At 39.0% G+C, this 125,669-nt stretch overlaps 8 protein-coding genes across 9 annotated transcripts in view; 7 read left to right on the top strand and 1 right to left on the bottom strand.

The window, feature by feature from the left end:
* Positions 1-1,399: 1,399 nt before the first annotated feature.
* tapt1b (transmembrane anterior posterior transformation 1b) lies at positions 1,400-19,545 on the bottom strand. Its single transcript, XM_012869802.3, has 14 exons — positions 19,368-19,545; positions 17,493-17,623; positions 17,297-17,415; positions 15,492-15,654; positions 15,254-15,389; positions 14,336-14,433; positions 14,166-14,235; positions 13,920-14,000; positions 13,627-13,736; positions 10,404-10,463; positions 7,313-7,381; positions 7,148-7,224; positions 6,889-7,061; positions 1,400-4,750 (listed from the first exon to the last, which is right to left on the bottom strand). Exons 1-14 carry the CDS (start codon positions 19,543-19,545, stop codon positions 4,497-4,499), a joined length of 1,719 nt encoding a protein of 572 aa, XP_012725256.2. The 3' UTR covers positions 1,400-4,496.
* Positions 19,546-22,435: 2,890 nt separating this feature from the next.
* On the top strand, positions 22,436-28,441 carry clrn2 (clarin 2). The gene is made up of 3 exons (XM_012869923.3): positions 22,436-22,920; positions 26,051-26,230; positions 28,055-28,441. The coding sequence occupies exons 1-3, from the start codon at positions 22,668-22,670 to the stop codon at positions 28,321-28,323; spliced, it is 702 nt and encodes a 233-aa protein (XP_012725377.1). The 5' UTR covers positions 22,436-22,667; the 3' UTR covers positions 28,324-28,441.
* A 3,336-nt stretch (positions 28,442-31,777) lies between these two features.
* On the top strand, positions 31,778-38,960 carry lap3 (leucine aminopeptidase 3). The gene is made up of 13 exons (XM_012869839.3): positions 31,778-31,992; positions 32,087-32,202; positions 32,765-32,819; positions 33,607-33,712; positions 33,795-33,957; positions 34,063-34,227; positions 35,388-35,546; positions 35,658-35,782; positions 35,855-35,943; positions 36,020-36,122; positions 36,251-36,330; positions 36,411-36,523; positions 38,372-38,960. The coding sequence occupies exons 1-13, from the start codon at positions 31,900-31,902 to the stop codon at positions 38,556-38,558; spliced, it is 1,554 nt and encodes a 517-aa protein (XP_012725293.2). The 5' UTR covers positions 31,778-31,899; the 3' UTR covers positions 38,559-38,960.
* A 585-nt stretch (positions 38,961-39,545) lies between these two features.
* On the top strand, positions 39,546-41,477 carry med28 (mediator complex subunit 28). The gene is made up of 4 exons (XM_012869955.3): positions 39,546-39,751; positions 40,777-40,843; positions 40,928-41,040; positions 41,154-41,477. Exons 1-4 carry the CDS (start codon positions 39,593-39,595, stop codon positions 41,355-41,357), a joined length of 543 nt encoding a protein of 180 aa, XP_012725409.1. The 5' UTR covers positions 39,546-39,592; the 3' UTR covers positions 41,358-41,477.
* A 4,986-nt stretch (positions 41,478-46,463) lies between these two features.
* Positions 46,464-70,505, top strand: klhl2 (kelch-like family member 2). The gene is made up of 15 exons (XM_012869791.3): positions 46,464-46,953; positions 51,860-51,979; positions 52,094-52,200; positions 52,766-52,887; positions 54,378-54,540; positions 54,735-54,844; positions 54,929-55,045; positions 60,404-60,553; positions 60,658-60,775; positions 63,123-63,320; positions 63,424-63,525; positions 63,670-63,798; positions 65,418-65,558; positions 65,648-65,791; positions 69,027-70,505. Exons 1-15 carry the CDS (start codon positions 46,886-46,888, stop codon positions 69,053-69,055), a joined length of 1,818 nt encoding a protein of 605 aa, XP_012725245.1. The 5' UTR covers positions 46,464-46,885; the 3' UTR covers positions 69,056-70,505.
* A 1,719-nt stretch (positions 70,506-72,224) lies between these two features.
* Positions 72,225-77,746, top strand: msmo1 (methylsterol monooxygenase 1). Of its 2 annotated transcripts, none has more exons than XM_012869883.3 (6): positions 72,225-72,318; positions 74,043-74,313; positions 74,411-74,559; positions 75,484-75,610; positions 75,693-75,847; positions 76,969-77,746. In XM_012869883.3, exons 2-6 carry the CDS (start codon positions 74,059-74,061, stop codon positions 77,144-77,146), a joined length of 864 nt encoding a protein of 287 aa, XP_012725337.2. In that variant the 5' UTR covers positions 72,225-72,318; positions 74,043-74,058; the 3' UTR covers positions 77,147-77,746. The 2 variants fall into 2 exon arrangements, with proteins under 2 accessions (XP_012725337.2, XP_012725329.2); XM_012869875.3 differs by having other exon boundaries at positions 72,241-72,348.
* A 1,697-nt stretch (positions 77,747-79,443) lies between these two features.
* Positions 79,444-105,296, top strand: cpe (carboxypeptidase E). Its single transcript, XM_012869851.3, has 9 exons — positions 79,444-79,839; positions 95,731-95,927; positions 97,141-97,308; positions 97,845-97,962; positions 98,276-98,458; positions 100,203-100,342; positions 100,569-100,668; positions 102,142-102,260; positions 104,076-105,296. Exons 1-9 carry the CDS (start codon positions 79,593-79,595, stop codon positions 104,172-104,174), a joined length of 1,371 nt encoding a protein of 456 aa, XP_012725305.2. The 5' UTR covers positions 79,444-79,592; the 3' UTR covers positions 104,175-105,296.
* Positions 105,297-122,928: 17,632 nt separating this feature from the next.
* The window catches only part of tll1 (tolloid-like 1), an 84,824-nt gene continuing 82,083 nt past the window's right edge, over positions 122,929-125,669 (top strand). The window contains exons 1-2 of the mRNA XM_012869729.3: positions 122,929-123,158; positions 125,650-125,669. The exon at positions 125,650-125,669 is cut by the window's right edge and continues 384 nt beyond it. The gene's annotated coding sequence lies outside the window, so the exon portion shown is untranslated. The remainder of the gene's footprint in view (positions 123,159-125,649) is intronic.

Genomic DNA, 125,669 nt, shown 5'->3' with positions numbered 1-125,669 from the left:
TAATCGTTTACTATTGCATATCGAGATATTTTCTTGCTATAGCAAATTTTTTATTTATTTTTTTGTACTTACTAAAGAAAAAAAGTACTGAACACAGGTCCAGATCTAAATAAATATATTTCTAAAGCCTACAATTTAATATAGCAAAATATTGTATTATTTATTGGAGTATTTATTGTGTTGATTTTTACTCCATAAACCGTGTCCATATAAAATGTTACTTTTTTTTTAGGATGCACAATTTGGTGTGGTTAATTTTATAATTTTTTTTTTTTTTGTAAAATAATGCAGACAGTCCAAAACGCCAGGAGAACTGCCGTTTTGGACAGATTCTAATGTATGGAAACAGAAAAGGATTTAATAATCTACTGCACCAGATTCAGAAAATTAAGAATGAGAAAATAAAGAAAATCCTTTTTAAGTTTTTTTCTTTTTCTGTTTCTTTTTGTTTAATTTTTGTAATTATTTTTCTGTTTCTTTTGTAGCACTAGTGGCCCTTTTTTTTTAGAATAGGCTGACAGGAAGAGGGGTTTGAGGTAAAGAACCTCAGGCTGAAATCGAACCCGGGTCGCCCACCTAAGGCCTCCATACATGGGTCGTATACACTACCCTATTGTCATCTATAAGGAGAACAGCACCCTAGTTATGGTTAAATTCCTGTCAGCATCTTTTAAATTAATAGTCTTCCTGTGGATTGACCATATAAAAATAAATTTCACCACCACAAATTTAGCTTGATCTAAAGACATGGTAAATTAAAACTTTTAATAAGCACTCTCAGTGTTTTGTGGAAAAAAACTTCTTCAATACTATAAGAGTGGATAGTTACCAAACGCCGGCCTGTTCGGAGGCAAAATCTACAAACAAGGGGAGGCTCAAGACCTTTGCACTTATATACATGCATTACATATTCTTGCTCGCCCAGCACAGGGCTGTTCTGTAAATAAAGCTGCTCAAAAGGATGATCGGTGACTGTAACCTGGTCTCTGAGCAGATGGTGACATCCAAGCCAAAGAAAGGTTGAGAAACACATGAGGCTCAGGTTCAGCAGAGGGGAAACCCAGACGGTCTGAGCTGCATCGCAGGACAGGCTGATAAGGCTTTGGGAAACATGACGATTATTTCTTCCAGCACAAAACTGGAACCTGAGGCTTCACCAGTTAAATCTGACTGTGAAATATGACAGGCAAGAACTTGATGTCTGCAGAAGCTGCAAAAAAAAAAAAAAAAACAGCTACTGGGAGTGTAAATATGTGATGACAGAGACCCTTCGGAGTCTGTGCAGGCAAACAGAGGGCCGCAGTGTTTCCGCCGTTCACAGAGACCGCAGTGACTCCTTTCACTGAAACGCCCACCCCTGTTCCCCATGCTTTCATTCATTCACATCACACCAGAAAAGGGTTGCAAAACAAGGTCTCAGTTTATTCTCCTCCTGTCATGAAAGGAGATGAACACATTAAAAAAAGATTTGAAACCTCGGGATGTCAGGTTCATACATGAAAAACAAGATCTGCCCACACACTGGAGATGACGCGTCACACCTTCATAAAGCTCCTGGCTTCTTTCACACGGATGCTCCTCTGCTGTTTTTGCCTGTGTTGACTGGCATTAAGCCTCATTGTTTGGACCTCTCATGCATATTTCTCGCTACTAAACTACTGGTTCAAAAAATTTCAGCTTCCAACTTGCGGAAAAACTGCCTCGATTATTGCTGCTTAACAAACATTACTAAAAAGCCAATTAAACGTGGCTGTAATGCCTACTTTATTGTTGTAAAAATGTGTTGCACTTTGGATAATTTCATGACTTTCTCTATTGTTTCATCACCCTGAGGGAGTTACTGACCCTAACTTTAGGGACTATGAAATTAAACCCCAGCCAAGCAATAATTTTAAATACATAATTGCAGTGCCTTGCAAAACAACTACTTCCTACCCACCTTTAGTTACACTGCAGCCACAAACTTCAGCGTGTTATATTTTGGATTTCATGCAAAAGACCAACACAGATTAGAGCATAATTGTGGAGTAGAATGAAAAACGTGACATGATTTTCAAATTGTTTCACATAGGAACCTCTGAAAAGTGTGGCGTGCGTTTCTATTCATAAAATCCAGGCAACCAGCTGCCTTTAGAAGTTACTATCAGTATAAATACGGTTGCTTGGTGAACATACAAAGCTTTGAATTTCTCACTAGACTCCTATCGTGGAAAGGAAGTCTTAACTGTAAGGACATTCAATCAGATCTGTGTTTATTGTGACGCTCCCCCTAACAATAAATACCCGTGTCACCAAACAACACAACCAGGTAACTTTCCATTCACAAATACCGTGTTAAACCTGGAAAGTTTCCATTCACCAAAAGTTCTGTGTGTGGCAACAGGGGACTTCTCTGTATAGACTTAAATAACAAAAACCAACACTTAAGATGACCTCCTACCTCCTTGCGCCAAGCAGAACTAAAGTTTTGCAGAACTCTTTTAGTCATACTGCGTAACAAAGAACATGAGAGGATGTAGGAACATTTGGTCACTACAGATTGACCTTTAAGGCACGCTCTAAACAAGTATATAAAGATTTCTATCAAAGCACAGAGTATGGCACAACTTTAACGACAATAATTAGGAAAGCAGCCAAGAGTCCCGTGGCGCCTCTGGGGGAGCTGCAGAGATCCACAGCTCGGGTGAAAGGATCTGTCGACAGAGCGTGTTGGCTAAACGAACCTTTTTGACTTACATGTAAAGCGCCATGCGTGAAGATTAACTCTGTGCATCACACTGAACACGGCGTCCACACTGTGAAATGTCCTGACAGGAAGAGTTTCTCCAGCAGGAACAAAGAAAGCTAGTTGAAGGGAGTTGAATGGAGATAAATGGAAAACATGTTGGAGGATGTAAAAGACCTGAAACTAAACCCTGCAGCGAGAGCTACAACGGAATGGTGCGGATCAAAGCTTATCCCTGGGTTAGAATGGCCTAGTCAAAGTCCAGACCTACATCAAATCATACATGGCAGAACTAGAAAACTGATATTTACAGAGTATGTCCATCCAGTCGGACTAAACTTCAGCTAATTTGCAAATCCGAAAAGGCTAAAAGTTTCAGTCTGAGTGTGCAAAGCTGCAGGAGATTTACCCCAAAAGACTTGCAGCTACAGCCGCACAGAAAGCTGGTTGTAGAAAAGTTTTACTCAGTGAGACTAAAAACAAATGAAAGCCACACTTTTCAGTTTAAAAAAAAAAAATAAAGACCTCGTATTCTTTTCATTTTACTTCACAATTGTGCACTAATTTGTTCCTCTGTCGCATAAAAAACACAAAAATCCAAGTCTGAGGTTGCAACATGACAAATGTAAAAAGATGAAAATGTATGCATAGTTTTGCAAGGCAGTGTAGCAGAAAGAGGCATTTCTTTTTTTTTTTTTTTAAGTTAACAAAGAAAACCTTAGACACGATATTTGGAATGAATCCTAGGTTTTGGTTGTCGGCTCGTCTGTTCGTCCAATGCAGGAAATGATGATATAATGCATGAGAGGAAACAGAAAGGCCTGCGGTGACTTCATGTAATCAACTGATTAACAGCAGATTTCACAGCAATTTGGGTCAACTGGTGCACAAATACCTACTGTAACGGGACACGTCTTCATTAATCAGAGCCAGCAAGCAACAACAGACATCAACTTCAACTCCACACCAGGATAAACAGGTTCAAATTCCCCTGGATCAAAGTACTGAACTACTTTTAACCTGCAGACATGAACTCTTTCCTCTCACCAGTAGCACACAGCATGAATTTCAGTCGGCGATCTAAGGATCAGTTCAAATAATCCAACGTACAAATGCTCAACGCTGTTGCTGCTGCCACGGTTGCCGGCGGCTTTATGTACAAATTAAGTTGACTGTGGAAACTGAAATGTCTGTGATCACCTGTAAATAAATACCAGCACCTTCACACAGTCCGCCCAGCGTTTTAAAAAGGGAATACCCACAAAAACAACTTCACACTGAGAATCAAGTGCAACTGACCGACTTAAATTTAGAAAAAAACATCCAACTTTTGCGATAAAAACATACTTTAAATAGTTGAATTTGTCAGATCTTCTGACAACTTTTGTTCCTGCTAAAAACACCTGTTTGTTCCGGGGATAATTGTGCTTTTTGAACACATAATCACACAGATCCGGCTGCAATGCGCCGACCATCAGATTTGATTTCCAATCTGCAGAGTTTGATTCCCTGCTCGCTCGCGGCCCCTCGTTTCCTCCCGGTCCCCGCAGACGAAGAAAACTCCTGCAGGACGATCTGGAAACATCTGACGCGGCCTCTGATGTAACAGCTTTATGCCTTGGCTGGGTTTTTCCCAGCAATAAATAAATAAATACTCCGAGAGTCAGGTGCATAAGTGCGAGTCAGGTCCGAGTAATGCTCTGTGACCCTCGTCAGGTCCCCCGGACCTCGCTGCGTTGTCAGGACACCAGCTGGTGGCTCCCTTCAGACCTCAGTCTATCCGGTTCCCGCAGATGGTGAACCGGTCTATCTCCAGCAAGTCTTTCTTGGGTGCTCTGTGCGTAAGTCCGTCTCCTTCCAGGCCTGCGTCAGTGTTTATGATCTTGTCCTCGTCTTCCTCGTCCGGTGTCGTCAGGAACGCGTCTGAGTCACTCTTTGGGATTGTGGAGGAGGCGCTCTCTGGTTTATCGGTGGGTAGAGAAATGCCCGATGCCAGTGATATTCCTGCTTTGTCCGACGTGGGCTCTGTTAAAGAAAACGCATCGAGAGTTTGTCAGCAGAGAAACACTGAGAGGGTGAAAATCCTTGTTTCCAACTGTTTGGTAAGGGAGATCTGACAAATCAGGCAAATTTATAACCACTTCTGCAAAAGATGTGTAAAACTTGAAACAAATTCAGATTTTATGGCAGTAGCTTCATCTCCCACTAAACAAACCTTAACTTTTAGTACATTTAAATGAGGGAAATCACTGTTAGTGGCACTGCTTTAACTCGGTTAAGTGTAGTTTATTTATATAGCGCCAATTCGTCTAAAGCAGGGGCGTCAAACTAATTTCTATATGGGGCCACTTTGGCATCATGAAGTCATTAAAAGGGCCGGTTGCATGTGTAGAGACGATACTTTTCATTTCATAATTTCATTCCAGTTCACATAGTAGTATACAAAATGCACAGTAGCATAAAAGTAGCACCCTTAGGCCCAGTTTATACAGTTTATCTGCAAAAAGAAGTTGATATTGGGGTGAGTTACACTTACAGGAGGCACAGTTTTAGACACTTTATGCACTTTAAAAGGATATATGCCTTTTTTTCTGGCTCTTTAGGGCCGGATAATTTACCTTGACGGGCCGGATTTGGCCCGCGGGCCTTGAGTTTGACACCTGTGGTCTAAAGGAACCTTACAAAAAAAGTTAACTCAGTTCACTCATGCAGACAGATTTTAAGTTATTTACATACCTTTCAGATTAATCCTAGCTATGGAACAAGATCAGTTTAATAATCAAATTGGTTTTAAAAGGTTTTTTTTTGCCTACTGAGACCCAGCAGAATGCATCGAGTCGCTGCTCCTGCATGTAGCTGGACAGTCGCTGGCACAACCACTGGTATGCCTAATAGGTCCTTTAAAATAAAGGACAGTGACATTTCTTTACCTTACGCTCTGCTTTTCAAAGTTCATACGAATATGCCAAAAATGTGACTTAGTTGTTTCCCTGGGGTACAGATATGACAAACATGGAGGCCCATATCATTTAGCCACCAGGCAACATAAAGGCTGACATTTATTTTATTGCTGAGAGAACTGCAGTTCTCCAACTTTGCAGCGAGGCGGACATCTTGGGCTCACTGAGTCTGCATGACAACCGCTGGATGTTATCCTCAGGGGTTGTGATGTTCTGGGGAATTATGTCAGAAAAAAAGGGGTTTTCTGTCCTAATCATCAAGTTATTTTGTCAGATGGACCAAGCTGGATCTCACAGGGGATCAAACTCTCCAGGTGTGTCGGGAATAAAACAAAAGATCAATAACTGGAAAATAACTTCATGGACTGTTAAGTACGATGGAGGACGTGTTATGCTGTGGGTCCGCTTCTTGGTTAAAGGCTTTGGAAAATACCAGAACGTTTTCAAGAAATCTGGTGGAATCTACCAGAAAACCTAAAGTGGGTTCCCACCACTGAGCTATATAATACACTGGAGTGCTGATTTTGCCGAAAAAAAGTCACTGACCGCCATCTTGCTACTCCCTACTCTCACAGAATCCCATAGGATTTGCTTGCAACAACAAGCAGTTTTCTGGCTGAGTGAAAACGTTTCACAAGTAATTCTACAGTCAGTGGATGTACTAACACTATCAACTACTAGGAAATTAGGTGCTGAAATATTTTACATGTTATTCATATTAAATATATATATATATGTATATATAAGTATGTGTATATGTATATATGTATACATATGTATACACATATGTAAATATATGTTTTTGTATATTGTTATTTAAATATTTAGAAATGTCAAATATATATATTTAAATGAATAAAATGCAAAATATTTCAGCACATGACTTTCTCAGTACTTGATAGTTTTAGAACATAACATAAAAGTATATGGCATTAGACATTTTAAAAGTCTTAAGCCCCCCCTGAACATGAGAAAATACTCGTTATTCGATGCTGTAGCACACATATTCCCTAGTTACTGGGGGAAATAGGGAGTACCAATATGGCGGCTGGTGGCTTCAAAGCGACTCGTTCAAACAGGATTTCGATGCTGCTGCTGCATTAAAATCTGAATATATTTCAAGGCTTTTTTTATACATCTTCACCATGTGTGCCACTAGTTTAAATGTGTCGGCTTTAGTATGTAACAGAGCCGCTGTGTGACCTTGTTGAGGTGCGGCGGGAGCGTTTTTGCCGCGGTTCGCCCTGGAGTTTGCACGGCTGGAGGCGACAGACGGAGGCGGGTCGAAGAGCTTTTCCTCCATCTTGGCCTCTTTGACAAACATGCAAGACGTCCCGAGCAGAACGATGCTGTTGAGCACCTTCAGCGTGATCATCCTGCTCGCAAGGACACAGAATGGGTGAACACAAAGGCAAACATTTACACTTAGGGAGAAAGGACGATTGTCATTGTTAGTAATTACCCCAGGTAAAACAGCAGCACACACATGAAGGAGAGCGAACCCTGGATCTTCACCGAACTCGTCACTACTCTGATAAGCTGAAACAGAAAAAAAAAAACAGCTGAAAACATGAAATAATACGAACATTTAATACGCTGTTACAAATGTTAAAATTGGATGACGGACCAGTAGAGCTAAAGGAAGCGGGATGAAGCCCATTCTTCTGGATACGGAGTCGCTGTAGTCGGTGTACGCCTGCAAGCATTTTAAGAACAGAAACATCAACTAAAAAGTATCATTTTCCTTCCTACACAGATTAAAAATCTAACTCGGTTTTGAGGGCAAGACATTTGATTAAGTACATAATGATTATATCTGCTATTAAAAACCTGTTATTTATATATGTTGAAGCTGTGGGTGTATTTAAACAGGATAATCTGTTGTATGCCCATAATCTAGAGTTTAAAACATTAATACGGCTTTTCATAGGTTTTGTTGGTACAATATCAATGATATTAATGTAGTTAGAAATATAAAGTGTAAAACATTAAGTCACAGTGCCTTACAAAAGTATTCATACACCTTGAGCTTTACCCTCTTGTTAAAAATTACAACCACACAGGTCAGTGCATTTCGTGGGAATTTATGTGACAGACCAACACCAGGTGGAGCCAGAAGAAGGAAAATGATAAATGGTGTGGATTTGTGCTCCGTCCTCCTACGTCAGTACTTTCTTGAACCACATTTCTCTGCAGAAACAGCGGCGGGTCTTTTGGAGGATGTTTTCTCTACAAGCTTTGCACATGTAGACACTGAATTCTCTGCATATTCTTCTGCAGGCAGCACAAACATGCTCTGATCCAGATCATAGAGAGCTGCTCTCCTACAGCTTTTAGAAGCATCCCTGCACCAACAAACCTGATTCAAATGGCTGAATTCCCCTCATCAGCATGACATTCAGCTCTGCAGAGGCCTGGTAACGAGCCATACATGTAAATCATTGCTCTGCCTGTATAGGCGCAGTCTAAAGCCCCATTTACACTACCCTTTTTTAACTGATCCTTACCGAGTTCAGACCGAGCTTGGATCAGTTAACCGTGCCGAGCTTGGTTCTTACGACCGTTTACACGTCATGCTAGCACGGTTCCTCGCCTCCTAGTGACGATCTGCGGTACTACTGCTCTCTAGGATTGAAGGAGGGACTCAAGCAAATAAAAAATGGCGGCGCCTGTAACATTCAGGACGTTATGTTTCGTTGTAATTGTGATATTTTGTTGTTTGCGGAGAGTCAGGCGAAGAAGGCAACCTTTGGTGAATTTACTTGACAGAGTCGGCTTTTGGGAAGTGGATAAGACAAACAAACGTCTAATCAGGGCTTACAGATGCAGGAAACAACGACAGATGTTGAAGTTCATCACTGCTAAGCAGAATCATCACTGGAAATCGTGTGGTACGGTAAGGAAGCTAGTATTATTATGAATGTCTGAAACCGCAAAATTAGTCAGCTGACTGTAAGGAGATGACGCGATCTGCTCATGCGCTCTTTGTTATCAGAGAACCAACCCAGAGAAAAACCGGGCTGAGCCCACCCATTGAACTGGTCTAGATTTAGCGCGGTCCAGTTGTGTCTGGCACGGTTCAGTTCAGTTTGCGATCCATTTACACTCGATAGTTATCTCAGTTACCGAGCTCGGACTGTTCTCGGCACAGTTAAAAAAAGGGGTAGTGTAAACGGGTCTTAAAGGAGAAATCAGGTCAACAAAGAAAAGTCAGTGGATCATTAGCTATACCTAAAACTAATACGTTTGTGGTGATTTAATGAATTTAGCGTTAATCAATAAGAAAATAAAAGCATAAATTGTCGTCTCCATCACTGTGCCTGGGGGCGGCCATTATTGCTCAAATATGGGCAGTAATGGCCGCCTGACATCACATCCTGTGACGTTATGTTGCGGTAAGGCACTGCGCTCTACTAATTCAATAGAAACTGTTGTACGCAGCTGCGATCAACAACAATTATTTCGGATTTCCAGAGGACTTCACCATTTAAATTTGCGAGAGCTATAGTTGAAGCAACAATGCCCACATGTATGGCAGTTTGATGTCCCAATACATCGGGTAAAAGTGAAAAAAACATTTTTTTCACCTTTCCGATTGATGATCCAACCACGGGTTTGTCGTACTTTAATGCTTATTTGTTGTCTTTTTATGTCTCTAAAATGTAAAATTAGTAATACTTTAAATTTAAATGCTTAATACCGTGTCTATCTTTGTTTAAGAGGCAAAAAAAACAATATTTCGGCATGAAAACAGGTATATATTTACAAGGGGACAAATAGGGCATTGGGACTGACGTCACAAACTGGGAGGAGGCAGTACTGTTCTTCACCAACATGGATGCCTACACTAAAGGACATTCAAATGAAAATTACTCTTAATTTAAAAAAATTATCATTTATTGAAAAGTATGTAATGATTTTATATTTAAAGTACTTTCAGCAGTTTGAATTCTGATTTTGACCGGACGTCTCCTTTAAGGCTCCATCTGAATACCCTTAATAATAGCTCCTAGCTCCTGCTCCTAGACCTTTCATGGGGTCAACAGTAAGAACTCTATCGTAGGGAGGTTAGGAGCTTCTGACTGCTGTGGTAAAGAGTCGGATTGAGAGCCTAAGAAACCTTTGGGGTCTTCAAAGACAGCTGGAATTATAAACTGACTGAATTACACACACAGGTAGACTGTCTACTAATCAGGTGACTGCAGAGAGCAAATGGTTGCAGAGGGTTTTCCTTTAGGATTATCAGACACTGAACACAAAATCACACCACACTTTTCAGATTTATATTTGGAACAAAACTGTTTTTTTTGTGTGTGTGTGGGGGAGGGGGAGTGTCCATGGGGTATGAATACCTTTACAAGGAAGTGTGAACTGTTTTGTTTAAAATTTTCCAGAACCAAGAGCAGCGAGAGAATGGGGATCCACATTTTACACTATGTGTGGCCACAATGTTGCGAATTTGCAAACTATCTATAGTAAAAGTTAGGCTTTTTAAAAATGAGTTCTGCAGAAATGCTATATTGGGGAATATTCTTACACCGCCCCCCAATTTACACTTCAATTACTCGCCAACTAGAACGGAGGAGTTGTTATCCCACTTCTGCACAAACACAATAGAATCCAAGAGGATTCATATGTCATGATAAATAATTGTTCTCCAGAGTTCGGTAAACACTTTGGTGCAAAGGCAGCCGAGATTTAAACGTTCCTTCACTCACGTTTTTCTGTCGACTGCTGACGAGGTCGAAGGCGAGGCTAGCTCTGTATTCTCCATACACCTGAGGACATATGCAGAGAGAAACAACATTTCTCAGCCAGGAAACCCCAAAAATAAAACAACCAAATGCACAGTTTAAGCAGGTGAGATAAGTTCTGTGTGATTAGATCTGACAGGGTGAAGATAATCGTGTTAATCCCTTCCTGTGGGACAGTTTTCTGTTAAGTAACGATGATTGTGACTCGTTGAGGGAGATTTTACAGAAACTGAACTCAGGGAAGAGGAAGGTGGCTCGGATGAAGGCTGGTTTCTGCATAATGTTAAAGTGGTCATGAGTAAGAGAGGCAAAAAATATGAGCTTTTAAAAATTAAATTAAAAAAAATCAAGTCAGTGGAAGAGGATAAAGAAAACAAGAAGAGATAAAACAAAATGATTCGTGTCAGGTTTATGTTTGGGAGTTTAACATAAATAAGCACCTTTAAGATATCACAACATTTTTAGGTGATTAGTGAGCTCACTGTTAAACCAACTAATTATCTCCAGATCTGGGTCATCGTTAGGTAACACTGAACGTTAACCTCCTAGCTGTTAACTAACAACACTCTAAAGTGAACAGGATGTGTTTGCACTAATATTTAACAGAATACAAGGTAATTAACAATTACTTTACACCAATTTTATTTAAATTACCAGTTGGTAATTGGTGCTAAAATATTGAAATATGAATATTTTTCAGCCAGAACCTTGCCTTTCAAACGGGAATTAAGTATGAGACTAAATGTGAGACAAAGCTTTGGTTGCCTGTAAAGTAAAGCTTTACATTCTGCACTATGGATGCAATTAAATTTGAATGTATCGAAGCTGAACATAAGCTTTTTTATTTAAATTATGGCCTATAAATTAAAGATCAGTGTGCTCAATATTCCTCAAGTGATTTAGCTGATCTTCAATTTTAAAGCTAAAAATTATGGATGAACCAATATAAAAATATGGGCCAATATCCATATTTAATCTTAATATTTCTCTTATGGCCGATAACCGACACTATGCACGGTTAACGTTTCTTTTCTGATTGAGTTAAACACCAAGGCTAACCCGCACTTCTCCAGAAACACGTACACAACTAGCAACAACATAGAAATAAGTTTTACTTTTGAGAACATTAAAAAGGACTAACATCGACCGATAACGACAGTAACAAATTCCCAAACGAGCTTCCCAACAGCTTCTGGAACCATCTTCCCAAAACCTAGACTAAAAAGTTGTGGATGATGCTAAAACGCCTGTGCCAGGAAACCAGTTTTAAATATTCAGATATAACTAAAGGAAAAGACTTGTGAATTTTCTGCAGCTAAGGAAGATTTAACCAAACCCCATCTGAGTGTAAATAATTACATTTTTTATAATCTGTCCAGCCTGAAGAATGAAAAATGGCTGAACATTCACATACATGCACATTTTGTTACTTTTATCCATTTTTTTCCTCTATAGTTTATATAGTTATACGTAATGTGTATGCCGTAAGTGCTTGAAATCAACGTTATAATTCTCATTGGCCAAAAAAAACTAATTATGAAAAGTGGAAAAGATTATTAAAATAACAAGACATTCCTGTTTATGATGAGTACATGTAAACTTTTAACTGCAAGTGTAAAAAACAACTTAAAGAGTAAAACGTTGATGGGTGCAGTGAGCTTCCCTGCAAAGAGTAAGATTATTGCTGACTGGAATTAAAAGCCGTGCTACTTTTGAGCGACAATGAGACCAAATGAGAGACATTCGCTAAGTGACAGCAGAGGAAAACGGAAAGAACAGCTTAATGCACGCCCTATTTAACTTTAAATAGCAAAATAGGACTTTTAGCATTAGGAGTATAATGGGGATCAAAACAAAATACTCCACAAATAAAACTCCTCTTCTGCTCAGATTACATAAAGAGCATTTCCATATTTCTTTTTTTTTTTTTGGGGGGGGGGGCATAAAACATAAGAACAAACCAAATAACTATTCTACTTCAAATCATTTAGTAAAGATTTTGGAAAATACTCAAAGATGGCAAACACTTAATATAATCAGCATTTTAGATAAAAAATTATGTAATAAATTCAGGCATTAACAAAACCAACAAAAGCAAAACAGTTTGATTGCCCAAACGGAATAGTCTTATCTGAGCTTAACTTCAAACAAAAGCCTGGAAATGTTTCTTTTTCATTTATTTTTGACGGCAAACTTCACTAGTAATTCTGTGTCAATGCGCACCTATATAGAGTAAGACTTTTATTTATTTTTTATCTTTTCCGTACGAGAACAAGCAGCACCATGGCAGGTTGACTGACTGACAGCTTCAGATGTGTTTATACTCTCCTTGGTGCAATTCTGACGTCACTTCCAGGTTTCTGGCTCAGTTCATAATGGCCGGATTCCTAATAGTCTGCTATCACAAATGTATTGGAGGGTTTTAGGAGGTTGTTGCGCAGCATGTGCGAGTTATGACGGCACCAATGTGTTATGCTAAGAATACGGCACGTTTTAGAAGAAAATGGTTGTTTACTTGTGTTTGACTTTAATTTGGCAGACACATAAACGAGCAATGGGTATAATTATCGTGCCAGAGCATCGGACAACAAAAACAGACAGTGAAGTTTAGCATTAAAAATAGACAATATGTACACAATATCGCCACTGCAAAGGACCATTCGGGCCATTACAAGTACCATGCCTGCCTAAATAATTTTCCTCTATGCCCTTCATGTCAACACCTGTGATTAGTGCAATTTACTGTGATTTTTCAAGCTGTATGCAAACGAAATTTCGTTTTGTACGCACTTTGTGCATACAAAACGACAAATAAAGCTGTCTAAAGTCTAAAGTCTAATCAGTGATGGCGGCTGAGGCGCTTTAGCTAAGAGATTGATGAGCACATCATGACATTGGAAAAGACAGATAGGAAAATGTTGGTTAATTCCAATTGATTCGTCACATTTTTTAATAAAAATCTTGTGTAATCTCGTGTTTTCTGAACATCATACAGTCCTTGTCACCAGATACAGAGGATGCAAAAGACAGCAGCTCCAGCAGCTGCCTGCAACGCTGTGACTCCGATCATAAAGATACCATTCACCAGCCCATTAACCTTTACACCAATCTGTTTTAAATCTGCTCCAAACGGAAATTCTTCTTCCAAGGTATGTCAAACGTTAAAAGTACCGACAAAGGGACTCACGTCAGCACTGATGTCGTTGAATTTGGTGATGAAGGCGTGCTTGACAATGTCCACGGCCACCTCTGAGGTTATGACCATGACTACGTCTGGGAAGAGGACCCAGAAGTGGTCTGAAACAGACACAGCAAAACCGCAATCAGCACAATGATTTATATCATCGTAGGTTTAAAGGAACAAAGCGACCAGGGTTGTGTAACGGCTAAACCACAATGAAAACAGGGAGCTATTGGTAAACATGAGGATTTAGTACATGCATTGTAATGTTGCGTGGATTCTTGGCTTGTATTATTTACCGGGATTCCATGAAAACTGCTCCATGTTTCTCAGACAGACGATGAGCAGGAGGATGTAGTTGGTGAACCTCTCCTTTATGTCTGTGGGAAACAAACAAATCAATCCTGGATTAACCTACTTTTTGCCTTCTGCCGCTGAGCTCGATCCCAGAAATTTACCTTGGATTAAATCAGGTTAAAGAGGCGAGGATAAAAATATCCCGAGTGTGTGATTTCGCGCGGAGGGTCCGATCACTTCCGACTTACCGCTGTTAGACATCTGGAAGAGGTTGTTCTTTTCAAACTTCTTAAACACACTTCCTTTGATTTCCACGAACTGAGAAACGCAAACAAAGCAGAACGTCAGTCATTCGGCTGCAGCAAGTTTTTAAAGAGTAAATATGGCGCAGGGGGGGAAAAAAATAAAATACACTCACATTGTTTGACATCATTATGGTGAGCAGAGACTTGTTATGGGAATTAAAGGCTACATTCAGTGTAGTGGCCTGAACCATGATAAGAAGAGCATGAAGGACTGGATGAACAAAAGTTGAGGAAAAACAGATTTTGGGGAAGAACACAAGAAAAATCATTCCAAAGGTCCAGTAGCAACAACAAACACATGTAAATACAACAGTTTGCTGTGAAATTAAGACAGATTCTTTAAAGGATTAGACGGATAGACAAACAGATAAACTAAAAAATGGGAGAACAGCTGGAGGACGGACGAGGAAATGGAAGGATGTATGAAGTTGTACTGATGATGGCTGGATAGGTAAAGAGATGGGGAACAAATTCTGGAAAAAACAATGTTTCCATATAGTTTTACTTTTCTAAAAGTATTCAGATGTGGAGATTGGGTGGTTGTCCAGATTACATAGACGTGTTTAAGGGGGACACGTCATGCAAAATCCACGTTTTAGCCCTTAAATACATTTTGTTATGCGCGTGGAATGTGTGCAGAAATTTTTAATGTAGTCTGTCCAGGTGCTGTGTAGATGTCTAATCTTTAGATTCTGTTTGAATCATATTTTTCACGTCGTTCAGTTTTTTTATTTACTCTATTATGTTTTTTAACAATCACATTTAAATATTTGCTGTGAAGCGGCAAAACAAGGTCATGGACTTCAACCAATTTCTACTGTGTATTTCTAAGTTGTTGTAGGTGTTGTAGTCTTTTTAGACAATATGGCCATTAAAAATTTAAAATTAGGCTTAATCTTCATTGTTTTAGAACATTTAAATTAATATTAATAACAATCGAGAAAGACTGCAGCCTGGCATATATCACTATTATTATGTCTGTTTTCCTCTCTACATTTTGGACCCTCAGAGGTCCATCCCAGTGAGGATACAGACGTAGAGCACAGCCATGAGGAAGTGAGGGATCACTCCTATGTGCGCTCTCTTCCTCTCCTTGGGCTCGGTTGCGGTCCAGTACAGGGCATCCAGGATATCTTGGCCAAACGAGGAGAAAAGGCGATCTGCAACCTGAAGGAAAGCACAGTGACTGAGTGGGTGGCTGACGTTACAGTAAAACCAGTTAAGAAATAAAAAAAAAAGAAACACCAGTATAAAACTATGCGTCTGTACCTCCAACATGTTGTAGATGATGTAGAGTTTGATGACGGATTGTCCCCGGATAAGGTGGTACATCATGGAATAATCCACGTAGCTCATCATTGAATAACACAACACCATGATGAAGCCCTTCAACACGTCACACACCTGGGCCGGCTGCAGCAAACGGGAGCCTCTGAAACCCGATAAAAGTGCAGAAAACGACATTTTAAGTGATAAAAACAAACACAGGGCCACAAAACGGTGGCTGCTCTCGTCCAATCAAACAGAACCTTGTCAAAAAAGGGCTATGCTGCCCTCTGGTGGTTAGAATCATTGTTGCACTGCATACAGACATCATTCACAAAACCTTTGTGGACTTTTGTTTACAACTATCAAATGTCTGTAAATAAAATTTGTGTTTGATATATATTTAGGCAAGAAATTGTTCTCTAGTAACTAGATTTAATCAGTCATATAAGATGTAGAAGAACGAAAACAAATTAATAATTTGTGATATTTTTTACAAATACTTTGCAAAACAACTATAACGTTCAACCAAGAGAAACAAGAATCTTTCCCAATAACTGCTAAGGATTGCAAATGCAGTGTCTTGCAAAAGAATTCAGAGCACTTACATTCTTCCACATGTGATCAAGTTATCGTCTCGAACGCCCAAATATTTTAATGAGATTTTATAAGCTAGACCAACACAAAGTAAAGACGACTGTTTAGAGCAGGGGTCCCCAACGTGGTGCCCGCCCTATCCACAACCAAAACTTTATTTTATCCTGTTACTCTTCTTGTTTAATCACACTTGCATTCATATAGATTTAAAAATGGCAATATCTACAACAAAGCTAGGGCTGAACAATTAATTGCATTTTCAATATAATCGCGATTTTAAAAAACGCAATTTCCAAATCGTAGAGGTCAGCAATTTTTGGCTATGTAACAATTAATGAATCAGACGCGTCCTTTAGGTGACGGTAAAATGTTTAAACTGAGAAGACAGTTGCAGCAGTGAGATAATCAAATTTTATTACTTGTTTTAGAGTTTATATAAATCGTGCATATCATTAAGTACTGGTCAAACTGTTTAATACATAGACTTACTTGTTGGTTGCACTTTATGTTCAACAAGGATTGATGTCCAAATCAATTAAAAGCTGTTCTCTTGAATAATATTCTGATCAATAGAAACATTAAAAGTTCTTGTTTTAAATAGTCCTTGTTTACAAACATCTTTATTTAGAAGCCATTTTTGTTGCTTGTGGTTAATGCAGAGAAAAGTCAAAATTGAAATTTTGGTTGAAATATATTGTAGGCAGAACGTGATCATTTCTGCACCAAGTTTAGATGCTGTGGGTCTTTTAGCAACTAATCCGCACGGCGAGGAAACAAATTGATTTGTTGTTTGTGTATGTTTAAAAAGACATGATAAATTAAACTGGGAAAAAAAATCAAAGAGACAGAACAGCTACTCAGAATTGTTAGAAAGATAGATGGAGTCTAACACAGGGCAGTCATGTGATTCATTCCTTTCACTTCACAACTATGCCTCATTTATATTGCATTAAATCCCAATAAAATGCATTTTAAGTGTGTGATTGTGACAGAATTTACGTGGGATAATTTCAAGTGGTATGAATAATTTGCAAGGGACTGAATTTAGCACCTTCTCTAAATTATACAACTGCAGACATACAATAATGACTCATTGCTTAATATTCTGTTTGTTTTTGCTCAACTACATGTGGTGTCAGATTAGTTTCTGCTTAAATTACCATTAATTAAATCAATTTAAAGTACTCTTTAAAGCTCAAAATTCAGGTTACCCGAGGCCGCAGCATGGCACAGTTAAGAGTCGCAGCAGGGCCAGAATCACCCGGAGGGGCAGCAGGGTGAACACGTAGAGAAACGTGTCCAGACAGAGGAAGAAGCCAAAAGTCATCAGCTGTAGAAAGACAAAAGGAAATGTGGTTATTTCTGATGAGAGCGATTCATTTCTCTGGTTCTTGTATGTTTGTTTACCTTCTCCAGCTCCTTGGGGATGCGGAGGCAGGTGTAAACCCTCTCTCGGCGCTCGGTGTATTTGGCCTCATTGTGCTCCAGAAAGTAGCCTCTTGTGAGCTCAGTGGTTATGAACCTGACTAGAGACAGGTCTGCAAGTAAATCAAAGAGAAAAAATAAATAAATAAAATAAAGGAAGAAAGAGGGACATTAGTGTTTTTTAAGTAACACCATAACCTGGTTAGATGAGACTTTACTTACTGATACAAATTACTACAGAAACACTAGAATATCAACAAGACACTGTCATGGTTTCATTTCAGCTCCGTCTAAATTAATTAAAGAGTTTGAAGTGAAGACCTTGCAGGCTAAGCCATATAAATATGGCTGGTCTTTCTCCAGGGTATGAAACCCGAATTCCCAAGTTATATGCAAACATTACATTCATCTGATTTATTCCAGGAGTGGTTTAACACAAGGAAGGCAACAGTTGTAGACCAGATCCTGGATATATCCGTGTGCTGCAGCTCTTGAAGCTCAGACTCCTGTTGCAGTCCTCACCGAAGCTCTGCTTCAAAAACATCTCAGGGCTGCAATTACTTGGTCACTTGTGTACCTTTTTCTACTTAACATTTTTTCCCTCCACTCAACTTTCCATTAACATGCCTAGATACAGCAGTCTGTGCACAGTAAAACGATTCAAGGGTATTTTACGTATTTATTTTTTCTATAAATGTAAAAACTGTTGTTTCTGTGTCTATGTATTTGGTTTGGTTTATTGGTAATGTATGTTTTATGCTGCTGTCTTGGCCAGATATGTTTGAACCTCAATGAGGTTTTTTCCTGGCTAAAAAAAGGATACTGCACTAGCAGACTGCTGGTCAAATGTCAAATCGGCAGTCTTCCCTGCGAGTGTGTCGGTCATATTGTTTCTGTATCAAAATGCCTTTTTTTTACCGGTTTTATGCAATAAAATATTGTTGTTAAAATCAAAATTAACAGATATAATTCTGCATGTTATGATTAAGCATAATAATAATAATAATAATAATAATAATAATAACTTTCTTTTTCGAATTCAGTTACTAGAATAAATTTACATTTCTATGAAAATCCAAATTATTGCAATGCATTGTGAGCATGCACACATGGGCTTTTGTGAGGATTTTCTGAACACCATGCATACAGTAGTTTTTGGACCATGTAAAGAAATAAAATATTTAAAAAAACACAGAGGTCTCTCTAGGGGAAAGCCCACAGACAAAACATGCCTGTCACCGCCTTGCTGTCCCAGATTACAACGTGTAATGTAAGGAATGCAGCAATTTAACGAAGCGGGTATGCAACCAGGGATGTTTGCCCTTTCCGTGACCTGGACACTTAAAATGCTTAAACAGCAGCACTGCTAATTATTTGTTGATTCATAAGATTTGCTGCTATAAATAATAATAAAAAAAAAATCACAAGTTTGCTTTAAGAAAGAAACATACTGTCAAACCTATATTGAACCATCTCACACGCCTAAGTGCAATCGCGCCTGCGCAATGTATCTACGTCTCGTTTAACGAGGACGCCAGCAGGCAGTCCTGCACATCTAACCCACATCTATCCACCGTGTTATCAGTAACAGCTGTGACAAACTGCATGACACAGTGTTTGCAAGAATGCGACATTCCTTTCTGATTGCAGCGTTGTTGTTGTTTAGGTCGATCTCAATGGTGTAAACACCAACAACTGCACAGGTTCACCTCACTGAAATTAATAGAAATTGCGAGGTAACGCAGTGCTACGGTCCGTAAGGCAAACCCTTGACTAAACATGTTGTGATAAATATAAACAATGAATCCTGCAGCGTGTTTGTTTGTGTGAAACTGTCGGAACCAGGCTGTTTCTCACCTGACAGGTTGCCTTTTTGGCCTCTAGCGCCGCCATTTTTGTCGTGAAACCCCAGTGAGTCATTAACTCCTTCTTTCTCCTTATTCTGCTCCGCTTTCGCGGCCCTGGTGTCCCTCTCCTTGTCCTCCTTCTCCTTTTCCTTCTCCTCTCCCAGACCTGTCGACAGCGAATCCGCCATCTTCGACAACACGGCCTCAGCTGCTGTCAGGGAGACTGCGCAACGCGCCGTGACGTCACCACGCACTGTACTGACCCCAATTCACCAGGAGGTGTCGCCAAAGTTTCTCAGATTCAACCTAAACGTTCAAAAATTAATGACTCCCCTGCTGTGGACCAATCCTGCCATTTAAAGAAAATACATCAACAATAAATATAATTAAATACATATAATTAAATAAACAAATAAAGCAAATAAATGTAGGCAGTACTTAAATTATACAATAAGACATAAATGTCTCCTTTAATTAGCTTCTTTATTTTTAACCTTTGCAATAAAATACCTTACACAATTATTATACTTTATGATTTTCAGCTTTATTAATTACTTATTTTTTTAATGTGTGTGTTTTTATCTTTTTTATACTTCCTTTTTATCCTATTTATTTCTTCAATTCCATTTATTTTTGCCTGTCCTTATCTGCTTGCATCATTATGTAAACGAGGAGGGGGTGATTATTAAGGGACAACTTATGTTGTTGGTTAGACCGAATAGCGGGAATCTATATGTTGCTGCCATTATTATTTCAATAGCTGCCACTACCGGCCACAGTCACAATGGCTACCTAGTTTTTTCACTGAGCTGAGGCATTTAACAACTTTATCCGAAAGCAGCCCTGTAATTCCTAGTTTCATTATTTGTCATGTGGACGCTCTAATAGAACGTGTATTTTAATTAGCAGCACACATAGTTGCAGATATTGGCAGTCTGCAGGTGGTGTGCCAAATTAGTACAGTGTAATACATTAAATCATGGAGTTCACCAAAGCAGAAAAAAATACAGTCAAATTGCAACAACAAAAAACTGCAAAACACGCATTTCTTTTTAAATACTTTGCATTTTCTTGTTTGTTCTTTTTATTTAAGGAGCAAGACAATCTTTGACCTGATAAGTGTAAAAAGAAAAATCAAGAATATAAAGGCAGCTATTCTTACAAAATCAAAAACAGCAAAAATATTGTGCAGCATTTGTGATGTATTATGGGACGGAAAGAAATAATGTAAAAAGTGTTTGCAATGTAATGTTAATATAATTCTGGGTAAATTTGCAGTTTGCAAATAATCTGTATTTCTTTTAGAAAGAGTCTATTTTGGAACATCTATATACTACATTGTAGTATATTATGTGTTAGAGAAATTGAAAATTATAAACTATCTTAATATTGTTTTAAAGTCATTAAATTGGATTTTTTGTTAACACAGTTACATTTGGTATTATTTCGTAACTCCGCCAGGTTGTTGGAGCGCCTCACTCCTTCTCAAAGGGTGAGCCCAGTGATCGTTCACAATGGAACTAATTTCAGCTGCTATGAGCCATTTCTCATGAGCATATGAGGGTCACAGTGTAGACAGGCTAATAAATTAAGATCTTAAATTAAGATTAAATTAAGATTATTAATTAAGTAATAAATAAATTAATTAATTAATTAAGAACAACAGACTGAAGCAGGGCTCAGGTCACTTCACAAGAGGTTGCAACTCTCTTGCTCTGGTGAGTAGCAGCATTCGGTTAATTTTATTTCAGAATGTTATACAAAAACAACTACTTTAAACATTCAGGGCCTTATTCTTTATGCTTTTAAGAGAATATACTTTAATTCCTTATTCAAATACTTAAAGTTGTACAAGTTTTCATTATTTCAGTGGCTGTCAAAAAATATCATAATGCTAACCATCCATCCATCCATTTTCTGACCCGCTTACAAGGGTTGAAATCTTCAATTTTGAAGTTGTAAAAACTAACAGAAAGGTCCAGAGAAGTTAGAAATCATCATGGGGAAGTCAGAGTTTGTTTTTTTATTTTAGGAACTTCAAAATCCAACATGGCTACATAGTGTTGACTGAACTAAACAAACAAAAAAATGGTTTGCTTCTTGAGTTCTTTCTCATTAAACACATTGTTGTTGTCTGTGAAAATTAACATTTATCTACCGTATCAATCAATCAATCACTCAAAGTTTATTTATATAGCACTTTTCAACAATCCATATGGTGCACAAAGTGCTTTACAAGCTAAAATACAAAAAGATGCTCAGATAAAATAGTTAAAATAAAGAAAACGCCAGGATAAAAAGAGATAAAAACAAAAAACTGCATTTAGCACAATTGAAAACAGTTTTAAGAGCTATATAGAAAAATAAAACCACAAAATAAGACACAAATCACTAGATTTCCGTGTCTCGTTTACACTATATGCTGGAGCTGCTGCCTGAAAACAGCCGGTGTCATGAATTGAGGGTTTAGGGGTTTAGGGAGGATTTTACGATAATAAAAGCAACTTACAGGGCACAAAACACGAAGAGAACAGGACACGAAGAACACAGGCAGAAATCAGGGAGTGAATTAACAATTCAACAGGATTATCCAGCAAAGAGCAATGAGAACCAGTGAGCACATAAAGTGAGGGAGAAGTGGAGTAAGGCACTGAATGCAGGTGAGTTAGTCAGGAGATATTGTGAATCAGCCGGGCAGAAGGAGCGAGACTGGGGAATTAAACATGTGAATAAAAAGTCTGCAGGGAGAGAAATGCTTTGCCTCAGAGCTCTGCTTGTTGTACCACAACATTTGAACCATTAGCTGATGACCTGAAAATATGTAGGGCACATTATTTAGGCAAGGCCGACATCTTCAGCCGATGCACTCAGTTGACCTTTAGTCGCTGGTGTAATAACCCACATCTGTCATCTGGTTTAATGAACGCACTTAATTTTACAGCTGATTGAGCAACTAAGGCCATAATCCTCGAGTTTCTGCATCTGAAGTCGAAATTGCAAAGGTTAATTTCTCCCATGGATAAACGTGTGTGTGTGGATGTGTGTGTGTGAGCAGAAACCAGGCGCGCAGGACGCGGATAGAGTTTCCCCCGGTAAGAGATCACCCTGACGCCCGTAGATTCAGTTTCTCCTGTCGTGTGAGTTGCACATGAATACATGCAACATCACGCCGCGTCCGACAGCTTTTCTCCTTCCAAGCTGAGAGGAGACGAGGAACAACGGCCCGTAGACTCATGGTGATCGCCGAGGGCGCCCCGCGGTCGCTGCCCGGTGTCCTCCTACCGTCCCCGGGGCACCATGGGCTCGTAAGATGCCTTCTCTGTGGAAAAGAATAACATTCTCGGTGGCCTCGGCGCTGTGTCTCGGCTCGGCGGTCCTCCTGGTGGTGGCTCTGTCCACGGAGCGCTGGGTCGTCGGGCGGATCCTGTGCAAAACCGGCGTGGACATAGTGAACGCGTCCAGTCCGGAGCTGGAGCAGTTTATTGGGGATATTTACTACGGCTTGTTCCAGGGAGGAAAGGCCAAGAGGTGCGGACTCGGGGAGAGGCGCTCCAAGATATACAGTAAGATATTTAGCAGTTAATATGATTACTCTAAAATATCCAAATACAAGCAGACTTGATTAATTTAAACAATCGTTTAATATAAAAGCATAATCTAATATTTATAATAGAAAAAAAACATTAATCAAATAATAACAATTACATTGAACCCATTATCAGCATCATGTAAGGCAGGGCCCCAAGAATAACCAAAGACTGGGGCAAGCAGGATCTTTTTTTTTTCTTTTTGGAAATTAGGAGGCTAAAGTTGTAAAATTACGAGAATAAAGTAATATTCTTGTAAGAACTCTTACAGAGAAGTTCATCCTTCCTCCTGCAATAAATTTAGGAATGTGGAGAATCTTGTAAAGTTATACTTTAATATCGGTTTCACATATAAGGAAATACTAAATCTTTTTAGTACATCAGCAGTGACCACCAAGTCCTGTCTTACGGACCCCCGGGGGTCCCAACCCCCACTTTTGGAAACCCTTGATTGTAACTGAATATAATTTTGCACATGAAGCCTTTTTGATGTTAAAAAAATGGAATTTCAGTGCTGTGCAAAAGATTTAAAGCACTATAGGTTTCAAGTCTAATCTTTTAAAGTGATCCTAAACAGTATCGCCCCACGTTCTTGAGGTCTTTTAACATTTTAACCCTTCTGTAAAATCAACTTTAGATACATTTTACCTATAGAACTAGGCGAATAATATATCTGCCTATAGATATCATCGCAATGTCATTGTGTGCAATATTGCAATCACGGAAGAATTTTTGGTTATTTGATTTGCTCACTGCTCAAACAGTGAAACACATTTTAATTAGAGTACAATAGCAAGTCAGTTAAACTTTATGCATATTGAACTAGTCAGTTCAGCGGTAGAGGGGGTTGTTCAGCCGTGTCAGCTGGATTAATGTTAATGAAATAAACAACGGTTGCACCAAAGAGGCAATAATAAGATGGGTCAATGGTTCTGCAGCTGGAGAGCACAGAGATTTCCTAATTTTTTGACTGCTTTTCAGCAGTTTTGAATTTGACCAGGGTCAGTGTCTCCCGGCAGAGTTTCAACAGTATTTACAAAGTGTTCCTGTAAATTTCTTTAGCAGTTTATGGGTCGTGAATTAAAACTTTTCTCGCTACCATAATATCTGGTCACTTAGATGGGCTCTCACTGTCCTTTATGGTCACATCTGATACAACGGGGCAGGGATATGTGATAATGGAAAAGAAAGAGAGCAGTAAGAAAAGTCTGGGTTAAATGCTATCAATATTTTTAGCACATCATTCAACAATAATACTTAAAGCGAAAGTTTTCCTATTATGCCATAGTTCTCAAATGTTTTCTGTTGCGCTCTCCTTTGAAAAAGGAAAATCTTTTTACCCCCTCCCCCCAACCAATCCCAACAAAATGGGTCAAAAATGTAACTTTTGTCGTTTTCTGTGGTAATGCATTACAGCTGTCATTATGAAGATTACACAGAATACCTTTAAAAATCTATTACATATGAGTTCATTTATAATATAGAACAATGTTTTCTAATAACTAGAATGTTGCCACACTTGTAACTACGTATGTAGTATTAACAATATAAATGGCTTTTAGCCCGACTCGTACCTGCAGTCAACTTTTAACTAGCTATGAACCTTATATTGCAAAAATATTAAGCCATTAATATTAAAGACAAAAAATCAGTCACATTAAGTTTTGTGCTTTTTAGGAGTTTATTAATAGTATTCATCATACTACAGGCTGCAGGTACGGACCAAACACCAGAGGGTGCTGTTGTCACATTAGAATGATTTAGAAGGCCTGTGTTTTCTGGACAAAAAGGCGAAGCCCCCCCTGCAATACCTTCACACCTCCTCTAGGGGCACACCTCACTATTTAAGAGGCACTGTTATGCAGACATATAAAAGGTTTTTCAGTTTATTTAGTCATATTGTTTTTCATTCTTAAATCAAAATAAATTATCTCCACACATCCCTCTGCTGACCTATCAGAAGTCATGGGTCTAAAGAAAGTAATGTTCAACCTGTGTCATGTTCAAGTAGAACGTGAATTCTTCAGGATTTATATTAAAGTTTGTTGAATGTTGCTCGTCCACTGCAGCGTTTACTAATGCCAGCTGGTCAGCTTGATTCCTGGGCCTCTTGTGATGTCACTGACTCAAATGCAGATAAAGCAGAATTGGATCATATTTCGTTCTTCGGTGCCCTTCTTTTTAAAACTTTGTGTTCTGGAACATAAAGAAGTGGAAATCTGGGCTTAATTACCGATGCTATGTTTTTAATGTCAGCGTACATTTGTTAGTATAGAAAAATGGCCAGAAAATAGCATCATATAATGCTGAAAAGCAGCCAAAGTCCAGACTTTCTGAACACCTAAAGGATCCAGTTAAAAACATCTTCAGACTGACTTGCATGGAGCACAGTAGCAAACCTGGGTACCACCTGTATTTGTGTCAGAGTTCTCCATCTTTGCATCTTTGTGTCTGTAGTCTCTTGGCATGTTGATTTGGAAGGAAATATGTTTCAGCGCAGAAACAGTACAATAACTGAAAACAGCCTAAAATGATCGAGCAGATCTTGTTGTAAAGGGTTTGCCTGGTTTAGGAGCCATGTAAATAGCCTCAAAGCTAATGTAGAGATTTTATGACATTTTGTATTAAAATTATGTTAAAATCCTTCCCATATTATAATAAAATGATTCCTATTAAAAATGAATGCAGTTTACAGGGATGTGTCACATACACTGACTTCAAGCATAACAAAGTGCATGTAATCTCTTATTAATTTAGAATTTTATTGGTTCTTTTTGGTATTATCTATAGTATGCTTTTGTCTCTACAGCACTTTGGCCTTTGTTTTTGTACTTTATAAATAAAGTTGGAAGGGAAACATAAACATGGAGGATTTATGAATAGTTTGAGTCACTTTCATTGAAGACTATTATTACTTTAATAAAAGGTTTTATGCATCAAGTGGGTTTAGGAGTTTTTTCACTTGAATACTTTATGGGTAAAAGTTGTTTAAGCAAATAAAGAATAGTCTATAAAATAGGGCTGGACTGAAAATAACAGCACAAAGAACAAATGGTTGATTAAAACTAGGAAAAAGCTCACCCCTTTGCTCTGTTTGCCTCTGCAGTTTTTCCAAACCTTGTGCAGACGCTGAATGGCGGTCTTCACATGATGGTGATTCTCTTCCTGCTGGTGGCTGTCGGCTTCGCCCTGGTCAGTCTGTCCTTCAGCATTTACAACGCTCGCAAAGTGCCCTACCAGAGCATCAAAGGTCACAAAGGACTCTATCTGTGGAACTTTATTGCTGGTAAATAAAAATAGAATACAATTTTCTGTTTTGCTTTTCTCAACATTTGTTGTATTTTCTTATTTTTACTAAATCACTAATAGTTAAGCCCAAAGTTATTTGTACCCCTGGCAGATTTAGGTTTGCAATTTCTGTCCAATCAAGGTTTGTTTTTGATTGCTAATGTGGGATGTTTTCATTGGTATTGCACTATATATCATCCATGAGGAGCCCCAAGTCCTAGAGGTTGGAAGGTTTCATGTCTGGAGGATCCAAATCACTGACTGACTGATTCACTTCAGGCAGTTAGTATGCAGGGCAGAGACAGAAGGAGAATCTGTCACGATCAAGGTAGATAAGCAGGCAATAGGCAGGGATTTCTACTAGGGCTGAGGCAAGAGGCGAATCCAGAATCCAGGTTTGATAATTGTTCACGGGATGCACAATCCAGGCATACGTATCTGATCAGGGACAAAGGAAGGCAGGCTAGGTCGAGAGGCAAGGCAGGAGGTCAATGTCTAGAGTACAGAAGGCAACTGGAGAATCCAACAGGGGCAAGACAGGCAAAATAAATCACAGGAATGAAAGCGGTTGATATCAGACAGGTACTCAAGAAATCCTGGATGGTTTACTTACACTGTGGCTTTCAAGAATCTGGCAGTTACACGCTGGGATAGGCTGGAATATATAGTGCTCATCCAAGTTGCCGCGATTCCACTTAATTGGAGCTGGTGCAAGTGTAACTGCTCAGACCTTTTTTACCTGAGTAGAGTAGGGGCAAGAACAGGAGCAGGGAATGAGATCATTTGACTGCAGACAGGGGTTTCACAGGCAGTAACAGACAGAATCATTACAGTCTCCTTCCTGTCACCCTAATATTTAGCTCCCTCCTGGGAGTGTCTAACACAATGGTCTCAAACTGCCAGTGCAACCCTTTGTTGGGTCTCTGCATCAATACCCCTCACTCAAATATTAGCTCATTAGCAGAGCTATACAGAGATTGACTGCATGCTATTGCAGCAGTTTTGCTATTTGATTCAGTTGTGTACATTTAAAAGTTGCAGGATATTGGCCCTCCAAGATTTGAGTTTCAGACCACTACTCTAACAGATTCAATCTGAGACTCTGGCTAGGTCGCTTAAAAAAACAAGAATCAGAAAACAAGAGATATTCCTTCAGCTTTCAAGTTACTCAATGCTGAAGATAGTATATCCTGCAGCACACAATGGCTTTATATATCATATTGCTTTTTTGAAAAGTTTCTTCACTGGGCGTTTATGCCCTGTTGCAAATGTGACAAGCCCAGCAGGCCATGCTTTCCTGCTCATGCCTCCGTGGTGATGTAAAACTTACCTCACTACTGATATTCACATTGCTATCCACGCATTTTCCAGCTTGTGATCACTTTGAGCCTTTGTGGTTGTTTCTTCCAACATCCAACCCAATTTCTGTTCATCAGTTCAGTTAATCTGTGTGTGACAGTTTGGGTCAAATGGATGAATCTTAGACACTGCTGAGTGTTGCAACGCTTTGATGGTTAATACATGATTACCTCTATCCTATTAAAAATGTTTGGACTGATTTTAAACTAAATGCCTTTTTGGAAACCAAACAAACTTTTTGAATTCCACAAGGAGGAGGTCAGATATCACGGCACAAACATGCTAAGTACCTTGTGATGGCCGCAGAAATACAAAGATGCACAATAGATTAAAACATGTCATCCAGTTTTTTATAAAATCATTGATGTTTTATTATCATTCTAGTATGACTTATATCCCCATGGTGAGTGCAAATGAACGTGTGGTCTCTACTTTTTCAGTTCAGTCACTCTTCTGTTTGCAGCTCTTTTTGGTGCCCTGGGGGTTCTTTGTTTCCTGGCTGCTGTGAAGCACCATCGTCTGACCGAGCGGGTTGCGAACTACCGAGAGAACCTCTTTGTCCTGGAGGTCCTGGAAGACAGCCTGGACTGGTCTTTCTGGCTCGGGGTCGGCAGCGTTGTGACTCACTTCGCCATTTGTGGGGTGGTCGCCATGAGCCGCATCAAGCTGCCCAAACCGGAGATCAAAAAGCCAGAAGAGCCCACAGTGTCTGCCCTGGACCTGCTCTACTGAAGAACACACACATATCCCGTTTGCTGTTGCCAGGACCTGGATAACTGAGAATTTTTATAGGCACATAAAAGACTCATTAGTTTTGTTTTCTGCTTATAGCCTGGAAACGAAAAACCACAAATGAGAGATTTGTGATGATGCTGTTTTAATGACATTTAGACTCATTTCAGACCCATTCTCTTTGAAAAGATTGTTGTAAAAGACTCAAAATGGTGATTTATCTCAATGAAGCATGGTCTGGAAATGAGTCCACCGGCTTATTGGTTTGTTACAAGCTGTTATTGGTTCTGAATGAACCGATGAAAAACGACTTATTTGAGGATACGTAAAGTTCAAAATAGGAAATACCTAAAATATTCTCAATCTGGAAATGGGTGAGACATTACAAAAAGGATGAAACTTTTCATCCTTCCACCCTCTTATCCAAGATCTATTAACAGATTATCGAGGGAAACCCTGAACCCACAGGACCCCTTTTTGAAAGATCCAGAAGCCATCCAGGCCGGATGGGACAAAAAATGATCACACCAGTTTGGACATAAAAGGTGACCCGGTCTGTTTCAGACACACCTTGCATGAGCAACAGAGCGAAGGTATGGATCTTGGGGCTCCTGATGGCTGCTCCAGCCAAACACTGTTCAGCCTGAGTAAGACACGAAGCTCTGATTTACTGTTGGTTTTATTTTGGTGCTTTGGAGGACAAAGAGCGCGCCAACGTAAACAATACAGAGTTAGACTCTGAACATTTTACATTCGGTATTGTAAATTATGTTTATAGAGTAAAATAATGTTTGTAAATATGCTATTTTTTTTTTCATTCTATGTACAGAAAGTAGATCACAGGCGATTCAAATATTGTTTATAGTTTAAAAAAAAAAAATTTTTGTCTGGCTCCTGTTCGAGGCCTTTCTGAAAGGTTATGTTATTCTGCATGGTTATTGGATCCACTGAATCATTTTGCATTGTTGGGGTTGCATAAATGGAATCTGCATGCATCTCTGAAAAACTGATAAGGAAGGCCTGTTCTTGATCAGGAAGCCTTGTTACCTGCAGCCAAACAGTGAGCTTGAAACTTATTAAAAAACTAATGTTTAGAAAACAAGAAGTCTTTTGGTTTTCTTTTTGCAGTGCTGCCTACAACCAATGATATGATTCACTGTACCATGGCAAGAAGTTCTAATAACATTTTCTACATTCTATCAAATTACAACATAAAAAGACATTTCATTGGGGTTTTATGTGATATACCAGCAGTAAACAGTAAATCAATTTAAAGTGGAAATAGATTGAGTCATGGTCTGTTAGCATTCATCTCCCATGACTCAAAAATTTGTGGAACTACATGTTGTGGCCGTTAGAGCTGCAAGTCTTTGCAAGTTTCTACCAGCATTGCACATCTAAAAAGCAACATTTTTGCAGATTATTCAAGCAAAATAGTTCAAGCTTTTTCAGATTGCATTTACACAGCCTTTGAATCAGGTTGTACAACACATTCTCACCTATTTTGATCTACCGGCAGGCTTTGACTAGGCCATTCTAACACATGAACCAGCCTTAATCTAAACCATTCTATAGTTAACTGTTATAAAGTTTTTCCATCTTTGTTCTTGATTTAGGATGCCTGAATCTCATCCCTGTTGGTACCAGCTAGAATTCACTATGGAGTGGACAATTTGAAGAATGAATTATGTGTTCTGCCTTTTGTAGGACTCTTTTTTTTTTTAAAAAGATTCTTCTAAATTTGGTAAACTCACTACAATAACTTTGTCAGCAGTTTTTTGAGAGACAGTTACAGAGCGATATCCCAGACCTAAACTTACACCAGAGGATAAAAAATGTAAAAACAAATACTTGTTGCTGTTTTTATGTGCATGAACTTTATTGTGATTGTTTAAAAATGTTCTGAAGAGCTTTCAAGGATTTGTTTATTGGCTGAGAAGATTACATTTATTTTCCAGTGCAGTTTTTTCTGTCTTAATATTGTCAGACTGAGAGACGGATTTTATTTTAAACTCATTTTGTGCCCCTTAAATCGGAGAAACAGGCAGTATTCTCCTATAATGCGTAAAATAAAACACGATTAGTCAACTTCTAAATCATTAGCTACTCATTTAAAAACATAATTGCGCTTATATTTGTAAACATGTAAAATCTACCAACTCATTTCTTGTGTGAGAGTATTCTTGCATTTTTTTATGAAGTTACATCAATGTCCACTTGCCTGTATGATTTGATAGAATTTGACTTTGTAAAGTGCCTTGAGATGACATATGTTGTGAATTGGCAACATATAAATGCAATAGAATTGTTTAGTACAAGCCATTTGTGGTAATTTGCACTGACACTTTAACAACTATGGACAATCATATGTGTTAACGTAGATATATAAATGTCCTTACATACGTAGTCTATACCCATTTATTGGTGCAGTGACACCAGCTACCTCCAGGAAGAGGCAAGAGCCAAGGTATACAGCGGTTGAATATGTAGTTGTGGTTCTTAATATGTTGTTGTGTTGTTGTTTTTTTGCATGTGCTTAGTTAATGTTGCGTGTTTTTTTTAAAGATGCTGTTGCTGTTTTGAATATGTGATTGTGTTTTTTTTTTTATTGGTTGGTGTGGTTTGCACTTCAGAGCCACCGTAGTATACCCCAGAAAAGGTCGCCAATGCTACCTGGAGAGAACCAACCCAGGCATGCAAAGGAAGAACATGCAAACTCCATGCAGAAAGACCCCAGGCCAGAGTTTGAACCCAGGTCCGTCATGCTGCAAGGCAACAGCGCCACCAACTGTTCCAGGATGTATAAATATGCAATGCTGGCTTTTCCTGCAGAGGGCCTGGAGATGGAAAATAGCTCTGGCTATGATCTCGAATATTTGCATAGTCTTTCACAAATAAATAAATCCCAACGATACATTAATCTTTTTTAGAACTAAATCAAAATCTTCTATTCCTCTTTATCTTTTTTAGCCGACAAATATGGACATATACAAAAATTAGATTTGACATGTCACAATATCTGGTGCTTTGAGTCGACAAAAAGCAAAAGTAAACATGGTGCAAGAAAGCTGAAAACACCCTATTGTCTCATTACTGAAATGGGTCTGTCTCTGTTAAGTGTTGATTTTAAATCCTTAAATACATATGTGTATTTATACTTTTGGAGATTGGTTTTGTACGCTTCCACAGGTTTTAATGTAAATGCCTGTTAATTAAATTATTTCTTTATTTTTATTTGCCTTGCACAAGTTAAGTTGATCTCCTGTATATAGCTATTTTATTTCTCTTTTTTGTAAGAATGCAAAGTGGATATTCTTATTTGAACATGTAATTAGTGTTCTGATCAATAAAGTTGTAAAAAATATATATACCGTGGAGAATATATATATATTCTCCACGGTACATCGACCTTTCGCCGCTAGGGGGCGACAAAGTCCCGCTGTCTTCGCTCGTCGGTGACGCCACTTGAACGCGACTCTGAAGGCACTTCCTTTCGCTCATGTGTCGTGTCTGACCTTCCAGAAGGGGGTAAAACCTGCACTTTAACTCAGACGGACACATGCCCAGCAGGTGACAATGCTTGTTGTCAGGAAAGCTGCGCAGACCGCGGCGAGGAAGCACCTCTGCAGACCATTTTCTGCCTCCCAGACTCACCTGCAGGAGAGAAAGGTGAGTCGTCTGCCCCACATGAGGACTGCCTCTTTCATCACACCTGTGAGCAGGAACCGGCATGATTTGGACCTGTGTGTGTGTTCCTCTGCAGGGTCTTGTCCTGGGGGTGTTTGAGAAGGAGGCAGAGGAGGGAGGTCTTCATCTGACACAAGCCGCAGCCAGCTTTGACCAGACTCTGTCTGGGAAGCTGTCAGAGCTGCTGAAAATGTGAGTCTGTCAGCGGGTGTGATCAGCAGTCTGCAGGTGCATCCCAGTAAATCTGAATATCGTTGAAAGACAAACAGTAAATTAATTAAATCATATAAATAGTTTCTGGATTCATTACACACGCTGATGTATTGCTAGGGTTTGATTTTTATACAGCAACGTTTTTCTAAACAATCATCAAGAAACCTGGAAACTTCAAGCGTTTTACAGAAAGCAGCAATCCTGTTGCTCAACATGCTGCCTGTTTGGGGCGCTGTAATAAAGCATATTTCTGGATAGTTGAGTGGAAGGAAAAAGTGCAGTAGGACATGTTTCTCATTTTATAGAGATGGTCACATCCTTGACAGTATACTTACACATTTTAACAGATTTTTGATCTCATTGTACCACATAAAATCAGTCAATAAGCACAATGGTTAATCATATATAAAGCGCACCATCAGTTTTTGAGAAAGTTTAAGGATTTTAAGTGTACCTTATAGTCTGAAAAATCTGGTAAACCACTATTTTTGACAGCAGTTGAGTGTTTTTTGCTTAATAAATCTTTTGCTCTTTCCCTCAGTGCTGGGCCGGGTCTCAAGAAAGGCAAAAGCAGGATATTTTATGGAATTCACCAGGTAACACAATGCTGCTTTATCATTTAAGCCCTGTCTTTCACTGGCTTCAGAGTAGGGCTGAACGATTTTGGTAAATAATCTAATTGTAATTATTATTTTTTTATCTTAATATTGCGATTTAATGCAATTATTTTTTTCCAGTTTAATTCATCATGTCTTTTTAAACACACACAAAAAAACAATTCAATCTATTTCATCGCTGTGCGTATCAACTCAGCGCAGAAATTATTGCGTTCTGCCTACAATTTATTTCAACCAAAATTGCGATTTTTATTTTGACTTTTCTCTGCATTAACCACAAGCAACAAAAATGTCCTCTAGATAAAGATGTTTGTAAACAAGGACTATTTAAACCAAGAACTTTTAATGTTTTTATTAATCAGATGTTATTCAAGAAAACAGCTTTTAATTGATTTGGACATCAACTCTTGTTGAACATAAAGTGCAACCAACCAGAAAGTATATGTATTAAACTGATTGACCAGTACTTAATGCTATGGTGAGATTCCTGAAAGTTTTTGGTAAAACAGTATGATTATATAAACTCTGAAGCAAGTAACACAATTAGATCATCTCACTGATGCAACTCTCTTCCCTTCCATGTGGAGCAAACCCACTTTAAACATTTTACTAACGTGTCTGATCCTTTAATTGTTACGTAACCAAAAACTGCAGACCTCTGCGATTTGTAAATTGCGTTGTTTTTTTTTTAAATTGTGATTTTATTGCAAATGCGATTAATTGTGTAGTCCTACTTCAGAGTAACGCCTGCTCTTGTCTTCATCAGGATTTCCCTTGTGTGGCAGTAGTCGGGTTGGGCAAGGACAGTGAAGGCATTTGTGGTGCTGAGAACTGGGATACCAAGAAGGAGAACATCAGACAGGCGGTGTCAGGTCAGGACGCCCCTCTGAACTCAAGCAGATTTTGAGAAGGTGTTTTACTGATATAAGTATTATTATTTATTTTTTTGCTTAGCTGGCTGTCAGGTTCTTCAGGAACTGGAGGTGAATCACGTTGAGGTGGACGACTGTGGGGACGCCAAGTCTGCTGCAGAAGGCGCTGTTCTGGGACTGTTTTCTTACGACCAACTAAAGTCCAAGAAGAAGACCAGAGTAACCACGCAGCTGCATCATGGGAGGTAATCTGACCATCAGGCTGCTGCAGACCATCTCAGATCATTGACGGCTTGTTAAACGGGTGAATTAGAGAGTTTAACTGTTTCCCCCTCTCTGTGTATTACCAGCGCTGACGTGGACGACTGGAAGAAAGGACTCGCTTATGCTGAAGGTCAAAACCTGGCCCGGTTTCTTATGGAAGCTCCAGCCAATCACATCACACCGACTGCTTTCGCCAACACCATTGAAGAGAGAGTCGCTCCACATGCTGAACGGGTCACTGTGAATAAACGGTTTGTGGGGTTCCACTTCTTAAAGTTATTATTGTTATTAAACCTTAATATTATTATAATAATAATAATAATAATAATAATAATAATAATAATAATAATAATAATAATAATAATAATAATAATAATAATAATAATAATATATGTAAGGAAGACCCTGTTTAGCTTAAAAACCTCTTTTTCAAGGGAGTCCTGGCTAGGGCTGGACTCTAATTTAATAGCAATATATATCGATAAATAGAAAAAAGGGTAAAAAAAAAAGTTCAATAGAATAAAGGTTTTCCTTCCTTATGCATTTTAGTCATGTAGGTTAATATTACAGTCATTAAATCCTCCCATCCAATCACAAGCAGACCCAGGAACGCTCCGCCCCATTAAAAGAGTTCAGAGAGAGTGTGTTGTTTTTTCTTTCATTAAAAATGTGCAGTTTTGGTAAAAAGTTGGTTGAATAAAGGGTTGAGTTTTAATACAGTCTAAATTGAATTACTTATTTAATAATTGTTATTTACTTATTAGCTTACTAAAGTATTATGTTAGACATGCTTTTTTATTTATCAACCTATTTTTTTATTTGTATGCTTATTTAGCTAATTGCGTATTAGCTTATTTATGTACTTTTGCCCAAGACTCCGTTGAAAAACAGGTCTTAACCTTAATAAAGATTTGATAGTAAAATAATTAAATTGTATTTTATTTATGTAGCACTAATTCACAACAAGTCATCTCAAGGCGTAGTTACCTTTTTTTTAATTTGCTTATTTAGTCATTAACTTCTTATTTCGTGATAGACTCATTTATCACTTTACTCTTTTCTGCTTCACTTATTTATTTACTTTGCCTGCTACCTTTTTTGTTTATTTCCTTATTTACTTATTGCGTATTTGTGTATTGGCTTACTTGCATCTCAGGATAATTGTTAAATTCCCGATTTGTTAAAATACTGATTAAGTTATTTAGACATTACTTAATGTAATTTGCTTACTTATTGGGTGAGTGACTTAAACATCTGTTTGCACCATTATGACAGGAAATAGCCTGATATTAGTTGTTTAATATCAGACTCTCTGAACTGCGGAGACAGGAAAATAGTTTTTATATAACACATAACCAGATTTATTATTATTATTATTATTATTATTATTACTGTTGTATTTTATTTGCAGATCAAAGGCTTGGATCGAGGAGCAGCAGATGGGAGCCTTTCTCAGCGTGGCGAGGGGCTCAGAGGAGCCCCCTGTCTTCCTGGAGCTTCACTACAACGGCGCCCCCGACAGGAAGCAGCCGCCGCTGATGCTGGTGGGCAAAGGCGTCACATTTGACAGGTTAACCATGAAAAGGCTCACTGCTGATGTTGATTTATGGTCGTGTCGCCTCGTTTATTGTAGGCTGTGTTTTAATTGTGTTCCCCTCTTGTTTCCTTTGTGGGCGTCCAGTGGCGGCATCTCTCTAAAGCCGTCTCAGTCCATGGACGCGATGAGAGCCGATATGGGCGGAGCCGCCACCGTTTGTGCCTCGATCGTCACAGCGGCGGCTCTGAAACTCCCGGTGAACATAATTGGTGGGTTGTCTTGTTTCTGGCTCCGTTTGGCCGTGTCTGGAGAAACCTCACGCCTGCTTTGGCTCTGCCCAGGTCTGGCACCGCTGTGTGAGAACATGCCGAGTGGAAAGGCCACGAAACCGGGCGACGTTGTCACAGCCAAGAACGGGAAAACAATCCAGGTGGGTGACGGCGTGCGATTGGTGGAGACAGCTGAGTGAGTGTTTACTGAGGAGCTGGTTTCAAACTTTCATTAAGGTGGATAATACGGACGCAGAGGGCAGACTGATCCTCGCTGACGCTCTCTGTTACGGAAGCACATTCAACCCCAGAGCCATTGTCAATGTTGCTACGCTAACAGGTAAGTACGTTTCTACGCAGGGCTGTCAAATTCACATCATTTTGTAAAAGGTAAAATATATTATTAAATGAATGAAAACGCATAAGAAGAAATAGATATTTAAAAAATTGCTGACCTCCTTCCTGAAGGCGCCATGGACGTGGCTCTGGGCTCAGCAGCGACGGGAGTGTTTACTAATTCGGACTGGCTGTGGGAGCAGCTGCACCAGGTAGACAGGAAGCAAAGCACAGAACGACTCGTTGGTGTCTCAGCCTCTCTAAAGCGCCCTGTGTGTGTGTGTGTGTGCAGGCCAGTGTTGTGACGGGGGACAGAGTTTGGAGGATGCCTCTGTTCCAACATTACACCAAGCAGGTCACTGACAGCCAGCTGGCCGACCTCAACAACATCGGCAAGTACAGCCGGTACGTATCTGACCGTCGCTCTCAGCGAGTCCCTCGCAGCTCCGCCATGAGCCGTAACGCAGGTCCAGCCTCCCTGCAAAGGCTGGTTTAGAAATTGATTTTAATTATTTTCAGGTTTTGCATAAGCAGGGAATTATATTTGTATTTCCAGACTTTATTTTCTATCCTATTGTCTAAAATCGTCTTTCCTCCTTGTGTCCTAGCTCCCTTTTTTCTGTCCTTCCTTCTGTACTTTCTTCCTTTTAGTCTTTCTGCTGTTTCTCCATTCCTCCCTTGTGGACTTTTTTCTCTCTGTCCTTTCCTTCTTTTCCTTTGTCTTCCTTTCCTTTTCTCCTCCCTTCTTTTCATATCCATTTTCCTCTGGTCTTCCCTGAGTCTATCCATTCTACCTTCACTTTACATGAACACTGTGAACTCTATTACACTAGCTGTACTATATGGTCCGTTCATTGCTGCGACACATCCTGCTGCTACATACCTCCACCACTCATAGTCTTACACATAACTTTTCTGTACATATAAATGTGTTTTTGATTTGCAAATGCTCGTGTTTATAATGCTTCTCCTTTGTCTCCTGTTTTTACTTGGAGCCTTGCACCAAACTTTCTCTCAAATGTAGCTGAATGAGTCTAAGTTTGCTCTTTCCTTGTACCCTTCCTCCTTTTGATTCATCCTTGTGTCCTTCCTTTTCTATCTTCTTTGTTTCTTTCTATTTCCCTCCCTAATCCTTAGTTCCTTGTAGGTCTTTTAATATTTTCTCTATCCTTCCGTGAATCATTGTCTCTTTGCTTCTATCCCTTCTTCTTGCCATTTTAATTTTTTTTTATTATTTTGTTTATTATCTTTCAATTTTATTTATATAGCACTAATTCATGAAACATGTCATCTCAAGGCACTTTACAAAGTCAAATTCAATCAGATTATACAGATTGGGTCAGATTATTTCTAGTTTTGTCTTCCTCTATTCATTCTCTAGCCTTCCTTTCCTTCAGCCCTTCTTCCTAATTCCTCTTTCTGTTCCTCCTGGTTCGTTCGTTCTTTCTTTCTTTCTTTCTTTCTTTCTTTCTTTCTTTCTTTCTTTCTTTCTTTCTTTCTCGCTCTTGGACACTGGTACCAATGACAATGATTGCAGATGATTCTTCAGCATCCACTTAAAGAAAATTATTGTCCTAAATGTATTATTGTATTTTAAAATTGGCTAACAAAGCTCTGAAAGTCTTAGAATTTGAGTCCGAAAGAGTATTAAATAGAGCACATCACTCCACGTGTAAAGTCCTGACACTGGCTCCCTGTTCCTCAGAGAACAGACTTTAAAATACTTCTGTTAGTTTATAAGTCACTGAACAGCTTAGCATCAAAATACAGTTAAAGACCTGTTGTTGCTGTACCAACCCTCCAGACCACTCAGATCTTCTGGCTCCAGTCTGCTCTGCAGAACCAGAACCAAACATGGAGAAGCACCATTTAATTCCTATACTCCACAAATCTGGAAGAAACATCCAGAAAACTGCAGATTAGCCAAAACAGAGTTCCTTTAAATCAAGACTGAAAACCAGCCTGTTTAGAGCTGCTTTCAGCCATAATAACAGGAACACTGACCAACAGATTTGATGTGTGTTGATGCTTTTTACTTAATACAATTTAATGTTTGTCACTGGTCTCACAACCAGTGAACGTTTCAATGGGTTTCTGATGTTTTTATGTTTTACTGATGTAAAGCACTTTGAACCGCCTTATTGCTGAAATGTGCTACACAAACAAACTTAGACTAAAATATTTACATGTAAAATGTGAACGTAGGTTTCACTGGTTCCTGTTCCGTCTCCCTGTTGATCTTCCTCTGTGTAGTTCTGGTGGTGCATGCACAGCAGCCGCTTTCCTCAGGGAGTTCGTCACCGCGCCTCACTGGGCTCATCTGGACATCGCTGGAGTGATGAGCAACAAAGACGAAGTTCCCTACCTCAGGAAAGGCATGTCTGGGAGACCGACGCGTACCCTGGTGGAGTTTGCTGCCAGGCTGGCCCACAGTGGCTGAGAGACGGGAGATAAAGTCTGTCAAAGTGCAACACTTTTCCTCCAGTTGAGGATCAGAGATCTTCCATCATGGACATGAGTCAAAGTTTAGTCTGAGTACAACAGTTACATAGATTAACTAATAATGTTAGTAATATGCTGTTCAGAGGTATTTGCCCTCTTTCAGATTTCTCCTGTATTTACTTTTTCTCACACTTTTCAGATCGTCAAACTCCATCAACATAGCGCATGTAAATGTCTTGCCGTACATGATAAAACCGTGAAATCTGGGTGATGCAGCGTCTGGGACGTCTGCACCAGCAAAATAAAATTAAAGTTTTTGAGCGACCTAGACAACGTTGGGACATAAAGAAAAATCATAAACCGTGTGGCATTATGTTAAACAGGCTGTTCATGTAAAAAATAAAAAAAAAATCCAAAACGGCTGTATTAAAACAATTCTTTAATCAAGATGGAGCTAAAACTTCCCTTCTGCATCGTAAAAGACTATTGCCAGTTATTTTAAGGTCTTGATGGCAGTGACTGCTTCCATTTCACATAGGGCCATGTTTGTTTGGACAGATTATTACCCTAAGTAAATAAAATCATTGAAAATTTGTATTTTTTTGTTATACCTAAATTACTTTGATCTGAAACTTGCGGGTTAAAAAAGGAAAAAAAAAAAACAAGAAATATTTAAGGGGCAAATACTCTTTCATAGCAAAGAAAGAATTTTGTGTTCTTGGCATATTTTTGTAATATACATGTTTCTTAAAATAAACAATTATTGCTTGGTAAAACTACCTACTGTTGTTTTTGGTGGACAGTCTGTATTCTACTCAGGCAGGAGGACAAATTAAACATTATATATACAGTCACAACTATTTTCTTCTTCTCTTTCGTTGTGTAAAGATCCTTAAAATTACTTCCTCCCATAATGTAGTAGCATAAAAAATAACCTACCTTTTAAGCTACACGCATCTCTGAAGAACCCCTCAGCCTCAGTACTGTGGGCAATGCGCATGCGCCTCTCACCCAGGTGACCGACAGGGGAAGATGGCTTCGTCCATGAATGGTATGTTTCCAGGCCAGCAGCCACCCGGTGGTCATCCCGTTGGGGGGCCTCCCGGACCGTCTCAGCCGAGTTTCCCCGGTACCGCGCCCCGGGTTCCGGGTAACAACACCCTGGTGGACGAACTGGAGGCTTCCTTCGAGGTAGGAGGCGAGCGGTTTCCGTTAGCTCTGTTGTTAGCCGCGTTAGCTTTAGCTGTGTGCCTTTCATGGGTGGCAAATGTATTTAGTATATAAAATTATGGTTCTGTTAAAATTAAGCGTTTTACCAGACAGGAAACAGTTTCCTGTCTCTGTTTGCTAAACGGATCGAGCATCTTGTGCTGCTATAATTTATTTTATTTGAAGCTTCAGCAATTAATTTGAAAGAAGGCAGCGTTCCTTGCCGACTTTTAATGTTAATATTGCGCTTCGTTAAGTCTCTGAACTACGTTTCTTCCTGCTGTGTGAACTGAAAGTTTAAATCTCACTAAAATGATATAAGTAATTAATTAAAGTTTCTGTTAAAAGTGGCGGCGGCTGTCCAGAGGGGGCGCATTTCAGTACAAAGACAATGCAAAGTGCTATACATGATTAAAATATAGGAAAATAAAACAGAATAAAAGCAAGTTGGAATAAAATGTTGAAACAAAATAAAACGTGGGAATAGAAACTAAAAACAAGTATTAAAAACAGTAAATATTGATTATGAAATAAAAAGTGATCATCACATCTGTTCGCTAATAAAATGTTGTTTTTTTAGCTTTACATTTCCATTTCATTTTGGATTATTTAATTATTATATATTTTTTCCAGGGCTAGGAGTCTTTTCAAATTACAAAAATCGATTCTGATTCCGAAGATTCAGAATCGATTCTTTCCTATCCGATCTCAAATTGAATTGTTGGAATAAAAGTTAAAAAATAACTTCTTACCTGAATTAAAAACCAGGTTGACGGTAAGAGTATTTTAAAATGCTATTCACAACAAGATCCGTGAATTAAAAGCCAGGAAATAAAAGTGGGTTTTCAAAAGAGATTTAAAACCAGGAACAGAGGAGGGCTGTCTGATACTCAATGGTAAATTATTCCACAATTTAGGAGCAGCAACGGCAAATTAATTTAGTTTTAAAGGTGGATGAATATTTATAAAAGCAGATGTGCTAAGCTTGCTCTCTTTTCCTTCTTCAGGCCTGCTTTTCATCGTTAGTAAGTCAAGACTATGTCAACGGCACAGATCAGGAGGAGATTCGAACTGGTCAGTGTAGCGTTGCATTTTTTTTTATTAATAGTGTTTCTTATTGATAATCTATATTTAAAAGCATACATATTTAATTTAAAGGTGTGGACCAGTGCATCCAGAAGTTCCTGGATGTGGCTCGACAGACGGAGTGTTTCTTCTTGCAGAAGAGGCTTCAGCTATCTGTGCAGAAACCAGAGCAGGTGTTGAAAGAGGTAAACCTTTCGGACTGGACGTACTGATCACGTGTTTGACATTCATGAGCTGCTTATTCCCTGCTCTCAGCTTAATCTGGCCTCTCTCAAGTACGTTTCTCCTCACTCCTCAGGACCTGTCCGACCTGCGTAATGAGCTGCAGAGGAAAGAAATGCTGGTGCAGAAGCATTTGGGCAAGCTGCACCACTGGCAACAAGTACTGGAGGATGTCAGCGGTCAGCATCGTAAGCCCACAGACCTTCCCCCTCCTGGACCGCTGGCCTTTCTGGAGCAGGCCTCAGCCAGCCTGCCCCCTGCTCCTCTAAAACCAAGCTAAGGCACTGGAGCAATGTCAGAACTGTAAAAGCTGCAGTAAAAGATGCAAAGCATCCTGTATGTAGGAGAACCGTCACATCGGAGGTGTGTTGTGGGTGGAGCTGTGTAATCAGGGTGGAAAAATGCGCCATAAATGCGGACGATTGCTGCCTTTTAGGTGTGTAGATTGCATAGAGTCGTCATTGGAGGAATGTTGAAGATACTTTTTACACTTTTTTTGTCTTGATTGTTTTGATTTGTGTAAATATTTTTGAATCTTTCTTTTTATAACTAAGAATAAAATTAGCATTTTGAATTTTGTGAAGGACATTTTTATATTTTTTTCTGTTTTACATAATTTTGTTTTAAGAGAAACTGTTGCCACTTTCAGGTTACGAATAAGGATTTCCATTGATCCTCGGTTTAATAAGCCTATCAGGACAAACAGTCATGGGTGTGGATGTCAGATTAATCCCCTTTTTTGTAGTTAAATGGTTATAAAGTACAACACAAACGGCAAGTTGGTGAACAAGTGTATTATATACCCCCAGTTAGTAATATTTGGTGAAATGTCAGTAGTTGCAGAGAGACAGATTTCTTTAGTTATCAACAATTTTGTCATAATGTGTGAATAATTGATTATGATCAGAAATGCTAGACCTTATTTAAATTGATTGGCTTCCTGCTGCAGACTACATATTTGTCTTTCAGCAAGAAGGTCCTGAGTTGAAATCCTGGCTTGGGGTATTTCTGTGTAGAGTTTGCTTGTTCTCCATGTCCATGTGTGGGTATTCTCCAGATACTCTGGGTTACTTCCACACCAAAAACATGACTGTCAGGTTAATTGGTTTTTAAATTATCTTCAGGTGTGTCTAACTCATCCTGTGATGGATGAGTTAGACACACCTGTACTCTGCCTCTCTCAAAATGACTGCTGGACACAAACCCCAAGGTTTCTTTTTTATTTACCTTTTTATAAAACCAACATTTAACTGGAGCACATTTATTTAATGAAGAAAAAAATATATATTTCAATAAAATCTGATGCCACAATAGTTTTTTCAAGCTATTAAAAATAAATGTGTGTTAATTTCTACTTTATAGCTTATTTCATGAGACCCCATCCATGTTGTTTAACATGCATGGTATAAAAAAGGGCTTTTCTGTCCTATAAATCACAAAAACAAACGTGGAGTTTCCTGATCTCTGATGTGTTGGAAACTGCTTTGGTCTAATGAGACATTTTAGGTCTTTGGCTTAAAATACTGCGAGTGGGAACCAAAAGATGGAATATATGGATGTCTGCTGACCTGTCCAGGGTATACTCTGGCTCTTGCCTAATGACCCCTGGAGACACCAGCCTTTAATTACTTCATTATATCTAGAATTATTCACAACTTCTTGCTTAATTCTTGTTTTTAATTATTGAAGTTGTATAATCATTCCACCCTGAAAAGAGGGCAGCTGAAATGCATCATTTACATCCCTAAATTAACATTTAATGAATGCACATAACCATCTGATCAGAATGGCGTACGCATTAAATGGTAAAATGCTTCGCAACTTAAGCTCCAAACAGGAAAATGTGATCCAGATGCCAAATTTAGTTTCTTAAGTCTCTCTCTGTACCAGAGACTTTTTTTTTTTTTTTTGAAGTACACATAACAGATTGTCGCTGGAACAATAGGAATCTATGTTTTCCACATGGTCATGCTACGCCCCAACAGGATGCCGCCCTGAACGGTGAGCCATATCTCCCACATCCTAGAACCGCCTCTGGATGCTTCCCAGTATCAAAACAGCCTCATGATCTGACGGAAAAAGCAACCCTTGCTGTCATGACAAAGAAGATATTCTATCAAATTATAAAAGTTATAATTAAAGCTGTAGCTTAATGCAAGTCATTCTACATTAAATCAATTCCACTGGTTTAATTCCATTTTTATGCACCAAAGCATTTCAAAGAATTGAAGGGAGCGCTTCCACTTGGGCTGTTTGCTGTAATTTATTCAGCGTGTTCACACCATGACAGACTTGTTCTGCTCGGCTTCACAGCTCCTGCTTGTTCACCGACAGCACAGCCAGACAAAGATCCTCACAGATGGGTTCTGGGGAAGAGCTCTCACCAAAATCTAGGGTCTCTGCTCCTCAGGAGACTAAGAATTGATTGGGTGTTTATTTATTTATTGCAGTTTTGTCTCACATTTCAGATTTTATTGAGGTAAATTACTGAATTGGTTTGTTATGAATGCTGTAGTTTATCCCTTAAAGGCATGTCCAAATCATACTTGCCGAGTATTCAGTTAGCAGGCCAATGCTATGAAAGGGCATGGGAGAGAAAAAAAAGATGCTACTGAAATGCTGGAATGGTGTAATATGCATATTATTATCTATAAACAATGGCGGAACAAAGTATTGCATGTGAAAATGCATGGAAACTAGAAAGATGCTCAGATTCTTCATGAGGAATAAATAAATGGATCATGACATTGATACGCTAAAAAGGTAAAACAAAAGTTGTTTAAATTTGTTGTTTAAATCATGACATTGATTTATTAATCTAAATTGCAAAAAAAAAAAAAAAAAAAAAAAAGAAAAAACATTTGCACTGATAAACTATGTAAGCTATTATCTTGAGGTATATTAAACACTTCCATGATAATAATTAGCTTTACCAATTAGAAAAGGAAAAAAGGTGATAGCCAAGTTACTATATGTATGGCAAGAGGTTTATCATATGATACAATAACTAAACAGAACTCTTAAAGTATCCGTGATTTAAATCTTCCAAGATAATTGTAAAGTGTGTTTCAGATTGTAATTTAAGCCATGGCTAGCACTTTTACATTGTTTCAAATGTGACAGGGATTTAGATACTTGCAAGTATGCTAATAGAACATGGAATGAACATCTGAAATCCAATTCTACACGGAGGACGTAAAATGTCAGATATCTGCAGCTGAACTAAAATAAACAAGGATTAATTTGGAAAACAAAAACGTGTTTCAAATATTCAATTACCTCCAAAGGCTCTCGGATTAATAAACAAAGTCCACGTGTGTAATTTAATCTCTGAAAGAATCTGGCTGTTCTTTCAAGAATGTTAGAGAACAGCATCATCAAGACCAAGGAACACAGCAGACAAGTTAAGGACTGTGCTGTGGAGAACATTAAAGTAAGGTAAGGTTATAAAGCAATGTCTTCTTTGGTTATAAAAATCTAAAAAAATTACATTTCAACCAACCATAAGAAAATAGAGTAGGGCACAACTGCAGACCTAAGACTTTGCTCAAGGAAAGCCATTAAAAGTCTTGTTTAAAATTTTCCACAAGCAACATAAGCTATACAGCAAAACATTTAGAAGATATTCCTCTCATATTAGACTACATTTGAACAATGGAAGAGGTTTAGATCAGAGAATTTTCATGTGTTAAAAGGGCCCAGTCAAAGTCCAAACCTCCATACAAACGAGTCTTTGATGCTAGACTTAAAACGTGACACTTCAGAGGTACTTTCCATCCAATCCGACTGTGCTTCAATTGGGCTAAATAGACAGTAAAGAACACCCTACAGAGATATTTGTCTCTTTATTAGATGTAAACATTTGCTTGAGAGTTGCAGTTGTAAATGAAAAAAAGAAGAAATCTATAACTATTATATTATACCAAATGTTGATTCGGGAGGCAAGGTGGGTGAGTAAAAATCCATTAGACACAAATATTTTTTTTTGACCAATCTCTATAATCTGATTGAATTTGACTTTGGAAAGTGCCTTGAGATGACAGGTTTCATGAATTGGCGCTATATAAATAAAATTTAATTGAACTGAAAATTTAATTGAATATAAAGCAGGGGTCACCAACATGGTCCCTGCGGGCACCAAATGCTCCCCCCCTGCCCCGAGGACCACATGTGGTGCTCACCAGTGTGTTCTAAAAACAGCACAACCCGCCAGTGAACTGCAACTAAAACTTTATTTTATTCCGTTCCTCTTCCAGTTTAATCACAGTTGCATTTATATAGATTGAAAAAGAACAACATCTATAACAAAGCATGAAAAATATGTTTATTTTACATAAAGTTAAGTTGAACTAATATTGATATTTTGCACTGTCGACCTTAAACAACATTCTTCTGCACACTTTAAAAACAAACAAAAAAAACAGTTTTTCTCCTGCATTGTTACATTCTTGTCACTGCTGCACTTTATATTGCAATGCAATCTTATTTCAATTGCAATCTCAATACATTGTTGTTAGCCTTTTGCAACAACAATTTCACTTTGTATGCACTCTGTGCATACAACATGACTTAGATTTAGACAACCTAGACTTAGACAACTTTATTTGTTATTTTGTATGCACAGAGTGCGTACAGAACAAAATTCCGTTGCATACAGCTTGTTAATTGCAGTAAAAATTTAATTACAGTATAAGGTGCAGCAGTGATTTAAAAGTAAACAATTTAAATGTTGACAATGCAGGAGAAGTCCCAATGTACAGGTGAGTATTTTTTTTAAAAACATTTGTATGTGCAGAATTGATTGTGCAAGGGCATTTGTGCAAGAATACAGCTTGTAATTTACAGTAGATTTAAAATACAGTATAAGGTGCAGCACTAAGCAATTGAAATGTAAACAATGCAGGAGAAAAGTCACAGTGTACAGGTGAGTATTTAAAAAAAAAACACTTGTATGTACAGAATTTGATTGTGCAAAGGGCATTTGTGCAAGAATACATTTAAAAACTAGAAGTTTGGCAGCATTTGTAATGCTAGATGGAGATGTAATGATGCAAAAATGTGCAATTATGTGAATGTTGTGCAGAGTTTATGTTTATGGGTTATAGTTCAGACAATAAAGTTGTCTAAGTCTAACTCTGACTCTTCTAGTTCAAAGGACAGTACTGGTAGCCCTTCGTGTGACACAACACCAATGAAGAAGCTCTCAGTTTAAAATAGGTTGGTGACCCCTGGTATAAAGTCATAACTCTGGTAGAAATGCTGCAACGGCAAACAAAGATGGGAGTGTGTTGTAATTATATGTTAAATCGGCCTGCCATACAGGGGGAAGGCTCACGGCGCCTCCTCCGCGCGGTCTTCCACCGCTAGGGGGAGACAGCGCTTTCTTCTCCGACGCCTTGGCTGCTTAACAGACCGTCTTTGCCGTCTTGTCCTTGTTTGTGCGTTTTAATCAGCTATCGAAAAATAACAGGTATCCTTCTCTGGCTCCTAGAAACACTCTGGAGGACACAGACAGCAAAAGAGAGAAACAAAAAAACAAAACAAACACAAACCCCATCTGGTTCGGTGTCGGAGGGTCTACTTTTCCCCGAACCGAAGCGGTCCACCGGGTGGCCACAAACAGTCCCCGAGCCGAACCGAAACGTGTCCGTGGAGAGAGTCACCACCGCAGTGGGCTGAAGTGTTTATGTGAGCCGGGGCTGCTTTAATGTTGGCTGCCGTCCGTCTGTCTGTGTGTGTGTGTCCGCCCCGTGAGCGCTGATTCTCGCCTGGATTCAGACCCATAAAAGAGCGATCCGTGGATATGGAATGGTGCATACTGCTGGGCCAAGTTTTCAGCCTCTGAAAAACACCGGAATCATGGACACTCATCCGCTGTAAGTGTGTGTGTGTGTGTGTGTTGACATTTCCCAGCGGCTGCTTGACGGATGGTGCCGCATTAACAGAGACGCTGGGCAGCCGGCGAGGCAGCTAACCGGAGCGGGGAGAGTTTCTCCCCCCCTCCCAGCAGCAGCCTGTCGGTGCTGCTCGGCGCAGGCTTCGGGTTCTGATCCGAGCGATTTATTTGTTCTGTTTTGTACGGAGAGGATAAGCGTGGACGTCCATAAAGGCGTGTGTATGTGTGGGCGTGTTTGTGACAGAAAACCAGAACGACGTGATTTTTTTTTTCTGCCTGGAGCAGCGTAACGTCGTGTGTTGGCACTTCTGTTATGGACAGGCCAGAGTTTCTGACATCTTTAAAATGCATTAACTGCATTTTTTATTTTTTTTGCCTACCGCTCGGATATAAAGCGCTTGTCTGAACTCTGCTGCGTTAGTTTAATTCAAATCCCCACTAGTCTTATTTCTATTCATAGTCTGGAAAAGTATGGAGAGCAGACGCACCGATGGACTGGGCAGACATCGGAACCGGCCGATTTTTTTGGGTCTGAGAAATCAAGATTCTTTTTAACCTCTTACCATATTTTAATGGCTCAAAACAGGGAGATCCCACCGTAAACACGTCAACATTTGTGTACTTTTTTTTTTTTTTTTTTTAGTTTAATAAAATCAGATAAAAGTACGTTATTTCAATCCAACCGGGAGAAAAACACAGAAAACTGGTTTTAGAAACAACAGAGGAAACAATTTTCGGTGTGTTTTTTCTCCCGGTTGGTTTCAAATAACATTGAACAATTTGGAGGAAACTCTCCCTCTTTTATTTATTACTTTAATTTGTGGAAAGTGTCATCGCTGCCGCCGTAATAACAGACATCGGAACCGGCCGATTTTTTATTTTTTTTGTCTTGATATGCAGGTTAAAGGCTAAGAAATCAAGATTCTCTTTAACCTCTTATTATATTTTAATGGCTCGAAACAGGGAGTTCCCACAGCTTTTTTTCCCCTATATTCCATAAACACATCAACAGTAATGTACTTTTTTTTTTAGTTTACTAAAAATCAGATAAAAGTACGTTACTTAAATTCAACCGGGAAAAAAACCCCACAGAAATCTGGTTTTAGAAATAACAGAGGAACCAATTTTCTGTGTTTTTTCTCCCGGTAACAACAGACATCGGAATCGGACGTTTTTTTTTGTCTTGGGCTTTTGACTTGTCTTGATATGCAGGTTAAAGGCTGAGAAATCAAGATTCTTTTTAACCTTTTATTATATTTTAATGGCTCAAAACAGGGAGATCCCATTGTAAACACGTCAACATTAATATACTTTTTTTTTTATTTAATAAAAATAAGACAAAAGTACGTTACTTCAATCCAACTGGGAGAAAAACACAGAAAACTGGTTTTAGAAACAACAGAGGAACCAATTTTCTGTGTTTTTTTTTCTCCCGGTTGGTTTGAAATAACATTGAACAATTTGGAGGAAACTCTCCCTCTTTAATTCCTTTAATTTGTGGAAATAAAAGTGTCAACGCTGCTGCTGTAACAACAGACATCGGAATCGGCCGGTTTTTTTTGTCTTGGTCTTTTGACTTGTCTTGATATGCAGGTTAGAGGCTGAGAAATCAAGATTCTTTTTAACCTCTTATTATATTTTAATGGCTCGAAACAGAGAGTTCCCACAGCTTTTTTCCCCCTATATCCCGTAAACACATCAACAGTAATGTACTTTTTTTTTTAGTTTACTAAAAGTCAGATAAAAGTACGTTACTTAAATTCAACCGGGAAAAACCCCCACAGAAAACTGGGTTTAGAAACAACAGAGGAACCAATTTTCTGTGTTTTTTCTCTCGGTAACAACAGACATCAGAATCGGCCGATTTTTTTGTCTTGGGCTTTTGACTTGTCTTGATATGCAGGTTAAAGGCTTAGAAATCAAGATTCTTTTTAACTTCATATTATATATTAATGGCTCGAAGCAGGGAGTTCCCACAGCTTTTTTTCCTATATCCCGTAAACACATCAACATTAATGTACTTTTTTTTTTTAGTTTAATAAAAATCAGATAAAAGTACGTTACTTCAATCCAACGGGAGAAAAACACAGAAAACTGGTTTTAGAAACAACAGAGGAACCAATTTTCTGTGTTTTTCTCCCAGTTGGTTTGAAATAACGTTGAACAATTTGGAGGAAACTCTCCCTCTTTATTTATTCCTTTAATTTGTGGAAAGTGTCAGCGCTGCCGCCGTAACAACAGACATCGGAATCAGCCGATTTTTTTGTCTTTTGTCTTTTGACTGGTGTTGATAAGCAGGTTAAAGGCTGAGAAATCAAGATTCTTTTTAGCCTTTTATCATATTTTAATGGCTCAAAACAGGGAGATCCCATTGTAAACACGTCAACATTAGTGTACATTGTTTTTTAGTTTAATAAAATCACATACAAGTACGTTATTTCAATCCAACCTGGAGAAAAACACAGAAAACTGGTTTTAGAAAAAAAAGAGGAACTAATTTTCTGTGTTTTTTTCTCCCGGTTGGTTTGAAATAACGTTGAACAATTTGGAGGAAACTCTCCCTCTTTATTTATTCCTTTAATTTGTGGAAAGTGTCAGCGCTGCCGCCGTAACAACAGACATCGGAATCGGCCGATTTTTTTGTCTTGGTCTTTTGACTTGTCTTGATATGCAGGTTAAAGGCTGAGAAATCAAGATTCTTTTTAACTTCATATTATATATTAATGGCTCGAAGCAGGGAGTTCCCACAGCTTTTTTTCCTATATCCCGTAAACACATCAACATTAATGTACTTTTTTTTTTAGTTTAATAAAAATCAGATAAAAGTACGTTACTTCAATCCAACCGGGAGAAAAACACAGAAAACTGGTTTTAGAAACAACAGAGGAACCAATTTTCTGTGTTTGTCTCCCAGTTGGTTTGAAATAATGTTGAACAATTTGGAGGAAACTCTCCCTCTTTATTTATTCCTTTAATTTGTGGAAAGTGTCAGCGCTGCCGCCGTAACAACAGACATCGGAATCAGCCGATTTTTTTTTTGTCTTTTGTCTTCCGTTTCTTCACAGCTCATTTAGGCTTGTCCGGGTGATAAGCTGTAAATTTCAGTCGCAGTTCAGGGGCCTATTTTCTTGGTATCCAGCCAAAGTTCTCACAGGAGCTTTTTAATGGCTAATGATTGAGGTACACCTTGCTTTGCTAAGCGAGATTTAGCCAGTTATTAGTGAGGCTTTTTAAAACTTTCTTTAGAAAAACTGTTGCTGTTAGAAGTGTTTATTGGAAATCTGGAGAAAGCCTTTCTGAAAGTTTATGCTAAAGTTTTCTTTAGGTAACTGGTGTCCAAACTTTTTCCACCAGGGGCCAAAAAAAAAAAGAAAGTTTAAAGTCCTACTCCAAGGTCTTGATTAATATCTCTTCTCGGTCGAAAATCAAAGTAATTTGTTGTGAATTATTTTCTTTTTACCTGCTCAGCAATACATTAAACGTGCAGTAAAAATGTAGCTAAGTAGAAAGGAATAAATTGCTGTAGCTCCATTAAACTAAATAAAACAAAACAAAAACTGGTTTCTTAGATAATAAAAGAAAGGTGTACATTTTCCTGGCTTTTTTGGGTCGAACGTTTTCTGTATTCTGTTGGTTAAATACAGCAAAAGGTTTGTGAAGAACGCTCTCGTTGTAATTGAGTGAAAATATTTTCTTGACCAAGTTCTATGAAATGTGCCCAGGTCTGCTTAGGGGGGGGAAACGGTCGTGGGGAGTGCGAAGCCTGACGTACTACGATACTAAAACGAAAGCAAATAAACCTGAATGATAAAAGAAAAATCCTTTAAATCTGTCAGCGAAAGGGTAATTCTAGAAAGTACAAAAAGTGTCCATCTCCATCCGCTCGCTTTGCTGGAGGGCTAAATTTGTACCCGTCTTCAACCGCACTTTTGGGGGCCACACAAAATCATCCGAATAGCCCCCGGGGCCACACTTTGGACACCCCTGCTGTAGCTGACTTATCACAGATATACAGGCTCTGGTCTCATGGTGAATTTTATCCAGAACATTCTAACATTTAAAGCAGAGGTGTCCAAACTTTCTGCCTAGTTTGGGCCAAAAACTCCACGTTGAAAGTTCTCTGGGGCCGTACATTTTATCGATATAAAAATGCAAAATAGTTTTAGATTCAATCATTAAATCAGAAAATTATTGCTGTAGATCTGAAAAAGGGTCTCAGATGTTTGACCTAATTAGACTTTAGACTTTAGACAGCTTTATTTGTCATTTTGTATGCACAAAGTGCGTACAGAACGAAATTTCGTTTGCATACAGCTTAAAAAATCACAGTAAATTGCACTAATCTTCAGGATAAAGATGCAGCAGCGATTTATGTAAACAGTTTGAAATGTAAACAATGTAAAACAATGTAACAATGTAAACAATGCAGGGGAAATAGACAGTGTGCTATTCACGGTATCCAGGAGAGTATTATTAAAACCGTGTAATATACGAATGTGGTACAGAGTCCATTTGTGGCTTCAGCATTTCTGAGTCCATTAATTGTAAAAGTTGAAGAATTTCCCAAATTTCTCTCATTCTTAACTCAAAATCACTCCAAGGGCCACACTTTGAAGTGTTCAGTGCTGCGGGTTTGACTCGGTCACTGATAGTCGGGTTTTTACGACCCAAGCTTACTCTTAAAGAAACTAAAATAGGTTTTAGAATAGTTAATAAGGGATTATAATTAAAACCGTAGAGTATAAAGGATGAAATGACCCCTAACTTTTGACTGCAGACCTCAGTAGCTGAGAATGTGTCTGTAGAGGTTTCAGTCTATTGGGAGTTATTACCACGGCTTATGTCTGTCTTCCTGTACCCATGGGGTTTTGTGTTTTCCCTCTCAGGTGTACTAGGCTTTGTCCACACTCTCTGGACAAAGAGGATGGAGTGGAGAGGCAGGGTCCGGTCACTCTGAACCCCCGGCACATGAGGAAGGCGTTTAAGGTCATGAACGAGCTGCGCAGGTGATTTGCTCTCTCTGCCGATTTGTTTGTCTTCTCCTCCGTTGTTGATGTAGCCTGTAACTTTTTTTAATTTATTTTTTCTCTGCCCCCCCCTGCTTCATCTCCGTTGTGCAGCCAGAGCCTGTTGTGCGATGTGACTATAGTTGCAGAGGATGTAGAGATCGCTGCTCACAGGGTGGTTCTGGCTGCTGGGAGCCCTTATTTCCACGCTATGTTTACAGGTACGGACCGTCCTCCATTCCTGTTTCAGTTCAGCAGAGTAGGGCCTGGGGCTGGACGATGTAGAAAAAAAATCATATCGATAAAATAGAAATTATATCGCTAATTAACTCAAAACATATATTTTAATGCAGCCCTGACCATTTTAAGCTGTTGCTTAGTGATTTATTTTTTAAGATACAGAACTCACAAACAAACTCAAACTCAACCCTTTATTCAACCAACTTTTTAACAAAACTACAAGAATTTAAAAAAGAACACCTGAACTCTTTGAAGGGGGCGGAGCTTCCTGTGTCTGAGTTGTGATTGGTTGGTAGGATGTAATGATGTAATATTAACCTTACAAATGTATAAGGAAAGAAAACTCTTATTCTAATGAACTTTTTTATTGACCCCTTTCTTTCTATCATCGATATATATTTATCGATCTATATATATATTGTTATTGAATTATCGTCCGGCCCTAGTAGGACCTGAGCTCGTCTTTTCTTTTTTTTGTTAGCTGATTGGGTCTCTGAATATTTGTTGTCCTAATTAAAACCTCGCATGTTCAAATGACACGAACAGGAGAGATGACGGAGAGCAGAGCGAAACGTGTGAGAATAAAGGAGATGGGCGGCTGGACTTTGGGCCTGCTGGTGGACTACATCTACACCGCAGAGATCCAGGTCACAGAGGATAACGTCCAGGTAGCCAAACACACGGGTCTGCTTCGTCACTGGGACCTACAGGGATTTACCAACATATTCATATCCCCTTAAAGTTTTCCACATTTTTTTCACAAGCGCAAACGTCTGTCTGTATTATTGTGTTGTTGTTTTTTTATGACTGGCTGAAACTTGAGTAGTGCAAACATGTGAAGTGGAGGGAAAATGATGCATGGCTGTCAACGTTTTTTTTTTTTCTAAGTCACAGAGCGGTCTGGTATGCATTTGTATTCTCAGTTGGATTTATATCTGGGTTTTGGCTGCAGCTTTCTAACTCATGAATAATCGGAGCTATTCCTGCGTAGCTCTGGCTGCATGTTTAGGGTTGTTTTCCCGCTGGAAGGTGAACCTCGACCCGACTCTCTAGTCTTCAAACAGCCCTTTTTGCCTTGTTTTTTAACTCCGTCCATCATCTCATCAGTTCTGACCAGCCTCCCTGTCCCTGCGGTCAAAGCGTCCCCACAGAATGATGGCGCCGCCACCATGTTTCACTATGGGGACTCCTTTTGCCACGCACTGTTTAGCATGGAGTGCAAAAAAAAAAAATAAATAAATGTCGGTTTCATCCAGTGCGCCTTCTTCCACATGTTTGCTTCGTCTGCAAACATCAGGGTTCCCACGGGTCCTTGAAATTCTTGAAAGTTTGTGAATCTGAAAAAATAAATTCAAGGCCCTTAAAAGTTCTCGAAAATAGCCAAAAATTCACCTTGTCCTTGAAAGTCCTTGAATTTTTTGTGGGGTTGAAAGTTCACACGGATGACGACTCATGCGTCATTATTTTACTACCACACGATCTTTTAAAATTATGTTGATTCCGCAGACTTATAATTTACGTTCGCTCTTCTTCGTTAGTTGGTAGGCTATGGTTTAGGCCTATGTGCGTCCAATAGGTTACATTCACCCAGTGTTGCCAACTCAGCGACTTTGTCGCAATATTTAGCGACTTTTCAGACCCCTCCAGCGACTCTTTTTCAAAAAAGCGACTAGCAGCAAATGTAGCGACTTTTGGAGACTCTTACGTGAAAGCATATATCGTTCATACTCTTGTCCTCCAGCAGCAGGTGCTGCCGTGGGGCGCCTTCCCCAACCCCGTTCTCCCGCTACCGCAGGAGTCCCTCTCAGCGCTGCAGTCAGAGCAATGATGATCAATATCAATGTAGGCTATAAATTAAGTCCACTTTCTTGCATTGCTTCTGACCCAACAACTTCTATGCCGTTTATTTAGTCTTTTATTGAATTTGCATTGTATTAAAATATGATAACCTATTCAGTGGTCACAGTAGGTAAATGCCGCCACGTGCGGTCCTTGAATTTGAGGAAATTGGTCCTGGAAAGTCCTTGAAAAGTCCTTGAATTTGATGTTCACCAAGGTGTGGGAACCCTGAAACATGACAGCCAACGGCTTTCTTTCAGCTACGGTTTGCCTTTTGCCACTCTTTGGCCCGATCACCCGGTGTGTTTGTGCCCCTCAGGCTCTGCTGCCTGCAGCAGGACTGCTTCAGCTCAACGAGGTGAAAAAGGCCTGCTGCGAGTTCCTCAGCTCCCAGCTCCATCCGTCCAACTGTCTGGGGATAAGAGCCTTCGCCGACCTACATGCTTGCTCCCAGCTTCTCTCACTGGCTAACAGCTACGCAGGTTTGTGTCTTCAAACTCTGGCCACGGTTCTAACCGCTTCGTTAAATCGAGTTTGCACGTAGTCGGGGACGATCTGGGACGAGGCGAGGAGGAGACAGAATGAGGCCGGGTGTAATTAATGGAGACGGTCCGTGCTGGAAAACTTCTGCTTGTGTCTGCAAAGTAGTATTTCCGCATTATCTTTGTGCTGACAGAGCAACATTTCACGGAGGTGGTTGGGAGTGAGGAGTTTCTGAACTTGGGCATGGAGCAGGTGTCCAGCCTGATCGCCAGCGACAAGCTCACCATCCCCTCAGAAGAGAAGGTGCACACCCCCCGCTCTGCAGAGCACAGATCCGACACGGCAGACTCATAACTCGGCTTTATCCGTGTCTGTGTCCCTGCGTAGGTATTTGAAGCAGTCATCGCATGGGTCAACCACGACAAAGACGTCCGCCAGGAACACCTGGCCCACCTGATGGAGCACGTTCGCCTGCCTCTGCTCTCCCGGGAATACCTGGTGCAGGTATGTCTGGCCGGGCCTGCATGTCGCTGTTGTAAAAATTACATCGTTTTACAGTATTTTTATTTTATTATTATTTTTTTGCATTGTAATCACATACATTTGGGGATTTTTATAACTCGTTATTATTTTTTTGTATGTACGTATTACGTATCCTCTGTTATTTCACTTTATTACAGATAGTTTACATATTTTTACTTGTTTTGACTTTTTTTTCCCCAGTGTCCTGTCTAGCAATGTGGCCATAAGAATTGATCTCTTAATGCAAAATAGAGCTCGACAGATTTTGCTTTCACAAGTGGAGCAGTCAGCTTTTGACATACTGCTCTGCTTGATTCATGTATGTGAATAGCTTTATTGTGATTAATGCGGTCACATTATGTGAACAATGGGGAAGTAGAAGAGTAAAGGAAGAACAAGACGAGGAAAAAAAAGAAAAGAGGTGAAAGAAAGAAGAGATAAAAGGGAGAGAGTGATATGATAAAATCGTTTTACAGTATTAACACATTTTTTAACAAAAACATTTGATAAAATTGCTCTTATTCAACACATAAAATCAACATTTCCTGATGCTTATAAATAATTTACCATATTATGACTTGAATGTAGTCTGTAACATTTGCTTATGTTGTTAGTTATGATACAAAGACTAAGGCAGACATTTGGAAAAGCACCCAATAAATATATATTTTTTATTTTATTTTTTTAGTAAACTTTATTACCGCACTGAATGTTACACCTTTTCACTGTTGTGCTCTTTAAGTGACACACGTTTAACAAGCTGAACTCATCTGCAGTGGCGTCTCTGGCATGATAAGTTAAGTGGGGCACAAAAACCTCAACACCTAGTAGCAGCAACTAACTTTTTTGTGATGCATGCAACCTGACTTTGATCGATTTTTAAATTAAACAGATGAATTGGCATAAACCAACACACTAGAAATTGCATTTTATATAAGCTAAATGTAGTTCAGCTTTTTATAAATAACATTACACATAAAAGCTCACTAAAATAGTTAATTTATTGAACAGAAAAGATTCACATTAATCTTTCAATGATCAAGCAACGACAACGAGCACTAGATGGTCGCACACTATCCAGCAGAACGTAAACATAACGTGTGCATTTCCAGTATTTTGATTGGACGATCCAAACATGGGGCCGTAGGATTTGTGCCCCACAGCTGTCTATTGAGAGCGTGTTGGGTGTAGGACATGCGCACTGCGATTTCCGATGTCAATTATTTAAACAAACGTTGGTGGGCCGGCCCCAATATCAAGGTGCTTTAAAAGGATTTAGCTACCGAGGTTGTCTGGCAGACTTAGATATATAGACACAAATGTTTAGAACAGAAATTTATTGGTAAGGGAATCTGTCTTTTTACAAAATCACTCTATAAAGATCGCTTCTGTCCCACTGATTACTGTGAAAATAGAGCTCCACAGCGGCATCTCGTGGGGCCTGGCCCCAAATGCAGAGACGCCACCGCTCATCTTGTTAATTAGCAACGCAGCAGCTTAGGGAATGACGGGAACCGGCTGCTCAACAGACATGATGCTCATGGGTTTCCAACCGAGACCCTGAAAATTTTGCCGTGACTACACAGCTCTTTTTTTGAAGTTATACCCCCGTCACATCATTGCATATCAGATTTTCAGTTGAATGGTGCTGAAAGACTTGATGTCTTAAAAAAATACTGCTCCCACATTTCCCTCATGTGGATTTCTAACTGTGTTTTACACAATTTAATTCCCACATAAGCCAGCCTACCACAGATTTCCACTACTTTAAATCACAGCTCTCGCCTCGTTTATACCCATTAGATGCCCCAGTGCTGCAGAACCAGTGAACTGCAATTCAACTGTCACAGCAATGACTAAATGATATCACGTAATCTCATTTCAAAAGTATCCCGAAACTTCACTTACCTCAGGATGGGGGATGCTTGAAAGGGAAGCCTAAGCCGTCCCTTACTGTCTGATTAATTCGGCTATGAAGTGCTTGACCACTCAGGGACACTTACAGAGCATTAAAACTGAATCCCTAGATGGCCAGATGATCCTTTATGACAGAAAAAGATTTAGATGTTTACAAAAAGTTATGCACCACGTCACACTGCGGCGGAAACCGTGAATTTCACCTGATTATAAATCGGTGGATCTCAAATGTTTTCTATTGCCCCCTCCCTTTTTGAAAAAGGAAACATTTTCATGCCTCTGCATCCCAACAAAATGGGTCAAAAATTTACCTTTTATCATGTTCTGTCTTAAAGCTGTCATTGTGAAGATTACCCAGAATCCCTTTTAAAATGTATAACGTGTATATATAGATTAATTTATAATATATAACAATGGTTTTTAACAACAAGAATGTCTCAGCATTGCCACACTTTTTCAACTACTGTATTTTTTGTACTATAAGTCGCATCAGTTAAAAAATGTGTCATAATGAGGAAAAAAAACATATATAAGTCGCACCGGACTGTAAGTCTCATTTACTTAGAAATTTATTTCACACAATCCAAGATTAAAAACTGACATTTAATCTGGTAAGGCGACTATTTTCTGGACAAAGAAAAGACAGGCAAGGCTTTTCTTGCGCCCCCTGCAGTACCTTCTTGTCCCACTAATTGAGAAGCACTGGTATAAATGGACTACTATGAAGCAAATAAATCAAAATTATAGACCTAAACACTTTAAAGATGGGACAGGGCCTGAGTGAAATTCAGATTTGTTTGTATAAAGGATAAACATTCTTTACCTGTATATAACCTTTCAGTGAATAGTAAATTAGGAAGGAACTAGGCGTGGGAATATCTTCTTTTCAGCCAGCATTCACCTTCAGACAACCTTACTTTGTGTTTAAAGATGTTTTTTTCCTCCAATCCCAGCTCTTTTTATACCAGATTAGCGAATTTGATATCCACCATTTACATTAGCCGTGGTCTTACACAGATAAACTGAAGTCTAAATTGTGAAATCAATCAACTTTTAATAACTGTTGAACATTTGATTAGTTAAAAGTATGAATTATTAAACCCGAGGAGACGTCCAGTCCAACAGAAACCTTCTCTGAAATTACAGCAAGCATCTGACTGTTGAGCATAAAAGCGATTGAAACGCCTTAATGCCAACAAGCCGAGCAAAAATTACTCTGTGTTTAGACATCCCAGCTGATTCAGCGGCTGAGTTCTGACGGCAGATGGTCACGACTGAAGGGTTCTGTACGTTTGTTTCTGACAGAGTGAGAGATGATGATTATTCATGCTTTAATCTCATCTCATTTAGACTGCAGTAATAACCCTTTTACCTGTTTAAATAAGAAAGGAGCTTGCCCGTCTCCAGTCAGAACACAATACACCCGCTTTTATCTCTTTGCAGTGGCTGCCGGTTCATCTTAGAATAAGGTTAGAAATTTTCAGAACCCTAAGCAGTCAAGCTCCAGTTTCTGTCTCTGAACAATCACATATTTTCTGGCCAAAGGGTGGGAGTTGTACCATAGACTCATGCAGCCTTTCACTGCTCTGTCTTATGTGTGTCAGAGATATTTCTTGGTTGTTTATATGTAGTTTTAGTCACTGAAGTGTTAAGCTGGTGATTTGACATAAAAGTATTGTGAAGTTAAAGAAATACTAAGCAAAATGTTACTCCTAAATTCCTGAGATAATAGGTTTTATTAAAACCGGACACCTGAAAAAAAAATGGTGGAGGGTTGCTTGTCATAATTAAAATAAAGAAAGCGTCATCAGGCATGTCGGTGTCACCTGGAAAGCAATTATGAGGAACACCGTGGATTGAAAAAGCTGGTCAAGAGGAAGCAGGTAAATAAATTAGGGTGAACAATATATCCACATTAATTATTGTCTGATCTTAATTAGCTTAAACCTACACACTGCAAAATCCATTTTATATAAGCTAAATGTAATTTAATTGTTATAGATAAACACAATTATAAATAAAGGCTCACTCATATTGTTCATTTATTGAACAGAAAAGATTCACATCAATCTTTCAGTGAGCTAGCAAGGACAACCAACACTAGATTAATATTTGTTTTTAGTTTACATTTTCCTATGTTTTATTTTGTTTAAATTTTACTACATTTTATTCCAACAGTTTTTTTTACTTGGTTTTATTCTGTTTTTATTTTCCAATGTTTTAATCATGTAAATCACTTTGCATTGTCCTTGTACTGAAATGTGCTATACAAATAAATTTGCCTTGCCTTGATGGTCGCACACGATCCAGCAGAACGTAAATGTAACGTGTTCAATTCCAGGATTTCTATTGGACGATCCGAGCTTGGGGCCACAGGATTTGTGCCCCATGGAGAGCGTACTAGGCATGCTCACTGCGATTTCAGATATTCAATATTTAAACAAAAACGTCAGTGGGTCAGCCCCAATATCAAGGCGCCTCAAGTAGAGTTAGCCTACTAAACTTGTCAGTTTTCTGTTAGACTTAGATATATAGACCCAAATCTTTATAACAGAATTTTATCGGTAAGGGAATCAGTCTTTTTACAATATTACTCTATAAAGGACGCTCCTGTCCCACTGATTGGTGCGAACATAGAGCTCCACAGCGACATCTCGTGGGGCCTGATCCCACTGGCCCCAAATGCAGAGACGCCACAGCACATTGGTATTGTTCCCATAAGTGAAACTGACAATAATAACCTGTGTTTATTTCCATCATGATGCTGTTTGCGTATGTGTTTCTGTAAAAGAGGGGCTTGGCTGTGTGGCATTTGTTTGGGCACCTAACAGTGATTGTGATACAGCAAAGGATTCATACTCTTAGGGAAATATATACCGTACAACATTTTTTATATCAGTAAATATCAGCTTTTGTGAATGTATAGGTATTAATTAAGAACACATGTCCTGTTAATTCAAATCCAAGACCTTAATTACCACCCTGTGATTGTAGATCTTGAAGAGAGTACCATGATAAATAGTATCAGTTACATTAATTAAACTAGCGGTTGTGTTTTTATTCTGAACATTTAGTCTCTGGTAAGCCAAAGTGTGTTACATTTAAAACCAGAGGATTCTGACTTTATTTCCTCAGATTAAAGTCAGGATTCCTGGAAAAAAGTCAGAATTGAATTGAATTTGCTTTTTCTTTTTAGCGGCCTTCTTTGTTAACGGCCCTAATCCTCTTCTGTAGTCATGTTTCTGTGATGTGTAATGTTACTTACTAATACAGATATAATTTTAGGCAGAAAGAAATCTTTAAAAGCCAGTTTTCCCCCCAGAACTGCAAGTTTTCTTCTGCCTTTTTTAGCATATCTGAGGTCACCAGAACCTAGTAGTTTGTCAATTCTGCTTTCTAATCGGTTCCTCTTTTTGCTGTCAGCGTGTAGAGGAGGAGTCCCTGATAAAGAACAGCAGTGCGTGTAAAGACTACCTGATCGAGGCCATGAAGTACCACCTGCTGCCAGCTGACCAACGAGCTCTGATGAAGACCGCACGCACCCGAATGAGAACACCGGTCTCCTGTCCTAAGGTGAAGATGAAGTCACTGCTGAGTCCTCCCTTCAGAGGAGTTGAGACGTGTTAAGAGTTCTTCAGACGTTCCTTTAATTGCGGTGTCGTTACTGTTGCGTTTAGGTGATGGTGGTGGTTGGCGGTCAGGCGCCCAAGGCTATCCGTAGCGTTGAGTGTTTCGACTTCGAGGAGCAGCGATGGTACCAAGTGGCTGAACTCCCTACAAGAAGATGCCGAGCAGGTGGGAAAACTTAAGCTGCATAAAGAGCCTCGTAATAGTTTTTAAACCCCTCATTTGCCTATTACTACCGAAACCTTTAAAGTACTTAATTGGGATTTTTATTTGATAGAAGAAAAACATCATTTTTTAAATATATCTGCAAAGTTTGGAGTGTATTTATATTTAGCCGTACAGAGTAAGTACTTTGTAGAATCACTTATTGCTTTAATTACAGCTTTAAGTCTTTGTGGGTGTGTCTAAACCAGGGTTGGACACCTAAAACCTCACATTTGTTCAATGAACACCCATTTTTAAAGCAGTGCCGTATAAATTTTGAACCAAGAATTATCTTAATTGGCAAAATGTTCAATGATTTTATTTAGGTCAATATACAGCACTTGTTGCGTCTGGATGCTCTGTGTTGACTTTCCCTTCTCATATACTCTCCTATCTAACTTAAGAGGGTCAGATCTGTTGCTAAACCCATTCAGCAATGGATTTGAAATTACAGCAGACTACAGTAACAACAAAAGACATGACACTTACCTGGTCAGACATATTCTTGGTTCTCTGTTGAGGGGTGAATGTGACGTTGTCTTTACAAGTGACTCAAATACTTCTTTACCTGCTGGTCCAAAGTGGTCTGCTATCAGATTTCAAAAGACGGAAGGAGACTTTTATTTTCCAACAGTGCAGTGTTGCCAGTGGCCTTCAGGGGCGCTAAACCTGGAAGTTACAGGTCTAGCGCCCCTAGTGGCTAAAAGTGACACTGTGCTGCTTTAAGTATTGCCCTTACATTCTTAATTTAATTTATCTCTAAACTTTGACTAGGCCATTTTAATACATACATGTTTTGATCTAAGCCAACCCCAGCACTGAGTTTAAGGCTGTCGCCCTGCGGAAAAGTGAGCCTCCACCCCAGATTCCAGACAGGTTTACTTCCAATATTTCTCTGTATTTGGCTATACCCTTCTTCCTACCAACTCTGGCTCAACGCAATCCACCAGAACTGACAAAGACTCTGGATAGGTGTCGAAACGTTTTCAGAACAAACTGAGCAAAAGTCAAGTTGTTTGCTGTAACTCTGATCAGTGCATCCACACAGCATGATGCGGCCACCAGCACATTTCACCATGAGGTGTGTTTAGGCTGATGTGCAATATGAGTTTTCAGCCACACTTATTTATTTATTTTTTGCATCTAAGCCAAAACATTCAATATTGGTTTCACCTTATTCAACTTGATGTTGGGACTTTTTCAATTCAATTCAATTCAATGTCATTTATATGGTGCCTATTCATGATACAAGTCATCTCAAGGCACTTTCCAAAGTCAAATTGAATCAAATCCTCCGGGTTGGTCAGAAAGTTTCCTCTCTAAGGAAACCCAGCAGGTTGCATCAAGTCTCTCCAAGCAGCATTCACTCCTCCTGAAAGAGCGTAGAGCCACAGTGGACAGTCGTCTGCATTGTTGATGGCTTTGCAGCAATCCCTCATACTGAGCATGCATGAAGCGACAGTGGAGAGGAACACTCCCCTTTAACGGGAGGGAAAAACCTCAAACAGAACAAGAACCAGGCTCAGTGTGAACTTAGAGACTAAGAGAAGACGGAGCAGAGACACAATAAAAAAGACAAAAGAAGCACACAACTTAGAACCAGGTAAAGCGGGAAATTTACGCCTAAACTGTCCATAGAAAGTCACCATCAGAGGAACTACAGACCAGCCTATGCCTTTCTCTAAGGCCCATTCATACCCTACGTTTGACCTACACGTCCGTATTTCTGTCCGTACGTTCTATCCGTTGACTCCTTCATACCTCCGTCCGTTGAGGTGCGCAATAACCAATATTTCCTGTAGGTGGCAGTGCTGGGCGCTCCCTAATTGCGGCCCACTTGGACTTTACGACATCCCCTGTCATGGCCAGAGCCTCCCCGATTTCCTGAAAGCTATTCATAACTTTTTGTTTGACCCTGTGCCCCGGACACGACACATCATTTAAATGTGGGTAGTTGCGGACAATCTCCGAAAGTCGTTCCTCAAAACCCGCCATTGTTTAAAGCCCAGAATTTTAACCTTCTTCGTGATTTTGTTGACATTTTGTAATACAAACTCAATAGCGCCCCCACCTCTTCCGGTAGTATTGCTCCATATTGATCCGTTTCGTCCGTAATCGTAAGCTCCCAATTTTCTTGTCAAAATATGGACGAAATCGACGGTTAGAATGTATGAAACACTCCACACGTATCCGTCTTTTACGTGAGGTATGAATGGGCCAGATGGCTTGAAATCCTACATCAGACAAAAGTTAACAGATTGTTATCGCTAAATCCATTTTTCAAAATACTGGGTCGCGTTCTGTTCTGCAGGCGTGGTGTACACGGGTGGGTGCGTGTACGCGGTCGGTGGTTTCAACGGCTCCCTGCGCGTGCGCACGGTCGACTGTTACGACTCGGTGATGGACCGCTGGACGAGTGTGAGCAGCATGCAGGACCGGAGGTCAACGCTCGGCGCTGCGGTCCTCAACGGACTCCTGTACGCCGTGGGGGGCTTCGACGGCAGCACAGGTACAGCTCCGTTGTTCTGTGGTCGAACCCTGATGCCAGGCGTCTGTGAAGCAGTCGTTCGGGGACGGTTTCACCCTCTCCGGTGCGTGCTCTGTGATTGCAGGTCTTTCTACAGTCGAGGCGTACAACGCCAAGACAGACGAGTGGTTCCACGTGTTGCCCATGAGCACCAGACGCAGCAGCGTAGGAGTCGGCGTTGTCAATGGTGATTACAATTCTCAGTGTATTCTGAAAGTTAAATAGAAAGTATTAAAAAAAAAAAAGACAGAGAAGTGACCAAATGTTTCATTTGCTATTTTAGTTTTATGGGGAAACAAGTTTTTATTGCATAGTTTTTATGTGTTTTCAGGAATACTTTATGCTGTGGGAGGTTATGACGGGGCCACCAGGCAGTGCCTGAGCACGGTGGAAGCTTACAATCCCAAAAGCAACACATGGAGCTACATAGCGGAGATGGGCACGAGACGCAGCGGCGCAGGTGTGTGTTTGAGTTCAGTTTTAATCCGAATGTATCAATATCTCGCTTTGTTTGCGCTAAATGTCCTGCTTCCTGTAACGAATCACTCAGATTGTAAGAATCATTTAACGCGGATGCGTTAAATCTTGCCTACATTGTTGTAATGGTTTAAAAAGGTTTGCATCATGAAAAAGTTTACATTTGGAAAAACATACAAGGCTTCAGAATCAGAATCAGACATACTTTAATAATCCCAGAGGGAAATTACTTCCTCCACAGCAAAGCTTCTAATTAATCAGGTTGTTCTGCCTCCATAAACAAATAACCATAAACTGAATGAATTTTATTAGCCAGCCTCGCTTCTTCAGCTGTCAGTGCTTTGACTTTTAATTTAAAGAACATTGTAAAAAAGAAAATCACATTGACTCTTTACTCAGGACAAGCTGTTTTTCAGCTGTGTGTTTAAGCCAAAGTCAGGCTTTTCACCTCCTACATGGTAAAACTTTAGAAATAGTTTTCTTTTTTATCTAAACTGTCCAATCTCCCGCTGTGCTCTGAGCCAGGAGCGCACCTTTAATCAGGGATGCACAGAAAAATCGTCTGGTGACCGGAATCTGATGATTTTTAGTTTGACCGGTTTGGCTATGATCCGCCGTTTAGGAACTCAAAAATTTCTTGATTCAGTGATTGCTCTGTAGGTAAGCAGGTAGTTTCTGCTATTTCTGGTTACGGTGGCGCAAGAGTGAGGTCGGTTGTCCTGTAACTGGTTGGTTGCCAGTTCAATCCCCCACTCCGACCGTCTCAGTCATTGTGCCCCAGACCCACATTGCCTGGTCAGAGGACCCGATGGCGCTGACGTATGGTAGCCTCGCTTCTGTCAGCCTGCCCCAGGGCAGCTGTGGCTACTAACATAGCTCACCAACGTCAGGGTGTGAATGTGTGCATGACTGTAAAAGCCATTTGCCATTTACCAGTTTAACAACCCTCTTCAATGCAGAAGTTGTTACTGAGAGAAGAAGACTCAGAGTTTGATATTGTCTTTATCCTTGATGGTTTTAAAAATGTAATAAGGTTCTACAAAATCAATTCAAGTTTATTTGTAGCACATTTCACCAGCATGGAGGTTCAGTGATTTACATCATGAAAACATCAAGAACGGATCGACACAGTCACTGGTTGTGAGACCAGTAACAAACAATAAATTGTATGAAGTGAAAAACATCAAATCTGTTGGTCAGTGTTCCTGTTATTATGGCTGAAAGCAGCTCTAAACAGGCGGGTTTTCAGTCTTGATTTAAAGGAACTCAGTGTTTTGGCTGATGTTGCAGTTTTCTGGAAGTTTGCTCCAGATTTGTGGAGCATAGGAACTAAATGCTGCTTCTCCATGTTTGGTTCTGGATATGCAGAGTAGACCAGAACCAGAAGATCAGACTGGTCTGGAGGGTTGAAACAGTGTGTTTTGGTGCTAAGCCGTTTACTGCTTTTATAACAGAAGTATTTATTTTTTCCCACTGAGGCATGTTACCAATACTGACAGCACTAATCGTGCTAATTGCTGATATAAGACATTTAAGACTCGCATTCCCGTAACACGGCAGATCAGACATTCTGTATCTGATCCTGTACCATGTTGTCGCCAGGTGTCGGCGTGTTAAAAGGCTTACTGTACGCTGTGGGCGGGCATGACGGCCCGTTGGTGAGAAAGAGCTGTGAAGTTTATGACCCGACCACCAACAGCTGGCGGCAAGTAGCTGACATGAACATGTGCCGTCGCAATGCAGGTAAGCGAGGGGTAAACCCCGTGAGACGCCATCAGACGGTGGTTTCCTACACTGCTTGGTGGTTTATCTCTGCGCGTTTGTGTCTTCAGGCGTGTGCGCCGTGAACAACCTACTGTACGTGGTCGGAGGAGATGACGGCAGCTGCAATTTGGCCTCGGTGGAGTTCTACAATCCAACCACTGATAAGTGGACGCTTCTGCCAACCTGCATGAGCACAGGCCGCAGCTATGCAGGTGAGAGAACACGTTTAGACACTTTTAAAATTTTAAAAGTCCAGCTTGGATTATTGGGTCAGTACTTTGAAAAAGTACATTCTGCTGCAAGTCAAGCTACAAGTGCTTTAGTGTATGTCTACACCAGGGGTGTCAAACTCATTTTGGTTGAGGGACCATATACAGCTTAATCTGATCTCAAGAGGGCCACACGAGTAAACTCACTGCAAGATTCAATAGAACTAATAAATGTGGACTTGTTGATTTTTATATTAAATTAATTTCACTTTTACACAATATATTATGAATAACCTCAGCGTTTTTAAGAAAAGTATGTGCAATTTCAACAATACTTTTACTCAGTCAAACATTTACTTACGCATTATGCATAAGAACTGATCACAGTGATTATACAATGTTTAAAAACATTTATTCACATTTTTTGGAACTTAAAAACACTGTCCTACATGACAAAATACATCAAACAGATAAAAATTAAGAAATTATTTACATTTTTCCACACCTGAAGCATAATCTGCTAATTAAAACACAGTGTGGACAATATAGGAACTGCATATTTTCAATTAAACGAAGTACATGTTTTTTTCAATAATTGATTTATCATTCTCTACCTTTTGTTTCTTTTCTTCTTGTTCTTCCTTTCCTCTCCTACTTTCCCATTGTAGCGTCCATATCATTTTAGATATTCCCCGCATGAATCATAATAAAACTATTCACATTCATAAATCAAGCGGAGCACTATGGCAAAAGCAATACTGCTCCACTTGTGAAAGTCAAATCTGATGAGCTCTTATTGCCATATTGCCAGACAGGACACGGGGGGGATTTTTTTTTTTTTTTTATATAATGATAATGCATTTAGCCACAGGGCCGGACAAAATTGTTCGGCGGGCCAGATCCGGCCCGCGGGCCGTATGTTTGACACCCCAGGTCTACACTATTTTTGCACAGGCACTGCCTTTTTTCTCCCTAATTTATCTTTGCATAAACAGCTGAGGCTCTGTGAGTAAATGCACAGCGCTGGCTGTATGTTTAGAGTCGTTGTCATGCTGGATAGTGAACCTCTGCACTCCTCAAGTCTTCTTTACGGGAAATCGTTTTTTTTCCCCACACCAAGGTGAAGTATTTATACCAGGAAGAGACTGAAATAAAGTTATATTTTAAAACTCACAAACACAAATTTACTTTTATCTGGAATAATAAAAAAAGAAGGATCCTAAACAGGCTGTCAACCGCATTAAGCATCATAGGCTATTTTCCAACATGTCTTACGTTTCCATACAGATCTGACAGGATTTCATCTCTCTCCTATATTTGTCATTTTTTTTACAAAAAATTTATCATTCTGTCTCATTTTCATCAATTCCAATTAGCAATCGTACAGCATCATGACCAACATGACGGAGGCAGCATCATCCTACAGGGATGCTCCTTCCTTCGTAAGCGGCTGTTAAAAGTTCATTCCTCCATCATTTCATATTTAATTTGACTAAATTTGATAAGTAGTGTTATTTTTCTAACACACGTCCATATTTTATGTATGTCAATAAGTTTAATTTGGCTCCTATCTGGCGTGAGTTGCTTCTTCCACTGGTTTGCTGTGTCTCCAACGTGGTTTATAGCAAACGTAGAAGTGGGACTGCCCACCTCACTCCTTGCCACGTTTCCACAGAAGACAGATTGGTTGAGTGCATGGCCATTAGTTTTCCTGTCAACACATGTCCCCACCTGAGCTGCAGATCTCTTCACATCCCTGTGGTGTCGACCTGCAGGACTTCTGTCCCAGTATCAAGTCTTTTTCAGCTTCCTTTTTGAGCAGTGGTCTCAAACTCCAGTCCTTCTTTTAAATGTGCTTCTGCTTCAACCCGACTGTCCATGATATGAGCTCATTAGCAGAGCTCTGCAGAGCTTGACTGCTTGCTAGTGAGGCCGTTTAGCCATTTGATGCAGTTGTGTAGGGTAAGGGACACATTTAAAAGGTTCAGGACAAAGTGCTGGTGAAGATTCTCAGTCATCCAGGTCATGGTCCTTCCAAACAAGTAAAAAACAAAGCAACTGGACTTGTTTTCCGTAGTTGAAGACGGTTCTCCAGGAAGCTTTCTCAATTTTGAGTTGAGAAAGCTTCCTGGAGAGGAAGCGAAACGTCTTCAACTACGGAAAACAAGTCCAGTTGCTTTGTTTTTTTTACTTTTTTTGGAATTCAGGACAAAGGGCCTCATGGATTTTGGTTTAAAGCCCACAGTTTTGTATTGTACTGGAATATTTTTGCTTCTGTTTAGGTTTTCCTGAGCAATTTGTGTTTTCATGAGAATAAAAAAGGATGTTTTGCTGGAGTGAAAGTAACTGGAGATGGAGATAAAAACTGAATTTTGTACTACGGAAATTATTTTTAATGTTTCAAGCATAGATAAATATTTTTATGATACATTTTTACCAGTATACCAATATTAAGTATTAGAATTTCAATGCAGAAAATAGAATAATAAGATAAAAGAAATGAATGACATTATTAAATGCAAAAAGTTATTCTTATGGAGAGCATGTATTTAACCCAAGCTTCAGAATCAGAAAGAGTTGTATTACCAAGTAGTGTTTTACACTACAAAGCAACTGGACTTGTTTTCCATAGTTAAAGACAGCTCTCCAGGAAGCTTTCTCAATTTTGAATTGAGAAAGCTTCCTGGAGAGGAAGCGAAACGTCTTCAACTATGGAAAACAAGTCCAGTTGCTTTGTTTTGTTTTTTTTACTTTTTTTGGAATTCAGGACAAAAGGCCTCGTGGATTTTGGTTTAAAGCCCACAGTATTCCACTACAATGTTGCATTGTGGGGATGGTGTGTTCAGGAGAATGTGGAGCTCTGTCACACACGCTGTTTTCTTTGTAGGCCAAACAGATCGCTTTGCTCTCGTCTAAGCAGGACACCTTCTTCCACGCATCTTCTGGGTTTTGGATTAAATTGCAAACAGGAATGCTTTCTTCCTGCCACTCCTCCATAAAAGTTGTCGCCAGGGGCAGGATGAACAATTTGCCTTTATTGTTGTTTCTTCCAAATATCGCTAAATCTTAAATATTTCAGCTATGTTGAACCTCCTGCGTGTCGATGTTTCTAAATCACGAAATGTTTCTGTCCTGTAATTAAACATCCACAGGAATTAGTGCATTTCTTTTCACGTGCTCCGTGTGGGGTACACGATGGCAACGATGCATGTCTCCCATCTCTTTCTCCCCACTGCAGGCGTGACGGTGATTGACAAGCCCTTATGACTGCTCTCGACACCTGCCACTGATTAAAAGCGGAAAGTGTTCTGCTGAATACTGATCTTGGATCTGTCTTCGATGCCGATTGGGCAGCAATTAGCGCAGGCACCGACGACGACGTTGATGCTGAGGATGATGAAGGTTCTTGCACTTACCTTAAATAAAGGGGGAGGGGGGAAGAGACGCTGCGACAGACGAGGGCGTCGAACCTGTGTTTTATTTCGCTCACGGCGGGACTGCAGCAGCGACGGGACAGTTCGGTATGAAGCACCACTGGATCACTGCAGCGCCGTTGAAATGCTACTGATATGAGAGCTGCTAAAACTGCAAAGTTACTTTAACATTAGTTAATTTTAACACAAACCAGAAATGAGAAGAGACCACTCGTCAGATCAGCGGGAGAGCAAAGCAGACGGACCGCTTTTTGGACTGCAGTCAGCTTATTATTTCGTTTTTATTACTCTGATAAAGTGAGCTGGTGTGCTTGCGTATTAAGGTGCTCCATGGCTTGCACATGTAAGCATGTGTTTTTGTTTGCATCGGAGAGTCTGTGAGTGGTGAGGCCTTGTGTGACGCCGCATGAACACACTCTGTCTGACTTCTTGCCCATTACAGTGTCGCAGCGGGAGTGCCTGAATGTCAGAGTCCACCCTCTTCTTTGTTTTAGCCTCGGTACCGAAACAGGACAGAGCTGGACTCAGCCGCTATTCTGAGATAAAGAAACAAAACCGTGACTTCAGACAGATGCATTAGCTTGTGTTGATTCAGAATAACTGAATGTTAAAAAGCACTTGAGAACAGGAATATGTACATTTTTTTTTTTTTTTTTTTTTTGTGTGTGTGGAGATAACAGACTTTAATTTTGGCGGGGAGAGATGCATCTGTTGCCAAACACAGGGCCAGAGAGAAGCTGTTGGTTAAACGGTGGGATGTTATCTGTGGTGTCTTGTTAACTGTCAGCCATATTTGCCATGGTTGTAAACACTAATGAAAGCAGCAGCAGCCTGAACTCAATGCATGGAGTCTGTCTCTAACCTGTTAGCCAGTTTCCTCCCTTCCTTTGGTGTAACAACCTGTTTATAACTACTGCACACCCTGACGTAACATGAATGTGCCAATTTTAATGTCTCCTCTTTTCTGTCTCTTTTTATCGCTCTGTGTTTCCGATCTCTTCTCTCTTTCTGGAAAGCGACCAAACTTCCTCTTGAGTTTCTCTCTTCGGTCTGTTTTTTTTTTTTTTTTTTTCTGCTATATTCAGAGTCACTCTAAAAAGTAAAAGTGGTATCGCTGTTTCTCGTCAGTGTTGATGAATGTCATGTAGGCTTATAACTCTGAAAATGTTTTATTACATGTTTTATATTATCATTAATAAATATGCTTCTTGTATTTAAAGCTGTGAAATGCTATAATCTGTTTTTAAAACTTTGCCAAACCAGTAAAACATTTAAATTAAATGTGTCATGTGTGATTGATCTATTTCTTTTAATTTTTCTAAAGCAAATAAGGTTGAGTTTTTATTATAATTATATCCTTGTTTTGTATTTTTAAATTTTGTACTGGAATATCTTTGCTTCTGTTTAGGTTTTTCTGAGCAATTTGTGTTTTTATGAGAATAAAAAAGGATGTTTTGCAGGAGTGAAAGTAACTGAAGATGGAGATAAAAACTACATTTTGTACTACGATAATTATTTTTAATGTTTCAAGCATAGATAGATATTTTTATGATACATTTTTAACAGTATGCCAATATTAAGTATTAGAATTTCAATGCAGAAAATATAATAAGATAAAAGAAATTAATGACATTATTAAATGCAAAAAGTTATTCTTATGGAGAGCATGTATTTAACCCAAGCTTCAGAATCAGAAAGAGTTGTATTGCCAAGTAGTGTTTTACATGTACGAGGAATTTGCTTTGGCATAAGTAATTGTAGAATATATAATATAGAATAAACAAAACAAATTTATGTTGAAGAAAAATAACACAACGTTGCAGATATTGACAGGTAGTATTCTGGGTTTGTGTTGTGCAGACGTATTGTAACAGGAGAGGATATAGTCTACATAAATATTATTAACTCAGTTCAATTTTATTTATATAGCTGCAATTCACAACATGTCATTTCAAGGCACTTTACAAAGAAAACATTTGTCTGGATGATTTAATTGAATTGTCTATCTAAGGAAACCCAGCAGGTTGCATCAAGTCTCTCCAAGCAGCATTCACTCCTCCTGAAAGAGCGTAAAGCCACAGTGGACAGTCGTCTGCATTGTTGATGGCTTTGCAGCAATCCCTCATGCTGAGCATGCATGAAGCGACAGTGGAGAGAAAAACCTCCAGTAGAACCAGAACCGGGCTCGGTGTGAACGGTCATCTGCCTCAACCGACTGGGGGTTAGAGAAGACAGAGCAGAGACACAGAAAGCACAGAAGCTCACATTGACCCAGGAGTACTTTCTATGTTAAAAAGGGTAATGGCAGATGATCTCACCCACCCCCGGAGTGCCACAGCTAAACACAACACCAGGTCAGATGTACGTACTATGAAAAAACAAGTTATTCAAAAGTTAAAACAAAAAAATAAAAATTTATTGGTATATCAGTACACTGTACTGTATTATGCTACAGTACTATTTAATTTTTCCTAATGTATAAAACTTAGAAATTGCTCAAGTGACAATTTTAGTTTTTTCCTATTTTTCCCTTTTTTCTCTTATATTTTTTTAAGATTTTAGTTGTAAAAGTAAATGGAAAGTGCCTCAGCATTTGTAGATCAGACAAATATTGGTCAGTTTTTTTTTTTTTTGTTTGTTTGTTTGTTTTTTGGAGCAAGACTCCAAATATTTTTTGGACAGATTACTTATTTTATCATATAATAGTACATATATTTAACTACATAAGTATCTTGCTTCATATTCGTTTGACATGTTTAGCTGTTGTTCCTACGGAGACACCTGAAGTTGGATCACGTAACAACACTGAAAAGTGAACTAAAGCCAAACATATTTAAAAAAAAAATCACCACCACCCCATCTCTGCCCTCATGCAGCCTGCTGAACTTATGAAAACAGATTCCGCCTCTGATTGGCTGTCGCCGTAGAGCCCTCCAGTCTCACTATCATCACTCCATTCCGCCAACCAATCATCGAACCCGCTCTGGCGGTGACGTCACTCTCCCCTCCTGTCGACCAATAGGATTTTCCAATATTACTGCTCTTCACCCGGCCGCCCGTCTCTCGCTCAGGTAGACCGGGACCCGTTGCGGAAAGGTGAGGCTTTCATGTCGTAGAAGTCTGCAGGTAAAACATTTAGCTGATATCAAAGATGTTTCTCGCTTAGCTTTTAAGGCTCATGTCTAGTTTTGTTCAGATAAACTTCCGTATTGAGTCGATAAATTCGCATTTAGCTAAGTGTGGCGTGAGAAAGGAACTGTCATCGCAGTAAAATAAGGCTCTCATTAATGCTTTAGTTCATAATTATCTTTTAGTTGGTATATGTTTTTAATCATCAATTACTTTTTTTAGGATTTCAAACAGAAAAGATGTGAAGTAGGTTGCCTAATGTACGTATTTACAGTTTTGTGCTATAAAGTTTGGTAGACGCAGCATGGAGCTTGTTTACCTCTATAACCTATCTTATGACACTTTATTAACTTAATTTAAATATGTTAAATAGGAACTAAATTCGCGTTTTGGTCATTATACAGGTAGATAATTATTTCATTTTAATTTTTTTTTTTCCGGGCGTAGTGGTCAAACTTTTTGTTGAGAACATACTTCACTCAAAGAAGAATACCATAAAAGATCCTGACAGAGGTTAACTTTAGAAACACACTAAAGGGGCGCAAACTATTTGTATTATAAAAGAATAAGCAATTGAGAATAAACAGTTGGGGAAATATATTTGTTTAAAAAGGAAACAGGGAAGGAGCCAAACATGATAAAGAGCTAAATTCCTAGGTTTTAACCATAAATAGTAAATACAGCAATACATGTTAAGGATTTCATTATCTTTCATTATAAAAAAAATACCAAAAAAAATACAACTAAACCTTTTTAAAATGATAAATAAGATAAAGAATTATTGCAATAGATCTTACTTCAGGTATCTGAAGTTTCCCAAAAGACCCTGTGTGGAGATGCACTGGGAAATCAGCTGGCCACTTTTAAACGTAGAGAACGTCGATCCTCACCTTGAATCTGAGATTTCCAAAGTGCCTTCGCCAACATTTCCTGTTGCAGGAGAGACATGAACTAAAAGCTCTAAGACATAAAACTTCCTGTTATCGGCTTCAAGTCTCGCTCTCTCAATCTCTCTGCTTTTCTTGCAGACATTTCACAAAGTATCCCCTTAAATAGCTTCTTATATGTCTGTGCTGTGTCTGACTTAAAGTCTACTTAAAATAGGTGAGTCTTCCTCAGTAGCAGCGTTACTACCGAAGTGGCTTGTTGTTACAGGAGACCTTGTTGCTTTATTTTCTTCCTTTTCTTTTACTAGAAAGAAAAGGATCCTATTTTGGCCACTCAGAGTCATTCCAGCTGAAAGTTGTTTTCATTCTCCTAAATTTGACATGACACGAGTCTGTGTTATTTTGGTAATTTTACTATTTATGCTAAATATATATATATATATATATATATATATATATATATATATATATATATATACATATTTATCTTTGTTATCCCTTGTAATAAGGTGTCTAAAGATTTACAGCTTCTACAACACAGGCGTTAAATGGAATAAACAAAAACTAAAAATAGGACCTGACAAAAAATGATTGAGAAGTCCAAAAAAGAAAAATGAAGTCTACAAAGAAAGGCACAGTACTTTATGTATCATACTTAGAATTGAAGTGAAATGAGACATACTGATAGATAATATCACGTGTATGACTCAGTTAAATTATGCTGATTTCTGCTTTTCGTGGACATCTATGATTATTAGGAATGATAATTACTCCACTGTTGATTTTTTTCGGGCTTCTTTCCAGACCTGCATCCACCGTCATGGCGGCGAACCACACTTCAGACATCTTGAGCTCTGCTTACCTGGCAGTGGAGTATGTAGATGCCGTGTTGCCAGAAAACCCCCTTCAGCCCTCCCTGAAACACGCCTGGGGCTACATGCTGGACAACTACACCAAGTTCCAGATCGCCACATGGGGCTCGCTCATCGTCCACGAGTTCATCTATTTCCTGTTCTGTTTGCCCGGCTTCCTCTTCCAGTTCATGCCCTTCATGCAGAAATACAAAATCCAGCAGGTCGGTGCTTGTTTTATGCTTCTTCGCCTGGTTTTTAATCATCTTTTTTTTTTTTTTAAATGATGGCGAATGATGACATTTGTGTGTGTTTGTGCAGGACAAGCCTGAGACGTGGGAGAAACAGTGGAGATGTTTCAAGATGCTGCTGTTTAACCACTTCTTCATCCAGTTTCCTTTAATCTGTGGAACGTACTACTTCACCGAGTTCTTCAGCATCCCGTATGACTGGGACGCCATGCCTCGATGGTCAGTGAACACAGTTTTGAAACAAAGTCTCACATAAACGGTATTTAAAAAAATAGTAGGGCTGGCCGGTATGAACCAAAAAAAAGATATTATCAGGCTGAATGCCGATACACGATATTTATCTCAGTATGTTTTCTTTTCATAAGATAATTATAAAAATGCATCTCTGTATCAAAGCTTCATCCCAAATTTCTCACAGGCACATTTCTTAACAAACAGCTGTAGATAAATATGAGAAACGGCTGATAAATAACCGACTGGAATACATAAAGGTATAATTATAACGCAACATAGACCATCTCAATATAAACAATATTGTCTCATATCTCTTCTAAAAAAAATAAAATAAAAAATCTATATATATTGCCCAGCCCTAAAACATACACTGAATTAATCGTATAATTCTTTTTGTGTTAATAAGTTAAATATTAAGTCCATATCTTGTATTTGTTATGGTGATACCATAAGTGGCTTGTTGAATAAATAACTTTATATGTTAAACAGTATAATGAACTTGAGTCAGGTCAATAATATCTGGGTGTATTTTTCCTGCAAATTGTCTAGTTGTGTTTTCTTGCTCTTTTAGTGACTCTAATTTCCTAGTTAAATCAAACAGAATTATTCATGCCAGCCAACATTATGACTATTTATGCGAGTGTAAGAATTTGGTTTTATTTTATTTGTATTGCTAAAAACATAATCCATTATAAACTTCTTTTCTTTTAATTTGTGTGTTTTGCTCAGTGGAACAAAAACAGGCCCAGTGTTTAATTAGCTGGACAGGTGCCGTTGGTTTTGGGAGGAATTGGGGGTATTTTATTTGGATTGATTGAATTATTTCTCAGTGATCCGCCAGATAAATCCTGCTGTCGGATTCTTTTCGTGGTGATTTGTCCAACCACTCCCTCCTCTGCTCTCTTCCAGGACGTCTCTTCTGGCTCGGTGCTTCGGCTGCGCCGTCATCGAGGACACCTGGCATTACTTCCTTCACCGCATACTGCACCACAGGCGCATCTACAAATACATCCACAAAGTCCACCACGAGTTCACCGTGAGTGAAACGCGCAGCTGATAAACAAACACACCGTCTTTACTGCAGAGTTACTGATTAAATCTGACGTCACGTGTCTCAGGCTCCGTTCGGCATGCAGGCAGAGTACGCTCATCCCCTGGAGACGCTGATCCTGGGCGCTGGTTTCTTCATTGGCATCATGATCTTCTGTAACCACGTGTTCTTCCTCTGGGCCTGGGTGGCTTTCCGTCTGCTGGAGACCATCGATGTTCACAGGTGAGACACAGTAAGAGGTTTAATCGTCAGGAATATTACGATCTCACATATGGCCCAGTAAAATATGGACGTTAAAAAAAAAAAAAAAAAACATTGTCCATGTCTGTAGTTTATGGAATTGACCACTAGAGGGCCACAGAGGACCCCATTAACATGACATGATGCTTGAGTCAATCTGTCTTTTTATGCATCTTTCAAATATTTCTGGTGGATTTTAATTATTTATTTTGACCAGTCCAGAAGAGTACAAAAATTATAGTATTGGACTTTTTCTAAGCAGAACAATTTAATAAGAAATTTTTAAATCTTAGTAAAATGAAAACAATTTTTTATTCATCTTGTAAATGTATTTTTGCTATTTGAAATACAAATATTTTATGTTTTATCTTTATGTGCATGTCATATTTTTACTTATGATTTGAAAACTTATAATTCAGATTTTTAAAGTAAACAAAGTTTATTTCACTTCAACACATTTCACAGATAAAAACCACAGATTGAGCCGCAAAAAATACGAAGGCTACAACAAATGTTAATAAATAAAACCTAAAAACTGAAAGATAATACACATGGAAGTATTCTTAGAGAGCATTTTTAAGGCATGCATTCTAAACATTTTGACTTTATTGTGAAACAAATGTACAACAATTGTAAGTAATTTGTGGATAATATTTTAGTCAGTAAGATTGAACTGAGTCATTGGGTTATACAGCAGGCAATTACTGGTAAGACCAAAATAAATTTTCTTACCAAATTAGAAAAATGTTGTTGCTTAATACTGTATTATAGGGGTGTGGTGCTGTTATGTTGACATAAATTAAGCAAACATTGCCTTCAAAATAAGACAAGAATACCTTAATAGTAGATAAATCAGCAGAAAGGTACAGCACGGATGTCTTTTCTGTTAAAATTAAGGTTATGACTGAATTTGTTTAAAAAAACAAAAAAACAGCTAGATAGGAAGCCATAACTTTTATTTCTGCAGTGTCACTTCTGTACTTCCTCTTCCTGATTAGAAAAGAGCAATCGCTGCTATCTTCTCATCTGAGACACAAATAAATGTTGTTTATTCCCTCTAAATGGTGACGTGTCTTTCTTCCCTCTCTTATTCCTCATCCCAGCGGTTATGACATCCCTCTGAACCCGCTCCACCTGATCCCTTTCTACGCCGGCGCCCGTTTCCATGACTTCCACCACTATAACTTTGTGGGTAACTACGCCTCCACCTTTACCTGGTGGGACAAGCTTCTGAACACTGACAACCAGTACAACAAGTACCTGGAGAAGAAGGAGCAGTAAACCGGCCTCTGTGCACAAAAAGAGAGAATAATAACTGCACCGTTGTTCCTCTCTGTTCGCTTAATGAATAATACAAGAAAGGCGTGTGAAAATAAAGCTGCACTGCTGTATTGTGAATCTAAATCGGACTGAGAGTTGACTTCAGTTGTCCTTTGGTGCCTTAATATAATCATAAATATGCTATATTTTTTCACCAGCTGCCGGCTGAATAAAGAAACCATCAACATCCTCATTTCTCCCCTTTGCTTTTCATCATATGAAATGTAAAGATTGTGTACCCTGTGACTGTTGTGAAATGCTCCTGTTTACGTCTGAATGTCTCAGCACTTTAGCACTTCCTCCTTGGGCTGATCGTCGAAGCGCGGCGCGTTCTTCTCGCCGATTCAACAGTTCAGTAGAAACTGTCTGAGCCGGTTTGATGCAAACTTGTACAATTTTAGGTAGAAAAGGGACTTGGCTCGTTTGTCTCTTCTGTGATGTTCAACGCTACTTTTTTCATATAAGAATTAAATGCCTTTTTGATTTTAACAAGAAAGAAGCACTGACTTTTTTTTGTTTCTTCTGTACTTGTGTCACAATAAAAGTGTGTCAACATTTTAAGCAGATGTTTGGGTTGCAATTCTATTTATAACTAAACTGGATCCAGAAGGTGAATAAAAAAGTGAAAATGTGTACATATTTTTAAAGAGATTGCATTATACTTGCTACAGGATTATGAAGAACCCCTGCAGCTTCATCCAGTCTGCACCCCCAGCACTATAGTCAATTTATCCAAAAGCAGCTGATGCTGAACAGGAAGTAGATTTTTAAATCAGTAATTCATACAACATAGAGATGTTGCATTTTATTTGCATGTTGCAGGTTAAAAACCTCTTGCCTAGAATAATACAAACACATTTTTATTCGCTTATTTTAACTGAGGTACTATATTTGAAAAGTAACACATGCAAAGAAATAGCAAAATGTCTTATAATATTTGAGCTAAGGGAGATTTCCATGAGAAATTTCCATGAGTGCCTGTGGTTAAATGCTAGTAAATGCTAGCCATTTCTCTTTATTAGTGACTTTATCGGGGAAAGAACCAGTGAAATTCAGAAGCACTGAACCAGCGAAGGCTGAAGAAAGTTAACAGAACAGAAACAGTTTAGTCGGTGCATCCTGGCAAGAGCTAAACCCGATCCCCCTACACAAAAACTGAGTCAGCAGTACTTTCTATGGCAAAGACTAAACAGTGAGTACACGGCTATTCGGAGCAATAGCTTTGTCAGTGACTCCCATCAACAAAAGAGACACATTTAAGCACAAAAGCACATGGCCAGGGGTACTTTCCATAAAAAAGACTAACACATTTCAACAACTGGAGCAAAATGAAAGATGTCTAGGATCTCCCATCGCCTGTTTGGGCTTTCTCATCATGGCTCAGTTTTGTTTGTACAAGTTTCAACCCTGAATACGCCTGAAATTAATTCAATGGGTTCATCGCACATAACCTGAAATAGAAACGTCAAATTGCACTAAAAATGTGCATATACTTGTAGCAGGGTATGCCTAAATTACTTTGGGATCTCCTAGAAATTGCAAACTGTTTACAGGCGTCGTTTCTCGGTGGAATGACCTGCCAAGCGTTAACATAACTGGGGTTTACCTGTCGTTCTTCAACAAACTCTTGAAGATGCTGTACCTAAAAATAATATCTCGATATTTTAAGGCTGATATACATTACTTATCCCAATATGTTTTTCTTTTCAGAAAGTCATTATAAAAAGGCATCGCTGGATCAAAGCTTTATCCCAAATCTCTCACAGGCACATTTCTTAACAAACAGCTGTAGATAGATATGAGAAAGAGCTGAAAAATGACCTACTGGAATACATAAAACTATAATGATAACGCAACATAGATATAATCAGTATAGTCTCATTTATTTATTTATTTTAAATGTTGATATTTTTAGAATTTCGATGTATTGCTCACCCCCACCAGTACTCTTGAGTACCTGGATAGAACCCACGCATGCACAGGGAGAACAGACCCCAGGATTTTAACCCAGGACCTTCTTACTGCATGGCAGTAGTCCTACCAACTGCGCCCCCAGTCGCTTTGGATAAAAGCTTCTGCCAAAAGCGCATAAACATACATTTACTTCTTAATTGCAATAGATATATTCATCTCTCCAAATAGCGCTTTTTGGCCGCCACTTTATTTTTACCAACACATAAAGCCTTTATTTTGGAAGTTGTGGCAGGATATGCGGACCTTCTACGCCGGCTTTACGCCTCTTGCGCTCCTCAGGTAGAGCAGCGCATCACGCACAGAGGGAAGTAGAGAGAGGAGGCAGAGGGAGAGATATTTATAGCCCAGAGCGAAGCGGCTGCGCATCGACAGGACTCGGGAACAACCTGCAGGCAGACGAGGCTTACTCACACACAAACGAGGACGAGTCACAATGAAACCGCTCTTTTCTTCTGTCATATTGGGCGCCGCGGTGCTCGCCCTGGCCGGCGCGGCCAGCACCGGCACCGACTCCGGAATCTCCTTTGAGTACCACCGTTACGAGGAGCTGCGGAAAGCGCTGGTGTCGGTGTGGCTGCAGTGTCCAACCATCACCCGCATCTACACCATCGGGGAGAGCTTTGAAGGCCGAGAACTGCTGGTGCTGGAGATGTCCGACAACCCCGGGAAGCACGAGGCGGGTCAGTTTTTACGCACACAGCCTGCGTCAAAATGCGCTGAATTTACACATCCCATCCACGATCTCAGGGTTCTGCCGCTGTAGCAAGGCGTCACCACTGCCTGTGAACGCATGAACACAGCGGGCAGTTTTGGCGCATAGCAGCTTGTTCATTCTTAATGTATGCGGGATGGGGAAAACACATAATGGAGGCGCACAGGTGTGTTTAAACTGCGTTTCCAGGCCTGTTCTCCATCCCAAGATATTCAGATAATAGATCGGGGCATCAGTAAGGCAAAGCCGCCATTTTGCTGGTTGATCAGCATCTTTGAAAGTCGTGATTCTGGGGTGGGGGAAAAAAACACCTCTCCATCACACCTCAGAACAGAAGAGATGATGGACCAGGTTGAACACGCGTGGGCTAAATCATCACAAAGTATTAAAATTAATGAGAGAGATGTTTTCTTTCAGCCTTCATCTCCAACTTACGGCTGGTGAGAAGCCACAAAGTCTTATGTTTTTTCTTTTTCTCCTGTTACAAGAAATATTGAAGTGGTAGTCCGATTATCAGCCATGATTAAATACAGGGATCCAAAAATCAGGCTTTGCTGACTCAAGAACTACAACAAGGGGAAAATGTGCTGCAGGTCCTTAGAGGTAGTTTTGACTGCAGTTGTAAATCAAGGAGTTACAAGGTTATGTATTTATGTGGATTTGAAAAAACTAAAAAATGTGCATCAAAGTAAAACATTTTTAGTTGATATGCTGTTCTTAGTGTTGAGCAATTTTGTGAATAGGAAAAAAGAAAACACATTCCTTCATCTAATGCTAGTAAAGGTGTAGATGTTAGCTGTTTATGTCCTCTTCTGGTTACTTTAAGATCTTTAAAAGAAAAAGACAATGATAGACATTTGTAATGAATAATGCTCAGAGGTTGAGTTGAGGCAGGCAAACAGAACCAGACTCCACCAGATGCAGGCTGAACCAGTAAAATGTGACCCAGTAGAATTCCCGATCAAGTTTCAAAAATATGTGGCGAACAAAGTTCCCAAAGAAGACTGCAGGATAATATTGCTGTTTGGAAGAAAACTATGCAGGGATAAAGAGAACCTAAACAAAAACACACAGTACATTTTGTGTTGTTTTTATTGTGAAGCCTGTCATATATTTAAAAAAAAAAGCCCTATAAAAGTTCACAACATTTAAAAAATGTTGCATATAAGCTTGAACTGGAAAAAGGAACTATCAGCTTTTTTTAAAGATTCTTTTGAACTGAAGAAGATTTTTAAGGTCATGTTGTTCTTTGTTGTGTTGATGTGGCGCCAAGTTTTTTATGTTTGGAACACAATGCTAACAATGCACGACTAATGTTTATATTCCATTAATATAATCATCACACTTAATCATCAAACTTAATCAAAATGTGAAAAAGTAATTGTCCCCATTGTTAAACCATGTTTTCTAGAGCTTAGTCCATTTTCACTTGCCACTCTTGTTGAATCAAGAACTCATTACATAGGACTTGACCGATGTAAAGCACATCAGCAAGTCCACCTCTCTAATGGCAAAAAAAAAACTGCGATGTAAAAGACTCCCTGTCAGTCTAAGGCTATGTTCACATTGAAGGTCTTGATGCTCAATTCCGATTTTAGATTTTTTTCATATTCCTATTAAATGCGACCGCCATCATACTTATGTCTGAATGTTCAAGACCGTAAAGCAACACAGATAAAAGATGGAGACGTCACACAGCAGCGCACTGTTTACGGAAAGAAATTGTGAATGTAATGGTTTCTATAAGTGTTCAATAAAGTGTTGTTAAAAAAAAAAGAACTCAAAAAGAAAAGAAATGTGCATCTCTCCTCGTTATTATTAGACAGCTATTGAGCAACGGGAGCCGACTGTATTAAGACCACATCGTAGCAAGATGAAATAAGGTAAGAAAAGGGAAGTACAGCAATTAACAACAGTCTTTTATGCTGCGCCAAATGCTGCTGCTGTGTGTGGATGTGTAGTGAAGGAGAGGAGAGTGACGTGAAATGACCGTTCAGACAGCAGATGCGTAGAAAAAAATCCGACAGGTATCCGAATTAGTAGCAAATTTGGAAGTGGCACAGATCGGATTTTTCAGGGGGTGAAAAGATCAGAATTGGGGCTTTCACACTGCCACGAAAAAGATGGATATTGGTCACATACAGGCAAAAAGATCGGATTTGGTTCGGATTTCCCCTGCAGTGAGAACATAGCCTAAGGTAAAAGGGGAAATCTCGATAGTGATGTTTGAAGGTTACTCATCTCTTGAGCACAGTGGTACACAACAGACATTTTTGAGAATTTGACCTTTTAGGAGACTTGACTTTTCTCTGACATTTATTCTATGATCTGTTGCTTGTGGCTGTGTTAATATCTGTATACAGGTTGGAGGTGGTAAGGAGATAGGGGATGCTGTAATTGGTTGAGTGTGATTGGTCGAGCAAGGAAGGCTTTTTGTTCTCTAAAACATCCCGTGAAAAATTGCCACGTCTTGCACCTTCTGCAGTCGCAGAGACCTCGGGGGAACATGTGACCCGCTAAGCCGTGCGGTAGACACGATTATAACGCTCTTTGTTGAATCATCTTTTACTGATTTGTCACTTAGTGGATTCTTAAAATCTCCATCAACACCAGTAATTACAAAAGCTTAATGACAGTTGCTGCAGGCAGTCATTGGTGTTACAAGGGCCATTACTTTTTCAAACAGAGCCACGTGGTTCTTAATAGCATTTTCTCCCTGTAACAGATGAAAGTATCATTTGAAAACTGTATGTTCTATTCAGTCAGGTTTTTTATTTTCCATTTTTACATCTCAAGAGGCACAATGAATCTGTCTGACCAGCTGGCCCAAACAGCTCTGCAGAACGCGGGCCTTAGTCTGAGCTCTGACAGTACAGTGAACGGATCGCTTGCAGCCCATTCAGTTTGGGTTTGTTGTTTTTCAGCACCTCGTACCTTTTTTTTTTTCCTTAAAAAGGTACGAGGCAAAGTTAGCTGTTATTGGTATAGATGCATAGGAGGTGGACAAATTCAAAATGCATGCCGAGTTGGAATCGCTCCCAGCCGACATTGAGATTGTAAATTATTTAATAGAAGAAAAAAAAAAGGTGGCTACACAATGGAGAAACTACTGCTGTCCTTCTCTATTACCTGCAATGTGTGACGTATAATAAACAATTAAATTTAAGCAAGTATTGTTTACTGAATTATATCAAGTTACATGTTCGTGGCTTGATCCTGCTTTCAGGACGGACAAAATGTTAAATAAACCATAATTGTGAGTACTTACACGGTCCTGTAGGATTGAAATACGTTCATAAATGTTCAGCATTGAACATGCAGTGATCTCTAAGGGTCTGGTAGTTGTCGAAGGCATCGTACAAATCAACAGAGCAGAAAGTAATAAGTGTATAAGGCTTTATTTTCTGCTCCCAAACAGCTCGACAAGCTACATTAAATGTCAAACTGTTATGTCACAAAATGTTTCTGTTCACTATTTGTTGTGCTGTGTACTTATTCCGCACCAAACCTATATCTCTATCAACATGTTTGGGCACATTGGCTATTTTTGCGATGTTTCTGCATCAACGGCAGACAGCCATTTGTGACTGAAGGTGTGTTAGCCTGGGCACAACACATACCAACACAATCAGCAATAACAAACCCTCTGTCTGCTAACACAAGATCTCCAGGCAGCAACTTCATTAGTATGCCACAGTTTCCTGCTATGGGTTTGTCACGAGCTCTTCCATCCTGAGCTTTTAAAAGATATGAACCTGACCCCTGTGGTGTAATAACCCATCAGAAATGTTTTGCAATGATTTCTGGTCTATGCAACAGATCTGTGTATACTGCGCTGTACTTTTCTTTGTGAAGGGAGCATTTCATATCTGTTGCAATAAGTACGCCTGCTGTAACTGCTGTAAACCAATTTCGGTTTAATTTGCATGTTATCTAAGCCGTAACAAGGCCTTCCTGGGCAATGATATAAAGCTTGGAACTCCACACTACTCAGGAATTGAGAAAGCTTTCTGGATGGGAAGCGAAACATCTTCAACCTTTGGAAAAAAGTCCAGTTGTTTTGTGTTTTAACCTTTTTTTGAATTGTAATAAGAAGGAAAAGTGGATGGCATTAATGTCAATTGAGAAACAGAAATACTTCAGCAACAATAAATGGATGAAAAACTTAAAAAATGGATTACACCATCATGAGCGATTGGCATTTGTTTTTGGGGTATTTCATTTATTATAATGCAATATAATTTAGTTTTAATAATCACTATTACAAAACAAAAACCTTTTACTATAAATTGTTCATCTAATTACCATTACTCCATAATCTGATAATAATGCAATTGGATATCTGTACTTCTGAGCTCTTACCCAGTTTGTTAAAATGTTTTACTGATTATTTATTGATCTGTATGTTTTCGTGCCAAACCTATGAAGACGAACCCGGTATTGCGTACAGTTTATCTTGCAGGTTCCGATATATTTTTTTGTTTTAATGTATTTTCCCAAAGCAGATGTGTTTTATTTTGCCAACGCGTCTCCCTTCCCTTCTGTCTCATGACTTTCCAGTTAATTGCCACCAAGTGGGAACTAATGCTGCATTGAGGTAAAGCTGGTATTTTGGTTGTCAAAATATGAAAACAACCACCTGTACAATCCATGCACCAGCTCTGCTTGCTTATACTACTTTATTCATTAAAAAAAAATCCAACCAAATCTCCAGTGAGAGCGAGTCCTTTCATCATTATTCAGGGATTGCCACAGCAACTTATTACAATTTGTACTCAGACTTTGCAGAGTTTTTACCTTGGATGGTCTTCCTGACCCAACTAAATCTCCAGTCAGTTCTATAACGTCTACTTTTTTAAGTTATGCACATAAAAAATACATTAGCTTCAGACATTGAAAAGATGTTATTTGTTTAATGCTGACCAAAGTGCTGAAAGGTTTTCTTTTCTGGGTTGAAAGATACTGAAATCTTACTGAACCCTGACTTTATAATGGAATACATACCAAATTATGATTTTTGTACATTGTTACATCTGCCGTTTTTGCATTTGTGTGCATTTTTTCTCTATGTTAGCCTGTTAAACCCTTTAACATGGCAAAATACCCTAAACTCTATTTAACAAACAAATAAGTTTGCTTCTTTTGCTGTTTTAAATGACCTTTCAGTGCCTAAATTCTTCACTTTAAGCAAGAAAACAGGTTGAGAAATACTTCTAGTCCATATTAGACTGGTAACGGATTAGCCTGCAGTTCTTTTATCCTTTAATGATGTTTGGGAGTGGTTCCTGTCTTGGTCTCCAACAGTTGCTTCAACTGTGACAAACATCAGGAAGGGATCAACGTCTTCTTGAAAAAATCCTCTCAAACCTGAAAAAAGAAATTATGTTACATAATCCAAAGGAGCACAGATGGAGTTTGGTTGGATTTTCACAAAATGTTTCATGCAGCACTTACTTGTTTTGGGTGTATTTTTTTTTCCGACAGTGTTTGGTCTGACCACAGATTTGGAGCGCAGCTCAGCTCTCATGGTCTCACACTAATGATCGTACGCACTAAATAAGCCTGTAATAGTATTGTGGGCGTGCGCCGGCATGGGTCACAGTAGCAAAGTGGAGCCCTTATTACTAACAGATGAGTTTCCAAGCTGCTGCCTTTTCTATTTTTTTTTTTTTTTTTACAGCCTCCTCTTCTTGCCGAGCAAAACATCTGCCAGCAGAGAGCAGGGAAACACAGGCAAGAAGACTGACACAGTTACTGAAATGTGTCTTTGATTTACATAATAAAATCCAAATCTTCCTTTTGGGTGTCCCTCAGATATTTTGCCCGTGTGTGTACCGTGATCAGACAAAGGTGGAGCTAAAATAGCTGTTGCCAGGGCAACAGATCGGCTTAACGCGCTAAGCCGACTGCCGGCTCGTGGTTGGCCGGCCGGCCGTTTCCAAAAGATGATGGTGCCTCTGTCGGTGTGCAGCCATCTGTCATACGGTGCAGCACAGGAACTGCCCGTAGACAAGCTTGTCAACACAGAATACTACTACATACTACATGTAGCAGTTTGTTTTGTTTTTCTGCCAATTTTACTCAATATGACAGCGGTACATTTTTTTTTTTTTTTTTACAGAAAAGGACAAATCTGTGGAATAAGGCTCCCTGAAACCCTAAATATTCAAATCTTGTTCTCAAAGTTTTCCTAGTGGATCATTTTTGCTCACTTGTGAAATCCTTTTTAAAATGTAGATATTTGTGCTCTGAAAAAAAGGGGTCAAAAAATTTTCAGAATCTCCATTAATCTACTATCTGCAGTATAAGAATATTTATTTGTTTATTTGATAAGGACAACACAAACACATTGGTTTAAACCAGGTGCACTGTGTTTATCAGGAGGAGGAAGAAAATCCAGCACACAGGACCTGAAGGATGCATAAACCTTTAGCCGATGATCATTTTTAAACTAATAGCTCTATGAGAATCACCTTGTTGAAGCTGAAATCCCGTTCTCTGTTAAACTTATGTTTCACATCTTTACATAGATTTAACTCGGAAAAGGGAGAGAAAATGTTTATATTATTAGTTGCTCATAACACAGTGCCCTTAAGTTTTAATATATGGTTGCTTGTATTCCAGAGACTTTTAATGCCTAGTTGATTCGTAGAAGTGAAATGCCTTAAAACAACAGTTGTGTGGTCCATTTTTCCATTCTACAGTAGGCTGTATCTGAAAATAAAAGACCTGCCAATATAGCTCTTACTTTAATAGCCGTAAAAAATAGAAAATAATAAAACATAACAACAGCTTTCAAGATATTTTATCCTTCATGCCGTCAGGAATCATCACTTGTATAAATTCTGTCCATTTCCCATTTCCAAAAAACTGCGAGCTTTGGGGCAATGGACTAGGGTTTGGAGCATCACAATTGAGTTCTGGGAAGGCTGCAAGTTCCTGGGCTTTGGGTCAAAGCAAGACCTTTAGCCCTAGCAAGCTTCCCTGGCGATTCACAGTGGCTGCCCACCGCTGCCTAAAAAAAGGCCTGGGTTAAAGGTAGAGTCTGCAATTTTTCCGTCTTACCTGCTCTTCTGCTCCTCAGGGGGATCACATGAAATTTGGGATCTCCCAAATCCACTCTGGTCTTATTTCATTCTACTGAAGGCTACGGTGAGAGCAGCGGAGCTACAATGAACGGCTAACACAGAAGCTAACCGCTAACCTAGCCGCTAAGCTAACCAGATACATAAACACTAGAGGTGTGCATGCGCAGCCAGCAAGCGGGAGCTAACGAGGAGCGTACACGGTCATTGGCGTTACGGGAACGCGTCAGAATGATGGCATGTGGGGCAACCAATAGACAAAGTGATACCCCCAGAACTTCAGGGACAGAGGGGGGTAAGAGCTGAACCAAAACTCTGACAAATACCTGCCATTCGGAACAAACAGCAGGGAATTAGTTAGAGTTCCCACAGAGATGGATTTTTTAAACTTCCCTTTTCTGAATATATAATATATTATTATATATTCTACTTTCAGGATGGGAGAATCATTTCACCCAGTATAACAAGAAGTGTTTCTGAACAGGATTGACAACTATAGCTTTAAATGTAAATGACACATTTTATTGGAATGTACATTTTTTAAATTATGCTCCATAGCAGACAGAGATTGGAAGCCTTCCTGTTATCTGCTCAAAGTTTCGTCCTCTTGTTTGCTCAAAAAGTTTAGTTTGTTTGGGGAGGTGTAAATGCGCAATCGAACTCTGATGCGGACCAAAAAAATAAATAAAAATACTAATTTTCCAAATAAGGAAATCTTCTTGTTTGGATGCCGGGACAATTTCTTTTAGGTGTTTTAAATTCTCTAGTGCATCTGTGCAACTAAAACCCTTCAGCTGCAGTCTCACCGGTACCTGTGTCTGCATATTAAAAGATGGTTTCCGCAGCTTTAAACGAGAAGAAATGAAGGGGATTTTGTGAAATATCCAGTCCTGTCACCTCTTTGAAGTGTGTTGCTTTTGACGTCATCTCATTCTGAATAATACATGTTCCTTGGGACCAAGGGCGGTCAACTGCATCACGATGGAGCTTTTATGGTTATGGTACAGTTTTATATTTTTCCTTTGATATTTCAGGATCAGCTAAATGTCTGGGAGTTAATGTAGCAGTTTCTTTAGGCCAGATGATCATTATCAGAATAAATCAGAAAGTAGGTCAAGCTAACGTTATTTTCAGTTTCAAGCATCCAAAAAACTCTCTGGAGTCTCATTTCTGGAAGCCTTTCTGAGATCTAATATGAGGCTTAGACCTTTTTCTCTAAGTGGATAAACACACTGTCCGTAGACAATCACATGCTGTGAAGACTGAACATTTCATCAGATGAATATAATCCCCAGTGAACACACATCCAAATATCCAAAGAGCAGCCAGGATCACAGCTGAATATGTCATAACAGTTGGCATGTGGTATATCAAAGATAAAAGTGACTTTTGAAATGGGTTGAGTTTCTTTAAAAAAAAAAAAAAAACATCACAGCGGAGGAGAACAAAGCGCAGAAACTCTGTATATTTTTGGACATTTTGTTCCCTTGTGGACTTGGAGCCTCTTCCTGTTAGATGGAGGCGGAGGTGATGTGAAACACAGATAGAAAAGAAAGCAACGATGATGGACGAAGCTGAAAATGTTCCCTGAACGCTGGTGCAAGGGAGATGAAGAAGTCGGGGGTGGGGGCTGAACGCAGCGGTATTAAAGGGGCGACAGAAACGGAAAGAGGACGAGGGAAAGGCCAAGCTGTCAGCTTGAGGTCATTTATTATACATCAGACCACTGTGCATAGCCCCCTACGTTCCCTCTGCTTTAATTCTGCTTTTACTTCCTCGTATTGATGTTTCCTAGTTCTGCATCTGGAGCATTCTGATGTCTATTTCATTCAACCTTCTGTCTGATATCAAACCCATATCTATCCATTTATTAATTTTCTGTATCCTCTTAACTCTATTTAGCGGGTCTGAAGAGGTTTAAAGCTATGGTAGTAGTCAACAAACAAGAGGCAGGTCACTTCCTGAGCAGAGGCTTGGACTACAAAATGGGATTAGTGGTTTAACTTGAGCTCCAGTTTATAATTTTTAGTCACATAAACTGGTTTATTTCTAAACTTGATGTGTCACCATGGTGACTTGTGCCAGAAACCGAACCACCCGACCTGGAATTTGAAACTAAACTATTCAAGAGCAGCTTTGGTGTCCAGAGATCAAGAGCATGGAAGCAATGCCTCGTAACTAATCAGTGAAAAAAAAAAAAAAAAAACTTTGATGGGTGAACGGCGTCTCTTTTTGCTCCTCAGCGTTACAACATTTTGTTTTACTTCGTATAGAAAATCCTTGCAAAGGAAAACCTCAGCACAACTTATGCTTGGGGATCAAAACTGTGGTCCTGCTAGAATCTCAAGATTGGAAATTGTAATAGGGATTCTTAGTTAAAATGTCTACTTCTAATAAAATAGCCTCGTCGTGTATCGGTAGTCTCTGAGTGCAGCCTGCCCAATCTCCAGACAGCTACAGTTACTTACATAGCTTATACCATAAAAAATTGCTAACCAAACAAAACCCATTTCTTGTAAACTTATGAAGTCTGGATGGCAGGAAAGGAACTTAGACACTAACACCTCCACCTGCTGGACCGGGTGGTTTTAATCTTTAAAAGGTATTTTATGCAAAGAGGATTTAAAAGCAATTACACTGATACTTTTTTTTAGTTCAATACACTTTCATGATGTGGTCTTTGGAGTTGGACTCAAATGCAGACAGGCAAGCAGGTGAGCTAAAGAGTATTCACCCGTGAAGAGTGAATGGCTCCATCCGAATACCTCTGTTGGGTAAGGACTCTTTAGCCAAAGTGCGGCATTGGTCGCCATGATAAGTGCTGTTCGAATAGTGCAGTAACGAAGGAGGTTGGAAAAAGAGCCTTACGCTTCCTCCCGTGGCTAATTTAGCATAGGAACCTCGCAATGTCCCTTACTGGCACTAAGGACCTATAAGGATCCCACAATCCTTTGCGTGACGTGACATATAAGCACAGCCCACCTCATGGAAATTAACGAAAATGTCCGGAGAGCAGAGAGCGCACACTTTGTAGTTCATTTACAGAAGGCTGTAGGCCCGGATTTGACTCATATCATCCATGTGTGTTTCCGTCACATAATGACGTCGGAGTTAAAGGCTGTCTGAAATCGGCACAGCAGTCCGAAGCTCCTTTCCTAATCACCACAGAGGTCTCCCTTTTGACCCCATGAAAAGTCAAGGAACAGGAGCTACCATTAAGAGTATTCAGATGGAGCCATTGAAAAAGACCAGTACTGCATGCAGGTGAAAACTGATTAGCATGAGCAGGTGGGATGAATGTGGCTGATTAGAGAAGCAGTGGCTGAGAGTGGAGCAAAAAACATAATGGGGCTAAACGGAGCTAAACGGGCATAATCTAAATGAGAATACAAGTACAAATGAACACAACAAGAAACTAAAAAACAATAAGTGATGCATTAACATGGAAAAACATCTAACAAGTTAGAGCACGGTGAAGTGAACCTTTATAGCAAAACCCAAATGGCAAAAAACAACAGAATATGGCAAGACATGTAGAACATAATACATATACTAATATGAATCCAAATGAAAACCATAACCACACATAAAAATTGTGCTGACATACACAGGAGGGAAAATGTTATATGTTTTATGGCACAGTGTATGTATGTAAATATCTTCTAAGTAAATATACCTACTAGATAGTACCAGAAGAGAAATTACCACCATCAACAACAGCCACTTTGTTACATTTTCAGGTAGAAGATCTGTTATCATATTGATATAAAAAAATATATATTTTTTTAAATCTAAAAATCTTTTTAGAGTAGCAGGTTAAGATCTTAAATCCTGACACAACTATACTATTATACAAAAGATCAATTCATCAGTATGTTTTCCCTTTGTGTGCGTGGATGTCTGTAATACAAGATGTCAGAGCTTGTATTACAGAGCTAACAAATAGCTCTCGTATGATTGGGATGGCGTGCTCAGTGGAACGAGGCGGGCGGAGATCAGCAGAGCATGTTTACTCAGTCTGGTGGTTCGTTTGTCTCCGTAAGCACCTGTTCCTGTCACGGTTGCCACGATGACTGAGAGTGCCCTGATCCGCTCCATTACTGACGCTGCGGCTGCAGTCATTACCGGCTGGTCACCTTAGAAACTTTATTGATCACCTGTCACTGACGACCTGAACACTGGCGACAAATGAATGAGGATCGGGTTAGGCGATTAGGGCATGTGTCTCATTCACGTTCAAGAGTTTTTTTTTTTCTTTACCAAATTCTGTTTTTGCTGTTTAAAGGGTCAATACAATTTCTATGTTTAAATCATTGTGTGCCACTTACATTGTAGGCTTATGATGACAAAGATGAAAGAACAAAGCCATGATATTTAGGTAAAAAAAATAAAATAGAATAAAAAGTGTGAAGCTGTGAAGCTTTGCAGAGGACCAGAGTGCAGAAATAATAAGAGGGCTGATGGTAAAAAACGAAATTATTATTCTAAACTAAACTGTAGTATGAAAAGTCAATAATAATATCATGGAAAATATTCTGTGGACTGTATTGGCAAGGGTGGGGTTTTCGTAGGGTGTGAGCCATGTTCTGTCCAGTGTAAAACTAGCACAGCATTTCAAAGAAAGTACGTCATATTGACAAACATAGTAGTGGTGGTATGATGGTCCTGGGAGGAATTGCTTCTCCTGTATGCATTCACGCGGAGGGTTGCGTGGTGCAGCTCGAAACGGGGAGCCGAGACCGACAGAGCCATCATTGTGCTGTCCGTCAGGCTAATAGCAGTTAGCCATTAGCACTATAAGGCTAACGCTAACAACATAAGCTATCCGAGGGATTTACAGCTTCACTGACCTTTTTATGTTGCTAACATCAGTGTCAGTACCGTTAGCTTAGCATGTAGCGCTGTTCACCATTTGGTTATTGTCTGTGTGCCTGGGAAAGTTCCTCCGAACAACGCTTTTGTGTTTATCCTGCCTATAAAGACGGTTGCATGTTTTCTTCTGGCTGTTCGCCACATGTTAGCAGACTTTAAAACTTCCAGCAGGAGCTCTTTATTCGGATCAGATGTGCAGCTGCGGGGAGGATGTGCGCTGCTACCGGAAGAAGTGCGACAATTTGGGCTGAAGTGCGGGAAACACTGCGTAAAGGGAGCCCAAATGCCGGTGTAGCATGCCGTTAGCCTGAAATGCGATGGCGAAGGCCCTGGCATAGTTGCTCCCTCTGTGTTTTCTGTTGTTGGTGGTTATTCCAATTGTGGAATAACCTGCCCCTGCACATAAGACAGCCTCATTCACTGCCTACCTTTAAAACTCAGCTTAATACCTACTACTATTCTTTTGCTTTTATCACTAGCGAGACTTAGTTTTCGTTTTAAATTGGTTTTATTGTTTCTTTTATCTTTTTATTTCAGTTTTTTTTTAATGGATGTGTTTTAGTTTGTAGTGATGTACAGAACTTTGTTTAAGCTGTTGTCTGTTTTAAGCGCTTCATAAATAAAGATATGGTATGGTGTTAACTCTGAGAAAATTTTGGGGGACCTAAAGAAAGTTCAGACTTTAATCTGACTGAGGTGCTGTGGCAAGACCTTAAACAAGCTATTTATCCTCAAAATACACCCAATGTATCTGAACTAAATCAATTTTACAAAGACAAGTGGGCCGAAAATTCCCCACAGTAACATAAAACACAGAGCCACAGTTATTACAATGGCCATATGAAACTTGTTAGAACCAACGCTGATACAACTAGGTGTTAGTTTATGGGATGATTACTTTTCACATAGGGCCAGGTCAACTGTTTTCCCTTGATCAATTAAATTATAATTAATAAGCAGCTTTTTGTGTTTGCTCGAGTTACCTTGGTCTGAAAAAATTAGTTTTATGGTCTTAAATTCTTACAAAAAAGTAAAAAACAACAGATAAATAAAAGATTTAACTGATGGTTTGAAGAAGAAATTGAATACAGAGTAGACGACAGAGATCTGTTTGTGTGCGCATAAAGACGCAGCAGAGCTGCAATGGAGGAGGGAATCCATTAAAACGATTTGTTAGATATAAATTGAAGCTTTTTTTCATTAATACAAGCATGTCGCCAAAACACACGCTTTAAAGTCAAAGCTGCACTGTGCTTTGTGTGTTCAGCATGTAAAAAAGCAGCTCTGTGATCAATCACATGGCAGCGTGGTCATCTGCAGCATATTAAACCTGGCTGTTCATGCAGCAAGGACTGGTCTCCAGGTACTGAGCATAAATCCAATTTCAAAGTGTGTGTGTGTGTGTGTGTTTTAAAGTCTGTAAAACCTGTTCAAAAGTCCCAGGAGGGAACAAGTTAATTTTAATCTTGAAGCCATTTGTAGTAGAGAAACCAGATTCAAGCGTTTAAAAATAACCTTGTAACAACCAGATGTGTGCGTTAAAATGGGGGGTGGGACACACACATCAGGAAACACGAATGGACGACAAAAGATGAAAAGGAGAAAATGAACCAGTCTCACACCTGGATATCTTTATTTAAATTTTCTTAAAAAAGTAAGAATTAATTATAAAAGGCTAAAATCTGAATATTACCATAAAAAATGTAGGCTTTCAGAGGTGCTGGCTAGCTTTAAACAAACTCCCACCAAATGTTCTCCCCATGTGCCAATGAAGAGCAACAATTCATCTGAACAGAGGTGGTTTTGTTACCAACACTCAGAAAAGCTCTTTTGTTTGCACACAGTTACAGAAAACCATTAATATTCAAACAGATTACTACAGAGATGTTTGCCAGCACCGCCGATGGCTACTCTACAGCACCGCTATGATTGTGTGTTACCCTGTGCTGGAGTGGCAATCAGTCCAGGATGTGCCGCTGGACATAGGAACCAAATCACGGGGTTTTTATTTATTTTATTTTTTTTTTTACCTTGCTCTTTATAAGTTTAACATGTAATTGAAGCACATTTGTTGAATGAAGAAAAAACTCATGCAAATAAATATTTATTTAGGGCTGGATGATAATTCTATAACGATATAGTATATCGATCAATAGACATATATCGTTGATAGAAAAAAAAAGGTAAATAAAAAGTTCAATAGAATAACAGTCTTCTTTCCTCATGCATTCTAGCCATGTAGGTTAATAATAGTCATTAAAGCCTCCCAACCAATCACAACGCAGACCTAGGACCTCTCCGTCACCAAGCTCCGCCCCCCTGAAAGAGTTCAGATCACGCGTTAACTTTTCTTTTTTTTTTTAAAGCTTGCAGTTTTGGTAGAAAGTTGGTTGAATAAAGGGTTTAGTTTGAATTCAGTGTATGTGTGTTCTGTATCTAAAAATAGGTTGCTAAGTAACAGCATAAAATGGCCAGGGCTGCATTTAAATATGTTTTGAATTTGTTGATAATTATCGATATCGCTCAATATGATTTCGATTGTATCAATATACTTTTTTCTATATCGCCCCGCCCTAGGTTCATTTCTGTAAAACTGCTGATGCTACAATAGTTCCAGCTATTTAAAACCAATGTATTTTAGTTAAGTTCTTCTTTCAGGTTGATCAGTGTTTCTAGTAACTTCTAAGTAGGATTTCATGAGACCCTGTTCAACTGGTTGTTTAACACGGATGCCAGAATAAAAAGCTTTTCTGTCCTATAGTCACAAAAACATAAACATGTGGAGTTTCCTAAAATTTGCTGTGTTTGAAATTAAAACTGTGCTTTGGTCTAATCAGAAGTTTAAGATCTTTGGTTAAAAATAATACGAGTGGGACTGTGGGTTACCTTACCTCTTCATGTCTGCGCTGCTCAGACTAAAGAATTATTTAAATATCGGTTAAATTAATTAGAGATTAAAAGTTTTGGAAAATCTGAGCTCTTCACCTTTTTATTAATAATTTATTTTAAATTTTTATTCCGTTTGCCTTTTTATGTTTGTTGCTATAATTGTAAGCGCTACATTTAACAGTTGATTTTAAATGTGCTTTAAAAATAAAATGGCAGATGAAATACCAGGAAAATCTTTACGAAAATCTGGTGTAAAATTGACACTGAGTTTTCAACGGGGCTTTGAAAAGGAAAGTAAACCTTCTTCCGTGGCCATCTTAGTCCCAAAGTCCTAAATCCTGTAAAAACCTGTGGTCAAGAGAGGAAAACAGAGAAACCGGACCTCTCTCTGGAGAAGTTGTGCAAAGAGAAATGGTCCAGCATCCCTCTCTGTCTCCACAACAGAAAATGTATCAATAACAGGTATAAACATAAATAACAGAGAATAAATATATTCAAACTAAAGGTTGTGTTTTATAGTCCAAGGTTTTACAATAAAAGATTAATTTATTGTGTCAGTCATTCATTTTGTCCGTGTTTATAAAGCGGTGTGCCTCCAGAACATTTCAGGAATGGCGCCTTGGGAAGTTAAACCGTCTGTGAATCTGTTAATTGAGCTGTCACCGGCTGGCTGCTCTGCACCAGGCTTCGGTCTGATCAATCAGGGACCGTCTCCCTTTAATCTGCTCTCTCTAAGTCATTACTGTCCAAACGGAGCTCCGGGCTGCAGAGTTCAGCTCTCAGTGTGGACATTACTGCTGCATTGTGGACATGCTGTGGTCCAGCTGCACCATGCATGTGTGTCCCTTTAATCCCCCCAACAGGTTACTCTGTAAGAAATACGGTAGATTGATGACTTCTTATGTTGAAGATGGTGGATCTTGTTTATTTTCGTGGTTTAATGATCGGTTTATGAAGATAAAACAATAGAAAAATGAATTTAGACGTCATCTGGTCTTGTTTTCTCTCTGCAGGTGAGCCTGAGTTTAAATACATTGCCAACATGCACGGTAACGAGGCCGTGGGCAGAGAGCTGGTCATCTACCTGGCCCAGTACATTTGCAATCAGTACCAGCAAGGCAACGAGACCATCATCGACCTCGTCCACAACACCCGAATTCACCTCATGCCCTCCATGAACCCAGATGGCTTTGAGAAGGCAGCGTCGCAGGTGAGGAAACAGGCACCCTCCGCACTCATTCGCACCCCTGGCAAAGACGATTAAAAGGCCTTGAAATAAATAAATGTCTTTGCAGTTGCAAAATGTCACTGTTAAATTTAGAAAAATTCAACCTTTAATTTGGTTACATTTATTCAATGGAAAAATCTAAACCTTGGAGTTTTATTTTTTTCAAATGAGCAGTTCCATCGACCTCCCTGCAGGTTAATACTTGGCAACTAGAAAGCCCTTAATCATTTCCTGTAAGATTTCACAAGGTTTTTAGCAAACAGAGAGATTTTAGTATTCCTCTTCACACAATAACTCCAGGTCTAAGGTTTACAACCTGATGCTCAAACATGGCTCTTAAGGCTTTGGAACCAAAAGTTAGCAATTATTATATGTAAAGATAATGAGAAAGAGTATTTTTAGCAAATAAAACATCTGCTTTTACGTCACATTTCCGGTGACGTAATCAAATGGTGCATCTAAGCAAACTCAGTGCCTTGTTGGTTTTTTTACTTCATTTTTTATTCCCATAGATTACAAAAAAAGAGTTGCTTTTATAACGTGCTTCTAAATCTTTTCAGATTTTAGTTTTGTTCTAAAACCTGAAAGAAATCCGCTACATTTGGTTTATCTACTTACACCACAAAAAAACAAAAAAAAACCCAGAGTTCTTACATGGTAGATATTTATAAATGTGAACTCACTGTATTTTCTTAAGGATTATAGCTTTGGAGGCTCTTCAAACGAGGGTCCTTTGGATTGTTGATCGCATTTAGGTTAATTTTCTGTCTGGGGTTTCTGTTTTGGATCATTATCCTGCTGAAATGCCTAATAGCAACCCGTTTTCCGTTTTCAGGCAGGAGCCAATAGATTTATATATAAGGTGTTGCTCGTATTTCTTCATGTAATGCACTTTTACAGGGTTCCCATGGGACTTCGGAAGAGATGCAGACCCACAGCATCACAGATACATCGTAGTTGTGGGCATGCTTCGCCACATATTTATCCTTTGTTTTATATCAGACCCAACAGGGACATTTCTCCTGAAAAGACTCTGTGATAATCTCATTTGACCATATTTTATATATCTAAAACACTTCTCAATTGGACATATTATTTATACATAATGGTGGAGAGTGCTGTGCAAATCTGTGAATACTCTGTTCATCTGCATCTGTTTGCCTTCGCTAACTGTGCATTCCTGTCTCATGTGAAGCCCGGAGAGATCAAGGACTGGTTTGTGGGCCGCAGCAACGCTCAGGGAGTGGATCTCAACCGCAACTTTCCCGATCTGGACCGCATCGTCTACATTAACGAGCGGGAGGGCGGAGCCAACAACCATCTGCTGGAGAATATGAAGAAAGCAGTGGATGAAAATACGAAGGCGAGCAATTAGTCTAAGTGATTCAGTGAAACAGCTCCTGAGGATCTGTTGTTAAAGACTTAATAGCTTCTTTACTCAGTGTTTGTAACTCAGCCATTCCTGTTAATTTCCTAAATGTGTGCAACACTATGCAAAATGTTCAACACCCATTCAAATCGCATTCCTTCTACTTCAAAGGAACAGAAGTTTTTTGTCACTTTGTGGACTTTGGCTGCATTCTCTCTGTCTTTCAGTCCAGTTCTTTTATAATTTGCAGAAAAAAATAAAAAAGGTGTGTTGTTTAAAACCACTTTGATACGTTGCAAGACAATTTGGCTACTTGGAATCAAAACCTGAAGCAACACTTGAATGATTCAAGACTTTTGCAGCATAATTAAAGCTGAGGGGGTTGCATAAGATGCTTTGCTCTTAAAAAAATGGTTGCTAGTGGCATTAATTTAGATTTATAAGGTAACCTTCTTGACTCACCGCTGGTATATACCAGATATTTTTTTATACTACATGTATAATAAAACCTTTTTTTTTAATTGTTACAGCTGGCTCCTGAGACCAAAGCTGTGATCCACTGGATCATGGACATCCCCTTCGTCCTGTCAGCTAACCTGCATGGAGGAGACGTTGTGGCCAACTATCCCTACGATGAGACCCGCAGTGGTGAATAAATATGCACATATGATCTTATACACATATGATTTTTATTAACTTAATTGTACTTGGATGTTTATGTGGTTTTCTTTAAAAACATTTCTAGCACAATTAAAACGGCAAAGGTTTTGTTAGTTTACTCTTTCCTCGTAAATTTAATTGAAACCAGATAGAGAATCTTCAATTTGACTCCTGCCTGTGCTTTAATACAGAGCAAAGAAGCTTTTTTTTCTTTTATTAACGTGTAACAGATGCAGGTGTTCCACTCGTTAAGCATTTCGTGGTCGTTTGTTTTCTTCCTTTCCACATCCGTCTGTTGAAGGATCCACCCACGAGTACAGCGCCAGCCCAGACGATGTGATGTTCAAGTCTCTGGCCAGAGCTTACTCCATATACAACCCCGTCATGTCCGACCCGCAACGACCTCCCTGCCGCAAGAACGACGACGACTCCAGCTTCAAGGACGGCATCACTAACGGGGGAGCCTGGTACAGCGTCCCCGGAGGTCAGCCGTCTTCACAATGAGCATTGTTTTGCTCTCGCAGCCTTTTTTCGTAATGCAATTTAGAAATATAGATTTTTTTTTTTAAGAGCCAGGCTCTAGGATGCAGTGCCATCTAGTGGAGTAAGTTAAATATTACAACCAAGGTTTGTTTTTTATGTGGAAAAAGACAGAATTTCTTTTGGCTACGGTTGCTAATGCTGAATACCTCGCTACTTTAAACAATATGGGATTTAGAGGTCTGGCTAAATTTGATGAATAAAAAGAAGCCAGAGAATGGGAATACATTTGTTTTATTACGTAATTCCTACTACAATATTCCAAATACCTTATAAATATTGCAAAACTTATCTATAAATTAGGATGCAAATTAAAAGCCCTAACTCTTTTTTTCTTAATTTTTGGAATATTAGAGAAAATTTATGGAAGAATATTTGATCAAATAACTTTTATCTTCTACTTTCTGCTTGTGTTCTGTTTATTGAGGACAATATAGATAAAAAGATTGACTGCCATACAAAACTTTCCAAAACTTTTTATGCAAAAAGCTTTTTTACAGAAAACTTTTTCTTTTCTTTTTTTTTTATTACAAACACCTTTTCTGTAAAAGTTTCCCCTTCATCCAAAAATATCTGGAGATCAGCATGAAATTTTAAGAGGAGATAATCAAAGGCATGGCAACGGCATTAACACAATGGCTTGATAATTATATGCACATTAATACATTTTACAGACTCCAGTTAACCTAACACTCATATTATTTGACTGTTGGAGGAAGCTGGAGTACCCGGAGAGAACCCTCACATGCACAGGGAGTCTGCAAACGCCATGCAGAAGTATTTTCTTCAAAAGAAAATATTCTCTATCATGATCCAGTGTTAGTTTTTCTCAGATGTTACTCGTTTGTCAATGTGAATACAATTATGAACATTTCTAAATACCGGTCAGTATTGGCCCAAAAAAAATCAGCTATCTGTTTGAAAGCTGAGTAAAAAGAAAGATCTTTATGTTTCAACATCAAAGTGAGGCGAGCATACATCCAAATCAACAAAAAATCACTTCATTGGAAGAAACTTAAAGTGTAGAAATGAGCCAGCGACGGTCCAAAAGTAATATCAACACACGGGATGCTGATGTTGATTCAAAAGGTGTTTTTTTTAAAAAACAGTTACAGCTTTATAAATTAGATTATTATGGAAAAGTTCTTTATTTCAGTAACTCTATTCACTAAGTAAAGCAGATTATATGGATTAATGACACACAGACGAATGTTTTTAAGCCTTCATTTCTGTTAATTAAGATGATTTTTCCCTTAAAGGTAGTGAAAATAAGAAATTTTAAACATTTTAATACAGAAATGTGGTTTTAGTGAAAAGTATGTTTAACACTTTCTTAATGGTTCAAAAAGTTGTTTTAATCTTATAACTGAACCTCATCGGAACCCATATTCTGATTTCCTGTTTTGTATAATGTACCTGTGATAGATTTATGATTTGCACAACTGTGCAGCCAGTTTATTGCAGGTTTTTATTTATTTATTTATTTATTTATTGTGGAATTCCATAGGACAGATGTCACACTGCAGTTTTTTTAAGGGAAAAAAACAGGATTTGCACGTTTTAGAGCTACGTGTTGCTAATGCACCTTTTAGGATTGTCAATTATCTTCACTTGCAAACAGCAAAGTCGTTAATTTGGTCTTTCAGGGCAGTTTTCTGCCTGTCTGCATAACTACTGTCCTGTTACAGGGATGCAGGATTTCAACTATCTGAGCAGCAACTGTTTTGAGATCACTCTGGAGCTCAGCTGTGACAAGTTTCCCAATGAAGAAACGCTGAAGAACTACTGGGAGCAGAACCGCGACTCCCTCGTCAGCTACATCGAGCAGGTTGGCATCGCTCTGTCTTTATGAATCCTGATTGTTGTTGTAAATGTATGAGATGCAGCTAAATCCAAAGAGATTTCTTCATCTCAAGTTCCTCAACTGATGTTTTGACCCATATTATTTACCATCTTTTTACAAAAAATGGAAAAACCCACATAAAACAAACAAAAAAAAAAAAAACCTCGCTATAGTAGTTTTATCTAATCACCTGTTTATTCATTTGGGTCAGGTTCATCGCGGCGTTAAGGGCTTTGTCCGCGATCTGCAGGGAAACCCCATTTCCAACGCCACCATCGCTGTGGAGGGAATCGACCATGACATCACCACAGGTAATAAAAAACCCCAAAAAAACATGATAAATCTGATGCTCAGCATAAAAAAATTATAAGACAAAACAATGACACCATCTCTGTGGAGAGAATCGACCATGACATCACCACAGGTAATAAAAAACAACAAAAAAACATGATAAATCTGATGCTCAGCATAGAAAATGCAATTATAAGACAAAACAATGACACCATCTTGTGGACAGGATGTGTACTTCCATCTTTTTTTCTGAACGAGTCTTTAGGACACATTTGTTCTAAACATACAGTGACTTGCAAAGATTAAAAATTTTTAATTTTGTCTCAACAAATACAAACTTTAACTGATTTTCTTTGGGACTTAATAGGATGGATGTTATCTTCAGACTCTACTTTGTAGGAGCTCCATTTGCTGCGTTCACAGCTGCAGGCCTCTTGGGGCATGTCTGTGCCAGCTTCGCACATCTACAGACTAAAATGCTCCACATTCCTCTTTGCAAATTATCTTCAGATCACACCAGCCAAAGACCATCTGTAAACATCAGTTTTCCCTAAAAGCTCCCAGTCAGAATTACATCGAGACCATTCATGAATGACCTAAACTTTCCTATTTCGTCTCTTGCTTCTGTTTGTCCTGCTGGTTACTGAACGTGCACCGCAGTCTCAAGTTTCTTAAAGTCTCTAATTATTTTTGTACCAGATTGTCCTGTTGAGATTCATCCTTCTACCCTTCAACTCTGACCAGCTTCCCCGTTTCTACTGATAAAATAAAATATCCACAGCGCCCTTTTTAATGGTGGGCACAGCATTTGCAAGGACATAGTTCTTCCCCTTCTTCCACATGTTTGTTGAGTCCCCTAAATAACTTTAAGCAAATTGCAGAGGGTGATATATTTAGCCTTCTTTCAACAATTCAACACATTTGCTAAGTAAAACTTAAAGGTGAGGTTTGTGAAGAATGTAACTAGTAGCTGTCCTAGTGATCGATTGCCCCACCTGAGCTGCAGCTCCTCCAGAGTTTCCATGTGAATCTGAATAATGCTCTCCTTGACTAGCCTGTCAGTTTGCTCTGTGATACGGTCTCTCCGATGACCCGTCTGCCGCCCTCCTTGGTCTTCACGAAGCTGTTTGCGCTCCGTTGTTCAGTAACAAATCTCTGAATCGCCTTCAGAAAAAAACTTGTTTTATGTTGAGATTGAGTTACAAACAGGGCGACTATGGATTTTATTTTATAAGGGGGCTAAAATGCAACTCAACACCACAACTTCCTAAAACATTTTCCTTCCACTTCACTATTATGAACTACTTTGTGTTGGTCTGTCATATAAAATCCCAAAGAAATACATTAAAGTCAGTGTCAAGAGACAAAATGTGAAAAATGTCCAGGGATATAAATAGTTTTACGCAGCACTCAGTGACAGTGTTTGTGTCAGCAAGTAGAAACAGTGATGGTAAGGTTTGTCATGCATTAAGCAATAAATCTATATTTTATAGCCAAAGATGGAGACTACTGGCGCCTCCTGGCTCCAGGGAACTACAAAGTGGCCGCCTCCGCCCCAGGATACCTGACCGTCATCAAGAAGGTGGCTGTTCCCTACAGCCCTGCAACTAGGGTAAGACCTGCAATGAAATCAAGCAAATAAAAGAACTATATATCTCTTTTTTCCCAAATAACAATTATTTTTAAAACACGGATGCTGGTGTCATCGTTTCACAGAGTTCTTGCATAGATGTCTCGTCTACCAGCTGCTTTGTTTGCAGCCTGCTGCACTGTCACAGAAATGCGATTTTATCTTAGGATACAATGCTGGATTAAGGCAAAAAATGGCAAAAAAAAGCTACCATCCTCTCTGTTCACAGGGTTTGATGGGAACTGAGACGACCCTTAGACTATTTTGCTGAGACAGATTCCGCTGTTATAAAACTAAGCATGATAGATCCTACTTTCACATCCATTCAGGTTGAAATGCAAATAATTCATTAATCTACTTTTAATTTTAAAAAGAGAAAAATACAGGAGCTTATTGGATATTTTTCATATGGGCAATATGGCTAACCTATCAGGGCGCCATAACGTTAAAGGTTGGCATGAGCACTCTAAAAGAAAATTAGTTAGCAAGTTGTCTATCACCTATTTTCATGTTCTAAGAAAATATCTCCATTTAGCTAATGGTGCTAAAGTTGGAATCCGGTTTATGGCTTCCTGTTAGTACTAATTTTCAGAGCTATTTTACTTGTTTTAGTGAATTTAGATTTTATTTGTTCGTTTCAATTTCAAGATATAAAATATTTTCACTGATCAAACACGAACTGGATAAGCCTTCGCAGAAGTGTTATTTTTTCAAACACAGCTCGAGATTTGAAAAACATTTATTCTGACGTTTTTATTGTGTCAAACCGTCAAACTACTGAAAGTGTAACTTTTAACCTTTTTTTTTTTTAAACATTTCTTTATTGTGGTTTTGTTCTTTTATACAAACAACAACCCCAAACCCCAGGCACAAACTGGAATAATATAGAAAGTCCCCCTGAAAGCATGAGCTCCATAAAAGTGTCCACCTAATAACAGTAACTTTTAACCTTTAAAGGAAGATTTAAAGAAGAAGGACAGATTGAATAATAAGGATTGTGAAATGTCTAAGTCACCTTTATTATTTTAAATCTAAAAAAATGGATTTCAAATCTAAAGGGGGGCGGGGAATAAAGGAAAAGGACTAAACTGAGAAATTAACAAACTAAGCAATGCATGCACTGAAAGTGTATCGATTTATTTTCTGAAAATGGACAGAGATTTAAGAAGTTAATCATAAAATGTGTCGTCAAGTCTGAATAGAGAACATGTTCGTAAATATGAACAAAAAAATGCATCAGAAATAGGTGTGTCCAGTGTTTTGGGCTGTATGAATCACAGCCAAAGACACTGAAGGTTGTATCTGATTAGTAGTTAAAGGATCGTTTCACCCTTTCTGATGGCATCTAGACTACTTTTGGTCACCTCTGGGTCAAGATATTTAAGACTGGTCAGAGTTTATTTGGGTTGTTTTGTGCTGAAAAGAAAATATTCCCAGCAGCTTATCCTTCTTGTTAAAACGCAAAAAAATAGAACAGGCAAATGCTTTTTTCTTGGCACTTTGGATTGATCACTTTGGATTGAGAGATGGATATATTCACAAACTTTAAAGATAATTAAAACTAATCACGCAGTTTCCATGTGTGAAACTCGCTGTAATAAACAATAAAAGAGCGCAGATGGAAGGGCAACATTTATGTTAGAAACACCGCTGGTTGTTCTATTACTGATGTAATAAAAACATTTAAATTTTTCTATGTGCAGATTAAATTGTAATTGTTTTAAGAAAAATGCACTCTTTAACTTTTTTTTAAAGACGTTTCAGAACACTGATCCTTACCGTGTTGTTTTGCATCAGGTGGACTTTGAGCTGGAGTCTCAGCTGGAGCGGAAGGAGGAGGAAAAGGAGGAGCTAATGGACTGGTGGAAAATGATGTCGGAGACACTGAACTTCTAAACTGTTTTAGGGACCGTCCGCACATCAATGTGAAATGAATTCATTCCGTGTGCCCGTACCACTCTGCAGAGTATATATCTGTCTCTCTTTCGTTCCTTCTTCGTTAATCTATCCGCTAAAATTGGTCGATTTTTTGTTGTTGTTTGCCTCGTGATGCCTGTGGGAGGGATCTGCAGGTAGTTTGGTGGCAGTGAGGCTGCTGTTTCTTTCTGTGGTGAACATGGCCTGTATAACAGATGACTGAATAACGAGTAATTATGTAGAAAAGCTGTTTATATCATCTTTTTGTTGTTCCGTTTTTAAATGTTTCTCCAGACTTTAGTACAAAAACATGATAATGATATTGGGACACGCCTCTTTTCACTCTCCAACGACTGTGAGCACACTTGCTGATAATTATTCACCCTGTTTCTGTTATGTCTTATAAAAGGAAAAAAAAAAATCAACACTATGGCTCTGAGATGGTCGAGGACATTAAAAGCCACTGTAACATCAATGTAAACAATCTAAACAGACGGGCTGATGTCCCTGTAGGTTATTTATTTTTAGATTTTATTATTTTAATTTTAAGCACACACCTAACTAAATATGGATGTTCATAATATATACTGTATTTATAAACTGCATATAACAAGAAATGTGTGTTGTTTTTGTTACTAAGATGAAGAAAATAAGGCCAGTAACTCTTGAAGGTATATATTAATTTGGATTGATCAAAAGCCATTCCTTTGCCCAAGCAATGCACAGGAAATACTATAAAAGAAGGCACTGCAGTCATATTCAATAGATTAGCATAATATTGAAAAGTTACTTAATTTAAGTAACTCAATACATCAAGGGAAACACATTATATACATTAATTGGACTTAGAGGGATGTTTTAAATCCTCTATTTGTATTGATTATGATGATTTTTTACTTACAACTAGTAAAAACATGACATTTAAGAATTATATATTGCACCAGGCCAATGAAAAATATGGTACTTTTAACATGATGCATACTCTAATCTAGTGAATATGACTATGTATACAATAAAGATTTATTGAATGTATTAATATAGAAATAGATGTGAAGCGTAAGAATAACCTGATCAATAAAGTTCCCCTCTTTATGTTGTCAAGCTGTGTCCTTTTTTTAAATTTATTATTTTTTTTGTTCAGTTCTGTCCAGTCCAGAGCACAGGTTGATGGCCAAACAGTCGGACAGTTTTTATTGTTTTAGATTGTTTGAGCAGAGTGATCAGACGCAGTTTATCTTATTGCAAAGATCATTACAGTGCTTCTCAAATGCATTCATGAACCGAGAACTGTTTCACATTTTTTCATGCTACAAACCAAATAATCAATGTGTTTTATTTAAATGTAATGTGAAAGACCAAATCAAAGTAGTGCATAACGGTAAAATGGAGGGAGAATGATGCACAGGGTTTCAAAAAGATTGAAAATAAATTAGGTAACTTGGAAGCGTTACATAATTAGTAAATGAAGTCTGACCGTTTTTCTAGTTTCAAATCAAAATTCAGCTTTTCTGTGAAAGGGGTCGTAGTTTTGAACATTACAGAACAAGCAGCATCATGAGGTCTAAACCTTCACATGGCCCATGGTGAATCTGGAGGAGCTGCAGAGCTCCACTGCTCAGGTGGAGAATATTCCAAATCGTCTCAGGAGTTTTTGTGTCCTGTTTGGTGGGGACAGCACCGTATCCTGATACGTGGGAATGGTTGCTGCTCATTTTAATGGAGTGAGCTGAATCAATAACAGCACAGCCACAAACAAAGAGAGATAAACCAAAAGCAGCTTCTTCCAACTGACCAGGAACATTCTGCTGATGATCTGTGGATATACAGTAAGTTGGAGTTTTATTGTCACAAAACTTAAACATTATAAAGTCACGTAGAAAATGGTGACAGTAAAATCTTTGACTTGCAGCTGTAAAACTCTACAGATGTTATCCTAAAGAGAACCACTCGTCATTTTAAAAAAGCCAAACTCTAAGCTCTGAGAAGGCAATAATGGATCACCTTCCCAACATCAAAAGGAGCCAGTTGAGGTGGTTTGGGCATCTGATCAGGAGGCCCCCTTGGCACCTTCCCTTTGGGGATTTTCTGGACACGTCCCACTTGTAAGAGACTTAGGAGATGACCCAGAACTCCCTGGAGGGACTATATATGCTGCCTGGCACTGGGAACGCCTTAGGATCCCCCAAAATGAGCTGGAGGATGTGGCTGGAGAGACAGATGTCTGGGTTTCTCTGGAAGATGATGGATGGATGGATGGATGGATGGATGGATGGATGGATGGATGGATGGATGGATGGATGGATGGATGGATGGATGGATGGATGGATGGATGGATGGATGGATGGCCATCAGTCAGGAATATGTTCAAAAGATGATGTCGACATCACAGATCGAAGTAATGTAGAAGAAGACTCTTTACTGTATTTTTTTCTTCTTTATTAATTTTGTAAAGATTTTACAATAGAAGGTTATATACTGTAACTTATTAAATGTTTTTAATTTGTGTTTTTTTGCCACGGTCACAGCAACATTTCTTATCCTATCCTGGATTGTTTTATCTTATTTTATCTTGTTTTAAAATCTTAAATCTTTGTAAAACAAAATATTGAAGCCCAAATACATGATCTAACATTTGGTTATGGCTGTGCGACATGTAATCAAAGTCAAAGTATTATGTCACTTAGGTTTTAGGTTTCCTTGTGTTATTATATGTTATTTAATCTTTCTCCTTTTATTTTCATCTATTTTAGGTTTAAGAATTTAAACCTAAAATAGAACCTGGGCTAATTTAGCCTTTGATGTTTATTTATCAATTTATCTTGAGAATACCTTTATCATGTTACAAATTGAACTTTAAAGCATGATTGTACATAATCAAATCTAGCAATTATTTTGAATTAGAAATACATCTGAAAAAAAATTCCTTAAAATACATCACCAGCTGAATAAAGTTGCATTTTTTCCAATATGTATTTTACACGGTGTTAAACTGTGTTGTGCCACTTTTTTTTTTTTTTTTACTATTTTCTTCTTTTTACCAATTTTCTTTAAACTTTTTTTCTGGCCACCAGATGGCAGAAAAATATATTTTTTATCCATGACCTATCTGTCTGTATCCATCCTAATATCACCCAATAAGAGAAAGGCTTCATTTATCAAAAGATTTATGATTTCTATGAAGGATGCAGCATCCACATCCAATCAACAATTTCTGTGCGTATATCTAAAATTGAATGTTTCTTTTTTTTTAGTTTTTATAAAATCTTAAAATATGTTTAAAACAGAAACATATGGTCAGTAAACTGTATGTTAACCCGATGCTGTTGACAGAGGTTCCTTAGATATACTCTATCATTAAAACCAAATTTGAGAGTGTTGCAAGATTGCTTGGCTTAAATTTAGACATGTTTCATTACATTTTAATCTCTGTGTATAATTGACTACACATTTCTGAAAATGAACTGGATTGGTTTGTCTTCTAAAATTTCATTGAAATAACATTTGCTGTACAATGGAACTGTTGATATAAAGTGAATTGAGCCAAATCAAAATTAAAAAGAAGATCGTATAGGTTACAAATTCATAAACATTATTCTGACTTGAACATATTGTTTTTAAGTGTCTAATCTTCATATATTTACCCCCATACCCCTATAACAAGCTAAATGAACCAATAAATGATAAAAAGGTACAGAGGCCTTTTTAACTTTGCAGTCTGCCGAATGATTCATGGAGATCGTCCTGGTACTTTTTTAATATAGGCATCCATTTTCACCCTTCTAATCCATCCATATATTTTTCACTGTAATCGAGACACAGTTCATGTTCTTCCCTGAAAAGCTTCAAACTGAGTTAAGGTCTATGAGCTAGAATAAACAAAATGATAAACAGCAAATTGAGACCAGGAATGAGAGGGAGGAGGTGCATTTCTTGTAATACTGTAATTATCAGCTAGAAAGGGGTTGGTGAGCATCAGGGACATCAGAACAAGCAGCTTCTGACAGTTGTGTTGGCAAGTATAAACTGTGAAAAGCTTTAAAACTAATTAATCTTTTACTGCACTGGTATAAAACCAACCTGAGTTCATTTACACAGATTAGGAAAAAAAATGTCAATAAAATAAATGGAGGCCAATTTGCTAATAACTCTAGCAATCTCTTTAAAATATAGGAACCTGAAGATTTATTTACATTTTTGTATATGTATACTTCAAGTTTTTAGCTGATCAGAGTTTGCCGGAAATCTTCAGGAGTAATAAAAGACATCCATCATTAAGCTGAAAAGTATCTCCAAAGCCGGAGGTGCTGGAGCACAGCGAGGGATCTTGGGTTTCATTAGATGCTGTCTAGACCCCAACCAGTAGTTTATGCGGCACACTTGGAAACCACTTGTTTGTCCTACCATTTGTTAGATGAGACGGTTGAGTTTAACTACTTCTCCAGGTGTTTTTTTTTTTTCTTTTTTTTTTGTGTGTGAAACAGCGGACCAATATGTGAAAAAGCCCCTCATATCCACTGTTATAGCGGGGCATCTGTGAGGCCTGGGGGCCTGTCTCTCTTCCAAAGACCTTGAGATGTTTTCTGGAGCGCAGGCATCATAAAGTCTTTTAAAATACCAGAACGTATAATAATAATAATGATCCAAAACACAGAAAGGGTTCCACGGACTTGAAACCAATCTTCCTCTAAGGCCCAAACAAAGACCTACATCCCATAGAAAAGCTGTTGGGAAAGGACTCAATATTTTGGTCTCTCTGTTTACTTCTACTTTGTGAAATATTATCAAAGCCTGAGTTCTGTCCCGCAGCGTATTGTAAAGGGAGGCAGGCCAATAACAATTATCCCGCTACTGACGTCATCTAACAGATGGACATATTTCCTGTTATTTTCCTATAATTATTATTTCCTGTAATCTTGAAAGAATGCTCTTCTTCTTCTTCTTCTTCTTTATCGAATTTTATTAGCGGTTGGCAAACAATGAAACGGCGCATTACCGCCATCAACTGGTATGGAGTGAGGATAGAAATTACTTCTTATTTCATACTATAACAAATCAAATCAACAAAATAAAACAAGGCAAACAAAATCAACACAGCAAATATGAGACTCAGATCCTCAGTCATATTGATTGTTCTAAGATGATGAAAAACAATTCAATAACACTTATGTCTGGAGTTCATTCTAATAATTTCCATTAAATTAAAATTCATCCTGTCCATGTTTTGTATCATTTCCCTCCTTTTTTCTTCATACTTCTTACAATGTAGCATGACATGCTCTATTGTCTCTTGCTGTCCACAACAATCACATGAAAGAATGCTCAATGAGGAGCTCATGTTATATTAGAGGGATTAGAGGGATTCATCTCATCAACTCAACAAAGATTATCAGTGGAAACAAAATACAGGAGTTTACAGGAAAACAGGTATAAAGGTTTGGAACAATACATTCAATGATTAAGACTTTTAATTGGAATGACTTTATAAAACACTCTATTTTATATTTTCTTTGTGAGAGAATCAGAATTTGAACAACATGTGAAGAATCAACCTTACATGGTTATTAATATTAGATTATTATTATCAGTTTATTACATGCACAGCTACATGCACAACTAAACTGAAGAATGTCTACATATCCATTCATTTATATCACACTTACCTTTGATTTCCTGTGTTTAAAAAAAAAAACTTTTTAAATCTCATAACTTGAAGACGTTCAGCAAAAACTCAGAACAACTTCCCAAAAAAAGCCATTTATTTTAGTCAAACTTCCACACATTTTGTTTTGATATTTTCCTGCTTCAGTAGAAATGTATTGTTGCTTAATTTATCTCCGCTCACAATACGCTTTTACTCACCGAGCAACGGTGGCACTTTTACTCCAACTATGCTGCTGAGTCAGCAGTTTAAGCTTTGGATGCTAACTCTGCAGATCAATGAGAGCCTTGGCCTATTAGTCATAGCCGGCCTATTAGCATCTGCTATTAGCATCCTGTCATCAATGCCATTGATTGACCAGCTCCGGCCTGAGGAGGCAGCGGGGCTCAGAGGAGAGCCGCTCTGAGGGGGAACAGGACATTAATCTGATCAGACATCCGACATCGGTCAAAACCGATGTTAGGCAACAAGAGCTGATGTTTTACAGACTGATAACATGTCTGCAGCAGACTTAGGTGACTAATTAAGCCGCTGCTGCAATTATAATTTGAGTAAATAAACTGTTTTGACAGTGTATTGGATCCAATAAATTAAGGGAGTTGACAGAAACAATTACGGTTTTACATTTTCATTAGCTTTCCTCATCCAGTCTTTCCACAGAAGCGTGATACAAGACAGTTAAGATGTGCCTATAATTGTTGTTTTTCCTCTAGGTTGTTGCACAGACAAAAACATTTATCATAGATAACTTTCTTCTCCACAAGCTGCAGCTTTAGATACATACGTTTTAATTAAATGTGGAAAATTACCTTCTGCGCAAAGTGACCACCAGTTTTGTTAAAAATGTACAATTTAACAGCTATAGGTTGTTGCAAATGTATTAATCTCTTTTGCAATTTCGCCCATTTTATAGCATTGCAGTCTATATTTATGTATGCAATGGAATTTTAAACAACAGCTTAAATTCGTGAAATGCATTTAAAATGGTTTAAAATGCTCTAAAATAAATCTAAAAATGGAAAGCAGTGCATAAATATGATTGATTGATTGATTGATTGATTGATTGATTAAATCAAGGTACAAACAACAGTAAAGGACAAAGTGATACTCATCTTCCACCATGTTAAGGACGCAAAAAACATAAACTTCTGTGTTTTTCTTTTTTAAATACATTAAAAAAAATCTTGTTTTAATAAATTTAGGTTGCATTGCAGTTTGTTTATATAAATTAATTTTGTATAAGTAACGTTCTTTATTTTAAATAAATAAAAAGAGCAAGGATGACCCATGAAAGTGGGAGTCATAATCAACTTTGATTAAATTTTGAATAAATCAAGTTTTAACATCATGCATAGATGACTTAGACCAATAAGATTAGATAAGAGAAGTTTTAGCCTTGAGATGACATGGATTGTAAATTGAAGCAAATAAAAAAAAAAACAGAATTAAAAATATTTAGCTAAAAAAATCCACATTTCCTTTATTAAGAAAGAAAGCCTATCAATACAAGCCTGGCTATGTGCAGAAATGTAACTGCACCCTTATTAAATCACACATTATCTGTGATGAAGCCCTGGGTTCCTTTAAATCAAGATTAAAAACCGTGTTTGTTTAGAGTTGCCTTTTTTCTGTTTAAACAGTCGTAGTTTACAGAAACATCATTATTTTTGGTCCAGCTTATCTTGACCTGCTGCTATTATTCCACTGCAATGTACTTTCCTCTGTGTCTTCTCTTTTCTCATGTTCTGTTCATGTACAGCACTTGGAATAGTCTTTTTACTGAAATATACTATACAAATAAACTTGCCTTGCCTCGATTAACCAGACGGTTTTGGTTCAGTTTCATTGGCCACACCCTGTCCTGATTTCTGCCAGACCTGCTAAGCCTGTACGACCCAGAAACCACTTAGGCAGATCCAGTCAAAAGCAGGCTGAGAGATCTCAAAATGCAACCGATCCTGACCCGTTCTATGGCGGTGATACTCCAGTGAACCACAGTGAGACGCTTCATCCACAAATGCAGAAAACATGGAGAAGTCCTGAGGTCTGAGTTCAGGATTCGCTTCTACTGCTGCCTCCTGCTCAGGTTGGTGTTGTAAATAAGGAATAGCTCACAGTCGTCTCAGCTGGTTTAAAAAAAAGGTTGAATAAATAGTTAAAATGAGAAAACCAGAAAGAAACTAGGTAAAATCCACTCGGACACAAATTGGGTCAGTTAGCAAACTAATGATATGGAATATTTTTCAATATTGAAACATAAATGGTGGCTTTTGGCCCCAGCCTTCAGATGAAATAGGGAAGGCACTCTGGTAGCACCAGTGTCGAGGTAGAAACAGTCCTGATTGTTCTTCATTTTTCAAGTCTGAACATTAGACTGATTTATTTAAATTGACTTTTAATATTTAGCAGCACTGTAACGATCTGACACTGATTTGTGTTCTGTTTATGTAGCTTCCATGCTTTAACATGTTTTTAAATTTAATTTATATGCTTTTATGATTTTTTGTTTTGGTTTATTTATTTATTTATTTTTCTATTATTATTATTATTGCTATAAAGCACTTTGGACACCTGTTGAGCACAATATAAATAAACGTTAGTTGTTTGACTGACAAAAGTGTTTCTAAATGCTTTTAAAGAACTCTAATTAGTAACGATGAACGTTGGTCTGGTGGAACATGTTCCGGCTCAAACATCTACCCATTTTTATCATACTCTAATGAATATGTGTGTTATTGGTTTAGCCCGGCCCTTTGAGGGTGAGGAGTTTGTCAAAACTCTGTTGTGTTTTTATTATATTGGGGCGATGACAGCTTGTTCTTCGTTGTATGGACAATAAAGTTTCCACAACCACTGTTCGGCCTCTATACTACGGTTAAGAGATTACTGGGCAAGGAAGGAAAAATAATGCTTGAGGGGAAGGTGATATGTTATTGACCATAAGTTGGATCAAGTTTTTCTGACTCTGACACTTTAAATACCATTTAAAATAAACTATAAACATGTATTTTCTGTAGTTTTCTCCTCCAGTGATGCCACAGATCAGCGAAGCAGACCAGAAAACGAACAGATATTGTACAATACAATAATTACAAGGCATTAAAAGTTTTGAATTATGTTGTAAATCTACAGATTAAATATTTTAAAGAAGATAATTAATTTGAGTCATTTTCCTCACACTGAGCATAATAAATGTTGGAAATTTTCTCCCTTTTCTAGCTTAGGAACCTTCACTTCCTGTTTTATTTTATAGTATCAGTCAGTCTTGTTTCCTGTTTCATTGTTTCACCTGTCCTGGTTGTGGGACCAGCTCACCTGTTCGTCATTATAGTTCTCTGTTTCTTTTTGCTCTTGTGGCGTCCTTGCCTTGGTTCTGGTCCTGTGGTTCCTAAATCTTTCATTTTGTTTTTGTCCCACATCACTTATTAGTTTCTTTTTTTTAGAGTTTGTCCATTTACAACTACGTTTATTGTTACATGTGCTATGTTCAAAATATATACTGACAACCTTACAACTCAGTTTTGTTATTTTATTACTTGTAATCCTTGAATGCTTTGGTTGAAGGGAGTACCGTGGGCCATGTGAAGTGCCCCTGCATGCAACAGAAGTAAAAACACCATTCCCAAGTTTCGTGGTGGCAGTAACATGCTCCGAGGATGCGTCCTCTTCAGCAGGGATAGGTAATAAGATGGATAATAAGATGGATGGAGCTAAATGCAGGACAGTACTACAAGCAAACTTTTAAAAGACTGCAACAGATTGGAGACTGGGGTGAAGCTTCACCCTCTAGAAGGTGAATGTCATGTTTCATGTTGTAGATGAACTCAAACGCACAAGGACATGCAACGGATGGCAGACATTGATAAACAAGCAACGAAAGAAACTGGCGAGGAGGGGAGCAAAGTTCGAGGCTTTTAGCTGCTGGGAGAGTTGATGAGTGGCATCAGACGCAGGAATCACTGATCATGTGAAGGTGGTGCAAAATAAACTTGGGAAATATTAGGGAAAGTGAAAACACAGAGAGAGCAGAAGAAAAAGAGGGATCTGCTAAATAAACAATAAAATGACTAACACTAAAACAAAAGCATAAACTATAGAATTTCAAACCCAGAGGAGTCCAACTCTAGTTCTCAAGGTACTTGGAATATTTTAGGTTTGCATTAGACATCTGATTATAATGATATAATATACCTCTGTAGTATCCTATGGTCTGCAGGGCCCTACTAATTGAGCACTCATTAAGTTCAGTTGTGGTCAACCAGGACAACGCCTAAAGCATGCTGGGCATTGGCCCTTGAGGAATGGCTTTGGATACCACTGATATAAGCGGGTCATTGCACAATCGTGCAACGGCACATGAAAAGAGTCTGGATTGTCTTGAGCATGGTGTTGGCACTGCTTGCAAACCGGAGTGACCGATGACGTGAGCCTCTGGAGCCGTTCCACGATGAAGCACTTTGCGGTGCCTCGGCTGTGAAGCAGGTTGGCTAACAGTAGCCAGTGGAGCTCAATGAACAAAAGGGGGTGACGTGTTCTCTTACAGGCTGATTGAAGACCAGACACACCGCCGCTTTCTGGATCATCAGCGGTGTTTTCACAGTACAGACTGGTAGAGCAGTCGGGAGGGCGTTGCAGTGATCATGGCTGGAGATGACCATGGTTTGAACCAGGGGTTGGATGGTGCATTGGGTTAGGCATGGCCTGAACTTTCTTATGCTTAACAATGTGATACGGCACAAGGATTCGACAGAGACAGTATGAACTTTAAAGATCAGCTGGCCATCAGTCATGACACCCAAGTTTCTGGCTACCTTTGACGGTGCAAGAGATGTAGATTTAGTTTCAATGCAGGTATTGTGGTTGGATTTGCGTGGAAGACTTGCAGTCCAGTTTTAGAGAGGTTTAGTTGGAGATGGGGAATGAAATATAAATCTCTCTCTCTCTCTCTCTCACACACACACACACACACACACACACACACACACACACACCTATATGCACGCAGTGTAAGGTCCAGGCTGCACGTTTCGGCTGCTTTTCTGAAAGGAAGCATATCTACAGGGAGCAGAGCCCAATGGACACATTGCTGAGTTTCCATAATTTAAGATTTAACATTTCCTTAGCTTCAACTGAATTTATGGGGACTAAATTTGACCCTAATGCACACAAGACCTTAGGTTGACTTTAAAAGGCAGAAGTATACGCTAAAACTTACTTTACTTTTTTAAACAATACTGACTGTTAACAGATTTATGCTGTTATTAAATGAATACACATACATCCTTGTTTTAAATACAAAGTGAGGACCGTGCCTTGACTACCATAGACTTCCAGTCATTTACAACCCTTTCTATGGCCTAACCTTGACCCTAAACCTAATTATGACACCTTAGTCCTAAAGATTTATTTTTGGCTCAGAAATAAACTGAAAACCAGAAAAATATCCCATCTTTACATTAGTCCTCACTAGTAAAGTGAGCAAAAAAAATATTCTCGCTCAGCTGCAAATACAAGGACACGCACACACTTTTCAGTTCCTGAAGAATTGCTGTGCCTGCAAAGGGCTGCTCCGTGCACGCTTTCAGCATCTTCAGCTTTCACAGTAGCAGGAAGGCGTGAATGGGAGGATTTAGTCGCTTCGAGAGTTATTGCTCTCTGTTTCCACGCATTTTATGGCTCACACTTCATGTAAATCTTTTGGTTTCACCTCTTTCTGAACTTCTTTTATCCAGCTGTCATGCTACTGTTGCAGAGATAAAAAAAAAAAGTGAATAGTTTTTATATCAAGTCATAATTATGCTCAAATATTATTTGATTCACAGCTTTCTTTTTCAATATGTTTTAGGATAAAAATGATTCAATGGTTACAGCAGTTTTAGCAAAGGCCAGTCACATTTAGGTTAACATGAAAAAGGTCTGTAGCCCCTTATGGGTCTGGTGGTAGATGAGTGTCCTTTCATACTGTCACCATTTGAAAAACAAAATAATTCTTAACACAATTGAATGAAAATGGTCATCAATTTCTCTTTTTTTGATGGACACCTATCTAATTCAGGCATGTATTTTACAGGCATTTCTAGATGTTTTACGATGAATGTTAAATGATTTAACACTGCCCTTTCATCCCCGTTTTACGCAACTAATTTACATGAATTAGTAATCTGATTGCTGCTGCTTAACTGGCTATTTCAATAAAGATTTACACATTCTAATTAGCTTAAATTCTGTCAAACCTTATAATGATGTAGCGTGCACAAACTGTCTTGTTGGAATCACCATTAATGGCTATCTTATGTAAATGTATGATAAATGGCATTCATGATTGTGATCATAGCGAACAAATCTGTGACTGAGATTTAATGTTTTACCTGCTTGACAACAGGACCGTGACCAAACTGTAGTTTAGGCGTTGAGCAGCAGTTTGGATTATCCAACCTTCCTAAAGGGGGCATATGCTTTTTAATGCCTTCCTTTTCACAATTTAAATCATTTGGTTGTAGTCTCTAAAGAGGAACAGCCCGTACGGAGCATTGATATGCTGTATACTGACCTGAAAAAAAAGTTAAATATATCTTAAATTACACTAATACTAATACTGTTTTAAACAAAGGTCAATGAAAAATAAAAAAAAGTTTGTGAAAACTAAGTATACCTCAAAATCAATAGAATTGAAATTACACATTCAATTCAATTCAATTCAATTTTATTTATATAGCGCCAAATCATGAAACATGTCATCTCAAGGCACTTTACAAAGTCAAGTTCAATCATATTATACAGATTGGGTCAGATTATACAGATTGGTCAAAAATGTCCTATATAATTACACATAAATTACTTAATGGCTTGATATAAAGAAGATGTGCTGTATTAGTGCAGGCAATACAAATGCTTTCTTGGTAATTGTTTCCCTTTTTGTCAGTTTCATTGTTCAAATGAAAACATGCATGCTTCTCTAATTCTCCTTTTATTCACTCCCAAATCATTCTTTTATCGTTCCAAAGGCGTGACAAAAGTATTTTCATTTAAGCCACGAAGATGGGACGTGCACACCCAGTCAGTCATTCAGGCAGGCAGGCAGGCAGGCATGAAATACACTAAAATCGGAGGTGAAGAGATGAAAGTGCAGGATCAGAGTTGTGAGTGTTGCACAAAAGAGGAAATACGAACAGAAGGGGAAAAAATGGCACGCACAGCTTGGCATTAAAACAGAGGATTTCCTCTTTGTTCCTTGTCTTCCCTCGGCTTTCTGTTTACCCACGGCTCAAATGCGGGTCTTGCATGTGAGTGGGTTAACGACCGTCTCATCAACTGTCTAAAGCTTTCATTGTAAGTTACATGCACAATGACGATAAACCATCTTTAAGTCTTTGAACCGGAAATTCAGAATCTGAGGTTTTCCCACCACAGCCTCCCGTGGAAGTCAGTTTTCAATGCTCTCTAACTTCCATGGCCCCATTAAGGGCAAAACTACATTTAAGCAGCAGAAGGGAGGAAGATATAAAACTTCAAAGACATTTTTGTGGACTTACTGAACAATATCCAAGTATTATTATTTACCGCTTTGCCATGTTGTTGAGTCAGCAGACTGTCTTCCTGTGGCATTTCGACAGAAAGGTGATGAATGTCTCAGGCCAAATATGTGCTCCCTCTTGGGGAAGTTCATGAAACACTTAAGATACTATCGCAGTCAGCAGGCCTGAGAGAAAACATGTTTTTTCATACCTTTGGTGCACTTCTCATTTCAGCTGTCTTCTCTCTCTTTTGCATGCTTTGACTCACCTTGTACTATCTTATATCAGCTAAAAGCATTTACCTTATGTTCTCTAGTTTTCTGCAGTAAAGTCAGCAAAATAAATGCATAATTGTTCCAGTTTTGGTCCTTACCTTATATTTATGCCTCAGTGAAGGTCATAAATCAACCCATTTGAGATTTCAGATTTTGGAAATTCATGCAAGAAATATACAGTATTTGCACATTTTCAAAGGGCGTTTATCTTAATGAACTGTCAGTAAAAGGTGTTGTCTATGCACAGGGAGAACAAACAAATATGTAGAAAGTCCCTGGTCAGGCTAACTGCTACAACCGGATACATAAACTCTAGAAGTGCACAGCCAGCAAGCGGAAACTAACAAGGAACGTGAACGCTCACTTACATGAGCCCGTCACAATGACTGGCATGTGGGACAACCAATACGTGATACACCAGGAACTCAAAGCCAAAACTGATCGTCCACTGAATCATTAATTTGTTCGTTCTGGTGCACTGCATTTACATCTATGCTGTGTGCGGCTAATTGACATGACGGCCACTGTAAGATCGCACTGCCCATGCGGAAGTGCACCCCAAGCTGATCTAACCTCCAACTACAAAGAGATTGTTAATGGCGGTGATAGTGAAGCTCATAGCATTACCAGAAGCATTTTTGCCTTATCTACCAACAATAAAGCAAAAACTTCCAAATGCGTTGTGAAGTTGTAACTTATTTCAACATATCCACGGACAAATCAACATTAAAGCCCAAGTTTAAGTACCCAACTGATAGCCAGCTTAAAATATATTTTAGTAACTTAAAATAGTTACTGCAGACTGCAGTAAGCTAGACGTTTTCATGGTGCCATCAAGCTATCCACGGCAAGAACTAACAGTGAAATTCTGTATTAAGAATGCAAATTTTACTTTACACTACCTAGATTCAACTCTTGCAGGTAAGGGAGTTTGCAGCTTTCCCTTTGAGACAAATTTCTATCACTGATTGGTCAGTTATTGACAAGTCTCCAAGATTGATTGACAGGTGGCGTCACGTCAGTTTCCCCATGGAGAGAAATTAAGTTTTTTTTTATTTTTATCCCATTTAAACAAATAAGTTGGCAGGGGCTAAGATTATTATGACTTTAAAAAGTTTGGGAAAGCCCACATTGATGATGTCATAAATTTACCACACATTGGACCTCTATCATTTAGTGAAAAAAATCCAAACAAATCGATCAGGAAAAGGATTGTTGACCTCTACAAGTCTGGTTCATCTGAGCCCAATTTCCAGATGTCAGACCAGACTTTGGAAATTGGCATTGCATCTGTTAAAAAAAATGATACGCAAGTGTAAACACTATGATTGTCCAAGCAGTTCATGGACACATGTTCTACATACCATTAAAGCCTCAGCATTGAAGTCTACAGGAAATCTACTCACACAGACCAATATCTTCTTTTTGAATCTCACCATCCACTGGAACACAAACTTTCTGTCATCAGAACCTGACACCATCGACCATCAACATGTCCCCACCAGGACAAGATTTTCATCCCATAGCTTGCTGGAATCTCAGAAAAACTCAGGAGGATTTTCTCTAAACACAAGATCCCAGAACATTTTAAACCCAACAGGACCCTCAGACAGAGGCTGGTCCATCCTGAGGACAAAACCCCCAAGCCTAAAATGAGCGGAGTGGTGTATGCAGCTCAGTGCAGTGAGGAATGTTCTGATCTTTATATTAGAGAAACCAAACAACCTCCCCACAGACGCATGGCTCAATACAGGAGAGCTTCCTCCTTAGGACAAGCTTCAGCCGTCCACCTGCACCTCCAGGACAAAGGACACTAAAAAAAACAACTTTAAACAGAGGAAGAGGACTCAGGTTTCTACTTTAAAAAAAAAACTATACTCACCTCCATGCATGTGACCACAACATTCCTCCTGTGAGCCAGGCTAACGATGAGCCTAACGACTCTCCATTGTTGGGCCGATCAGTTCCAGGTGAATCTACATGTGAATCTAAGCTCTAACGAGGCCTCGCCTGCAGGTCTATAAAGCTGGAACTCCACACGACTCCAGACATTTTGAACTGAGAAAGCTTCCCGGATGGGAAGCGAAACGTCTTCAGCTTCGGAATAGAAGTCCAGTTGTTTTATTAAAAAAATAAATAAACAGTAGAATTTGTTGCAGTTGAATAATCTCAGTTTTAGCTGCACGTTAAGACTCCAAACATCAGTGGGATATAAATTATAACAAACTTTAAATATACAATTTTCATTACTTAAATCAGTAGTGTCCAGGGCTTCTGGCCCGGTCTCCTCCACTGCAAAAAACTGATCTAAAATAAGTAAAATGTTCTTAAAGTTAGTGTATTTATCCTTGATTTGAGCAGGTAAATAAGATTATCTGCCAATAAATTGAGTATTTTGACCCCTAAAATAAGATAATTAGACATCCTGCACTTGAAATAAGATGATGGAGATGAATTGTTCCTATTTTAAGTGCAAAATTCTTATTCCATTGGCAAATCATCTTATTTACCTGCTCAAATCAAGGACAGATACACAAATTCTAAGAACATTTTACTTATTTCCAGTTCCGTTTTTGCAGTGTTCATGTTATGGTTTTTCCCCTGGTTCAACACACCAGAGCCAAACGACCGTTCTTTATCATGCCCCTGAATAGCCTAATGACATTCTGAGGAGGTCAGCTGTATTGGAGCAGACAGACACATCTAAACCTGGCAAGACTTCATGACTGGAACTGGACACCCATGACTTAAATCCTAGCTTTTGGTGTAACTCGTACCTTTTAGAAGGAAGTACAGTGCAGCCATTGTGGAAGTCAAGGCGGCCGCCTATAGATTTGCCGGTGACCTGTCGCTTCAGGCAAAGCAAAGCTAATAGTAATAACAATAGCTGCAGAGCACAGCACTTTTCGGATCCTCTGGGGGCTTTTGTTCAGTTTAAGTGTTTCTCTTTACTTTTGTGTGCCTGTTTGGAAGAGAATGCAGATTCAGGGAGGGGCAGAGGTGGTCCGTGTGCAGGGTCAGAATGCTGGCGAGGTACTTTCCCAGAGTTTCAGAGACTCACCAATCAATAAATGCTTTAAATAGGGACACAAATGCCTGCACACAGCACTTAGTTCAAACTGCTGGGTCCTTTTTTAAGAAAGGAAGCATTTTGCTGAATAGATTGGCTGGTTGTTGCTCACACAGAACTCCCGTAAGTGGCTGGAGAACGCCACACAATGGCTTCCACAGACTTAATTAGCATTTTTTACAGGAGAAAAAAAATCGACTATAAATGCACACCTAAAAAAACACACACAGTCCCCCTTAAAGGTTTTTGCTGATGATGCAATTTTCTGCAGACCAAATATGCCTTTAATATAGCATTTTATTCTCACTATTACACCTGAAAGAGCCTTGTTAAGTGCAACTTTAGTGTAGTTTGTTGCATATAGATTACAAATGCTTAACCCATCCATCCATCCATCCATCCATCCATCCATCCATCCATCCATCCATCCATCCATCCATCCATCCATCCATCCATCCATCCATCCATCCATCCATCCATCCATCCATCCATCCATCCATCCATCTGTAATCCATGTTTCTGCTTTGGAGATTATAGCTTCAGGAGGGAAAACCAGACATGCCTGTGATACTTTCCAGCTTTGCACCTTTGAATTCCTGGAGGATCCAAAGGTTTCGCTGGGTCAACAGGAACTTACAGCTGCTCAAGTGAGTTTGTGTCATAAAAACAAAATAAAAGTTTCCTTTTATTTAGTCAGATTGGGATTTCAATGAGAACGCTGGAGATATGCACCAGCAACCCCCGCGAACCCATGAGGGATTAAGCGGTTTGGAAAATGGATGGATGGATTTCAATGATAAACAGAAAGGATACCTTAATAATAAGAAAGAATTGCTGCTCTTCTAACCAAAAGGTTAGTTAGAGACCATTGTGGAGAAGTTTAAGACAGAAACAGGACAACTATTAACTCCATAAATCTGAGCTTAGTGAAACAGTGGCATAAACATGCCCTTGTTGAAGAAAAGCCACAAGATGTCCTAGTTTATGGTGTATGGATAATTGGCACACATACGAAATGGTGCTTTGCTCAGACAAGATCAAAAGTAAACCTTTTGGCTTCTAAGTAAGAGCTACATCACTCTGAAGACACCACGATAGTTGCAGCATCATGCTGTGGGAATGTTTTTCTTCACTGGGGACAAGGAAACTGATCAGAATTAAACGCAAGATAAACTGAGTTAAATACAGGACAAGAGACTGTAAAAGAATTTTGACTTGGATGGAGGCTCATCTTCTAAGCCGGATGGGGGAAAAAAATCTAAATTTAGTGCTTAGATCAAAGTATATTGTATGTCAGAACAGCCGAGTCAAAGGCCTGGGCAGAGAGCAATTCAGAATTGGTGGCAAGATATGAAAATTGTAGTCCAAAGTGAGTTTTTCATCCAGTCTGAGGGAGCTTGAGTTATGCAAAAAAATGTTTTGATGCAAAACAATTCAGTCTCCAGACCTACAAACCAGGACAGGACATACACCACAAGACGTGTGTTGAATACAAATAGACACAAATTAACTTGACTTTTAATTTTTATTTGACTCTCTACATATTGGAATTTAAAATGTCCTTATCGAGAGTGGGTCAAATTCCTTGTATGTGTGCACAAGCTTATTCCAATTTTTATCCCTGAAAGCTTTTGAAATTATTATTTCTTCTTCTACATCACAACTACGTGCTGTTTTATGCCGATTGCAATAAAACGCGAGTTAAATACAAGTTAAAGATCAAAACTTGTGAGGTGACAAAATGTGAAATAAATAAATACTATGGGTGTGAATATTTTTGGCAACACACTGTGGATGTCAGCCTTTTTATTTTGCTGATCTAAGCACTGGTGCTTTCGCGCCCCCTGCTGGCGATAGCATCCATAGCAGCGTCACTTTTGTCTTTCTGAAGTATTAAAAAAATTGCGCCACATCCTCTAAGTTTCCCTCCAGTTAAATAAAGTGACTCCTTCTGAGCCATGAAACGCACGCAGGCGTCAGGAGGCTGCTCCATCCTGCCGGCTGCCGTTTGCTGCTCGTTTAAAGACTCAGCGAGGTGCGTTTTGGGGACAAAGATCAAAAGTGTGTTGACCTGCAAAAAAACACATGAACGCATGTGTGTCCGTCTCTGTGTGTGTGTGTGTGTGCTGGCTCCAGGGGATTTGCGTTCATGCCCGCGGGGACGTGGACAGCTTGCGGATGGATTGATAGCGTGACGTCACCTCTCCCCGAGGGCAGGATTAAAGTCAGGAGGGACAGAGGCAGCGCTCCGGTAATCTCCGCGGTGAGACATGGGGGAAGCGGACACGTTAGGAACCGACGGTACCGAGTGACACCTCCTGAGGGAAATCCCCGCCCCCCCTCCTCCTCCTCATAAAACAAAGCTCCCTGTTTTTCCACAGCGTGATGGGTCTTTTAGAAACTCCGCGGGAAAGCGACGCGCCCCCGGACAGGTGAAGGCTGCAGGTAAGCTGCAGGGACGCACAGGGTGAGCTCGTTTGCGGGAGGATTTACCTTGGCAAGGTGTTCACAGGCTGCAGCGTTTTTGTCCGTCAACAACTGCTGCGCACAGGTCTCCTGTGTGTGTGTGTGTGTGTGTGTGTGTGTGGGGGGGGGGGGGGGGGGGGGGGGGGGTCTGCAAACTGAGAGATTTGGAACCTTTCTTGGTGCAAACTTCTAAGACAATTGGCCTTTTAAAGATCAACCCAACTCATGCATTCCTGCAAACAGAGCAGATGCATCTGAAGGAATGTTGGGTGTCCTGGATGCAAATGACCTTAACTGGTTCATATTGTGGTTAAAAACATTTTAGGATATCTGAATAGCCTTCAAATAAATTCTTGCAATGCATCAGCAAATTGCCCAAGTTAAGGAACCACTGGTTTTGATATCACAGATGGAACCATTTTTGGTGTCCCATGGTCACCTTATAAAACCGAGAGAGACTGCAGACCATTCTCCTAGAATGATGAAGAATCCCTTTTCTTTTCTCTATTGAACTCAGCCCACATGCTTCTGTGGGACCGCATGGCCATGAAAAAAGGGCTAATTTTGTCTCCGAGAAACTATTTCTGTTCTTATTTGGCCTTCTGTTTTGGATCATTACCTTCGTGAAAGACCCAGTGACAAAATCTTTTTGGTTTTCTGCCACAGGCCACCACATTTTTATTCAAAATCTCCTGGTATTTCAGAGAAACCTTGGTGCCACAGTCCAACAAGGTGCCTGGGGCCTTTTGAAGAGAAGCAGGCACACAGCACCTTAGATCCTCCACCGTGCTTAAGAGTCAGCATCAGGATTTATACACACATGCATCACTTCTTTCATGCCAAACCCGTCCTGACTGTTGGATTGCTAAAAAGCTTAATTTTAGTTTCATTTGGTGGAAGTACATAGTTGTGGTTAAAGTTCCAGTAGCCTTTTGCAAACTCCACATGCTAATGTTGGTGATGGTATAAAACACTTTGTTCATACAGTCTGATTTTTGGAGACATGGTGACTCTAGGAAGGCACTCTTTGTTGTATAGTACTGCAAAAGTTAATTTTGGATGTTTTTAACCCTCTCATGAGGAGCCTATTCCTGACTTATGAAGATTAACACTTCAGCCCTATACCCTGACTGATATGTTCTCTTGTCTTCCATGTTTCATAGTGGCTAAGAGAGGTGAGGCTGTGTAATGACAGATTTATCTTCCATTGAAACAAAAAGTCATGAAATGATTTTCTGAATTTAAATGTCAACGATCAGTCTGTCTGTCTGTCTCTCTGTGCTATATAGGACAAAGTAAATATATAACTAAACATGTAAATAAACCAGTGCAAGAGATGCACCAATCAGGATTTTCTTCTGAGCTCTGACCAATTGATTATGACTTTCTGACAGATTACAATTTCCTTTATTTTCAAGGACTTATAACACATGAATGAGAAACGAATACGTTGCATTGAATCAGCAGAAAATAAAGGAATGAGGAGACATTGTCATTCATGCATCAAGGCTAATGCGCCTTTTTAATGAGTTGTGAATATTTGCTTTAAAGCAAATTTATTGTTTTTATGCATTTAATTAGACTTGAACTGCACCAGTCAGATGCAAATAACTATGAAACCAGTGAAAAATGTAAAATCATATGAAGAAACGGTATAGACCCCTCCCATTTTGATAGTGCTAATTAAAAGTGTTGGTTTTATCCCACCACTTTACATTGGGTAAATTTGATCATGCATTTTTACCCACGAAATAGGTGGTTCTTCCATGACAATGAAGAAAAAGGGAGAGAATAAAATACTGACTTCTCACGCCGTGACTACATCCTAAAGGTTTCCTATATGCATCTCTCCGAGCGTTTATGGTTTTACTGTCACCTACTTGACAGTTTTCGCTAGATTACCAGATACCCCGCGGGCCAATTTGCTGAGGTCCTGTTACTTTTACCGCTGCCGGTTTTATTCACGCAAACTGTCTTTATTTCACGTATCATGGGTCCAATACCCTGTAATAACCAGAGTGCGCTTCCTCTGTTGGGGATGCACTGAGAAAAGAGAGGAAAGAGCCTCAGATTTTTTTTGTCCTGGTTAAGAAAACTGCAGAAACATTGAATGAGAACAAAAGAAATGGGAAAGAAAGTTATGAGAGCGTGCAGGTATGCGGCGGCGGTACTGGTGGTGGTGGTGGTGTGTGTGTGTGTGTGTGTGTGTGTGTGTGTGTGTGTGTGTGTGTGTGTGTGTGTGTGTGTGTGTGTTTGAGGACAGTGAGCTGACACAGGCTGAGACACAGCAGAGGCTGTAACCCCTTGGAGGGAGCGACATCAGTGCAGTCAGGCTGCAGAATATGCAACGCGGATCTTTCTTGCGTGCGCGCAGCAGAGACACCGCCGTGCGTCTTTACGCTCAGAAGCCACCCGGTCTTTATCTCACCGCTGCTCTCTCTGTCTGTCTCTATCGTTTCTCCCACTTTAGTCTCACCTGCAAAGCCACGT

The sequence above is a fragment of the Fundulus heteroclitus genome, chromosome 5 (genome assembly GCF_011125445.2).
Source record: "Fundulus heteroclitus isolate FHET01 chromosome 5, MU-UCD_Fhet_4.1, whole genome shotgun sequence".
In the NCBI taxonomy this organism is placed as follows: Eukaryota; Metazoa; Chordata; class Actinopteri; order Cyprinodontiformes; family Fundulidae; genus Fundulus; species Fundulus heteroclitus.
The sequence above is the reverse complement of the archived record's forward strand: the minus strand, read 5'-3'. Positions and strand labels throughout refer to the sequence as shown.

Bases quoted from the DNA above. Each gene is read 5' to 3' on its own strand.
- med28 (XM_012869955.3), top strand. From the start codon at position 39,593: ATGGCTTCGTCCATGAATGGTATGTTTCCAGGCCAGCAGCCACCCGGT. The intron at 40,844-40,927 runs GTCAGTGTAGCG...TTTAATTTAAAG, and splicing joins TCAGGAGGAGATTCGAACTG to GTGTGGACCAGTGCATCCAG. The intron at 41,041-41,153 runs GTAAACCTTTCG...CTCACTCCTCAG, and splicing joins CAGAGCAGGTGTTGAAAGAG to GACCTGTCCGACCTGCGTAA.
- klhl2 (XM_012869791.3), top strand. From the start codon at position 46,886: ATGGTGCATACTGCTGGGCCAAGTTTTCAGCCTCTGAAAAACACCGGA. The intron at 55,046-60,403 runs GTATGTCTGGCC...TTTTGCTGTCAG, and splicing joins CCCGGGAATACCTGGTGCAG to CGTGTAGAGGAGGAGTCCCT. The intron at 65,792-69,026 runs GTGAGAGAACAC...TCCCCACTGCAG, and splicing joins CACAGGCCGCAGCTATGCAG to GCGTGACGGTGATTGACAAG.
- tapt1b (XM_012869802.3), bottom strand. From the start codon at position 19,545: ATGGCGGATTCGCTGTCGACAGGTCTGGGAGAGGAGAAGGAAAAGGAG. The intron at 17,624-19,367 runs GTGAGAAACAGC...ATTTACTTGCAG, and splicing joins CCAAAAAGGCAACCTGTCAG to ACCTGTCTCTAGTCAGGTTC. The intron at 4,751-6,888 runs GTCACACAGCGG...TTTCTTTAACAG, and splicing joins TCCCGCCGCACCTCAACAAG to AGCCCACGTCGGACAAAGCA.
- clrn2 (XM_012869923.3), top strand. From the start codon at position 22,668: ATGCCTTCTCTGTGGAAAAGAATAACATTCTCGGTGGCCTCGGCGCTG. The intron at 22,921-26,050 runs GTAAGATATTTA...TTGCCTCTGCAG, and splicing joins GAGGCGCTCCAAGATATACA to TTTTTCCAAACCTTGTGCAG. The intron at 26,231-28,054 runs GTAAATAAAAAT...TTCTGTTTGCAG, and splicing joins TCTGTGGAACTTTATTGCTG to CTCTTTTTGGTGCCCTGGGG.
- cpe (XM_012869851.3), top strand. From the start codon at position 79,593: ATGAAACCGCTCTTTTCTTCTGTCATATTGGGCGCCGCGGTGCTCGCC. The intron at 100,343-100,568 runs GTTGGCATCGCT...CATTTGGGTCAG, and splicing joins TCGTCAGCTACATCGAGCAG to GTTCATCGCGGCGTTAAGGG. The intron at 102,261-104,075 runs GTAAGACCTGCA...GTTTTGCATCAG, and splicing joins CCTACAGCCCTGCAACTAGG to GTGGACTTTGAGCTGGAGTC.
- msmo1 (XM_012869883.3), top strand. From the start codon at position 74,059: ATGGCGGCGAACCACACTTCAGACATCTTGAGCTCTGCTTACCTGGCA. The intron at 74,560-75,483 runs GTCAGTGAACAC...GCTCTCTTCCAG, and splicing joins TGGGACGCCATGCCTCGATG to GACGTCTCTTCTGGCTCGGT. The intron at 75,848-76,968 runs GTGAGACACAGT...TCCTCATCCCAG, and splicing joins GAGACCATCGATGTTCACAG to CGGTTATGACATCCCTCTGA.
- lap3 (XM_012869839.3), top strand. From the start codon at position 31,900: ATGCTTGTTGTCAGGAAAGCTGCGCAGACCGCGGCGAGGAAGCACCTC. The intron at 34,228-35,387 runs GTTTGTGGGGTT...TTTTATTTGCAG, and splicing joins CGGGTCACTGTGAATAAACG to ATCAAAGGCTTGGATCGAGG. The intron at 36,123-36,250 runs GTAAGTACGTTT...TCCTTCCTGAAG, and splicing joins CAATGTTGCTACGCTAACAG to GCGCCATGGACGTGGCTCTG.